The 105,409-nt window shown below is 47.9% G+C and overlaps 7 protein-coding genes and 1 long non-coding RNA gene across 18 annotated transcripts; 4 read left to right on the top strand and 4 right to left on the bottom strand.

Annotated features, from left to right (window-relative positions):
* The first annotated feature begins 11,529 nt into the window (after positions 1-11,529).
* Positions 11,530-17,348, top strand: TLCD3B (TLC domain containing 3B). Its single transcript, XM_049903342.1, has 5 exons — positions 11,530-11,702; positions 12,590-12,673; positions 15,740-15,974; positions 16,453-16,548; positions 17,021-17,348. The coding sequence occupies exons 1-5, from the start codon at positions 11,578-11,580 to the stop codon at positions 17,306-17,308; spliced, it is 828 nt and encodes a 275-aa protein (XP_049759299.1). The 5' UTR covers positions 11,530-11,577; the 3' UTR covers positions 17,309-17,348.
* Positions 17,349-18,166: 818 nt separating this feature from the next.
* On the bottom strand, positions 18,167-19,055 carry C12H16orf92 (chromosome 12 C16orf92 homolog). Its single transcript, XM_049905166.1, has 4 exons — positions 18,992-19,055; positions 18,550-18,708; positions 18,344-18,431; positions 18,167-18,251 (listed from the first exon to the last, which is right to left on the bottom strand). Exons 1-4 carry the CDS (start codon positions 19,053-19,055, stop codon positions 18,230-18,232), a joined length of 333 nt encoding a protein of 110 aa, XP_049761123.1. The 3' UTR covers positions 18,167-18,229.
* A 6,130-nt stretch (positions 19,056-25,185) lies between these two features.
* Positions 25,186-30,021, top strand: DOC2A (double C2 domain alpha). The gene is made up of 11 exons (XM_049903127.1): positions 25,186-25,368; positions 25,629-25,905; positions 26,300-26,379; positions 26,566-26,640; positions 26,768-26,877; positions 28,547-28,673; positions 28,762-28,821; positions 28,899-29,062; positions 29,169-29,250; positions 29,339-29,435; positions 29,528-30,021. The coding sequence occupies exons 1-11, from the start codon at positions 25,324-25,326 to the stop codon at positions 29,671-29,673; spliced, it is 1,263 nt and encodes a 420-aa protein (XP_049759084.1). The 5' UTR covers positions 25,186-25,323; the 3' UTR covers positions 29,674-30,021.
* Positions 30,022-30,112: 91 nt separating this feature from the next.
* INO80E (INO80 complex subunit E) lies at positions 30,113-38,480 on the bottom strand. 6 transcript variants are annotated; one of them, XM_049903121.1, is made up of 8 exons: positions 38,043-38,480; positions 37,811-37,881; positions 37,556-37,608; positions 35,431-35,509; positions 35,223-35,334; positions 34,689-34,826; positions 31,246-31,338; positions 30,614-30,696 (listed from the first exon to the last, which is right to left on the bottom strand). In XM_049903121.1, exons 1-7 carry the CDS (start codon positions 38,121-38,123, stop codon positions 31,267-31,269), a joined length of 606 nt encoding a protein of 201 aa, XP_049759078.1. In that variant the 5' UTR covers positions 38,124-38,480; the 3' UTR covers positions 30,614-30,696; positions 31,246-31,266. The 6 variants fall into 6 exon arrangements, with proteins under 6 accessions (XP_049759074.1, XP_049759073.1, XP_049759075.1 ...); XM_049903117.1 differs by lacking the exon at positions 31,246-31,338 and having other exon boundaries at positions 30,113-30,696; positions 34,689-34,823; XM_049903116.1 differs by lacking the exon at positions 31,246-31,338 and having other exon boundaries at positions 30,113-30,696.
* Positions 38,481-38,626: 146 nt separating this feature from the next.
* Positions 38,627-41,681, top strand: HIRIP3 (HIRA interacting protein 3). Its single transcript, XM_049903126.1, has 8 exons — positions 38,627-38,898; positions 38,977-39,097; positions 39,200-39,311; positions 39,563-40,088; positions 40,260-40,773; positions 40,874-41,042; positions 41,120-41,218; positions 41,298-41,681. The coding sequence occupies exons 1-8, from the start codon at positions 38,834-38,836 to the stop codon at positions 41,459-41,461; spliced, it is 1,770 nt and encodes a 589-aa protein (XP_049759083.1). The 5' UTR covers positions 38,627-38,833; the 3' UTR covers positions 41,462-41,681.
* Positions 41,682-41,770: 89 nt separating this feature from the next.
* Positions 41,771-61,529, bottom strand: TAOK2 (TAO kinase 2). 4 transcript variants are annotated; one of them, XM_049903114.1, is made up of 19 exons: positions 60,856-61,524; positions 57,330-57,496; positions 57,092-57,163; positions 56,896-56,997; positions 56,359-56,404; positions 56,129-56,225; positions 55,865-55,978; positions 55,673-55,764; positions 53,471-53,564; positions 53,294-53,375; positions 52,181-52,348; positions 51,747-52,028; positions 51,420-51,581; positions 49,504-49,869; positions 49,215-49,418; positions 48,645-48,884; positions 45,292-45,504; positions 43,951-44,133; positions 41,771-43,868 (listed from the first exon to the last, which is right to left on the bottom strand). In XM_049903114.1, exons 2-19 carry the CDS (start codon positions 57,459-57,461, stop codon positions 43,347-43,349), a joined length of 3,171 nt encoding a protein of 1,056 aa, XP_049759071.1. In that variant the 5' UTR covers positions 57,462-57,496; positions 60,856-61,524; the 3' UTR covers positions 41,771-43,346. The 4 variants fall into 4 exon arrangements, with proteins under 4 accessions (XP_049759071.1, XP_049759072.1, XP_049759069.1 ...); XM_049903115.1 differs by having other exon boundaries at positions 51,747-52,010; positions 60,856-61,521; XM_049903112.1 differs by lacking the exons at positions 41,771-43,868; positions 43,951-44,133; positions 45,292-45,504 and having other exon boundaries at positions 46,795-48,884; positions 60,856-61,529.
* Positions 61,530-62,403: 874 nt separating this feature from the next.
* TMEM219 (transmembrane protein 219) lies at positions 62,404-75,952 on the bottom strand. 3 transcript variants are annotated; one of them, XM_049903123.1, is made up of 6 exons: positions 75,856-75,952; positions 74,654-74,852; positions 74,376-74,565; positions 65,823-66,052; positions 63,966-64,135; positions 62,404-62,541 (listed from the first exon to the last, which is right to left on the bottom strand). In XM_049903123.1, the coding sequence occupies exons 2-5, from the start codon at positions 74,816-74,818 to the stop codon at positions 63,998-64,000; spliced, it is 723 nt and encodes a 240-aa protein (XP_049759080.1). In that variant the 5' UTR covers positions 74,819-74,852; positions 75,856-75,952; the 3' UTR covers positions 62,404-62,541; positions 63,966-63,997. The 3 variants fall into 3 exon arrangements, with proteins under 3 accessions (XP_049759080.1, XP_049759081.1, XP_049759082.1); XM_049903124.1 differs by having other exon boundaries at positions 74,654-74,855; XM_049903125.1 differs by lacking the exon at positions 63,966-64,135.
* Positions 75,953-75,994: 42 nt separating this feature from the next.
* Positions 75,995-80,380, top strand: LOC126087288 (uncharacterized). The gene is made up of 3 exons (XR_007519708.1): positions 75,995-76,093; positions 77,713-77,836; positions 78,396-80,380. It is a non-coding gene; the product is annotated as an uncharacterized LOC126087288 (long non-coding RNA).
* Positions 80,381-105,409: the final 25,029 nt, after the last annotated feature.

Genomic DNA, 105,409 nt, shown 5'->3' on the forward strand with positions numbered 1-105,409 from the left:
AGGATTGGACTTGCTTGGAACAGCACCTAACCCGAGACAGGTACAAATAAAAGTACTAAATAATAAATGCTCTGGGCACCCTGGCCCGGACGCTCCCCAGGGCACTATAGGGGGAATCGGACCCTTCCCTGGGTATCATGTGGGAAACAGGCCACTTCTGGCTGCTTATTGTTTACTTATTCACAGCCTTCGATGATATCACACCCGTACAGCTCTGAAGGGCTGACTGAGGAGATGCACACGCAGGTAGAGAGGATGAGCAAAACAGCATCGGGACGGAGGAGCCTGAAGGAGCAGGGAACGGTAAATTGTGTGCCTGGTCTTAAAACTCACTGGGGAGCCAGGCTGGGGGAGGGTAAGAAGGTGGCAGGAGTCACCTTGGAGCCTGGATGCGCCTTTCTGTTTCCATAAGTACCCCACCCTGTCCCTCTACCTGCCCTTGCACTCCCACACCAGAGTGGCTGGTATTCTCTCCCTTCCTCTGTGGAGATGTTCAGAAACTCCTGGAACATCCAGACAGGGTGTTCACAGCATGTACAATGCACCCCATCACAGGTGCAGCAAGAAAAAAACACAACAAAGTTTTTATCTTCTCAGTTCCCTCTCAACACTTTGGATTACTGCGGGCGACAGTCTCCTTTTGCTGCCAGAAGCCCTTTAACACCTGTCTACCCAAGCTTATCTTATCTCTTCTTTCTTTCTCTTTTTAGACAAAGAGAGAACAGGCCTCCTGCTTAGAGTACAAAGCAGGTGATAGTATCTAGCTAGAATATAATGACAGGTTTTTTCATGTTACTTCTTTTTTGTTACCTACTATTTACAAGGAGTGATACTGGTTTTCTATTTTCAGTAGTGATATAAAGTTTCCTCTTAAAGTACATCGTTAAAAGTAGAGGTTCTGGAAGCTAGACCACCGGGTTCAAATCTCAGCTGTGCTGCTTATTACCTGTGTAACCTGGACAAGTCACCTGAGCTCCTTGTGCCTTAGTTTCCTCCCGAGGCAATAATGGTATCTATCTTCTTAGGTTGTTGTGAGGATTGCATTAGTTACTCTAGGTAAAGGGTTTAGATTGGTGCCTGACACCTAGTAAATGTTATATTAATGCTTGCTATTATGAGGTCAGTTGGGGCAAAAAACCATAACTGAGGCTTGGAGAATACTTCTTTGAACCGATCCCAACATTTTCCACGTAGGAAAACAAAGGTTTGGAAAAAACAAGAGGCTGAGCTAGGATCTGGGTAGGTCTCTGGATTCCAATCCATTTACCAGTCATTTCGATGTCCAACAATTAAGACAACTTCTTCAGCCTTGGTTTACTCATCTGCAAAATGGGACTAATATTATCTCATTGGATGTTGGGATGGTGTGTGTAAAGATGGTTCAGCAAATGAGTGTGTGCCTCTCATGCATTTGCCTAAAGGGGCAAAAATTGCTTCTGGGGGGCAAAAAACATCTTACTCTTTTTAGTGTATAAAGCATACCTGTGTTATTAAAATTTCATGAGGAGTGGTGATTAGGAAAAAAAGCATCTGAAAAGGCTCCTTAAAAAAAAAAAAAAAACAAAAAAACCTACTGCTGTCGAGTCGATTCTGACTCAGAGTGACCCTATAGGACAGAGTAGAGCTGCCCCGTAGGGTTTCCAAGGAGCACCTGGTGAATTTGAACTGCCCACCTTTTGGTAAGCAGCTGTAGCTCTTAACCAGTACACCCTCAGGGTTTCTGAAGAGGCTCCTTAGTGGGGCGGTAATGAAATGAAAAACATCATTGAGAAACAGTGCTTTAAACCAAGGTTTTCCCACCTTGGTCCTCACCCACTAGAAGATTGTGAAATTAGCTTAATGGGTCGTGATCAGCATTTTGGAGGGGGGACGGAATGAAACAGAAAATGCCATAGGGCATTATACATAGCAAGGGCCAATAAGTATTGTGAGAATGTTTGGTTCAGCTCATTGTGTGTGTATGTGTGTACATGTACCGAATAGTCATGGAATAAAATGTATCTCTTGTGGGCCACTGTAAGAAAAAGTTGACAGCAAGCGTTCTAAACAACTACTTTTCTTTTTCTCCCTTTGTTCCTTATCTTTCAGACCAGCCCATGCAGCATCAGACTGCTTTGCTCTAAAGACAAAGAAACTGATGATGAAAGAACCGTAGGAGAGACTCCAGATTTCAATGAAACTTGGGCGTGACCTTTCCCAGCTCATGGCCTAGGAGCTTTATTCCCTTCTTCATTCTATATCCAAGGGTAAGCCCCAGGGACAGAGGAAAAGGAGTGCCCTCCTCGGCAGAGGGGAAAGTGCCTACCACGTTGCTGCCCAGGGAACCATGCTTCCCTATTCCTCTCTGTCTCCCCTCCCCTCTCCTCTCCTCCCAACTTGGAAGGCAGCAGTCCTGTTCCCCTCCCCCGCCCCGCCCCCCCCCCAGTTTGATTCCCAGCTATGCAACCTAAAGCAAGTCATTTAACTCCTCTGATCCTCAGTTTTCTCTGCTGTAAAATGGGGGAAATTATTCGTAAAGTGAGGATTAAATGAGAGATTGCATATAAAGTATTTTAGCACAGTGCTTTATATACAGGGGATGCTCACAGCAGTGGTAGCTACTAGGCCCTGAACTCTGTGTGAAGTTGTTTCTATGCATTTTCTCTATGTAATCCTCATACTGAGCCTACACAGGAGCTGGGAAGGGAGCCAAGGAGACTCTGGAGACAGGCCACCTGGCTTCGAATCCTAGCTCACTATCTTTTCATGTTTAAGGGCCATCTATATTTCTTTTTTTGTGAACTCTCTTTGAAAAAGGAGCTTTCCTCATAACCCCACAGAATGACTTCTGCTTACATCATATTGACCAGACTTCCAATCGCACAAGAGGTTGAGAAATACAGTTTTGTAAATAGCCACATGTCTGTCCCCAACAAAGTAAGGAAAAAGGTGAGAATAGATATGGGTAGGCAGCTAGAAGCCTCACCTTCAACCACCTTATCTTACTCTTGGCTTACTCTTTAATTTTCAGGGGCCCATCTAAAGGGGAAATATTGACATAGCTAAAGAAGCAAGAGAGGGCAGTGGTGGCTGAGTGGTGGAATTCTCACCGTACATGCGAGAGACTCTGGATTCGATGCCTAGCCGATGCACCGCAAGGGCAGCCACCATTTGTCTGTCAGTGGAGGCTTGCACATTTCTGTAATGCTGAACAGGTTTCAGTGGAGCTGACAGGCTAGGAAGAAAGGTCTGGCAATCTAGTTCTGAAAATCAGCCAGTGAAAACCCTATGGATCACAACAGTGCCATCACGTTGTGCATGAGGTCCTCTCCAGTTGGGGGCTGACTGAAAATGGCAGCTAAAAACAAGAAAAAGCCCCAAGAACTGTTAACAGAGATAAGCTGTGAAAATGTGACTGAATTGTCTAACTTGTAGTCAATGGTGTTTTGCCTTTTTTTTTTTTTTTTTAACCTCTCAGTTCCTTGGGAAAATTAAGTTCATGAATTTCCTGTATCTACTTAACATTATAGAGACCCATACATTTTAAAAAATACCGTTGGAAAAATTCCTGCCTGAGTGGCTTCATGGCTGTGTGGCCTTGGGCAAGGTACCAAATCTCTCTGTACCTGTCTTCTCAATTGTAAAATGGGTACAATAATAATCCATATCCACAAAGTTGTTTTGAGGAAACGACTTGGTATTTTCAAGCGTTCAGATTAGCGTCTGGCCCACAGTAAATGCTACATAAGTAGCATTTTAATGAGCTGGCATTATTGTCACAACTTCACAGATGAAGAAATCGAAACCACAGAGGTTGTCATTTACCCACCATCGCAGAAGGATTAAAAGAGCCTGCAGAGTACAACAGCCCCATAGGGTTTCCAAGGCGCGGCAGGTGGATTGGAACTGTCAACCTTCGGGTTAGCAACTGAGCTCTTAACCACTGCGCCACCAGGACTCCACATTTGTTTACCACTTTTAAAACTGCAGTCTAACTTAAAGTGTACCCATGATCAACACAAGACCATACCCAACATCTCGGAAGTTTCCCTGGGGCCTCCTCCCAGTCAACCCCCACCTTCCCCTAGTGAAATGCTGTTTTCTCTTTCACCGTGGATGTTTTGCCTTTTTGAATTTCATCAAAGGGGAGCCATACATTATGTTTCTTCTATTATCTGTGGAGTCCGAATTTGAAGACCAAATGCTCCCATTCTAGAAATCGTCGTTTTAATTGTTTACACTGCCTTTAAAACCCACAACTTCCTCAGCTATTATTCGCTCCCGCTCTTCCTTTCCCCTCTTTCAGCTCCGCCCCTGAAATGGAGCTGTCTATCAAGCCAAGAACGAATTCTAATTGGCCAATTCTGCGCAAGGCAGTAGAAGCCCCCTATCCGCACGCTGGCCAGAGCAAGCCCTCCTCCAGGAAGCCAATGATAGGGCACGTCTGTCAAGAGGTTGCCCAATGGGAGGTTGGCATATGCCAAACAGTCCGCCAATGGGAGGGTAATATTCGCTCCCGCTCCAACTGCCTCTGTGGAGTCAGCCCCGTGCCCTTGCAGTTTGACACCTTCCGGGCAGCCTGAGGGGTCCAAGGATGGCAGGCCTGGCCTCCCCACATCCCTCCTTAGGCCTTGCCCACTCCTCCCCTCCGTGGGGTGGAAGGGAGGGGCGGCTTTCCCAGATAAAAATAATATATATGTAAATATATGTGTTCAGGGTTTCTCCTTTTCTTTTTTTAAGTGGGATAATTGGCTTTTCTTTAAAAAAAATAATAATTTCCAATGTTAAATATTTAAAAATTTTGAACATCCCTCTTTTTTTCTGAGTTTTGGGTGCTGAGGAGAAAGATCAGCCTCCCTCTCCGTCCTCCCACCTTGCCCCTGAGAGGTGAGGGTCAGTGAGAAATTTGAGGACCTAGGAGAAGGGAGAGGTGACGCGAAGTTGGGGGGGGGGACAGAGAATGGAATGGGTGGAGTTACGGTAGAGCAGGCACATCATCAGAGTTGAGGTGAGAGAGAAAAATGTTAAGGTTTCAGATAGACTAGGAGGTGGGGACCGTTTTGGCGAGTCATGGGGAAAATGAATGAAATAGTTGGCATGGGGTTTATAACAAAAAATTAGGATGTCTGATTGCCCCGGATGAGCGATAGAGTGCAATGGATCTAAAGGAGATTGGAGAAGAGCGATGCCTCGTGGCTTTTGGTGGTTACAGATGGATGGATCCCACGGGCCACTGGGTTATTGCGGGTGAAGGAGGCTGCGGAGGGTGTCTCTGGGTCTGAAGGATGCTGTGTTGAGATGTTCTCTTTGCTGTCTTTTTTTTACCTTCTCCACCCCAGACAAGGCATGACCCTGCTTTTTGTACTAGGCTGTATCTTCTTCCCATTGTGCTTTGCTGTCCTCTGCTGGGGCCTGCAGAACCACGCCAGACTGCAAATGGAGAGACAAGAGGCTGTTTTAGTGGCATCCAAGTAAGAAGACCAGGGTGAGGGTATCCTTCCTGGGGCCAAGGCTGGTGGAACGGGTGTCTTACTTTCAGGGGGCAAACGGCATCAGCACTGGGAAAGTTGGTGGTGAAAACAGAAGAGTTTGTGTTAGGGGCAGAATTAAGAGTCAAATATGGTGGTGAAAATACAACAACACACCAACTCAACAATTCTACATGTATAATTCAGTGACATTGATTACATTCAACAACTTCCACTGCTTCAAGATGTGCAACCATTCTTGCCATCCTTTTCCAAATTATTTCACCACTGTTAACATAAACTCAATGCCACCTAAGCAAAAGCTCCCCTTTCCCCTCTCCCTCCCACCCCTTGTCACCAGTAATAATTTTTGGTTTCTGTATATTTGCTTATTTTATATAAGTGAGATCATACAGTATTTGTCCTTTTGCAACTGACATATTTCACGCCACGTGTTTTCAAGGTTCATCCATTTGTGGCATGCATCAAAACTTCATTTCTCTCTATGAGTGAGTAGTATTCTGTGTATACACCACGTTTGTTTATCCATTCACCCACTGATGGACACCTCAGTTGTTTCCGCCTTTTGGCTATTGTGAGAAGTGCAACAATGAACATTGGTGTGCAGGTTTCTGTTTGTGATCCTGCTTTCACTTCTTCTGGGTAGATAGCTAGGACTGGAATTGCTGGGTCTGTATGGTAGTTTTATGTTCAACTTTTGAGAAACCACCAAACTGTTTTCCACAGTGGCTGTACCATTCATTTTACATTCACACCAGCAGTGGATGAGGGTTCCTATTTCTCCACAACCTTGCCAACACCTACTGTTCTTTGTTTTTATGATCATTGCCATTTTAATGGTGGTGAGATGGTATCTCACTGTGGTTTTCATTTGCATCTCCCTACTTTTTTTTTTTAGAGGTTAATGGGAGCCCTGGTGGTGAAGTGGTTAAGAGCTCAGGCTGCGAACCAAAAAGTCTGCAGTTTGAATCCACCAGCCGCTCCTTGGAAACCCTATGAGGCAGTTCTACTCTGTCTTGTAGGGTCGCTATGAGTCAGAATCGACTCAATGGCGCACAACAACAACAAAGTTTAGTGGCATTGGACATCTTTTCATGTGTTTGTTGGCTATTTGAATATCCTCTTTGATGAACTGTCTGTTCAAGACCTTTGTCCATTTTTTGATTGGGTTGTTTGTTGTTTTGTTGTTAAATTATAGGAGTATTTTATATATTTTGGATATTAGAATCTTATTGAATATATGGTTCTCCCAAATTTTCTCTCAATCTGTAAGTTGTCTTTTTCACTTTTTCATAAAGTCTTTTGATGAACAAAAGTATTTAATTTTTATGAGGTCATATTTATCTATTTTGTCTTTTGCTGCCATGCCTGATAGCCCATTGCTAAAAACTAGATTCCATAGCTTCACCCCTCTACATTTTCTTTTAAGAATTTTATGGTTTTAGCTTTCACGTGTAGATCCTTGATCCATTTGGAGTTGCTTTTTGTGTATGGTGTGAGGTGTGGATCTCATTCATTCTTCACCATGTGGAAGTCCAATTTTCCCAGCACTGTATTTTGACTCTTCCTTTCCTTTTGAATGGACTTAGTGCCTTTGTTGAAAATCAGTTGACCATAGATGTATGGATTTATTTCTGGACTTTTAAATATATTCCATTGGTCTATATATCTGTTGAAGGAGCCCCACTGGTGCAATGGTTAAGCACTCAGCTGCTAACCGAAAGGTCAGCAGTTTGAACTCACCAGCCGCTCCACAGGAGAAAGATGTGGCAATCTGCTTCTGTGAAGATTACAGCCTTCAAAACCCTTTAGACAGTTCTACTCTGTCTTGTAGGGCTGCTATGAGTTTAAATGGACTCGATGGCGTACAACGACAACATATGTTATACCAGTACCAGACTGTTTTAATTACTATGGCTTTATAGTATGTTTTGAAATAGGAAGTGTGAATCCTACTACTTCTTCTTCTTCAAGATTGCTTTAGCTATTCAGGGTCCCTTGCCCTTTCATATAAATTTGAGTATTGGCTTTTCCCTGACTGAAAAGAAGGCTGTTGAAATTTTGATGGGTACTGCATTGAATTTATAGATTGTTTTGGGTAGTGTTGACATCTTAACTATATTAAGCCTTCAAATCCACAGACATGGAATGTCCTTCCATTTATTTAGATCATTTTTCATTTCTTTTAGTAATTCTTATAGTTTTCTGTGTACAAGCCTTTCACCTTCCTGGTTAAATTTATTCCTAGGTGTTTTATTCTTTTAGATGCTATTGTAAGCTGTGGGATCTTTGCAAGTCATTTAACCTCTCTGAACTTTGACTCTCTCATTTGTAAATGGGTTTAATAATAATGCCTTCTTTCCATTCTTCATGAGGTGAAGGCCATGTGAATTAATAATGTCTACAAAGTCGGGATTGCAAACTCTTGCAAGTACTTAGAGGGAGGCAGGGTCTGTGGGACTGCAGTGAGCAGGAAGACTTGTGCGCCACCTAAAGGGCAGCAGCTGCTCAGCTCCAGCCACATGGTACCATGTGGGAATGTGGACCCAGTGTTGTCTGACCTTCTGATTCTTTTTAGAAAGAAGTTGAGCTTTTTTGTGAAAATTTGTCCATTTTAAAACACAGATAGCTTAGAATTTAAGAACCTACCATACTGGCAACATGATACTGGCCAAACAAAATGTGTCTGTGGGCTGGATTGGGCGCTGCAAAACGTATGACCTATATGGCAAAGTTTAATATAAAGGTGAGCCATTACCAAACTGGGAAACCCTGGTGGCATAGTGGTTACGTGCTGTGGCTGCTAACCAAAAGTCGGCAGTTCAAACCCACCAGGAGTTCCTTGGAAACTCTATGGCGCAGGCCTACTCTGTCCTATAAGGTCCCTATGAGTCGGAATCAACTCAACTGCAGTGGGTTGGTTGATATTACCAAACCCTGGACAAAGGTAGGAGAGGGAGTGGGCAGAATTTACTTGAATTCCTGACAGAAAAAAAGCTCCTTCTCTATCTGCATTAATCCACATCATCAAAATTGACATCCCAATTCCTTAACTAATTTTGGGTCTTCAAATAAAGGTGGTGGCCCACTGTCTCCCATCCTCCCCCCAATTCAGTATTTTTTTTTTTTTTTTGTAGTTTCATTCATCTTTGGCTTTGGAGTCACACAAACATAGGTTTGAAATCCAGCTTTACCAATTTTCATAATTGTATTGCCTTGGGCAACTTGTGTCTTTTTTAACCTCTAAGCTCTTCATCTATTAAACAGGGATACCACCATCTGGGAGGATTAAGTAAGAATCAACATAAATCATCTTGCACAGTGCCTGGCATATAGTAAATACTCAGAAAGTTGGGCCCCTTTTCCCCTTAAGTGAACTCCTGGGGACTCTCCCTAAGGTCTCTGGGTCAGTTCTAACAACATGCCACTAGATGGCAGCACAAAATTGCAAATCCTGGCCCCTTGCTTCTCTTTGGGAAACTAGATGGAGAGTAGGCTTTGAGCAGGCAAAGGGAGACTGTATCTTGGTTATAGATGTATTCTGCAGGCCTCACATCATGCAGAAGTCCACAGGGTGGTTGGGTTCAGAATGGTATAGCAGAACCCCAGGGGCTTCTGAGTTGCAGTGTGACCCTGGGCCAGTTACTGGGCCTCTTTCCTCTTGGTTGAGTGAGGAGCTTGAGCGAGCCAAGGTCCTTTCTGACTCTGAAACTGGAATGTCCTGGGAAGTGCCAAGGGAAGGAAGCCAAGAGCATGATAAACCTGGAGGACAGAGAGTGACTGGTGCTGAGGGGAAGTTCGGGAATGGACAGGCCGCCTGAAGAGCAGGAGCCAGGGCATCCATGGGTGGAGGCGGGTTTCCTGAGAGGCAGCGTTTCTCATTTCTCCCTCCTCTGCGTTGCTACTCTGATCCCTAGCATGAGAGGATTCCTGCCATTTCTCCTTTTTTTTTTTTTTTACTTTAGATGAAGGTTTATAGAACAAACTAATTTCTTGTTGAACACTTAGTACACATATTGTTTTATGACATTGGTTACTAACCCCACGACATGTCAGCACTCACCCTTCTCAACCTTGGGTTCCCCATTACCAGCTTTCCTCTTCCCTCCTGCCTTCTAGTCCCTGCCCCTGGGCTGGTATGCCCCTTTAGTCTCATTTTGTTTTATGGGCCTGTCCAATCTTTGGCTGAAGGGCAAACCTCAGGAGTGACTTCATTACTGAGCTGAAAGGGTGTCCGGGGGCCATACTCTCAGGGTTTCTCCAGTCTCTTTCAGGCCAGAAGTCTGGTCTTTCTTTTTTAGTGAGAATTTTGTTCTACATTTTTCTCCAGCTCTGTCCAGGACCCTCTAATGTGATCCTTGTCAGAGCGGTCACTGGTTTTAGCCAGGCACCATCTAGTTGTAGTGGACTTAGTCTGGTGGAGGCTGTGGTAGATGTGGTCCATTAGTCCTCTGGACTAATCTTTCCCTTCTGTCTTTAGTTTTCTTCATTCTTCTTTGCTCCCCAAAGGGGTGAGACCAGTGGAGTATCCTAAATGGTCACTCACAGGCTTTTAAGACCCCAGAAGCTATTCACCAAAGTAGAAACTGGAACATTTTCTTTATAAACTATGTCATGCCAACTGAGCTAGATGTTCCCCAAGACCATGGTCCCCATAGCCCTTAGCCCAGCAATTCGGCCGATCCTGCCATTTCTTAACTGTGTGACCTTGGGGAGGGTCACTTAATGCCTCAGGACCCCTTGTTGACCTGTAAGAAGGGGACAGGCGCAGCGCTTCAGTGCTGCTACAATAGTTAGATGAAGCCACGGGACATGCTACTAGCAGTCAGGGGGATACAAGAGGCACCTCAGATTTGCTAGTTGCCCTGGCTTCCAAGGGGTGAAGGAGGCTGGTGAGGGGACTCTCTGAGTTTGAAGGATACAGCAGTGTTGAGGCATTTTTATTCCCATTCATTTTTAAACTCATCTTCAGTGACAGCAAGATGCACCACTTTCTTCTGCCCCCTCACCGCCCCCGCCCCCCGCACCTCCACTCCTAGGCTGGAGCCAATGTCCCTACGCTAGGACCCCAGGCAGGCCATTATGGGAAACCTGTTGGAGGTGCTGGCAGAGGCAGAAATGTCAGGTATTTCCAAAGTGCTGATGGGAAGCGGGGTCAGGCTCCTATGAAGGCTCAGACCCCTCTCCCAGCTGGCCAGGAGCCACGGGCCACCTGCCTCCCCAAGAAGAGAGCCTGCCCTCCCCTGGCCCTTGTGCCCAGCAGCCCCCTGTGCTGCAGCTGCTGTCTCTTTAAGGGCCTCCCCTCCTTCCCCTTTCTCTGCTCCCCCCATCTCTGTCGCAGCCGCTGCTGTGGCTCAGAGCTGCATGGGGAGACGCTGCTGCAGGTCCAGTTTCTTGGTGTCTGGTCGGTGCCATCATTTCCCCACCCCTCCCCCGCCTTCCCCAAGCTGGCGACCCCCTCCCCCTCCCCCTCCCCACAGAGGGGGCAGGGGGCTGGGCACCAGCTCTCTATAATGCCATGTGCAGCGCCCGTGCTGGGCAGCGGGGGCTGTGGCGGCAGCCGGGAGAGGAGGCAGTGGAGGCTGGAGAGCAGTGGTGACCGCTGACCACTGCCTGGCTGCTCCTCCTCTCTCTCCCTCCTTCCCCCTCCTGCCCTCCCTTTCAGGGCTGGAACCACAGTCCCACCCCCACCCCCGCCCCCGCCCCACCCCGCCTTCTCGGGCCCTCCCAGCCTCTCCCGTAAGCCCCCCCTCCCCACCTGCCTCATCTCGGCCTCCCCTCCCCCACGGCGTCCTCCTCCTCCAGTACCCTCTCCCTGGCTGTCCTCTCACCAAGTCCTCCCCTCATCTCTCCCCATCCCTCTCTCTCAGTGGCCCTCTCCAGGTCCCTCTCTTCAGTCTGCCCTCTCTCCAGTCCCTAGCCAGCTTGCCCTCTCCCTTTCCTCATTCTTGTCAAACTCCTTTGCTCCCTTGCCCCATCCCATCCCCGCCCTGGCCCCTTTGTGCCCCTTCCTCTCTTTCCCTGTCTCCTTCCCTGGCTTGGCATCCCTTCCCCACCTCCACCTCCCTCTGGCTCAGCCTCCCTGTCCCTGCCTGAGTCCTGAGCCACCATGCTGACCCCAATGGTGGCTGGGGGGGTGGTGTTCCCGGGACTCTTCCTCCTCTCCAAGAACACGCTCCAGCGGCTGCCCCAGCTGCGCTGGGAGGAGGCCGACGCGGTCATTGTCTCAGCCAGGTAAACTGCATCCCTTCCCCTCAGCCCCTTTTCCCCATTGCAGGCCTTGTGGGAATGGAAAGGAACCCAGGCCTTCCCTGGACTCTTGGCCCTGTCGGCACTTGGGACTTCTGCAGTGGCTGGTGGGCTTTACCACTAAGCTTCCTTCCCTCCTCACTGCCTTACTTACTGTCCCAGAGGACCTCATTCAAACCCAGCCATCTGGTCTACTAGTATTCAGACTGCTTTCTTTCCTTCCTGTATTCATCCTCCCAGCCTCCAAAACAGGGCCAGCATGTGACTGAAACATTTCTATAAGAGGTTAGGGAATAAGGGGCAGAGTGCCATGTATGTCTTCAGGGGGTGTGTTGGGGGGACAAGGGGCAGAGAAGTGAGTGGTAGAACTCTGTGTGACCCTGGAATAAGGACCAGTGTTGGGGAGAGGAGTGTAGTGCCAGTCAAGTAGAACAGGAAAGTGGCCAGGAGAATTTGGGATCACTAGGGACCAGAAAGATGACCAGCATAGTGACGGGTGGCTGAGTGGTGCCAGGACAGGCCCCGGGCTCCCCTTCCCTCCCTGTGTGTGGTCCTCTCCTCTCCCAGGAAGAAGCCTGGTTATCAGCAACACATTCTCAGCATTGTCTCACCTCAGGGTGACCTCCCTGGTATCCTCCTGAGGGAAGGTGATTCAGTATCCACAAACTGAAGGAAGAAGGCAGAGAGGAATGGGGTAAACTGAGGAATAAACAACTGAGAAAGTCCAGGGGCTATGGAGGGGGGAACAATGATGGTCAAGGAGTGGTCCAGAGAAGCAACCAAAATCGAAACATAGTAACTAAACTTGTAAAGAGAAGAAATCGAGGCACACAACTCTTCCATTCTACCCACTCCTCCGTCTTTCTCCCTAGGCTAGTGTCCTCTGTCCAAGCCATCATGGCCTCTACAGCTGGGTACATCGTCTCCACCTCCTGCAAACACATCATCGATGACCAGTAAGTGCCATGAGATCACCTCTGCCCACGTTCCAGCAGGCTGTGTATATGTGTGACCTTAAATACCCCAGATCTTCTAGGAAACCCCATCAGTGGTCCCCACGCCCTTCACTTGGGCCTGAGCAAGTTAACTGCAGTAGGTGCAACTCAACACCCAGGGATAAATTTATCCCTGTCCTGTCCTTAGAGGTCAGAACCAGGAGGGAATCAAAAAGAATACTCAGAGCAGTTCCTGGTTGGCTTCCCAGCCTCTTGTATTGTTGAAGGTTTTGAATGTTGTTTCCTCCCCTACTTCCTCCCACCCTCACACCCCTCAGACCATACTTCCAAGCAACACGCAACTGGAGCACTCCCCTCCCCTCCTCATGCTGGGCTCACCCATGGCCTCCTCCTAGAATCAAGGTGTCCAGCCCCAGCTCCTTGCACAACGGAGAAGAGAAGAGAGAGGAGGTGACACAAACAAGGCCACTAATGGTCAGGCTAGTGGGTGGGGGGGAGGGGAGAGAGGGTGAAGAGGCCACAATTTGGCACTGGCAGCTGCTGCAGTGCCTGGTGCTTGCCAGAAAACCCCAGGCTTGAGAGGTGGGGGCAGGAGGAGGGAGGAGAGGGCTCTGTCCGTGGTGCTGAAGGGGCAGCTGTAGGTGACCCGCAGGCTTCTGCTGAGTGGCACCTCCACTCTTAGCTTCTGGCCCTGCTCCCCTTGTCTGGCAGCCACTGAGCCCCAGGCTGACCTGGATATGGAGTTGCCCCCTATCTTCTGTTTGCCTCTTCTTTTCCTGCAAATAAGTTTGAGTGCCCTCATCCATTGTGAGGTCGTATTCCCTGCTTGGAATGGGCTGCGGTGAGGAGGAATTGAGTTGATGTGTGTCAAATGCCTAGAACAGTTCTTGGCTCCTACATAGTAGTTGCTTAACTGTTTCTTCAGACCCTGCCCTGGTGACTTGGCCCCCTCTTGCCCTCTCCCCTGCCACGGGAGTCCAAGATGACCCTGGATTGCCCACATTTCCTCCTCACACCTTCTTCCCCGAGGTCACCTTTTGGCTCTTGCGTTCATTCCCTTCCCCTTGGTCTGTTCTTGTCCTCCCTCCTTAATCCTCAGGTGGGTGGGTTGGATCAGGGTTAATCCAGGGGCAACAGCTGTTCCTACTTCTGAGCGCCTAATTACTGAGAGAGTGGGGCTGAGATTAACACTTCACATTGCACCCAGGGCCTGGAAACCACCCCCAACTCAGTGGTCCCTTGTGTCTGCTGGGGCTGACTTCCTGGGCTGCTCCCTGATGTCGGATCCCCTTCAACTCTGGCTCTCCCTTTGTTTCTTCCCTCTCATCTCTGTCCCCCTCCAGTCACACATTCCAGCACCACTACACCATGGGGCCCAGCTTCTCTCCCCTATCCCATCATCCCTTCTAGAGAGGGCTGCCTTCCCTGCCAGGCCAGCCTCCCCCCCAGGGCTTGCATCTGCTTCTGCCTCATCCTCCGTCCTTAGCTGGCCTCAGCCCCAGGTCTTCGCCACTCCTCTCCTCTAGTGGCTTCTCATATTTGGTCTCAGCTCTTTTTCTCTGCAGCTTCTGGCTGACTTTGCTTCTGCCCCTTCACTAAGCTGGCCAAGTTCCCCTGGGCCGGCCTTTCTGAGCACCCCCACTCCTGACTTGTCACAGGATCACAGGATGCAAGAGAAAGCACTCAACGTGCTGACTTGGGCAGAATAAATGCAATGTTGCATATTCATGTAGTTCTTACTTTTTCTTTACTCTCAACGTGCATGATACTTTCTCCATTCTTGGCTCCTTTTGCGCAGCGTTTCCCCTTGGTGCTTGTCTGTACCTGAAAAAAACAAGAGATTGGGCCACATTCAAACAGAGCAAGCAGCCCTGACAGCACCATTAACTCCCCGACTGGGCCTGTCTCTGGCACCTCAGTCGAATCTTCCAGCAACGGTGGGGCTCTGGAGCCAGACTGCTGAGGTTTACTCCTAGGCCACCTAGCCTCTCTCTGACTCAGTTTCCTCACCTGTGAAATGGGGATGATAATCATACCTACCTTTTATAGGGTTTTGGGCGGGGGAGTAAATGAAGTTATGCACGTATAAGGTTTAGAATATTTGAACAGAGCTACACCTTGTAAACAGTCAGCTGTTAGCAGATATTCTCTCTCCCACTGCTCTTACCTCTTCTGCTACTATGGTCCCCACCGTAGCTCTCTCCGTGGCCTCAACTGAGCTCATTTTCTCAGCCCATGTGGTCTGTGGCTCTTCCCTTTCTCTCCCACCATGGTGCGAGGAGAGAGGGAAAGAATGGATCTAAACGAATATGAAAAATGGACAGGTTTTAACAGAGGACCCCTGAGGGAGCAGGAGAGCAGTGGGATGCAGACCCCAAATTCTCATAAGACCAGACTTAATGGTCTGAGTGAGACTGGAAGGACCCCGGTGGTCATAGCCCCCAGACCTTCTGTTGGCAACAGGACAGGAACCATTCCTGAAGCCAACTCTTCAGACATGGATTGGACTGGACAATGGGTTGGAGAGGGATGCTGGTGAGGAATGAGCTTCTTGGATCAGGTGGACACTTGAGACTATGTTGGCATCTCCTGCCTGGAGGGGAGATGAGAGGATGGAGGGGGTTAGAAGCTGGCGAAATGGATATGAAAAGAGAGAGTGAAGGGAGAGAGCAGGCTGTCTCTTTAGGGGGAGAGTAATGGGAGTACGTAGCAAGGTGTATATAAGTTTTTGTGTGAGAGACTGACTTGATTTGTAAACTTTCACTTAAAGCACAATAAAAATTATTTTTAAAAAAGTGGACAGGTTTTGAGGTCAGACAATTCTGGGCTTGAATCCCAGCTCTCCTACTTGCTAGCTGTGTGATCATGTGGTCTGGGGCAAGTGTCTCACCCTCGACCCTGTGGTTCCACCATCTATGGCATGAGACTCCACGTCTGTTCCAAGGTGTTGTGATGATCACATGAGATCTGACTGGTGTTGGGCCCCAGCACTGACCCTGGCTGCTGGCCCCTGGCAGCTGCTAACTTTCCATTTCCTTCCTCCTTGATCCCTCTCTCTGCCCACAGACACTGGCTTTCCTCTGCCTACACACAGTTTGCAGTGCCCTACTTCATCTATGACATCTACGCCATGTTCCTCTGCCACTGGCACAAGCACCAGGTCAAGGGCCACGGTGGGGACGACGGGCGGGCCAGCCCCCCGGGCAGCACCTGGGCGGTGGCACGTGCCTACCTGCATAAAGAGTTCCTCATGGTGCTCCACCATGCCGTCATGGTGCTGGTGTGCTTCCCGCTATCAGTGGTGAGTCCTTGCAGGGCCAGGCACCCTGGGCAGAGCCCACTCCTCTGTGCTTTGCCCGAGCCAGCCCTGTAAGAGCCCCAGAAGCCCTGGGCCCAGGTCCTGGCAGCAGGGTGGAGCCCAGGACAGGACCAGAGAGTGTCATTCACGGCGGTGTTTACCGAGCACTAGCCTAGCCCCAGTCAGCAGGAGGGTCTGGAGTCAGCCTGGCCTGGGCTTCTATGCCCAGCGAGGTGTTTGGGAGCTGTTGTGTGTGTCTGAGTCTCAGTTTCCTGACCTGTAATAAGGTCTAATATCTTACCTACAGGCTTGTTGAGGGATGCAGTGAGGGGATGCACCCAGCTCATGCAGCTGTACACGTGTGCTCAGACCTGTCCAAGTTAAGCATCCCCAAAAGTGGCAGAGGGGACTGAGGAAGGGCAGGGGCTTCCCAGGAACCTAGGATGAGGCCTGGCCCCTTCACCTCCCTTCCTCTCTTCAGGTGTGGCGTCAAGGCAAGGGGGATTTCTTTCTAGGCTGCTTGTTGATGGCAGAGGTCAGCACCCCCTTCGTCTGCCTTGGCAAGATCCTCATCCAGGTGAGAGGGTACCTGAGGGCATATGGGCCTGAAAAGAGGGCACAGGAATGGCAAGGGATGAGTCTTGCCAAGTGAATTGGCAGTTTTCAGGGACCTTCAGGGATTCTCTAAAGGACGGGTGACATTTCAGGCCTTAGAGGAGCTTTCGGCTGGGTAGAAGGGAGGCAGGAGCAGGATGGTCTGGGGCCTTTAACCTGGCCGATGCCCCAGAAGAGGGGAAGGCACGGAGGTGGGCAGAGGGTGGTAGCTGGGCAGAGGAGTAGGTGGGGAAGTGGGGTGTGGGCAGGGGGTGGATGAGGCAGTAGGATGTGGGCAAGGGGCAGGAAGCAGAGGGGTAGGTGGGCAGCAGGACGTGGGCAGAGGACAAGAGGCAGAGGGATGGATGGGGCAGGAGGCAGAGGGGCGGATGGGGCAGTGGAGTGTGGACAGGGGCACGCTGTCTGCCAGTTCCGACCAGGCTTTCCGTCCACAGTACAAGCAGCAGCACACTCTGCTGCACAAAGTCAACGGGGCCCTGATGCTGCTCAGCTTCCTGTGCTGCCGGGTGCTGCTCTTCCCCTACCTGTACTGGGCCTATGGGCGGCACGCCGGCCTGCCCCTGCTCGCCGTGCCCCTCGCCCTCCCGGCCCACATCAACCTGGGCGCTGCGCTGCTGCTTGCCCCCCAGCTCTACTGGTTCTTTCTCATCTGCCGAGGGGCCTGCCGCCTCTTCCGCCCCCGGGGCTCCCCCCCACCCTCCCCCTGTCAGACCCAGGACTGAGGGTGGGGGCAGGGGACCCTCCTGTGGGGACAGGCCTCTGGGACTGATGGGTGGGGGTTGGGAGCCAGGGGCCTCTTGCCCTGACAGCCCCAGGACTGACAGGTGGACTCAGAAGGGCAAGGGAGCACCTTCCCTCAGGGGCTGAGGGTCCGGGATCAGGTGAGAGAAGGTGGGAGGGGACCTTTTCTCCCCACAGCACCTTCCTGTGCAGCCCCTACTCCAATCACCCACTCTGGGTGCCCTGGAGAAGTGAAGGAAAAGCAGAAGGAAGCCCCACTTCCCATCCACTTAGGGTCTGAGAGCTTGTGGAGAGCCCAACAGGGATATGAGTGGGGCAGGGGTCAAAGAATATGGGTGGCCCCCACCCACCAAGGACATCTCAGCCCTCTGTTGCCCCACCTCTCAGCTCCCTGTCATTTGGGTGGCAGAGGACTGGGTCTCACAGAGCTGGCTGCCCCCACAGCTCCTCTCCAGGGGAGGCCAGCCTAGAGGAGTCTTATTTATTTATTCGCCCAAATCCAAACTAGTTTGCTGGGGGGAGGAAGATGGCTGCCCCCTGCCGCCCCACCTGTAGGCTGCACATCTTGTCCTCGGGCCCTGGCATGTCCCTGGTGCTACAGACCCCTCAAGGCTTTCTCTGGTCTGGGGTCGGGGGTCCTGGGAGGTGCTTTCCAGACCGCTAATAAAGACGACCTGCGTGATGCCACCAGGCCCTTTCTGCACTCAGTTCTTTGGGGCTGGAAGCGAGGCAGGGGTCTGGGCAATGGGGGCTGGCTGCCTGGGGAGAAGAAACAGATTCCCATAAGAGAGGGAAAAGCCTGCTGGCTGCTCACTGACAGAAGCAAACCAGAACTTTATTTATCAGCAGGAGAAGAGGTGGATTCGGCCTTTCAGGATCCATCCAGGGCATTCATCCGCTCTTCAGGCCCCTTTCTGGCAGCTCCTAAGGGATGGAGATCAGAGGTGGGAGGTCCCACACTGCCTCCCTGGGCCACTGGAGGAAGACAGAGGTGGGTGGGGCCTGGGAGGGCTTACATGTGGCTGCAGAACTGGAAAAGGAGAAAGAAGAAGGCCAGCATCAGGGCAGCCACCCTAATGTGGTGGAAGAAGTCGGAGCTGGAGCCTGCAAGGCAGAAAGAGGGATAAGGGAACCCTTGACTCAGCTCTCATTGAAGGGCCCAAGGGTATCTCTCCTCCAGGCCCCATCCAGGAGGGAAGCCCCTGCTCAAGTCCATTCATACCTGAGTTAGCAAAGATGACAGGTTTCTCTCCAATAAACTGGGACAGGGCCAGGACCCTGGCTTGGTCAGAGTCGGGATAATCGAAGAAGTCAGGTCTGTCTATGAAGGGCAGAGACTCTGCTCCTGGGGCTGAGGTCTCGGCCCTCTCTGGCCTGGGGGCTGAAGGCCCACAGCAATGTCTGTGACAACAGGCCAGCGGGCCTCTCTCCCCACTGTGATTCAGGCCCTGGTAGGCCACACAGCCTTAGTGTGGCTATGGGGGTGGGTGGGGGGCTTGATTTTGTCCCCAGGGACTCTAGGGTCAGCTGAGCTCTCTGAGAGAAGGCCTTCGCTGGGGCAAGAGAAAAGACAATGACCCAGGGCTGGCCTCCCAGTCTCTAAGGGTCATTGATTCTTTCCCCCCAAGCCTTCTTCCTTCCCCACTGCTCCCCCAGATTCCCACCTGTTTCTATGGCCCCCAGCCCAGCCAGGCACAGCCACACCAATGACCACAGCCTTGGCTTCATGACCCCTCAGCTCTCACCCTAGGGGTGGGGCTCTATGATGTCACAGCCCAGACCAATTCTGATCACAACCTGTAAGGTGAGGGGAGAGAGAAAGTGCTAGGAACTGGGACCTTCCCCCCAAGCCCCTGGGTCAGAGAGGAGAGAATGGGACCTTTGGGCTGCTGCTGCTGCTGCGGCAGAAACAGTAACATGGCGACCCCAGAAGTGACAACTAGGAGGTGGGCAATCTGAAAACAGGGCTAAGGGACCTTGCATTTGTACAGTGGCGCATGGGGGTGGGGGCAGGGCTAAACAACTCCGGTTACCACAGGCAGTATTTAACTTTATTGCTATGCTGAGTACTTTACACAGATTGACTTATTTAACTATCCCAACAACCCTATGAGGTAGGTACTGTTGTCGCCCCCATTTTACAGAAGAGGAAACCAAGGTACAGAGGGGCAAAGTAATGTGGGTAATACACACTTCTCGGGGCTATGTATTTTCCTCCCTGAGTCTTCCCTTGCACTGTGTTGGCAAATTCAGGGATACGGGGGTCTCCCCCACCCTCTAAACCCTGTCTCTTTCGTGCTCAGCTAAGGACTACCCTGGAGTTCGGCACCAAAGGAAATAGCAGGCTTTTCCCACTAGGTGGCAGGAGTATCCAATCCTGCCTGCTTGTTTCACCTCTTAACCAAGGAAGCCTCAGCTCCCTGTCTCCAGACCTTCCTTCGGCTTCTCCCCACGGGTGGCGTCTGGTGCTACAGGAAAAGAGATCACTGTGGGGGACAACAGGCAGGGGGATTGTTAGCAGGACGCTCCTTCACCCATCCTGGGGCAAGACTCTTGGCCATCTAGACAGCCTTTGCAGGCTTCCCTCTCTGGGTCTCAGTTTCCTTTTCTGCGGCCCGTGGGCTCCCCCAAAGGCCACTCCATTTTTCCTTTCTAGTGCCTGTTTTTCTCTATTTGTCACTTTCCAACAGCTCCTTCCACTCCTGGGCGCCCTCCTCTGCTTTTAAGAGTTAGCTCCACTCTGATTGGCAGGTAGGCCTGCCTATCACAGAAGTGCTCCGCCCCACCCAAGCCCAAGGACACTTCAGGGTCTCCTTGGTCTGACTGTTTGTACAGATCCCTCAGCTGGCTGGGACCTGTCCAATAGCCCCTGACAGGCCCATTTCCATGACTCCCTCAAAGCCGGGTGTGTGTCTGTGGGATGTGAGGTCCTCTGTCCTACAGATGGAGGCACCTTCCACACTGGATATCTCATTTGTCCTGCCCTCAGGGACCCCAAAATACTAGCCCACCCATTCTCACACCAACCCTCACTAAGGTCAGCTCCTAGTTCCTAACAAGAAAACAAGCCAGAAAGGAAAGAAAATAGGAGAGAGGAGGGGCGCTAACATATATGTGGCCTCCACTGGGATCAGCTCATGAGAGCAGCTTCCCTGCACTTCTGAGAGAGAGGAAGCGACTTGCCCCAAGTCACAGAGCCAGTGAGGGGAAGTAGGGACTCTAACACCAGAACTTGGCTCCTGACTCAGGGCCAGGGCTCCTTGCCCAGGCCTGCAGCTGCTCCTCAGGCTTAGCTGGGAGGAAGGGGTCCAGAGCCCTACTTGGTATCTGTTCGTATTTTCAAAAATATCTCAGATGCCGTATATCCCAAATGGAGCTCTTGGTTCACCTACCCCAAACCTGCTGCTTTCCTGGTCTTTTCATCTCAGCCTTTGGGGTGGATTTTTTAGTTTCTTCCATTGCCTCAAAAGAATCCAGCTGCTCTCTCTACCAGAAAAGGAAGGCCCTTTAGACTCAAGCAGCGAATTATCCAATCATCCATTCATCCAACCGTTAGACAACTATAGGAGCTCCTGCTCTATGGTGGGCTAGGCTCCATTTATGGCTTAGGTAGAAATCATCAGGGCATGGTCTCTGTCCTCAGAGGACCATGCGGGGAGGACCACACAAGGATGCACATCTTGACAGTCTAGAAGGATACCTCCTAAGGAGTTGTCCACACTTGCAGTCTCCACTCCCTCACCTTTAATTTAGTCTTCAGCCCTTCCTGATCTGGCTTGATCCTCACCACTTCACAAAAGCCATCTTTGTCAAGTCCACCAGTGACCTCTTAACTTGTCAACTCTAATGGTTACTTCTCTTTTCCTTCTGTGTCTCAGCAGAGTGTACCATCCCTGACTCCAAGCACGGGGGCCACACTCACCAATCTTCAGGGTTCCTCCTACTCTACCCAGCTCAGCCTTGGACTTTCTCTTTCTATCTATAATCTCTCTCCCTAGGTGATCTCATCCAGTCTCATGGCTTTAAATACCATCTATATGCTGGTGACTCACAAATGTATATTTCCAGCCCAGACCTCTCCCCTGAGCTCCAGACTCCTGTATCCAACTTCCTGCTTGATATCTATTTGTATTTCCAAAAACATCTCAAATGCAATATACACCAAATGGAGCTCTTGATTCACCTACCCCAAACCTGCTGCTTCCCTAGTCTTTTCATTGCAGCAAATGGTCCCACCACTGCTATAGAAGCATCCCATTACTAGGAATCACCCCAGATCTCTCCCTCTCTCTCACCGGCCATAGCCATAATCAAGACTTGATGGCTCCATTCCCAACATAAATCTTGGCTCAGTCCACTCCCTCCTACTCCCACACTGCTGTCCCCCTCATTTAAGCCAACCTCATGTCTCTTTTTTCATGTCTCACCTGGTTGACCTCTCTCTGCTCACTCTTACCTCCTGTTATGGATTGAATTATGTCCCTGAAAAATATGTGTTGTAAATCCTAACCTCTATTCGTCTATGCCTGAGGTTATAATCCCATTTGGGAATGGGTTGTCTTTGTTATGCTAATGAGGAAGGATTAGCGTAGAGTGTATCTTGAGTCAATCTTTTTTGAGAAATAACAGAGATTAAATAAATTAGCAGAGGTGACATGGGGTAAGATAGAAGCCAAGACACATGGAGATCTCCAAGGAACCAGGAAACAAAAGCTGAAGAGACAAGGACCTTCCTCCGGAGCCAACAGAAAGACTTCTCCTAGCGCTGGTGTTCTGAATTCAGACTTCTAGCCTCCTAAACCGTGAGAAAATATGGTTCCGTTTCTTAAAACCATCTACTTGTGGTATTTCTGTTATAGCAGCACGAGCTAACTAAGACGCCCCTTAAGATCCACCCATCTCCAGCCACCAGCCAGAACAGATCTGAATGTATAGATCTACTTCCTAAACTCTTTCAATGGCTTCCCACTCATGGTATGAATTCTGAACTTCTTACCCTGGCCTGCAGGACCCTTGATGACCAGTGCCTATCCACCTACTCACCTCAGCTCTCCTATGCTTTCTCTGGCTCAGTATGCTCCATCAATGGTGACCTTGTGCCCATCCTTTGAATATGCTAAGTTCTTGCCTGCCTTCCAGCCTCTGCCTAGGACACTCTTGCTCCCACGCTTGACCTGGCTACCTCCTCCTCTTCTTTCAGGTCTCAGCTGAGACAACATCTTCTCTGAAAAGTTTCCCCTGAGCTCTCACAGCCTTCTGACCATCACCTGTCACAGCATCCTTCACACTGAATTGGAATTGTTCGTGTGTGTTTTTCTGTCTCCCCTACGAGGCTGTGAATCAGGGATCCTGTTGACCTTGGTCATATTTGTACCATCACACGTATAGTAGGTATTCAACAAATAGCTAGTGAATATGTGGGTGGATGACTGGATGAATGAATGAAAAGCCCTCCCACCTCTGGACAAGTCAGGATTCAGCCCAGTCTGCCATTTGCCTCTGCAACAGGTTTGATCTCTAGTCTCATTCTCGCCATCCTTCAACGAGGCTTTCTGGAGGCTGTTGGCCTGGGACCTGAGCTGAACATTGCGAGAAAACAGCAGTGGAGGAGATGGGATTTTTCCACACTGTCTTGACTTGACCAGATTGCTCCCATCCCCTTACCTGTGGCATCTGGGGGAGGACGCCTTCCTGCCAAACCCACCAGCTGCAGTCCTGGACAGTGCTTTCTTTAGTTTTGCCTTTCTTACCCTGGAGTGCCCCGAAGGAAACCTAATGGTTGCCTTTACTTAAAAAATATTTTAATGGATTCTTTTGAATAGGTAACATATACACCTGGCACAAAATTAATAAGTACCAAAGGCTACACTGAAAAATAAGTCTCTTTCCTATTCCTGCTCCACAGCGTCCTCATCACAGGCCACCAGAGTTACCCCTTTCTTGCTCAGCCTTCCAGAAATAATACATGCACAAATAAACATACCTAAGTCTTTTCCACTCAAATGGCAACCTTCGATATATGCTGTGCTGCACCTTGCTTTTTTTTAACTGAATATAAGATCATGAAGATGATTCTATACAAGTATATTAAGAGCCTCCTTCTTTTACATGGCTGCATACTATTCCATGGTATGAATCTATCATAATGATGTAACCAGTCCCCTACCAATGGGCATTTATGTTGTTTCTAATCTGTTACCATTGCAAGCATGCTACAGCTAACCTTGAACTTCTATTATTTTGCTCATGGACCAACATATCTAGGATAAAATCCTAGAAGTGGAATTTCTGGGTCAAAGAGTATGTATATTTGTCATCTTGGTATTCACTGCCAGCTTGACCTCCTCAGAGGGTGACTTAGGACTTTTTGCACTGTCAGTGGACTAGAGAGTGCCCATTTATGCTCACCCTTGTCAACACCGTGTTAACTGATACCTTGACTTTTGCCCATTTGATAGGTGACAAATGGCATCTCAGTGTAGTTTGGTTTTTCTCTAACTTTTAAAGCACAAAGACTTAGTGATGTTGACTGTGCCAGGCCGTTTGGGGCACTGGGGACTCAGATGAATGAATCAGCCTCTGCACGCTGTGGAGCTCTCTGGCTGGTGGCGGAGACAGAGATGTAAACAGGATCCACAAAACTGTCAGCAGAGTCTGAGATAGCACCGGAAGATGAGGAGCAGGGGACAGATACTCCAGGAAAGCGCCTGGGAAGAGGTGACCCGGACTGACCTCTGAAAGAAGGGAAGGTATCCTCAAGGAAAGAAGCCTGTGTGAGCAAAGGTTCTAGGCCAGGGACAGCAGGTAGATCGGACCCCCTTCCTCTGCGCACCCCAAGTCACTGCGGATCTTCAAGCTCCGCCCACAGCCCCGCCCCTACGGATAGGGCGGGGGAGGCCCAGAGGCCCTCTTTCCTCCTCCTTGCTCTCTCTGCGGGGGAGGGGCGTGAGAATGCACGGGATGGGGGGGAGGAGCCGGCGTCGCCAAGGCAACTAGGCGGGTGGTCTGGTCCGGGAGACCCGCGAGCGACGGAAGGAAGAAGCGAGGGAGGGAGGCAGGATGGGCTTAGCGCGAGGGCCGGGGTCTCCTGGGAGGAGTTGGGAAACACCAGGCAATTCTCACTGTTGGTTCTTGGTGGCGCAGGGAGCCCGTGTGTTTGCGACTGTGTGTCTGCGAAGTTCTCCGGGTGAGTGTGCCAGTGCGTGTCTGGGTTTGTGCATGTGTGTTGAGCGTGCGCACGTGGGCATAGGCGTGTGTGCGCGGGAGTGTCCATGCAAGATGTGTGTGCCGGCCCATGTGCACATGTGTGTGCCAGCCTGCGTGCTCATGAATGTGGTGCGCTCGTGTGCGCTCCTCAGTGTACCCGGGCGGGCGGGCTGCCCAGGCGGGGTGGAGAGGCCCGCCCCCTCCCCGGCCGCCGGCCGTCCCTCCCCACCCCCCGCCGCCTGCGCCTGCTGCATCCTCCCTCCACCTCGCTCACCCCCTCCTCCCCGCACTTTCTTCTGGTCTCCCTCCCTCTCGGCTCACGCAGCCGGACTCGCGCTCTTCTTCTCGTTGGCCGCCCTGGAAAGCGCCGGCCGCCACCGCCCAGCCTGCACCCGCGGGCCTCCCCAGTGCTCGGGCACCTGTTGGACGCACAGAGACAGGTGCAGGGGGCTGGGCTGGCGGGGGCTTGAGGGTGAGGGTGAGTGTGTGTGTTAGCCTGTGTGTGTCTGCGGGGGTGTTCCGCTCTCTATCGGCTGTGATTTCTGGCTTCCTGGGGAGCCAAGCTCAAGGGGAAGCATCTGAGGCAGGGGTCCCCACCTTGGCTGAAGGGAGCGACCAGGCAGGCAGGCAGGCAGGCACATCCTGGGGTTGAACGGAGAGACAGTGAGCCGTGAGAGTCGAGAGGGGTGGGCCTGGTGCAGAGGGCTGGACGGAGCCTCCAAGGAGAGAGAAGGGGGCCTATGGGGCCGCTTATTGGGAGGGCAGGACCCAGGCCAGACAGAAGCCCAGAATGAGGGGCAGGAACTGGGAAGATGGACAAAGGGACAATTTAGAAGTAAGTGAGCAAAACTGAGGTGGAACCAGGATTTATTCTGGGGGTTAGTGGGGTGGCAGCCCAGCCCCTGTGGGGCAAGGCTTGAGATCTGGAGGGCCCAGGCCTCTTGCCTGCCCACCAGCTGGCAGAGGCCACCCTATCCCTGGACACCCAGGAAAGGAGGCCAGTGAGGGCCCTCCAGGTGGACAGGGCTGCCTCAGCAGCAGACGGCAGGTATGAGGAATCAGCCCTGGGCTCATGTTGTCTTCCCACTCCCCCAGCAGGGGTGCTGCATGAGGGGCCGCAGGGGTGACCGCATGACCATCAACATCCAGGAGCACATGGCCATCAATGTGTGCCCTGGGCCCATCCGGCCTATCCGCCAGATCTCAGACTACTTCCCCCGGCGGGGACCAGGACCCGAAGGGGGTGGTGGAGGCTTCCGGGAGGCCCCTGCTGGTCTGGCCCCCCTGGCCCTGGCCCCCCCTGTGGCCCTCCTTGGGGCTACCACTCCCGAGGATGGAGCTGAGGTGGACAGCTATGACTCTGATGATACGAGTGAGTTTGGGGGCTTAAAGAGCCCAGGGTGCTAATGGGGGCCTCCAGGCTTGTGGGGAGAGGATTGGGCCCTGTGGGGTGCATGTGCAGGGCGGTGGGGAGGCGGCGGCCACTGCTTCCACGGCGGCAGTGTGGAGATTAATGTCTCAGCATGGCTCAATATTAAATATTTCTGCTGAGACACTCAGCCACCCACACAGCCCTAGTTGTGGCCGAGGCAGGGACCCAGACGGACAGACACACACACACAAACATGCCCACTCATTTTCTTGCACACATGCTCCTGGGCTGATAGACACATGAATATACCTTCACAGCCATCACACCTGCCCACCTGGTACGTCTCACACACCTGTCTTGACACACTGACTCACATCTTTCCCCTCTTCTCCAGCTGCCTTAGGCATGTTGGAGTTTGACCTTCTTTACGACCAGGCCTCCTGCACGCTGCACTGTAGCATCCTCAGGGCCAAGGTGGGCACTCCCTGCTCCCCAAGCCCTAGCAAGGGTGGGTTTCCATCCTTCCTTCCCTTCCCCAGTCGTGACCCCTACCCTTTCCTTCCCCGCCCCCTTCCTGGCTGTCCACACCTCAAGAACCCAGCTCTGCAGAGGGAGGGAGGGGCTGACACCCACAGTCCTCTTTCCACCCCTCCTCCCCAGGGCCTCAAGCCCATGGATTTTAATGGCCTGGCCGATCCCTATGTCAAGCTGCACCTACTGCCTGGAGCCTGCAAGGTAAGGGCCTCCTCCGTCCTCCAGCATGGCCCAGCCTTTGGGTCTGTCCTAGACCCCTGCAGCTCCTGCCTTCAGCCTCTGGCCATCTGGGAACAGGGATTTAGAGCCCTTCGTCTCCACAACCCAGGCCAATAAGCTCAAAACCAAGACTCAGAGGAACACACTGAATCCCGTGTGGAACGAGGACCTGACATACCGTGGGATCACAGACGACGACATCACCCACAAGGTGCTCAGGTGAGGGCTCCATCCTCCCTGTTCCCAAGCCAGTTGACACTGTAACCCTCTTTGGTGGGTCGTCTCCCTACCTCTCGTTCAGCCCCTACCTCTTTGTTGCGTGAGAACATTCAATGTCTCCTATTCCCTTTGGCAGCAGGCCAAAAGGTTTCCCTGGAATTACTGCTCCTCTGACACAGGGCTGCCCCCTTCCCACCGGCCAGTTGCCTTACTCCTGACCTTTGTGTCTTCTGCCTAGAAAGCGCCACCCTCCCCTCCATGCCAGCTGAACTTGCATGCATCATGTGAGGGTCAGCTCAAGCTCGGTCTCCTCTCTGGTCATGAAGACCCCTTCTCAGAGCGCTGACTTAAGGCAGACCTCTGCAGCTGCCCATCCTGCTCCCTGCAGCCCCCTGAAATCTCTAAGGAGTGAAGTCTCCGGGGGCAGAGAGCTTCCTCCATCACCCAAGGAGGTAGAGCCGTGGGGAGCATCTCCTCAGGCCAGTGAAGGCGGCAGAACCCCAGCAGGCGTAGGCTGGGACCTCACCCCTTGGTTCACCCTATCTGGGCAATAAGGAGCCATGCGAGGTTTGCAGCAGGGAAGGGGCATGGTCAGTGCTGTGTCTTAGCGATCGTGTTGGTGGTGATGGAGGTGGCGATGTGGCGTGGAGGTAGATTGGAAGGGAGGACAGAGGCAGACACCAGAAAGGTTGGCACAGATTCCAGACGAGAGAGGATGAGGCCTGAAAAGAACTGACATATTACTGAGCGCTTACTGGTGCCCCACCTGGCCACACATTTTTACCTTTGTTTCACCTGCTCCTCAGATAGTTTTAGGTGGGGATAGAGGATTACGAAGATTAAGTGACTTCCGGAGATGGGAGTTGAAGATTAGGGAGGTTAAGTGACTTGCTCAAGGTCACACAGGTAGCTAGTAAGTGGCAGAGCTGGGATTTGGACCCCGCCTCCCATTACATGATGGAGCCCTAGTGGCACAGTGGGTTAGAAGCTCAGCTGGTAACCAAAAGGTTGGCAGTTCAAATCCACCAGCTGCTCCTTGGAAGCCCTATGGGGCAGTTCTACTCTGTCCTATAGAATCGCAGTGAGTCGGAATTGACTCAATTGCAAGTTTTTTGTTTTTTTTTTTTGCTACATTACACAGCTGCTCAACAGAGTGGTCACAATAAAAGGAAGCACAAGGGCTGTAGAAGGGGATGGACAAAAATAAAAGCAATACTTTTTCCCTCTTGGGGCTCCTGGTCTCTCCTGGGAGGGCTCACTGTTCTATGGAGAGGACAGGAGTGCCAGAGGACAAGGCCCTTCTAGCTCTTCCATCCCGAATGAATCTGTGACCCCTTTCATCAATGCAGGCTGCAGGCTCCGTGGGATCCTGCCCCCAGGCCCTGAATGAAGGGGGTTTCCTGGAGGAGCTGACCAGGGCCTGATGGACCAAGGGCAGCCCAAAGGGGAGGGACAGAGATACAGGGGCAAATTGTCCTTCTCAAGCCCCTAGGCCTGGTGCTTGCTGTGCAGCCCTTGTGAGGAAGCCCATTTTACAGCTGCCATGTGGTGCATTTAGGGCAGAGCTGGGACCAGCCTGGGCTTCTCAGGGCAGCCCGAGGGCCTTTCTCCCACACTGCTGCAGGGCTCAGGTAGCCCCGGGGGCCCTGACCCTGCAGTTCCCCGCCAGGATCTCCGTCTGTGATGAGGACAAGCTGAGCCACAACGAGTACATCGGGGAGACCCGCGTGCCCCTCCGCCGCCTCAAGCCTTCCCAGAAGAAGCACTTTAATATCTGTCTTGAGCGCCAGGTCCCGGTCTGTGGGGAAGAGGGGGGTTGCAGAGATGCCAAGGGGTGGGGGCGCTGGGAAGGCCCAGTGTCCAGCATCTTCTCTTTGCCCTCAGTTGGCCTCACCCTCTTCCATGTCGGCGGCACTGAGAGGCATCTCCTGTTACCTGAAGGAGGTAAGGCACCTCAGAGACCACGTGTGGGGGGGTGGGTAGCGGAGGGCCCCCGTGAGCCCTGTCCTGCCCCCCTGCAGCTGGAGCAGGCGCAGCAGGGATCGGGGCTGCTGGAGGAGCGTGGCCGTATCCTGCTGAGTCTCAGCTACAGCTCCTGGCGCCGGGGGCTGCTGGTGGGCATTGTGCGCTGTGCCCACCTGGCTGCCATGGATGTCAACGGCTACTCAGACCCCTACGTCAAGACGTGAGCCCTTGCCCTGCCCTGAGGCCACCCTCCCCTCCCTGGGAAGCCTGACCCCTGCCCCATCCGCTGGAAGCTGGGCCCTCCCTCACAGCTCCCCCTCACCCAGGTACCTGAGGCCAGATGTGGATAAGAAATCCAAGCATAAAACGTGTGTGAAGAAGAAGACCCTAAACCCAGAGTTCAATGAGGTAAGTGGGGCAGGGGCCAGAAAATGAGGTGCGTGGGGGGCAGAGAGGGCCAGGGCCTGATGGAAGGTGTGGCTTGCCTTTTCCCCAGGAGTTTTTCTATGAGATAGAGCTCTCTGCTCTGGCCACCAAGACTCTGGAGGTCACAGTGTGGGACTACGACATTGGCAAATCCAACGACTTCATTGGTGAGGGGAGGAACCCAGCTGGGTGGTGCTGATGAAGGGCCTTCTGGCAGTAAGCTGGGCCCTGATGTTGCCTGCCTCTACCTGCTCCCCAGGTGGCGTGTCACTGGGGCCAGGCGCCCGGGGGGAGGCCAGGAAACACTGGGGCGACTGCCTGCAGCAGCCGGACAGAGTCCTGGAGCGCTGGCACACCTTGACAAGTGAGCTGCCCCCGGCAGCTGGGGCTCTCCCCTCAGCCTGAGCATAGCTGCTCCCAATACTTGGCTGGGCGGCCCAGCAGAGCCCTTGGGGCTGCGTCCAGCACCCGACCTTTGCACGAGTGTGTTGCACGTTTACACGGGGTGGGGTGTGCCTGCCCCGCACTTTGTCTTACTTTGTGAGAATCTCCGTGACCTGTGGGCCTGTCTTCCTTTGAGGGACTGTGGAGATCTATATTCACATATGCAAACTTCCTCCTGCCTGACTCGCTATGATACGCAAATATGCAAGCCACCCCTCCTGGCACCTGTGCAGGAGGAGTCCTGCCAGTGCCCCCTGCCCTGAGGCCCGCTGCCCACTCCTCCCTCCTGCCTCTCCAGGCTGCCTGTCCCCTTCCCAATAGGGAGGAGGTCAGATTAGGGGAGGCTTAGAGGAAGAGGAGCTTTCCAAAAAAGAAAGGACAAAAAAAAAAAAAAAACAAAGAAGAGCCACCCCTTTAATACAGTCTTCATTATAACACTTAGCCCTGGAAGCTGCCCTCTTCTGGGTGGCCGCCACAAGGTCTCTGCCTGCCCAAGAGGTGGCAGGTGCTCCCAGGCCACTCGTTTAAATAAATAACTGTCCCCCCGGATGGGGCCGGGGTGTGAGGACAGGGGGCCCTGCCAGCCCTGCTCAGGGCCTACCTTCCCAGGGGACATTTCTGCATGTTTACGCCTTTTCTGACTGTGTCAGTGGCCGAAGCATGGCAACTGGGTGTCAATAAATGTCTCTGAGGAAGCTGGGGGCTCATGTGTGCTAGCACAGTGGGGGGCCGGGGGACCATGGGCAGGGCACAGGTGCCAGGTCACTCCGGGATGTCGATCACCAGGTCATCATCCCCATCCAGGGCGTCATCGCCGCTGCCAGCGTCACTGAACATCTGCCGAGGGACGGTGCTCAGGATGGTGTGGGGGGGCATCTTGGGAGGGGGCAGTGGGGCCAGGGCTGCCCCCACCCCAGCCCCAGCACCTCGACCTGGAAAGGTCAGCGGCCCTCCCACAGGGCAGTCGGGGGTTCCCACCGCCATCTGCAGCAGGGGGAAGAAACACAGGGAGGACTTGTCAGGGGGGGTCTGGGACTCCCAGGAGGTTGGGTACTGCCCCCTAAGGCAGTTCTGGGGGACAGGAAAGGGGACAAAGGCTCATTTTAGGGGTAGTGGATACCACTGGCTGGCCACCACTGGACTCGGGGACTGCCCCCACCTCAACTCCTTCAGCGTCCCCAACCAGCAAGTGCCTGGGGGTGAGGGGTGGTGATGGAGGTGTTGATGAGGGTGAGGGAGGTCTTACAGGAAACCGGGAGGGAAAGGCTGGCCCTGCACTCCCCAGGGAGGCCCCTTGGCTGCCCCGGTAACAGCAGTGGAGGGCCAGCCTGCTAGGACCCTCAGATACCGCCTGCCACCACTGGTTCCTGGCCCTCCTCCTCCTGCAGGACTGACTGGCTTGGTGGAGGGTATCACAGGCTGCCTAAGCCCCCCTCCCCCTCCTTCTGAGGAGTCTACCTCTTCTATCTCGGAGGGCCCCTCCTCGGGATCCCCGTAGCCACTGGCCTAGGCCAGGCCCTCCTCTCAGCTCACCTGTGCTATGGTACCAGCCTCCTAACTGGACTCCCTGCCTTCAGCCTCTCCCAGCTCCAGCTCCTCCTCCACACTGCAGCCAGAGTGATCTCTCTAAAACACAAACCTGCGCATGTCATTCCCCCTCCAGGGCCCTCTGCTCCTCGCTGCTCTCTGCTCTTGGGACCTGCTCTCTGCTCTTGGGACGGGCAGGCGGCAGACCTGAGCACAGGCCGGTCCCTCTACCTGGAGGGCCCTTCTCTATTTGTCAAAGTCCTGCTTTGTCCTGAGGCTGGAAAGTGTTCTCTGTCCTGCCCAACCATCTGTCCCCCTCCCCTGCCAGGTCAGTCTGAAGCCTCCCCATCCAGCCCTCATGCTTTGCCTGCAGGTACAAACCCTCCTGTCCTTAGCGCCTATGACATGCCATGTGACTTCTGTTCATGATCTCTGACCCTCATGCCCACCCGGGTTGGGGGGGAGATGATCTGTCAGAGGAGGAAACTGAAGCTTAGAAGGGGGGGTGCCAGGGAACAGGCATGCTGGGTCCCCACTGGGCCACATCCAGTCAGGCGAAACACTTATGGGTGGTCTTCACAGTGGTCCTTCTGGTTGTCTTAGCACACTCAGCCTTCATGGTCTACTCTTTGCTTCCCAAGGAGCTTCCCACCTCACTGATGTTCCTGAGGTACGATGGGGATCACAGTGGGGTTTTCCCTCAGAGGTGGTGCCTCAGGGTTCAGGAGCCTGCCCGGAGGCCCACTTCTGACCAGCCCCCTTGTACCCATTACCAAGCACTCATGGACACATGGGAGCAGACACACAACTGAGAAGGACAGCTGCGTGAGGACTATCCCCCTCCTCTGGCCACCACCTCCCTATCCCCACCTCACTCCCTGGCCCTACCCTTGCTTGGACTTACTCAACGGCCTTCTCATGGATCTTCAGCATGACTGACAGTAGCTAATACTTATCTCTGGCTTACTAGGAACTAAGCACTGGACTAAGTGTTTTTCTCCCCTTAGTACATTTTATCCTCACAATGACCCCACCTGAAACACAGAGGAAAGCTGAGGTTCAGAGAGTTAGATGACATGCCCAAGGTCATAAAGTGAGTGAGTAGAGGAGCTGGGATTCAAACTCAGGTCTGTCTAAGGCCCTGGCTCTGAGCCAACCTGCTCAGTTTTCCACAGCTTTCCTTCCTTTGCTTAGTGTTGCTACCTCCAATCTCTTCACACCAAGTCACTCAGAAATTTCCAGGGGCTCCCACTGCCTTTTACCATAGCATGCAAACTCTGATTCTGGGTTTTGAGCCCTTCTATGACCTGACCCATCCTATCTTTCTAAGCTTGTTCGCTCTTTTCACTCCTGCTTCAGCCCAAACACACACTTCTGCTGTGTCTCTGTCTTCATGTCTGCTATTCCCTCAGCCTGGAATATCCAATTCTACTTACCCTGCACTCAAATGTCACTTCTCTGAGGTTTTCCCTGATTTATCCCCTCCTCCTACGCACAGCAATTGATGTGGGCCCCTCTCCCAACCAACGTTTTCTCTCACGTGTCAGAGCTTAGCTCCCTGACATTTCTCTACTTCAGAACTCAGCACCAACCAGAAGGCCTCAAACTCCCTGTGCCCATGCCACTTCACACCTACGCCCACCTACTCCAGGCCTCACTGACGCCCCACTTTCTCTGCCACCCTGCCCTTCAGGCCAGAAGCAAATACCCTGCTAAGTAGAGCAAAGGGCCAGTATTCTCACTCCTATCTTTCATGCTCAAAAGATTAAGTCACAGAAAACCAAGGTCACACAGGGAGTAAGTAGCAGGGCTGGGATTCGAACTCCAGAATCCACACTCCTAACAACACAAATGTGGCTTCCCATTTCACTTCTGGCTCCAGAGCCTGAGTCTACAACCCACCCAACTTGAGAGCTGCCTAGCCTGGTCCCTTTTCAACTTTGATTCATGGCTGGGCACAGAGCCTTCTGTGTCTTTGGTGGCTCCTCTCATCTCTCCTGAGGCTCAGTGCTCAGACCTCTTCTCTTCTCCAGCCACACTCTGCCCTCAATGATCGCATCTGTCTCCATGCTGATGACTTCGAAATATATATCCCCCTGAATCCCAGGTGCCCATATCCAGCTTCTAGTTGACCTTTCCAGAAAGCATCTCAACATGTCCAGAGCCAAATTCCTCATCTTCCCTCTAAAACCTGCTCCTCCCATCTTCCCCCACCACATCTCAGGAGAACGTAACTACTCTTCTTCAGTCGCTCGGGCTAAAAATCCAAGTCAGCCTTGACTCCTTTTTCTTACAACCCACAACTGGTCTTTTAGGAAATTCTGCAGTGTATCCTTTAAAACATCCACAAGCCACTTGGAGCTTTCCCACAGTTCCTTGGTTTACAGCTGTAGCCTCCTCCTCATTGGTACCCCTGCTTCTACCCTGCAGTCCTAGCCCTACCCCTACCCCTCACCCAGCATGGTCTCCACACAACAGTCTCAGAAATTCTGTTACAGTGCAAGTAAGTGAGATCAAATCCCTCCTCTGCTCCACCTTTCCAATGGTTTCCCATTTCACTTACAGGACAAGCCAAGGTCTTTACAAGCGCTGTGAGGGCCACCACAACCTTGCCCCTCGGTTACTAATCTGGCCTGAACAAACCACACATGTGCTTTCCTCGGGGCCTTTGCACTGGTTGCTCCCTCTGACTGAAATACTTCCCAGAGAGCCACGTGGCTTGTTCTCATTTCCTTTAAACCTCCAAACCAAGTAACATTCCAGATCACCCAATCTTAAATGTCAGCCCACACCCACCCTGGGTGCTCCCCACCCCTTTGACTTAAGCCTATTTTTCCCCACTGCTACCTAGCTGTTTACTTTTTGCCTATCTTGCCAGAAAGTGAGCTCCATGAGGCCAGGGACTTCTGCCTGCTGTTCACTATTGCATCTGCAGCACCTAGAACAGTGCATAGCACACAGTAGCGCTCAAAAAACACTCGTTGATTCAATGTAGTTTAATCATTCACTTTACGGATGCAGAACTGGAGACCTGGAGAGTCAAAGAGACCTACTCAAGGTCACGTGCTTTTTAACTGGTAGAAACTTGACTGGGTTCTACCCTATAACTCTTTCCTTCCTCTAGGCTGCCTGGCATTACAGGACATCCCCGATATGTGAAAACCAAGCCTCGCTGCTGGCCACACTGCAGCACTATGAGAGCTGGACCCCAGGCACCCTCACTCTGAGTTCCTAAGGCTGGTTCTGCCCCTGATTTGTCTCTACAGTGAGCTGTTGGCCAGGACCTCTCTAAGCCACCCCTCAGAGCCTAGCCCTGGCCTGGGCCCCAGCAGCCCCAAATCAGTCATCCGAAGTTCCTGGACAGGCCTCCGGCCCCTGTCCTGAGCCTCCCTTGGATGGCTGTCCTCTGGCCGTCCTGGCCCCTCCCTGGCCTCCCCAAATCAGGGTACCTTCAGTTTCCGGGGCAGGCGAGGCCGTTTCTGCCGCGTGGGCCTCAGGGGGCTGGGCTCCCTCAGGGGGCTGGGTTCGGGCAGCTGCAGGGCCAGGTAGTCAGAAGGGAATGGGGGGTAGGAGGGGGAGGCCAGCTGCTGTGGCGGGAGTGGAGGGATGGACATGGGAGATGGAGTGGATTGGGGTGGGGGGTGAAGGGGAGAAATGCAAACAGAGGGAGAATGGAAAAACAAAAGAGATGGCTGATGAGTGTGGCTCCCCCTGGCTCCTGAGAGAAGAGGAGGGGACACCAGTAGGACTTTGTCCTGGGGTCTGCTCTCCTCAGTCATGTCTGTCCCCCATTCCTACACCAGAGAGAGAGGAAGCGGGCAGCCCCGACTCACCCTCCAAAGGGTGCTTGCTGGCCACACCCAGAAAGATATCCCCATAGCTGGGCTGGCTTCACCCTGAAGCCTGGCCCCTCTGCCCAGATGATACCCGTCTTATTCCCAGGCACCCTAAGTCATCACTTCCCAACCTTGACCCCAACTCACCGAGCTCAGGTATGGGGAGGGGGCCCCAGAGGCCTGAAGGGGAAACCCTGTTGAAGGAGGCAGGGAGAGGCTGGACGGGGAGGGGGTACCCCCCAGCGGAGGGCTTCTCTTCCTGGAGAAAGGACAGGGAGGAGAATCAGAGGCAGCTAGGAAGCCAGGTGTCCCACCCCCTACCCTCCCCCAGAAAGGAACGCTGGCTTCTTCTCACCTCTTGGGCGCTGGAGTGTCTGACAACTTGGGTGTCCCCTCTGTCTCGCTGTTATCTGAAGACGCAGTGGCATCTGAGTCTGTGAGTGGGGAGGGCTGGTTTACTGAGGAGTGGGGGTTCTAGTCTACCCAGAGGGGTGTAACCTCAGCTCTACGGAAAACCAGGGGAATCTGACTCCTCAAAATGTGCCCCTGTGCCATTCTGGGGAGGTCCCCAGCTTCTTAAAACATCCTTCACTTCCTCCTTCCTGTCCATGATGGCACGTTTGTCAAACACTATGTGTCAGGCTCTATGCTGGATGCTTTACATTCACCATCTCTGCTTAACTTGGAAACTATCCGAGAAGGAAGTGAAGGGTATCACCTCCACTTTCTGGAGAGGTCACTGACGCTCAGAAAGTACTGTGTGGGGCCGGGGCTGGTTCAACCAGGTCTGTGACTCCCTGACCACTTTATACCACTCTTTATTTGCCTCTAAACTCCCTTCAGCTCCCGCCCTCGCCTCACTCCTAATATCTAAGCTCTCTTGTTTTTCCTCTCCAATCTCTCCTTCCTTTATCACTCTCCCCCATTCCAACCACCACAAGGTCAGGCTGCTACTACGTTAAAATTGCCTGCTAAGCAGTCTCACGCTATCCACTCTGACCCCAGGATGACCTGAAATGTAAACGTGATCACATCTCTCCTGGTTATGTTCCCCGCTGTCTGCAAGTACTTGAAACAAACCAAACCAAACCAAACCCACTGCCTCGGGTCGATTCTGACTTGACTCGTAGCGACCCTATAGAACAGAGTAGAACCGTCTCACAAGATTTCCGAGGTTGTCCATCTTTATGGAAGCAGACTGCCACAACTTTCTCCCACGCAGTGCCTGCTGGGTTAGCAACTAAGTGCTTGGACTGCTGCACCACCAAGATTCCTGATTTTACCTACTATCCTTTTAAAACACATAAATGAACGGGCAGCGCGTGTTCTGATAAAACATTATTTACAAAAGCGAGCAGCACAGGTGGCAAGAGTTTGCTGATTCCTACTCTCAGCCCATGTTTATAAGCACTGTGAAGACAGGTGATTGTGACACGGCTTAGGAAGGCCCCACAGTGGAACAAGGCCACAAATGCCCACCTTATGGGCTTTTTCAAACTGTGGTTCTCAACCCATTCACGGGTCATGAAATCAACTTAATGGTTTGCAAAATGCATTAAAAGGAAAAGAAAAAAAAAATCTAAAAAGTACCAGAATGAACTACACGTAGCACTCTACACACTGTTTCATTGTTTTGCGTGCATGTATGTGGACACTTGACCTTAAAGTGTGTCAGCCCTTGTTTTCCTCTATGCCTGGCTTGTTCTTGCCTCAGGCCATCTGTATCTGTTATTCCTTCTTCTTGGAAAGCTCTCACTCATATCCTCACTGGACTAATTTCTTCTTATAATCTAGATCCCAGCTCAAATGTTACCTCCTAAAAAAGGCCTTTCTTGATCACTCTATGGAGCCCTTGCCTGTTGTGTACTTTTGAACAGTCCACAAGCTAAAACAGCTTTTACCTTTTTATATGCTTGGAAAAAAAGTTAAAAAAAAAAACTCACATGTAAAAATTACATGGCATTCAAATTTCAGTATCCATAAACAAAGTCCTATCGAAATACAGCCACGGTTATTTTTCACACATTGTCCATGGCTGTTTTTACACTACGGTAGCAAGCTGAGTAGTTGTGACAGAGCTTGTAAACCTCACAAAGTTTGTCAGTCCCTGCTCTAGGCTGATTACTACCACATAACTCTATTTTACTTCTTTCAATACCCTTACTACTATCTAAAATTGTAGCTTATTTCTCTGTTTACTCATTACTCATTTTTCTATTTACTAGAATATGAATGGCAAGAGGCCAACGGCTTTGTTCATCTTGGTTATTGCTGTATTCCTTTTTCCAACCACAGTGTCTGAAAACATGGCAAATATTCAAAAAATACTTGAGTAAAAGAATGGTAGGTAGGGGTGGAAGGCAAGCAAAAGGAACCGTTGGAGGCTGCACAAGTCTCCAGAGCCTAAAAGGAGTGGCTCAGGAAGCTTGCTGGAGTGCCGAAAACTATGTTCTCCATCAATTTCTCATGACCTTGCTCACCAGAAGAGTCTTCATCCACGTTCTCGTACTGCAGAAGTCGGTCAAGAAGGAAACTGAGGGAAGGGACGGAGAGAACAAGAGTGTTTATTCTCATCTCAGCGATGCTCTCCTGGGCCCTCTAGCCTCCTAGCCGGTCCTCCGGATCCTTCGAACAGCTTCGAGGCAGGCATTAGGCATTTGCGGCACTATTCCAGGTTGGGGCCCGAAAGGAGATCCACAGGAGCCACCTGACCACCCTCCTCCAACGTGCCTCACCTCTTGTCCCGGGACACCTTCAGCAATTTTCTCTGCGCCTTCCTGAGCTCCTCCTGGAAGCACTCGTGTTCCTGCACCGCGGGGCAAGGTGGGCGCTGAGCCAACGGCCGTCCGAAAAGGGCCCCAGAGACTAGCGACAAGCTCTCCCCAGCCCCTTTACACATGGGTAAACTGAGGTCTTCTCAGTGCCAGGCCTCCTCACCACCCGCAACCTCTCCGCCCCAGCACTCACGTAGATGAGAAACTTCAGCTTCCGCTTCAGGTTCCGATATTTCTTTTTGTAGTCCACCTCGCCTTCCGCTGGCCCGTTCATGACCTGACGCGGGAGCAGAGCCCCGGCGTCTGTAGTCCCGCTACTCCGAGCCGGCTCTACACGACCTCGACTTCCGGAGACTCTGCAAGCCTCTGCCCGCTGGGACTACAACTCCCGCGGCACCCCGCGCCCAGGGAGCGTTTGCCCACCGATTGCCCTCATGGGAAATGTCGGGAGAGGAACGTTGCTTCGGGTAGCTACGCTAAAGATGGCGTCGCAGCGACGCGATGACGTCACAAAGATGGCGGACGCCAGAGGGCACCTTTCCTGATTGTAAACGTGCTTCCAGATTTAAAGGCACAAACAGACTACACCCCCCCCCAAGGATTCCTAGTCTCCTTGCAAGAATGCCCTTTTTCTTTTGCCTTTCGAAAAATAGCAGCATAGCTAGCGCCCGTGACCAGGCGCCAAGGAGGCAGCGTCGCGGGTTGATTACGTCACAGCTAAGGATGCCTGCGCTGAAGCGGTTTCCAACGAGAACTTTTACAAAGTTTCGTTCTAAGCAAGGGAGCGAACCGCGAGACCTTCCAACTGCCGCGGGGAAAGCAAGATTTTATCTGGTAGAGTTCTCGGCTCAAGCAACTCGCGACCAAACCTAACGGTCTCGCCTGACGGTGCCACGGCACTGCGCGTGCGTGACCGCCTGTCAAACGCGTTGACGGAGGCCGAGAAGAAAAAAGGCGGGAGCCGTCAATCCCGGATGGAGCAAAATGGCGCGGGATAGCGAGATGCAGGAATTCACCCGTATCCTCTTCCGAGGACGCCCGGACCTCAGGTGCACTGGGGGCTGGAGGTGGGACTGGAAAGGGCAAGGGCGGGATGGGGACACCGTCTTGACACCATGTCCCCGCAGTACGCTCACGCACTCCATCGTGCGGCAGAGGTTCTTGGCTCACGTGGGCCGCGACCATCTGGAACCTGAAGAGAAGCAGGCGCTGAAGCGGCTGGTGGAAGAGGAGCTGCTGAAGATGCAGGTGTGGCCACGAGGCTGGGCCACGGGAGGCCGGGCTTGTTGCTGAGGGGGTGGGGCAGAACACAACCTGGGTACATGCTTTACCCTCTTGATGCACACGCAGGTGGATGAAGCGGGTACCAGGAAGAAGCTAGACCTTAGGAAGCAGGTGAAGAGACCTCCCATCCCCTCCAGTGATCCAAAAAGAAAAAGACTCCGTTTCAGCTCAGAGCCAGGTTAGTGCCGCCTCCCAGCTACCAGTGCCTTCTGCATCTTTGGTTTATTTAGAAAATATTTATTGAACATGAAATATGTCCCAAGGTGTTAGATAAGGGGGATTATTGAGTTAGGAGCCAGGATCAGGATGGACTTGTAGTTGTTTTCTACTGCCCTTCACTCTGTCAGAGCAGGACTGGAGACAACCTATCTCAAGTGAAGGGAGAAGGAACAGGAAGAACCAGTCCCATCCCTTCTTTCCATATTCTAGAGCTCAGCTCTGCAGCCTCCAGTCCAGACTGCTTTGGCTTCCCAGCAAAGAACGGAATGGCAGCAGCAGAAGTCAGCCCAGCTGAGAAGAGTCCGAGGCGAGCCTCACAGAAAGAAATGGGGGAGAGCAGAGATGAGGAAGAACAGCAGAGGGACTTGACTGCAAAGATGGGATTAGAGAAGGTGGTGAAGGAGAGCAGTGAGGAAGAGGAGGAAGGCTTTGTCAAAACAAGTGAGATCTGGAAGAAAGACAGTAGTGAGGAAGAGGAGGAGTTGAAAGGCAGGACTAGGAAGAAAACTGTGACAAAGAAGAACAAGCAGACACCAGGCAAGGCCTCAGCCAGCAGGGAACAGGCTAGGGAGGAGAGTGAAGACAGTGAGGAGGAACCTGCCCAGAGGATGAGAAGGAAGGGGGAGGGAAAGAAAGGAGCTAAAAGCCACCAGGAAAGTGAAAAGGAGAGTGAGGATGAGAAAGAGGAGACCCCAGCCAAGAATGAGAATAGAGAGGAGGAAGGGGGAGAAGAGGAGGATGAGGAGAAGGAAGGGGGAGAAGAGGAGAATGAGGAGGAGGAAGGGGGAGAAGAGGAGGATGAGAAGGAGGAAGGGGGAGAAGAGGAGGATGAGGAGGAGGAAGGGGGAGAAGAGGAGGATGAGGAGGAGGAAGGGGGAGAAGAGGAGGATGAGGAGGAGGAAGGGGGAGAAGAAGAGGATGAGGAGGAGGAGGAACGGAAATGCAGAGCCACAAGCAGTGGAGGGAAAAGGTTAGGTTGGGGCGAAAGGAGCTTGAAGCAGAAAAGCAGAGCAGGGAAACTAATGGGAGACCGACAGGACAGAGGGGAAGGGAAGGGAAAAGAGGCAACAGGCAGTGGGGATAAGAAAGGGGGAGATGAAATACTTCCAGTGCAGAGGAAGAGCAAGGATAGGGGCCAGTGTAAGGGGGGGAAAAGGCAGAGTGGAAGCAGCGAGGAGGATGGGAAAGACAGCCTGAGGAAGATGAAAGTAAGGAATAAAGGTGCTAGAAAGACAGTCAAAGCTAACAGTATCAATGGTGAGGAGAGTGACTTGGAGAGGGAGGTGAGTGACAGCGAGGCAGGAGGGAGTCCCAAGGAGGAGAGGAAGAACCGATCTTCCAAGAAGAGCTCCAAGAAAGGCAAGACGCGAAGCTCCTCTTCCTCCTCCTCAGATGGAAGTCCAGAGCCCAGAGGCGGGAAGGTGAGGGTGAAAATGGGGAGGAAGGCCACCATCGGGGAGTAGGGAGACCCTGACTCAAGCCCAGCAGTCTTGGCTTTCAGTTGTTGTCTTTCCTTGCCAGGCTGTCTCTGGTCGCCATGGTGAAGACCACCCAGCTGTGATGAGGCTAAAGCGCTACATCCGGGCCTGTGGGGCCTATCGCAACTACAAGAAGCTGCTGGGCTCCTGTCACTCACACAAGGAGCGCCTGAGTGTCCTCCGGGCAGAACTGGAAGCCCTGGGCATGAAGGGTAAGACTGGGCATGCTCCAGGGGCTGTGTGAGAGGGCTCCTGCTGCTGAAAGGCTCACTTGCCCTTTCTGCCCCAGGTAACCCTTCCTTAGAGAAGTGTCGGGCCCTGAAGGAGCAGCGGGAGGAGGCAGCTGAGGTGGCCTCCTTGGACGTTGCCAACATCATCAGCAGTTCAGGTTAAGGGGCTTCTTCTCATTCCCCCAGGAGAAGATGGGGTTGGGCTTCCGCAGACAACTAATCTCCCCTTCCCCCTAGGCCGGCCACGCAGACGCACAGCCTGGAACCCTTCAGGAGAAGCAGCCTCCTCTGGGGAGCCATACCGCAGGACCCTGGACTCAGATGAAGAACGGCCCCGTCACCCACCCCCAGACTGGTCACACATGCGTGGCATCATCAGCAGTGATGGCGAGAGTAACTGAGCTCTGCCTGCCCCTGAGGAGGGACCCTTGCAGCTTGTACAAAGCATATATAGTACCTTCTGTTTTGTGCCTGCACAGAGTTGAAGCAGCTTTCTCCAGAGAAGACAAGCAGCTCCCAGAGACACAAGTTGTTGGGACCCAGCTTCTTGGCTCAGTTTTCTGTTTAAGGTGTTCACAGGGGTTTATTTTTTAAAATTCAATAAAGGACTGTTTGTAGTCATCTCATCAGAACTGGTTCTCTACTCTTACCCTCTGTACTTTGGGCCAGGAGCTGAGGAAGGACCACTGCTCACCATCTGGTTCCTTTTAATTTTCCCAGGTTCTCCAGTGAACTTCCAGCCTCCAGATACTGCCATCCAAAGTCTGCCATCAGACTGTATCAGAGAAGAGTACAGCTGCCTATTCTTCCTTCAGGCTGCCCAGTGGGCACCTCTGATCACCCTGCTTTTAGTCCAGTAACCTAATGCCTCGTTAAGAGGATGTGAATGATTGGCCTTGGGGAGAATGCGATGCACAAAGTGTCTTGGAGATGGCTGGTTTGTGTTTTCCTCTTCCCCCTACTTTTGGAAACAGTCGCTTCGTGCATGGACTATCTCTACTTCAACCTAAAAGGAATGGGTACAGGACTCAGAGAAGCACTGGTGGCACAGTGGTTAAAGCACTTGGCTGCTAACTGAAAGGCAAGCAGTTTGACCCACCAGCAGTTCTGCAGGAGATCTCTCTCTCACGGTCTGCTCCCGTAAACATTACAGCCTGGGAAACCCCAGGGGGCAGTTCTACTCTGTCCTATGGGGTCATTAGGAGTTGGAATTCACTCGATGGCACACAACAGGACCTAGACCTGACCCCATGCCTCTGGCTACAGACTGACCCAATGAAGTCACCTCAGGTCTTTGCTGGATTCTTTGCTGAGATTGCTAATAAAATGTAAGCCTGGAGCCTACTGGTGAAATGAACCTTCTGAAAATCAACGAAGCCAAAGCAAAGGGAAGCAGGTAAATTAAGAGACCAAGAGGCTGATGACGTTTTGAGGCCCTGGATCTAGTCATGGCCAAAGCCATCAAAAATCACTGGAGTTTTAAATTACACAGTCCAATAAATATAAGTAAACTACCACTTGCTGCTGAAAACAGCCCTTACTATACATCTTAGACAGAAAGGGTGAGTCCTGGGGTCTGTTAGAGTAACCAACAGTTTATTACAAGCTTGCACTGGGGTTCTGTGCCAGACCCATAAGCTGAGAGGGGCCCCATGACTGCCCCATGCCTGGGAGCAGCCCCTTCCAAGGTCCTTCCCTTGGTCCCCCACCCCAGCCCTGATCCCAATTAAAAAAAAGAAAAAGAAAAAAAGACAAGACGGCACAGGACTTCAGACTGCAACGGAGGAGTAGAGAGACTCAGGTATCTTGATTCCAAGACCCCGTCCTGATCCTTCTTTCCCAGGAAGGCCACCTCCTCCTGTTCTCTCTGCCCCAGACCTGCTCTGCCAGGCCCCAGGTCTGGGGGCTCTGGATCCCCAGTCCACAGCCCCATTGCAGGGAATAGTGGAGTTTTCTGAATATCTCTAGACCCACCCTTCCCCTCCCCCAGGGGACTAGATGAATATTTGACACGCACGCACGCACACCTCCCTCCTTTCCCTAGGCTGACGGAGGGAGGTCCTGGCACCATGGTGGGGAGGCAGGGGCTCCTGGTCAGCCTTGAGGCACCTATGCCCAAGCTGGCCCAGGGCCACTGGCCAGCCCCAAGAAGCTCATGAGATGAGGTTTGAAGGGAACTGGACCTGACATCCTGTCCCCCACGCTTGGGTAGGCCTCAAGCTTACTGCCCTCCAGGATCAGGCTCCACCCACCCCGTCCAGCTCATCTACTCATCTGCTCTGCACTTCAGGAGTAGAAGTGAGAGGAACCGTTAAGGATGTGGGAAGCGACACTGGTGCTGCGGCTTAGAGGCCCAGGGACTGCAGCAGCAGGCGGGCCCACGTTCTCACTGCCACTGCCCCCTGAGGCTGCCCGCCGTAGGGGCTGGGGGCTATTTCTTAGCAGCAGCAGGGCTCCACCGCGGGGTGTCCCACTCTGTGCTGGAGGCCCGATCCAGTTTGGGGGACCTGGGGGAGCCAGCAGAGAGGGCTGACGCCAGGCTGGGGGGGGCATGCCTGGTGGAGGAGGGCCATGGCTCCAGTGTGCCCCTGAGCGGGGAACAGGACGGGAGGGCCAAGCAGGGGCAGGGGGTGGAGCAGGATAGCCCTGGGCAGCAGCCTCGGCTGGGATGCCCCCAAGAGCCATGCTGGAGAAGCCCAGCCTCATACTCTCAGCATCGAAGGCCTCGATTTCACGGGCCTGCCGCTCGAGCAAACTCCGGATTCGCTCGGAGCGCCCTGTCTGTAGGGCCAGCAGCTCCTCTTCCACCTGGGGCACCCAGAACAGAGGTTAGAGTCCAGGGGTGGGGAGCCTGCCTTCCCCTCCCATCCTGGAGGCCAAGCTCCCTTACCCGCTGCTCCAACAGGGCCCGCCTCAGAGCTACCCTCTGCTCCAGCTCCCGCAGCTCCCGTTCGTGTTGACTCTCTGTGCGGATCTTGATCTTGCTCTGGTAAGCATTGAGCAGCTCCAGTTCTTGTTGAAGCTGCTGCCGAAGGGCCTGAAACTCTGCCTCCTGGGTCTCATCGAGCCGCAGCTGGAGAAAAAGAACCAGTTTTTGGGACCTCCTCCTTACCCCCATGATCCTACCCCCTGCGTCAGGTAGGCCTGGGCCCTGATGTTTCGAACAGCAGCCAGTCTCAAGAGCTACCAAAATTAAGGACCATCATGCCCTGTCACACAACAATTACACTTCCAGGAATTTATCCCCCAGGTATTCTGCACATGTGCTTGAAGGTGTTTATAGAAGCATGGCAATAGCGAAATGCTGGATACAACCCCAATGTCCGCCGATAAGGCTGTGGTTAAATAAATTATGGTATAACCACACCACAGAGAACTCTATACTGTTGAAGAAAATGAGATACATGTACAGACATGGGAAGGTGTGCAAGAAATATTAAGTGGAAAAAGGAAGTTAGAGAACAGTATGTGAAGTAGGATACCATTTCTGTTTAAAAGTTTCATATAATTTTCCAAATATGCACACGAACAAATCTAGAATACGCAGTCATTAGTAACAATAGTTACCTCCAAGAAGAAGGATTTGGCTGAGAGAGAATAGCAAAGGATGGGGGACCTTTTGAGGAGCTCTGGTGGTATGGTGTTAAAGTGCTTGGCAGTTTGAACCCACCAGCTGGTCTTTGGGAGAAAGATGTGGCAGCCTGGTTCCGTAAAGATTTACAGCCTTGGAAACGCTACGGGGCAGTTCTACTCTGTCCTGTAAGGTCGCTATGAGTCGGAATCAACTTGACAGCAGTGGGTTTGGTGGTTTTGGGGGAGCTCTTTTGTACTGCATGTAAATTTTAAGCAGCCAGTCCCAGTGCTATGTGTGATCACTTTTACAACAAGAACCTTCAAAATCCTCCAGATTTTGTGGTAAATGGGCCCAAAGGCCACAATCGTTTTGACTTGCTCCCTGTAAACACATTCAACTAACTTGGGCCCAGTAAAAAAGAATTATAGCCACTTGTTTCCTTGGTGGTTCTGGGTACAACAGGCAGGCTGGCTTTGTCAATACCTTAAGAAAATACTAAGAAAAACGATAAAACCACTGGGGAGAATACCAATAATGGGAGACTATGAGATTCCCAAATACAAAAAACTCCACCTGTCTACACCCTCCACCCATAACTACGCTGTAAATACAGGGGCCAAATGCTATCATGCTCCCTCCCTGGACCCCAGGCCTCACCGCCTGCGAGCTGAGCATCTCCGAGATGGACTGGTCATACTGCTCGGCCAGGATTGCTAGCTTGCGGGTCTGTTCTTCCTTGAGCCGCTTAAGGAGGCTCTTGTGCTGAGCTTTGGGAGTGGTCTCCAGCAAGTGTGCCCGCAGAGCCTTGTACTGCCGAGTCTGGATCTTGCACGTCTCCTGGAACTGCTTCTTGATCTGCAGCTCCTTAGACTACGCAGTGGATGGATCGAAGGGAGATGGGGGCGGGGGGAGGGAGAAGAGGAAAAGGAGGAGGAGAAGGAACAACCAGGGGAGAGGGGGAGAAGAGAAAGAGGAGAGGAGACAGAAGCAGAGACAGGGAGAGGGAGAGAAACAGAAAACATGTTAGACAGAGGGGGCGGGGGGAGCTGTATACAGACAGACGTGGAGAGATGGGGTTGTGTGGAGAGATAAGGAAGGCTCTTGGGCAAGAGATGCAGAGAAGACGAGACAGGTTCCAAGAGCACATTCACAGAGCTGGGTGGAAAACCCACAAGGAAGAGCATCAGACAGCATGTTCATGGATAGGAAATCGAGAATCTGTACAGAATACTGAGTACACACAAGAAAGAAGCTCTGATCATGCAGAGACGGAGAAAGTACAACCTAAAGACAGAAACATGTGAGCAAATATAAGAATGTGTGTAAGAGTGAAAAACCAAGTCACACAATACACCCATGGAAAAAGCAACACAACTAAGGAAAGACAGAGGAAGTCCCAGGTTCGGCACCTCAGGGAGGAAGGGAGGGAAGGAGGGTAAGCACTGAGCTAAGAGATGGATAAGAAGGGGTTGCCCCATCTTGGGCCACATAAGGGAAAGGGTCAAAGGATGTGGCCAGAAAGGGCCTAACAAACTCAATGGGCCAGCAGCTGCCACCCTCCTGACCAGATCCGCATTCCAGCCCCGCTCCTTACACACTCAGCTCCCACCCCAAGCCCACAACCAATCCCATTTCCACTGTTCCATCACTCTCTGCCTGGCCCCTCAAGCTCAGCCCCCCAACCCCCGCCCCGTGGAGGGTTTGCAGTCTCATCCCCCAACCCTTTCGGGTAATGCTTGATGCCAGGAGAGAAACTTCATTCCCGGACAGAAGGGAACCATGGAGGGACTGGGTTGGTAGAAAAGGCAGGGCTCGGAGGACAAAGGACCCAGAACCAAAGGGCTCTCTAGAAGGAACCTACCAACTGGGAACTGTGGGACCAAGAAGTTTTGTGGAAGCTCAACAGGGGCCCAGACCCCAGAGCTGGGGGTGGTTGTGGTGCAATGAAACTACAAAGCCATAGAGGATGAGGCTGAGGAGTGAAAGGGGTTAAGATAACGTAGATGGCGGTGAAGAGGTCGTGGAACTGGGAGTCAAGGGTCTAGATTGGGGGCATACCGGGGAGGCTAGGCGGCAGGACAAAGCAGACAGAGGCAGCCTGGGCCAAAGGTACAGTTCCGCTCAGATATTTTATTTGTGTTTGTCTTTTTCTTTTTTTTTTGGTAGGGGGAAGGGGACAGGTTGGAAGGGAGACAGAAAAACAAAATCAAAGAGGAGAAAAAAAAAACCATGACTCTTCCCACCCACCACCACCCCTGGCCCCAGGCCTGAGTCGATGAGGGTGAGGATGAACACACACACAGCGGGAGGACAGCAATAACTTAGGGGGAGGGGGGGCATCAGGAGAACACAAAGTGTAACTTCCAGACTCCACCACGGAGGAGGCAGCCTGTCTAGAGGTCCGAGGGCCAGGGAAGTATACTGAAGATGGAGGAATGGAAGGGAGGATTTGGTTCTGGAGAGACTTCACTGAGTAGTGGAGATAAAGTGCTCAATGCTCTAGGTCTGGGCTGGGGAAGGGCTGGAGCTGGTCACCTCCAGGGAGGAAGGGCCCGGGATTGGCGGGTTCGGGACCTCCGCCCAGCTAGACTCCCTGGTGGTAGCTGGCGGGAGGCAGGGGGCCCCAGCTGGCGCTGGCTGCGTGGTAGCAGTCGGGGGATGCGGCTGGGCCGTTCACCCCGAAGCACACCCCAGCTGGCCAGTGTGTGGATGGCCCAGGGGGGCAGGTGGGAGGCTAAACCCCGGCTGGCCCGTGCCAGACGCCAGTTCCAGCCCTTGCACAGAGCCCAAACCCTTGCCAACAGGGCAAATGGGTGTTGGGCGGTGCGGGGACTACCCCGCCGGGGCCCGGGTACAGGGAGACGGCTGCGGAAGCCATCCTTGTTGGTCTTGGGGTAGAGTGCAAACAGGCCCCGGTCCCCCACAGCCCCACAACCCTGTAGGGCCCGGAAGGCCATGGGTGACAGGCGCAGCAGAGCCCGCAACCAGAGTCGAGAGATGCCCCGGCGCATCCGGGGACCCTGCTGCCGCACCCACTTGCCCCCAGCTGCCACAGCTGCCAGGGGTAGAGCCAGGCTTGGCCAGGCTAGAAGCCAGGCAGCCCCAAGGCCCAGAGGCACACCCAGAAGGCCCCGGCGCCAGCTCAGGCCCAGGACAGCCCCCAGTGCAGTACCCTGGGCCAGGAGTAGGAACAGACTGGAGGGCAGGTGCAGAGCTGTACAAAGCAGTAGGTAGGAGGCCCCGAGGCCCACCAGCCCCACCTCAAGGGCCAGCAGTGCTGCCTGCAGGCCACCCCCACCCTGGGCTGCCAGCAATGGGAGCAGCAGCAGTAGTAGTAGAGGCAAAAGGCCCGAGGAGGACCCCACTGCAAAGGAAAGGCCAGCCAGGAGGCCATGAGACAGGAGGCCAGGAAGCTGGCTGGCAGGGCTGGGCCTCAGATACGTTGGAGGAGGTTCGGGTGGGATGTCTGGGGAGGGACAGCCATCCCCAGGATCCCTAGGGGTTCCAACTGGAGCCCCCTCCTCCTCTTCTTCCTCCTCCTCAGGGACTGGGGTCAGGGCTGGGCCTTGAACCCAACCAAGCTCAAACTCCTCATCCAAGAGGTCCCCATCCTCCTTCCCCCACAACCTCCATGCCCCAGCCTCCTCCTGGCCCACGATGCTCCTCTCCTGGGGTGCCAGGGATGGGACTCTAAGCTCCTCTATCTCCTCCCTGGGTAGACCCCAAACTTCCTCATCAATTAGACTCCTATGTTCTTGTGGATCGGGACTAGGGGTTCCTGATTCTTCTCCCACAATTCTGCGCTCCTCTGGCTCCAAGGCAGCCCCTTCCTTTCCCAGAATCCTTCTCTCTGGAACTGCTTCCTCCTCCTTTCCCAGCATTCTTTGGTCCAGGACTGCCGCCTGGCCAGATGAGCAGGGCTGCTCTTCTCTAGGGGTGTCTGTGCTGGGTGGTCCCAGAGCCCCAGGAATGGGGAGCGGGAGGCCCGGGGGGCCCTGGCCTGCACGTACTTTGAGGCTCTTGGGCTGCTGGCGAACCTGGGCTGCATGCTTCTGCCGCAACTCCTGCTCACGCCGCTTGTTGTACTCCAGCTGGTTGCCCAGCTCCGTCTGGTGCTGCAGGCGGGTGAGCTCAGCCCGTGTGCGCTGCACGGCCTGAAGCTGCCGTAGCTCTAGCTCCCGTGTGGCCTCATGCTGCCGCAGCAGCAATGCACACTCCAAGTCCTTCTGTGTCTGTTTCTTGTTCAAGTCCTGGGGCAAAAGAGAGGGAGGGCCCAGGGGCTCAGTCAGGGAGCCGTGTCAGAGTCAAGGAAGTGAAAGCCCGAGGACTCCTTGGCAGAGGGAGCTGGGGGTGAGGGGAGGCAGGACATGAAAAGTGTAAGTTGGCTGGAATGGGAAGGTCTGAGGAAACTCTTGCAGGGTCTGGTGGGGATGGGTAGCAAAGGTGGTGTTGAAGAGAAGCTGAGTCAAAACACGAATGAGACAGAGGAGAAAGAAGACCACAAGTGAAACAAATGCAAAAGGGATGCTGCCTGGAATCTGTGAACGGAGCAGGAGGGGAGTGAGGATGGGGCAGCCTACCTCCCGCAGCAAGTCCTGGTCCAGACTGTGACGAGCCAGCAGCATTTTGCGCTTGTACTGGCGACACTGCAGCTCAAAGTACTGGCGCTGCCGCCGTAGCAACCCTGCTTCCTCCTCTGCTTGGCATTGCTGTAGCTGTTCCTTCTGTCGCAGAAGCCACTCGGCCTTTTCCCGCTTGGGCGTGCTAGGGTTCTCCTGGAGCTCCTGGGCCAGGGCAGCAGGGGAGCAGGGAGGTCAGGGCCTACCTCACCTACCACTGGTCCCACCCACAGCTGCAGCCCTGTCCCACCTCCTTTAGCTGCTCCTTCCGAAGTTTATAGGTACGCTTCTGCGCCTCCAGCAGGGCTGCCAGCTCCTTCTTCTGCTGCCCAAGAATGTGCTGCTGGAACTTCCGCTCCTCAGTCTGGGCAGCCCGCGCCTCCTTCTCACCGATGGCCTGGTGCCGTCGTGCCAACTTTTCTGCCTCAGCCCCAAAGCCTGCCCGCTGTGCCTCGAGCTCTCGCTGCAGCCGTGCGCTATGCTCCTCGCGCTCACCCCTCAGCCGCGACTCCAGGGCCAGCAGCTGCTTCTGATGCTGCCGTCGCATTCGCTTATAGCCACTCAGCTGCTCCCGCAGGGCTGAGTCCTGCTCATGCTCCTGGATCTGACGGCTCACCTGAGGTGCAGGGGCGGGGAGGAAGAGAGATGGTGCTCAGGCCTGGATCCTATATCTTATTAACCCAGATCATCTTCGTGCTCCAACGGGAAGAACAAATATTTTCGACTCAGGCAGAGAAGAATTTAAATGCCACTTGGTACTTTTCTCACTGTGATCATAAAACAAACCGTTAATCTCTCTGAGCCTATTTCCTCAATGGGATAATGTAGATGTTATCTACTTCACAAGCTGGTGTGATAAAACGATAAAGGCACTGAGGACTGGGCCTGGCACAAAGTAGGAACAATTCAGATTAGGTCACAAGAGCAGAGCAATCAGACAGGCCTAGGCTGAAACCCCAGCTCTGTTACTTATTAACCACGTGAGCTCAAGCAAGTCAACTTCTCTAAGCCTCGGTTCCCTCATTTGTTAAAAGAGGCACTCCTATCTCCTCACAGGAGGCTATGTAGATTAAGCTTGATGTGTACATATAAGCGTCTGAAATACTCTACAAACCAATAAGTACTGGCTTCCTTTTCCCCTCAGCAACACCGAAGGCCTACTCTACCCCAGGGGCTGAGCTGGGATCTGGGCCACAAGATGTCGGAGCGGCAAGAACACTGGGTCTGGATATCCTCATCCAAGGTTCATCCAGCTGGCTACGTCAGTGGATCTCAAACTAGTCCAGGTGGTTGAGTCTCTGGAAGTCACAGACCTCTCTGCAAAGCCCCACAAAGCACTGAGCATCACAGGATCTGAACAGCTGTCCTAGCAGAACCACCAGCCACAAGCAGAGGCCACAAAAAAAAAAAACAAAAAAAACAAAAAACTAGACCCAACCAGTGGCCTCTGAGGGGATAGCTGGTGCTCGAATGCTCAGGTCCAAAGGTTTTATAAAAACATGGATGAAAAACTACATTTCATGAAAATTCTAACTCCTTCCTTTTTCTGTGAACTGAGAAGATTGGCATGACTTGATTTCAGGAGGACTAAGGTCCTGCTTAGAGTTTGAGAACCACTGAAGGTACTTGGGCAAGCAGCTCTCTGAGCCACCGCTGCCTCATCGTCTCTCAAATGTGAGCATCCCTTCCCCTCCCAAGATACCTGGAAGGATTAGACACATGCAAGCGTGGGGGCCTGAGCCGATCATGAACATGAGGCAGACGCCTGAACACCATCCCTGCTCTCTGGGGCACAGAATCCAGCAGACCTGTCATAATGTTATTCAGGGATGCCGCAGCAGAGGCCCAAATGTGTCTGTGTGCAGGGATGTGGAGCATCTGACTGGCCAGAGGAGCCTGGGAAGGCACGCAAAATGTGTTATTTAAGCTGGGCCACAAAAACGGAGGGCAATGTGACCAAAACAGTTTGGGGAAGGGGGAGAAAGGAGGAAAGGTCGAGGTGAAAAGAAAGCAAGAGCCAACAGAAAGTTTGAGAGTAGAACCTGGACTTAATCCTGTGCCAACAGGGAGAATATCATTTCTGGATGTAGGTAAGACAATCTGGGGCATTCAGATGTGGTAAAAAGATGGACGGCAAACATGCAGAGTGGAGATGGCTGCACTTACCAGGGAGGCTGTGCGGATGGTGGCAAAGTGGTCCCGGTTGCGGCAGTAGGCCCGGCGGCGGGCAGAGGTGGTGGTGGAAGTGGGAGCTGGGGCTGTGGGTGGCTGGAGAGGGCCTGGGGTCATCTCTGGCTGGTAGGGGTCATCATACAGGTTGTCAGAGCCCTAAAGGGAGAGAAGGTGGAAGGGATACCCAAGGCGCAGAGACCTGGCCCATGCGGAGCTACTTGAGGAGACCTGTCAAACTTGGGGAAGGAGAAGTCAGGCTTAGGGAGAGAGAACAGGGAACCCAAGGGATTCTGTCAGGCCCACTCAGGGTAAGCTGCATACCGGCAGCCGGTGGATGATGGAGCTGTGGGAGGTGACCGTGTGCTCCCCCTCTTGCATCATGGCCATCTCCCGGGCTTCAGGGCCTTCCTCCTCCTCCTCCTCCTCCTCTTCCTCCTCCTCCTCCTCCTCCTCATTGTCTGAGGCATCTGCTAGGCTGTTGACAGAGCTGCTCTGGCTGGAGGCGCTGATGGACATGCTGGGCACTGAGTGGCTACTCTCCAGACTTGTCAGCGTCCCAGCTCGATGCATGTAGGGGTCCGCCTCCTGTGGACAGGGCGCAGGCTGTTGGGCAGGGAAGGGGAAGGACAAGGGGTGCGTACTTGGAGATGGCACAAGGAGACAGAGGATGTGTGACGGGGGAAGGCAGCCAGCAGCTGCTGAGAGGCAGGCACAGTATGGGGGTTAAAACAGGGAGGTAGGGGAAGATGGGTCACCTCCTCCTCCTCCGGGGCCTCAGCACCAGGGCCGTTGGGCGCCTCTTGGAACAGTATCTTCTTCATCTTGCGGTACTGCAAGTTGTCCAGCTCCCGCACAGCATCCTTGGTCCTTTGGATTAGGTCCATGATGACTGTGGGTGGACGCTCCCGGAGCACAAAGCGGTGCTGGGGTGGGGAGAGAACATTGAGGTATGCTGCCATTTGTCCGCCCCCACCAATAACCCAGGGCTCTCAGCATTTCCTCTGGCCTGGGACACTTATGGGTTGATACTGGCCTTGTCCCAATACCTTCTCTCACAGTAACTTTCTCCGCTGCCCAGTCTCTAGTCCCCAGACAGTTCCTTAATTCTCCAGGCATGGGTGACAGACCAAACAGTCAGGAGATGTGGGTTCCAGCCCAGGTCCTCTACCAAAGTGCTCTGTGACCTTAGACACGTCAACATGGCCTCTCTGGGCCTCACAAAGTATCCCACAACTATAAAATGAATAAGTCAAACTAGACCATTTAAGGATCTTAGGCCCCATGGATCAGTGAAGGTAACAGGGAGTCCCTCTGGTTTTGATAGCTCAAAAAACAGCTTAGGTAAACCTAACATTTACCCAACATAAAGCAACGCAGGCTTTGGGTGTGAATCATATCAGGTAACCCTGGTTATCTCACAATGACCAGAAGCCCTGGCTGGCATTTATACATACCTTTGATTAATAAAACATAGGAAACATAACTTAATAAATAAAACCAACCTGGTAGACCAAATCTTATAAAACATAGAGTCCACTGGGCACTGGGGATGGGGGTGGGAATTCATAAATGAAGCTCTTGGTGGAGGAAGAATTGAGAGCCACTAACTGAAAAGAGGCTCCGGGTGGCACAAACCATTAAGTGCTCAACCACAAGCCAAAAAGTTTTTGGTGTGAACCCACCCAGAGGCACCTCAGAAGACAGGCCTTGAAAACACTATGGAGCAGTTCTACTCTGCACACATGGAGTTGCCATGAGTCGGAATTGACTACACAGCAACGAACAACCACCACCACCACCACCGAGGGGTTTCTTGAGGCTCTAACAAGCTATAGCTCTAGGAAAATGCTAGGCCTATGAGCCCTTACCTTTAAAAGAACCTCTGAGGTTGGCCTGTCTTGAGGGATTTTCTGAAGACAGGAGTCAACAAAATTCCGGAAGTATTCAGACCTGGAAGTCACAGGTTGAGGGAAGGAAAGAAGGGCATGAGCTGGGTAACTTTAACCCATGGCCTAACCCCTATGCCCAGAATTCCCAGTCCTTACCAGTGTCCTGACTGGAGCACGGGGGACTCGTTCTGTGCAATGTGGTATAAGGCACTCATCGCATTCATGTTAAACAGTGGTGGTTTCCGTTCCGCTACAGAGAAAGATCAAGGGGGGGAGAAGGTGAGAGATGGCAGGTGGGCAGGAGAGACTAGAATGGAAATCAGAAGACCTGGGTTCAAAACTCCAGCTCCCTTACTTCCTTGCTGCATGACCTTGAACAATTTCATAATTCTGTTGAGTCTCAATTCACTTATTTCTGTAACTCATCTTCCCCATTACACATGGGGGTGGAATAAGGATCAAAAAAAAGTAATATATGCAAAAGTTCTTGATAAAGTGCTACATAAAAACAGTGTTAATATTCAGGAAACCAACAAAGAAGGCAGAAAGCAGCACATCCAGTTAGTGGTCCAATGAGTATTTACTAGGTACCGGATGAGAGCAAAAAAAAAAAAAACAAAAAAACTGCTAAACATTATCGGGAAGATTAACAAAAACAAGAGATAGCTTCTGCCTAAATAGGTCTAAATAAATAACATCAAGTTTACAGCATTAGTTGGCTCAAGAAGGAGACAGGTAAATGGCTTTGAAGCTGAGGGTGAGGGGTAAGCCTACAGGCTAGTACGTCTGCAGGGAATTCAGCGAGGGTCTTTTGGAAAAGGGGTTTTAGAGAGTTTGGCCTTAGATTTGAAGTTGCAAACCAGAAGCCCGTTGCAGCTAAGACACACGGTTTGTTTTATTTATATTTTTGCCCTTAACAGTGATCCTTTTTTTAGTTAGTTTCCAAAAATAATAATTAGAGAATAATAATCTAAATTTCCAGTTTCTCTTTAAAAAATTAGGTCTGGTGAACTGAAGTTTTCATTCTTGCATAATGATGGGCTGGAACTAAACAATAGCCACCCTCTTTACACAAGAATGGCAACCTCCAGTTTGCCCCAGCCTCCTCCAACCCCCATAACATCCCAGCTGCCATTTACAATCAGGTTTGATTCTTTCTCAACAGTTGAAAAATATTTCTCTGTACCTTGGTTTCTCCCCAAAACTGGGAATAAAATGGGCAGATCTAGGTTTTTTTTTTACATTCAGCCTCCCTCACATACTTCCATCACCCATCTGGCTCCTGCCTTACATAATAAATGTGGACAACGCAAAGGTGGAGGTGTTCAAATGTTTCACCTCAGGTAGAGGACAGGATACAAACCAAGGCAAGAAGTGGGGAAGTTCATGGCACAGACTGAGGTGGAGCTTGTGAAGGGGAGAGCCAGCCCCTAGGAAACAGACCCTTTAGTCTATTGTAAGGGAGAAGGAGCCACTGCTGTCTGAGTAGGTGGGTAAAACTGACCTTAAGTACATCTCTCTGGCATCAGCACATAGAGTGAAGGGAGAAGAGACTGGTGGTAAGAAAGATCACTGCAGGAAACTGGTAGTAAGAACAACAATTTCTTCAGCAACTGTTTAGTTGGGGGCCTCACAAATGTCAATGCACTAAATAGTTGTTTCCATTGTGCAAAACGGCAGACACAAGAAGCAAGGTGTCATGAAGTCACTCTAAGCCTAACTCTCTGCCCTTAGTCAGTCACTATTCTTTGCAATATGTACTGTGTTCTAAACAACCAAAGCCAGTCTCAGTTTCCCATGCCTGCTCTTACCTCTCAGTTTTTGCATATGCTGTCCTCTCTATCTGGAATGCTCTTCCCTACATTCTCCAAATAGTTAACTTACTATTTGTCGTCTGGGTCTATTTAACATCTCTGCTACGACGTGGTCTTCCTCAGCCTCCAAACTAGGCCAAGTCCCTTGTTACACTTTTTTACGACTGCTGTAACTTCTTCAGCCAGCTTTCATCACATTGAGAGAAAACATGACTGCTTCCCCAACTCAAATTTAAGTTCCATGAGGTCAGGGACTGTGTCTACCTCATTCACTACTACACCCCCAGAACCTAGCAGAGTGCATGGCACACAGTGGGCACTCGAAAAGATTTGGAACCAGGATAGTGGACAGGAAGAGATGAATGCTACCAAATCTTTTATCTAAGAACTAGCAGGACCTCATGGCTGCTTGCTCTGGGGATCAAGGGCAGACAAGCTAGAAAGGAGCTTGGAAGCCTAAGAGGATGGGATGGCACAGTGACAGTAACAGAGAAAGGTATAGGGAAGAAAGAGGATGACGCAACAGAGAGGAGAAAGTCCTTACCCAGCTCGATGCAGGTTATCCCCAAGGACCAGACGTCCACTTTGCCATCATACTGCCCTTCATCCATGGCCAGGATCACCTCCGGAGCCATCCTGAGAGAATGGCCAGGATAAAGAAGCTCATCACCCACACAGACCCTGCCAGCCCCTGCTCCCAACATCCCAGGAGCTCTCTCCACTCACTCCCACTCACCAGTATGGGGTGCCCACGAAGGAGTTGGCGGGTGCCATGATGGATGCAGAGCCGAAGTCCCCCAGCTTCACCAAGCCTGGCTCCGATAGCAGGATGTTTCCAGCCTTCACATCCCTGGTAGAGGCAAAGCGCAGGGATGAGACATGTGTTTCAGGAAGACTGGGCAAGGCTTCAACACCCAGTTTCCCAGAAAAAGGCTGTAGCCCAGCTTAGTGAGGAGAGTAAAGAGCACCCCTCTGCCAGCCATCATCAGTACTCTTGTACCTATGGATCATGTTGTGGGAGTGCAGGTAAGCCAGGCCTTGAAGGGCCCCGTGGGTCACGGCCGCAATCTCTACCTCCTGAAGGGGCTTCTTGTGCACTGGAGAGTCAGAGAAAAACATCATCTGAGGGAGCCTAAGGGTAGACCACAGCAAGCTCCCCTTAACCACTCCCCTATAGCTTCTCTGCTCCTCTCCCTCCTCCCACTTCCTGGTCACCAAAGAGTCACTCACCTTCTAGAAGATCAGAAGCTGAGCCCAAGCAATACTCCATCACCAACTGAGGAATGGTCAAAGGTCAGAGGTCAGCAGATCCTAGCCACCCCTGGCCCAGCTCCCTTGGGCAGACACCCAAAGCTTCCTTGCCTATTCTCCATTCAGGCACAGCCCCCAGGTAATAACAGGGAGGAAGGGCAACTAGAGAGTATGAGGGGACGATGGGAAAGGGGTGCTTGGAGCCAGTGCCTCCCCTACAAAAAGCCCAAGACGCTCACCACCACTCCCATCAAAATCCCTTCAAAGCCCCATTCAATCTCCACCTGCCCCAGCCCACATGTCCTTCTCCAGCTGCTAACAATCTATGTTACTCTTCAAGCCAGACTCTCCTTCTGGACTGAAACTGCTGCTCATGGGTTTGTCTGAGGACGAGAGCGGTCAGGGCAAGACTTCCCCCAGCAGCATCCTGAACAGGACCCACCTAGGAGACTGGACCAGGATAAGGATGGGCCAGAGTAGGGGTAAAGATCAGGCCAGGTCAGGAGGCCAGCTTACCCAAGCCGTGTGTTCTCTCAGGTAACAGCCCCGGTACTGAATGGTATTGGGATGCCGGAGTTTCTGCAAGAACCGCACCTCCTTGATGATGTCCTGCCACTTCTAGAGGGAGGTCAGGGGAGGACAGGGTCACCCAGCCTGCACCTTGAGACTGGGGTCCCCCATCCCCCACCCAGTCTTGTAGAGCCTGACCCACCTCATTTGACTGCTTCCCACTGTAAGACATCTTCTTGATGGCCACCACCTCACTGTTCCGGACATCTCGGGCCTAGAAGACCAGTTCAGAAGGTGGTGAAGGCCCCCATTGAAAATCAGGCAGCAGGAGGACTGCTTGCCCAGGAGAATGCAGGAGAGGCTGGTGTGGTAGAGCAGAGGGGCTGCTGGGGAAGAACAGACTTTCCGCCCTCATCCCACCCTCCCAAGCCTCAACTCACAAAGTACACAGCTCCAAAGCTACCATGGCCAATTTCTCGGAGGTCAGAAAAGAGCTTTTCAGGGTCATCCTTGAAGAAGAGCTCAGCTACATCAGGGTCCTTCAGGCTCCCGGCCCGGCCCCCGGCCGGCATGGTGGCCCCCGGGGGCCCTGAGAGTGGGGCCTGGCCTGGTGAACAGAGAAGGGACTCTTAGAGAGGAAAAGGGGCCCTCAGGTTTCTGCCTTCTCTTCTCCTAGTTCCCTGATGAGGGGGAGGCACTGCTGAGGAAGGGCAGGGGGGGATTAGAAACATGAAAGCTCCAAAAAATGAAGTTGCCCTGGCAACCAGAGCACGGGGGCCGGGTCCCTGGAGTCCCTAAAACTGCTAGGAAGGCTCTGGGAAGCTAAGCATCCTCCCTACCTTCCTCAGCCCTCAACAAGTTCCCATTTCCCTACCAACCCTGGCCTCTCCCCTCAAGAATGAAGGATTATGCTTCCCAGCCAGAGCCTCAGAGGCCCAAGTGTCCTGTCCTGCAAGTCCCATACCCCAACTATTACCAGGCACTTTCCTGTTCCTCTCAGCATGAGGCCCCCTCCTCCCTCAACCTCTCACACTCTGGAAGAGGGCAGGAAATGGCCAGGCCGGAGGCAGTGGAAATCCGGCCATTGTTACAAGTGGGTACTGGTCCAGAGGGGCCAGGAGACTCACTCTCAGAAGCGGGTAGCAACACTGTGGCAGAAATCTAGAATGGGGAGGACAGGAATATAAATGGAACCTGGCTTTGGGGACCTCTCTGTGATCTGGGCTGCCTCACTTGTCCAGTTCAATTGCATAAACACCACAACACAGGTATGGGGCATTTTCAATGTCCAAATAACATTTATTGATCACATATAATAAGCACTTTCCATTCATCATTCAATCCTCAACCCAACCCTATGTGGTAAATATTACAACCCCCATTTTACAGATGAAGAAACTGGCTCAGAAAGGTCAAGTGACTTGCCCAAAGCTGGTTCTCCATCACCATGTTTTTGGACTAGCCCTATGAGACAAGTAGGTCAGGGATCATCATCGCCATCTCACAGACGAAGTCACTGAGGCACAAGAGGAAAGATGACTTCTCCAAGGTCAGAGAACAGGACCTTTTCCTCTCCAGTCAGTCCTGCATTCTCATTACTCTCAGTCCCCTGCCTGCAGGAAGCCTCCCCTGACCACTCCAGACCTTGGAAGAGACCCCAGGGCACCCAGGCAAGCACCCAGAGAAAGCTCCTGCAGGACTGGCTTTCCAAGGGGCTTGCAGGCCATGCTAAACACTTGTAGGAACTTAGGCTCACGTCAAGGATACAAAGGAGACTTCAGCAGAGCTGGACTCCTAGGGTAGGGTTTAAGCTACTTAAAAACACCTAACAATTTAGCATGTCATTATAGTCTATCCTGCATTGTTTCCTGTTGTGCTGTTAATTCTGACTCCTTAGCCCAATTGGAAGCTGGAGGGACTCTCTGGTGGGTTCCCAGGGTGCAAAGAACTCAGAATAGCCTGGAAGATTGATTGCCTGCCCTCAGCCCAGCTCTCAGCAGCTCCCAGGCTGCTAAAACCAAACCCCTTTCTCCTACCAGCAGCCAAGCACCCCTCACCCCCACCACACACCCACACATAAAGGCAAGTGCTCACAATTTGCCAGTGGAACCTTCCTGACCTCTCCCTCAGCACCTAGTCGGAGAATGCCAACGTAGGACCCCAGGCCACATATAAATAGTACCACATCACACGATGGCTCTTCCTCACAATATCAATGATCATTCATTGAGCAACTACCAAGCTCTGTGCTAAATCATAACCACCTTCTAAGATGAACAATGTTATCTTCATTCTGCAGATGAGGAAACCCAAGTCCATCTGTCTCTAAGCTACACTGCCAGTACACTCAATCAGCAAGCTACAGCAACAGAGCTTTGAGGAAGTTTCTTATACTCGGTCTTCTCTTCTGTGAAATGGGATTACAATATGGGGCTGTTTTGAGATTTTAATGAGATCCATACTTTTTTTTTTTTTTTAAACTTAGGAGCACTTCCAAAAACCAAACCAAACCCACTGCTGTCCAGTAGATTGTGATTCACAGCGGCCCTATAGGACAGAGTAGAGCTGCCCCACAGTTTCCAGGGAGCACCTGGCTGATCTGAACTGCTGACCTCTTGGTTAGCAGCCATAGCACTTAACCACTACGCCACCAGGGTTTCCAAGGAGCACTTACCAAAAAAAAAAACCCAAACCTGCTGCCACTGAGTCCATTCTGACCCATAGCGACCCTATAGGACAGAGTAAAACCGCCCCATAGAGTTTCCAAGGAGCACCTGGTGGATTCCAACTGCCAATAAAAAGAAAAAAAAATTTTTTTTTTATTGGCAGTTGGAATCCAATAGCAGACACTAAATACATGGATTTTTCCTTCTCCACCTCCAGGGTTGCCACAACACCACTTTAATCTTTTGGGGTCATTCTACCCCAGTAACTTGGCTTTAACTGTTAAGAGACACCACTATACCTATCGTTTGTCAAAACAGTCTTTTCAGGAACCTGGGCCAAAATCTGGGATTAGGGTAAGGATGAAGGTCACAGTAGAGAGAAAAATTCATGAGGTGGAAAAAAAGAGCCAGAGCCTTCCATTAGGATAAGCCTGAATACAGCTCTCCTGGAAAGGAAGCTCATTTCAACCCCCATTCTTAAACCTCACTCCAACTTGTTTTCCTCTGGATCCCTTGCCAAGCCCAGGCACAGGGGAAAAGAGATGGAGCAGGGGCAAGACTTGATCCAAGACTTGGGTTCAAATCCCGATTCTGCCACTTGTGTGACCTTGGGCAACCTCTCTGGGCCTCAATGTTCTCAACTGTAAAATGGGAAAACAGTAATAAAGGGCCCCACAGGGTGAATGTGGTGGAGGAGCATATGAAAGAATGGATGTAAAACCACTTTGTAAATGGGGGACCACTAAACAAACGTGTAAGATTATTCATACCATCACAGAAAGAAGTTACAAGGTTAACTGTAGCTAAGGGAAAATACTGCCAGGCACCCCTAACACACACACATTTTTTTGCAAAGATAAGAAACCCAACCAAACCAGGCCCAAAAGCAGATTAGCAGATCCTGACCCACCATGGGGATCAGAGGCACGAAAATCAATATCCCAGAACAGTCAGGAAAGAGAAGTATAATCGTGTTAGAGGTGATTGTGAGGGGCAAAGTGAACAGAAAAACAGACCAGAAGGATGCAAACCCATATGATTAGCTCAAGCATCCTAGGTATGACCTCTGGTGACATCGGAGACCCTGTCACCTGAGGTCCCCATCAACCAGACACAATGAAGGGAAGAGGAAGGGGAAGAGGGTGGCAACAGAAGGCAAGGCTGGCCAGAGACTGACCACTGGCCCAGTTGGGCTTCCCCATCTTGAGGAGAGGACCTTCTTGGGCCCAGCTTCTCAGAAAGAAGCACCCTTTCTTAGTGCCAGACACAGGGACCCGAGCCCCTGCACCCCGCTTCTCACCTGGAAGGGGTCACTATGGTGCCCCAGCGCTTCCGCCTCCTCCTGGGGTCCTCCAGCGGCTCTGCCAAGCAGGGAGAGGGGCAAGGAGACCCTTCCCCTTGCCACCTCTTCCTCGGCTTTCGCCCTTCCTGAGAGGCGGGCCAGGGAAGCCCCCCCTGGAGGGGAGGGGGTGACAACCTGATCTGACCTCGCGGTCCAGTCCTCCTCCTCCTCGAGGGCGACAGTTGCTGAATCCCGGGTTTCTGATTGTGGGGGTCTGAACCCCAGATATTTGAGCGCGGGGGACTGAATCCGGTATTTGAAAGCCCGGGGATATGAACCCCGATACTGGTGACCGAGGGCCCTGAACCCCAGATATTTTAAATCCTATGAAACACAGCCCTAGGTTTACAGAGATTGGGACCTGAGTCCCGGATATCTGGAATCTGAGGGGCTGATGCCGGATATTTGAGAAGCGAGGGACCAAGCCGGAAATTCGGGACCCAGGAGCCTGAGCCTGGGTCTTCGGCTACCGACAGGGGGCCCACCCCGAGGACGTCCGGCCACACGGCCCCTCTCACGCCAGGGTTCGAGGGTGACAGCCCCCACTCTCGCTCCGGCCTCCTCCCTTTCCCCTTCTCTCTCCCGAAGACAGCGTAAAAAATTGTAGTTAAGACGCTGCCGGCGGCCCCCGCACCCTCTCTCCCTCTCCTCCTCTCCGTCTCAGCCTCCCCCGGCAACACAACCCTGCTCTCGTCCCGATCTCTCTCCCTCTTCCTCCCAATTCCAAGATGGAGACCGGGCGGGAGCGCGCAGGCGCGATAGCGACGCCGGGCCAAGTGGGCGGAGTCCAAAGTGAAACGGCCCCGCCCCCCTCCCCTTACGGTCTCGGTCAGGGAGATGGGCAGCCACCGAGTCTGCGTGCGCGCGCGCCCCGCCACGCGGACCCTGGAGGAGGGGAGAAAGCCTAGTCTTGGAAGGGGAGGAGCCCAGAACGCGGTCGGACACTGGTCGTGGAGAGAGCTGTAACGCATGCGCTCACTCCGCCTTAGCGCGGAGCTCGAGCTTGTTGCTAGGGGAAGCTTTGAGGGGGCGCTAGTGGAAGGAAAGGAGAAGCTGCGATCTGCGCTTGCGTTCAGGGTACAGGTTGGGAGGGGTAAGGGAAGCCTGCTGCTCCGCGCAGAAAAGGCGGGAAAATGGCCTGCTCTTAAGTTGGTAACCATCCAGCCTGGAAGTGGGCTCCCAAGTAGAGGAACCTTGGCACGTCAGTGCTGGGAAAACTCAGTAAGTCAATTCCCTTCATGAAACTGAGGGGCTGAGGATTTGCATGACCTGCCCAAGGTCACACTGCATTTATGTCAAAGCACTTCCATCTAACCCTCCCGGAATTGGCTGGAATTATCAATCTTATCCCACAGTAAAAAACAAGACATAAAGTGGCAGAAGTAACCTATGCCCTAATCCAACCTGTATTCCACATGAGCTCACAGGAAACAAATCTCCCAAAGCACCCCAAGACTGTCAACCCTAAAATTTTCATCTCAGTCCCCAATCAACACCCAGGAACACTGGGCAAAAAAGCCTTTTATTTTTCCCCATATTCCAGCTCTTCACTTTTTGTAACATCTCTTTCAACTCAGAACCAAGTTTCACTTTTTGTAACATCTCTTTCAACTCACAACCAAGGCCCAAGAGGTTGATTCAGACCTGGGGAAGAAAGAAAGAAAATTAAAACACAGGGCAGGTCACAGGGCCCTTAGGGAACGGTCTGGGATGATTGCAGAAATTGAGGAAGGAGAAGAGGAAATGACAACTAGAGACAGGAGTAGGCACGTGTCCTAGTCAGGATGGCCTCAGGGCCCCAGGATCTGCCAGGGGCCAAAAAGCCTTCCTTCCCAGTTGACTCATATCTGAGAAAGGCAGAGAGGGCTCCACCACTTCCTGTCCTAAGTAGGTGGTTGGAGCAGTCAGGCCTAGCTCTGAGCAAAATGGTAAAATAAGCAAAGTTGATCTTGAGCTTCCAGTTTCTCTGGTGGAGCCCTTCACTGGGCCTGAGCTGTTTCCATTTCCCCCAATTATTTCCTGGGGCATGACAGCCAGGTGATGCTGAGAACAGTTTAAAAGCTGGCACGTCATATATGGCTCTCAGACCATGAGACCCACCTGTCAAAATGAAGATTTTTTGCAGAAATATTTTTTCCCCTAAAAAGCTGACACGTGTTCCCCGCCCACTGCTACTTTTGTGCGGGATCCTGTCATCAGCGCCAACTTTTTCTAAATGCAGTGATGGCTAAATGGAAAAGACAAGGCGCATGGAAGGTGGTCAGGCACATGGTAAGGTGCCCAGTAACTGGTAGCTTTTATTATCAAAATCATCAGTGAGATTTATTTGAGCTGTTCAAGTTGAACTGTAAAAAATTGCATCATAAAACTGGGTTATCGTGACTTTTAGGACAAAAGCAAGACAGGCATGATTCCTGTTCAGGATACATCATCAAACTTGAACCCTTTTAATTCACCATTGTTGCAAATTAAAAAACGCGTGTGTGCGCACGTGTATAGTTCATGTATTTGTGGAATTCTGAGGACCCACGATTTTTTTTAAAAAGCTTGGATGTACACCACAGTCACAAAAGAGTACATATTGTATGCTTGTATTTATATAAGGTTGAAAAAGAGGTAAAACTAAACCATATTGTTTAAGAATGCACACTTGGTGATAAACCATAAAGCAAGATAGTAGTTACCTCTAGGGGGAGGGAGGGTGTTGTCAGGAAGAAAGGGACAATGAGGAGCTTCTGAGCTGCTGGTAATATCCTACTTTTCTGCCTGAGTGGTATTTATAAGAATGTGCACTTTAATTTGCCCAGCTGTACTTGAGGTTCTGTGGGCTTTTCCACATGTGTTAAACATTTTAGAGCATAAATGTAAAAAAAGTAATAAGAAAAATGTTGAATGCTGATGGTGTAAACTGTTCCCAGGCCCAGGGACAGCTGCAGTTGAATAGGGTTCCCAGGAACCCAGAGGAAGAAACATTTGAGAATGGATGCCAAAGACCTGCTCTTCCCCAGTTATAATCGCCACCCCTAGCCCATTCCCTACTCCCAAAGGACTGTGGCAAAGAACCTCACCTGAGAACTAGGCGGGAACTGGGCCAGTGCCCTCAGAGCCGGGTTCTAGACCAGTGGGATTCCCGGCGTGGGTGGAAGCACATAGCAGTGACACAACAGAGAAGGCCACAGAAGAGAAGCAGGAAGGAGCCCAAGACCAACAGCCTGGAGCCACACAGAGCCAGCTCCTCCTGGAAGTAGGTACAAGGAGGAAGGGAGGAGTGATGGAGAGAGGATGGAGCATCTTCCCTTGGGAAGACATTCTACCCCCAGCCCAAGGGATATAGAAGAAGCCACCATGAGGGAGAGAGGGCGCTCCACATCTAGAGAAAAACTAAAGAGAAAAAGTTATTTTTACACAAGGTAACATTTGTCTCAATGGTTTACAAACTGCTTTCTTGCCCACCCCATGACTTGACTTGAGCCCCTATCATGACTCCATGAGATAGGAAAGTTCACTATCATCCACATTTAACAGATGTACAAGCAGGGTCAGATCTGGAGCCCAGGTTTTCTCTGATTCCAACCACTCATGTTCCTCACCTTTTCAACTCTCAGGAGAGCATGTGGCAGCCTCCCAACTGGTCTTCCTCCTCTGCTCCAGCCAATCTCCACCCAGCACCAGTAGGATGCCCGTCTCTGCTCCTTGAAACCCTGCAGTGGCCCCAAGGCCTGCAATGTCCACTTGTAGCATCTTAGCCTGGCATTCACGGTGCCTCACAATCGCCTCTGCAGTCTCTCCTGCCTGGTCTCCTAAGTCATTCCTAAGCTGCTCGTCATGGAGTCCCCCACAAAGGCTGAACACTTCAATCTCTAGGCCTGTGTTCATGCTGTCCCCTTTGCCTGGGATGTTTCTCTCCTCTCCAGAACCCCCTCTACTGCATTCCCTACCAAAATCTTCCTCATTTCTTCAAGAATCAGCCCGACTGGGCAGAACAAGCCTGGGACCAGGAGTCAGAAAATGTGGGTTACAATCCTGGCTCGGCCACTTACCAGCTGTGTGGCCTTAGGCAATTCACTCCCTCTCTCTAAGCCTGTTTCCTCATCTGTAAAATGGGATAATAAAACCTCCCTCAAAGGGTTATTTTAAGATCAAATGAGATAATGAACCTGAAAGCACTTTGTGCATTATAAACTACTGTACACAATTCTCTTTCTTAAATGCCACCTTCTCTGTGAAGCACTCTCCATAAATGTCCACCCAAGCCAAACACACTGCCATTGAGTCGATTCTGACTCACAGCGACCCTACAGGACAGAGTAAAACTATTCCATAGGGTTTCCAAGGCTGTAATCTTTACGGAAGCAGACTGCCACATCTTTCCCCCTCGGAGCAGCTGGTGGGTTCAAACCGCCAACTTTTCATTTAGCAGCCAAGTGCTTTAACCACTATATCACCAGAGGTCCTTATAAATGTTCAAGTTGGGGTTAAGTCCTCTTTACTCAGTGTTTATATAACACTCTGCTCACATCTCTATCATAGAAATTAGCCTATTCTGCCTCTTATTATAGTTTCTGAATTCCTTTGAGGCTGAGATGTTTTATCATATTTAAAGACAATATTTAATAAAATAAAAAAAATCAGCTGTCCTTTATCAAACCTTTATTATTTATCAGGTCTCGTGCTGGGCACTTTATATTCCTCCTCATCTAATCATTATTTGTTGGTATTAGGAGATAGTATCGTGTTTTCCATTTTACAGATGAAGAAGCTGAGGCTCAGAGAAGCTAAGATGCTCGCTCAAAGGCCATACCACCTACAAGGGCCAGACTGCAAAACTGGCACTTTTTCTACTAGGCAACACTGCCTCCTGGAGCCTCAAGGACACAGCATTCTGCATGGCAGTCTGTGAAACCCAGGCAACTGGAGGTTCTTACCAAGGTGAGTAGTTTGGTGAGCACAAGGCCTTCATGACTCCAAACCCGGATACACTCGCCAGCCATCCTAGGGCTCAGAGTGGCATTCCCTGCTCCCACCTCTGGGCAGGATATGGGTGGCTGGCTGGAGGGCAGGATGCCTGGGGCAGCACTAAAATACAGGCAGGTTCCTGGAGTCCTTCCTGAGGTCACCCTGGCTGTAATGAGGACCAGCTCTCTTGCAAAAGAACCTGTGAGAGGCCCAGGAGAGAAAATGAAAGAAATGAGAGGTGGGGTGCAAGCAATACAGCTTCAGATTTCTGTTTGTTTCCAGGAATTCCAACAATACCAGGTATTTTGGCATTGATTCTATTCAAGAAAGTACTCCAGATACCGTTAATTGACATTGTCAAGAAATGAAAATAACTGTGCTAATTTAAACAAAAATTAAATTAGCTCGCAATCAATGAATAAGAATACCAATACTCCCAAGGTTGCAGTGAAACTGGGGCAGATACACTTTGCCAATGGCAGTCTGTATAAACTTTTTTCCTTTTTAGGAAAGCAGTTTTCCACTAGGTACCAAAAATCACAAAAAAAATTCACACTCCATTTCAAATGAGTGGGTAAATGATGGCCTGTTCAGTAAATGGCCTTGGGACAATTTCCATTAAGAAAAAAATTAAGTTAGTCTCTTATCTCAAACTAGAAATGATATAAAGTCCAGGTGGATTAAAGAGCTACAAACAAACAATCCAAAAAAAAAAAACCCTAAGCAAGTATTAAAATACAAAGGCATTTATGAAAAACCCATAGCTAACATCATCCTCAATGGAGAAAGGCTGAATGCTTTCTCATTAAGATCAGGAACAAGACAAGTGCTCACTCATACCACTGCTATTCAGTATCAGTCTTAAAGTCCTAGCCGGCACAACTAGGCTAGAAAAAATTTAAAAAGGTATCCAAATCAAGGAGGAAGTAAAACTATCCCTTTTTGTAGATGACATGATCTTATACATTGAAAACCCCAAAGAATCCACAATAAAGTTATTAGAATAAATGAGTACAGCAAGGTGGCACGGTACAAGATCAACACATAAAAATCAGTAGGATTTCCATATATCAGGAATGCGCAAGCATAAAAGCAAATTAAGGAAACATTATCATTTACAATAGCATCTAAAAGAATAGGAAACCTAGGAATAAATTTAACCAGGAAGGTGAAAGATTTATACACAGAAAACTATAAAATGTTAATAAAGAAAGAAGTCCTCTAAATAAATGGAAGGACATGCCTGTTCATAGATTGGATTGTGAAATACCACCCAAAGCAATCAATGTAGTCCCCATCAAAATTCTATAACACTTTTTTTTTTTTTTACAGAAATAGAGAAGCCAATCCTTAAATTTTTATGGAAGGGTAATGAACACTGAATGGCTAAAGCAATTTTGAAGAAGATGAATAAAGTAGAAGAACTCACACTTCCCTGATTTCAAAACATACTTTAAGCCATAGTAATTAAAACAGTCTAGTACTGGTATAACAGACATATAGACCGATGGAACAGAATCGAGAGTCCAGAAATAAATCCATACATCTATGGTCAATTAATTTTTGACAAGAGCACTAAGTCCATTCAATGGGGAAGGAAGAATCTTTTCAATAAATGGTGCTGGGAAAATTGGATTTCCACATGCATCAGAATGAATCATGATCCAAGCCTCACACCATGCACAAAAAGAATTCAAAATGGATCAATGGCCTAAATGTGAAAACTGTTGTTGGGTGCCATTGAGTCAATTCTGACTCATAGTGACCCTGTGTGACAGAACAGAACCACCCCACAGGGTTTTCTTGGCTGTAATCTTTACAGAAGCAGATTGCCACGTCTTTCTCCCTTGGAGCAGCTGGGTGGGTTTGAACCACCAACCTTTTGGTTAGCAGCTGAGCACTTAACCATTTGTGCCACCAAGACCCCTTAAATAGGAACATTGAAACCATACAAGCCTTAGAAGAAAATATAGGTGCGTGGATGCAGGGCCTAGAATTTTTTTTTTTTTTTAATTGTGCTTTACATGAAAGTTTATAAATCAAGTCAGTCTCTCATACAAAAACTTATACACACCTTGCCATGTACTTCTAGCTGCTCTACCCCTAATGAGACAGCACATTCCTCCTCTCCACCCTGTATTCCTCATGTCCATTCAACCAGCTCTGTCCCCCTCTGCCTTCTCATCTTGCCTCCGGACAGGAGTTGACGGGCTTAGTTTTTAATGATGGGTTATCAGATATGACCACAAAAGCACAAGCAGCAAAAGACAAAATAGGTAAATGGGACTTCATAAAAATCAAATACTTTTGTTCATCAGAGGACTTCATCAAAAAAGTGAAAAGACAACCTACAGATTAGGAGAAAACTTCCAGGAACCATGTATCTGATAAGGGTCTAATATCCAACATATATATTTAAAAAAACAAAACTACAAATTAACAACAAACAACCCAATTGAAAAATGGACAAAGGACTTGGACAGTTCACCAAAGAGGACATTCGAATGGCCAACAAGCACATGAAAAGATGCTTAACATCATTAGCCATTAGGGAGATGCAAATCAAAACCAAATGAGATACTGTCTCACCCCCATTAGAATGGCAATGATCAAAACAACAGAGAACAAGTATTGGTGAGGTTGTGGAGAAAGTGAAATCCTCATCCATTGCTGCTGGGAATGTAAAAAGGTGCTGCAGGTATGGAAAATGGTTTGGCAGTTCCTCAAAAAGTTGAATATGACCATATGACCAGCAATCTGAAGCCCAGGTACATACCCAGAAGAAGTGAAAGCAGGACTGCAAACAGAAACCTGTACACCAATGTTCACTGCAGTACTTCTCACAACAGCCAAAAGGTGGAAACGGGTGGATTAAACAGCAAGCACCGCATATATGTGGGCTTGCGTTGTGAAACCCAGGTGAAACTGTGCACTACAGATTAGTAAGTAAACACAGTGAAGCCCTGTATACCTAGATGTGGAGCCCCTGGTGGCGCAGTAGTTAAGAGTTCAGGCTACTAACCAAAAGGTCATCAGTTCAAATCCACTGGTCACTCCTTGGAAACCCTATGGGGCAGTTCTACTCTGTCCTATAGGGTCATTAAGAGTTGGAATTGACTCAATGGGTTTGGTTTGGTTTATACCTAGATGTGGTGAAACCCAGGTGAAATTGTGCACTACAGATTAGAAAGCAAACAAAATTAATCCCATGTGCACCTTGCTTATTGGGTAATCAGTACCTGGGTGGAAACAAAAGAAACGTCCATTGACAGATGAACGACTAAACAAAATGTGCTATGTACACACGATGGAATACTACTCAGCCATAAAGAGAAATCATGTCCTGATATAGCCACTACATGAATGAACGTTGTAAACACGCTGGGTGAAATTCATCAGCTGCAAAAGGACAAATATATTGTAATGTCTCACTTACATGAAATAAACAAATATATGGAAACCAAAGCTTATCAGTGGTTATCAGAGTGGGAGTGAGGAGGAAAAGGGGAGCTTTTACTTAGGCGGCATAAAGTTTATGTTAATGGTGGTGAACAATTGGGAAAAGGATATCGAGAATGGCTACACAACTTAAAGAACGTAATCAACGTCACTGAATTGTACGTGTAGAAACTGTTGAGATGGCGTATGTTCTGTTATATATATTTTCCCCATAATAAAATTGAAAAATACATAAGAATACTTTTGTCATTTTAGGATAAGGCTGGCCTTCCTAAGAAAGACACAAAAGCTAAAAGCCTTAATAAAGGACAAAATTGATAAATCTGACTTCATAAAAGTGGCAAGTTTCTACACGATAAAAGAGAAGTTAAAAGAACAAGTAATAGATTGGCTGAAAATATATTCAACTGACAAAAGGTTTACTACCCAGAATGTACGAAGACCTTCTAAAAATGAAGAAGAAAGACAAAAGAAAAATGAGCAGAGGCTGAAGACTAAAAACCAAATCCATTGCTACCAAGTCGATTTCAGAGTAGAACTGCCCCACTGAGTTTCCAAGGCTATAAATCTTTATGGAAGCAGACGCCCACATCTTTCTACCTCAAACCGCCAACCTTTCGGTTACCAACCAAGCAATTAACCACTGCAGCACCAGTGCACCTCAAGGACAGTCTATGTGAAAATGGCCAAAACCTCTAAGATGCTTACTAGCAATTAGCATTAGCAACCAGAAGTCAATTAAAATAATGTAATTCCTTTATCCAATAAACTGGTAAAAATTAAAAAGACAGATAATAACAACAGTTGTTGAAGATGGGGGGAGATAGGCACTCTCAGCTGATGACACCTTTTAGAAGACAATTTGGCTGTATCTGTTGCAATTTAAATGGGCGCACAAAGGGATTAAGAGGATGCCCACCAAACCGTGGGCAGGTACTTCTGGAAGGAGGGAAGGAGGCCTCTTTACGTTTACTCTGGATACTTCCGTATGGTCTGAATCCACAATAAAATGAATTTGTGTATTAAAAACGGCCCATACCCCTTTACCCAATAATACCACTTGTAGAAATTTAATCCTAAGGAAAGAATTCAAAGAAAAATGTAAACTGTACCAAGATGTTCACTGTGATTATTCTACCAATTAAAAAAACAAAAAAAACCAAACCCGTTGCTGTTGAGTCGATTCTGACTCACGGCAACCCTAAAGGACAGAGCAGAACTGCCCCATAGGGTTTCCAAGGAGCACCTGGTGGATTCGAACTGCCAACCTTTTGGTTGGCAGCCGTAGCTCTTACCCACTATGCCACCAGGGTTTCCAATTCTAGCAATAATACCAAAAAATAAGAGACAATTGAGATGTTTAGTAACAGAGAAAGCATTAACAAATGACGACCTAGCCACTTAAGGAACTAATTTACAGCCATTAAAATGATAATATGGAAGCAGTCATATGGAAAAACACGATATTATAACTAAAAAACATAAATACGAATGGGCATATGCACCATTATTCCTTGTTGCCTGTTGAGAGAATTCCGACTCATAGTGACCCTATAGGACAGAGGAGAACTGCGCTATAGGGTTTCCAAGACTGTGATCTTTACAGAAACAGAATGCCACATCTTTGAGCGGGTGGTGGGTTCAAATCACTCACCTTTTGGTTAGCAGTCCAGCGCTTTAACCACTGTGCCACTTGCAGCATTATTACAACTCTGAAAAACGCGCATGTAAAATTCTATAAGAGAACTTCTCTCCTTTCTCCTACATTCTCAGATGGAATCAGTCACCAAATCCTGTCAATCCCACTTTTCTAATGTCTGTCTCAAATCGGTTCCCTTCTTTCACACCACTGCCTTAGCTCAGGTTCTCAGCTACTACAGCTAACTGGTCTTTACTGCAACTGCTCTGGCTAACTGGTCTTCCTGCACCTGGACACATTCCCTCCAGGAAGTTGGCCAACAGAGTGATCTTTTAAAACGACCAAATAAACAAAACAAAATACCATTATTACTTTCCTGATTAAAATCTTTGAGTCTCCCCAGTATACAAGATAAAGCACAGCTACCTTGGCACAGCACACAAGGCTTATTCTGCCCGTTGCTTCACACCCATCTCCTGACAAACAGAACCCGTGGAGGTTCCTAAACATGCTGTCATAGCTCCCATCTCCATGCCTTTGCACATGCTTTTCCCTCTGGCTGGAATGGCAAACTCCTAAGCCTCCTTCAGGCCTCAAATCAGGCACTGTATCCTCAGTAAAGCCTGTCCTCACCATTCCTGCTTTATGGACTTCTAGGAACCGCCCCCCCACCCCGCCCACTGTATCTTGTGTTTTACTTCACACACTGAGAAGTATTTACTTCTATTCACACCTGTATCCTTGGTAGACTGTGAGCAACTTGAGGGGAGGGTCCATGTCTTACAGATCTCTGTATTCTGCATGCCTGATACATACAGTCAACCCTTGGTATCCACGGGGGGTTGGTTCCAGGACCCCCGTGGATACCAAAATCTGCGGATGCTCAAGTCCCTTATATAAAATGGCATAGTATTTGCATGTAACCTACACACATCCTCCCATATATTTTAAATCATCTACAGATTACTTATAATACCTAATACAATGTAAATGCTATGTAAACAGTTGTTATACTATATCATTTAGGGATTCACGACAAGAAACGAAAGTAGACGCAACCATCATGGCCCTAACTACATAGTACATGTCAGCAACAAAGTAACTTCTTTTTCCCCAATATTTTCCACCCACAGTTGGTTGAATCTGAGCATGTGGAACCTGAGAGTAAAAGGGCCGACTGTAGTAAGTGCTCAATAATCATTGCTTGGATGATACAATCATAGGTAATTTATTTTCTCCAAAATACTCTCTGGTGTTATGACACTGTTTCAGACTGTTATAAAAAGAACGGGGCTTCTTTGCAGAAATTGAGAAACTATTCCGAAAATTCATATGGAAATTCAAGGGACCAGGAATAACCAAAAGCAACTTGAAAAAGAACAAAGTTAGAGGATTCACATTTCCTGATTCCAAAACTTACTACAAAATTACAGTAATCAAGGTAGTGTGGTACTGGCATAAGGACGGACAAACAGATCAATGGAAAAGAACTGAGAGTCCAGAAACAAATGCTTGTATTTATGGTCAACTGATTTTCAACAAGGGTGCCAAAGCAATTCAATGGGGAAAGAATAGCCTTTCCAACAAATATTGCTGGGACAACTGGATACCCACATGCAAATGAATGAAGCTGGACCCCCTCACACCATAAACAAAAGTTAACTGAAAATGGATCAAAGCCCTAAATGTAAGAGTTAAAACTATAAAACTCTTAGGAAAAAAACACAGGGGTAAATCTCCGTGACCTTGGGTTAGGCAAAACCTCCTTAGCTATGACACCAAAAGCAAAAGCAGCAGAGAAAAAAACAGACAAATTGGACTTCATTAAAATGAAAAACCAGAAGATGAAAAGACAACCCACAGAATGGGAGAAAATATTTGGAAATCATATCTCTATGAGAGACTTATATCCAGAATATATAAAGAAATCTTACAGCTCAACAATAAAAAGACAAAGAACCCAGTTAAAAAATAGGCCAAGGAGCTGAATATATAATTCTCCAAAGAAGATACACCAGCAAGTACATGGAAAGATGTTCACCCTCATTAGCCATCAGGGAAATTCAAATCAAAACCATAATGAGATACTTCACACCCACTTGCGTGACTAGAATCAAAGAGACGTAAGTGTTGAGGATTTGGAGAAACTGGAATCCTCATTCACTGCTGGGGGGAATGTAAAATGGTGCAGCCACTTTGCAAAATAACCTGGCAATTCTTCAAAAGGTTAAACATAGAAATGCCATGTGATCCAGTAAGTTCCTCTCCTATGTATATACCCAAGAACGATGAAAACACATGTCCACACAAAAAACTTGTACACAAAGGCTCACATCAGCTTTATTCGTAATAGCCCAAAAAAGGAAACTCAACTGTCCATCAACTGATGAATGGATAAGCAAAATATGGCATATCCATATAACGAAATATTATTCAGCCATAAAAAGAAACAAGGGGCTGATACATGCTACAACATGGATGAATCTTGAAAACATTATCCTACATGAAATAAGTTATACAAAAAACAACATAAGATTTCATTTATATAAAATGTCCACAATGGGTAAATCAATAAGGACACAAAGTAGATCAGGGGTTGCTTAGGGCTAGGGGCTTGGGAGGAAATGGGGAATCACTGCTGGGGTATGGGACTTCTTTTTGGCGTAATGAAAATGCTCTGAAGTGACTGATACATTTTTTTAAAAAGTAACAGGAACAGTAAAATTGTTCCAAGTCTGTATGTTCACATATGTGTATACCTGGACATGCAGAGACCTACTCCCACACACAAATACACATACCTGACTCATAAGAGAATCACAGAATGACAGAGTCATACAAGGACCTCTAAAGTCTGAGAATTCCACCTTTCCCTCCTCCCTCTTCATCTCCTCGGTTTTTAGATAAGGAACCTGAGGCCAAATGTTACACAGGAATTAACGGCACCCAATGACTCTTTCACCCATCATTTTCCCAGAAGACTATTTGGAAACGGATGGTGTCTAATTTTTTCTGTATCCTCCATAGCAGGCAGCACTGTACTAAGGACATAGTGAATACTCAATAGTTGAACAAAACATACATCTCTGATATTCCTGGTAGGAAAAAGGCAGCACCTTGAAGAGGAGATGGCTGTAAGAACGAAGAGGGGTAAGAACACTGAGTCAAACCTAGTCTACCTCGTCACACGTCCAAGTACAGAATCAAAGAATCTCGGAGCTGGAAGGCGAAAGACAAAGTTTATAGAAAACCTACACTGTGGGCAGTGTGTTCACTGAAAGGGTCTAGTTCTTCTTATAGCAGAAGTGACTAAGACCCAGAGATGTGTTCAAGGTCACCAGACTGGTGAGGGTAGAGGGAGGGCTCAGCCTCTACCCTCACTCAGTATTCTGATGCCCGGCCCCACAATCCTCCCCCATCTCACCTTTCAGTCCCATCTGACTACCCAGGACCTGGGCTTGGAATGTCTGGGTCTTGTTCCTGTCTGGACCATCTCCGAAGTTCAAGGTGGTTAGTAAGCCCACGACATGAGGCCCATGCCACTTCACTGTGAGTGTGTCATTCGTAGGGCACAGGGTCATCTGGCCAAAAGACCTCAAGAAGGATACCCAGTCCTATGTGCAAAGAGAGTGAGAGGGAGGTGAGATCAAATTAGTAGCAAGAGCAGGCCTGCCTTGGGAGGATGGGTAGAAGGATACTTACCTGAGGGATGTCAGGGCTGCGAAGACCAGTCTGGTGGGTGAGGAGGAATCTGCCAAGACCAAGGCCCGAGAGACCAAGCAGCAGCAGAATCAAAGTGGCACAGACCAGGGGTGGGTGGTGGGCCAGACAGAGATGCAGGTTGTGCCCTGCCTGGCAGCTGCCCATGGGGAGCAGAGGGTCTTGGGCCTCCACGGAGAGCCTGCTAGGGACAGAGAGGGAAAACTGGACAAGAGCCTGCTGCACTCATCTATTTTATTAAAAAGGGAATTAAAGTGCAGAGCTGACAAATGGCTTGCCCAGGGCCACACAGCCAGTTAGTGGCAGAGCCAAGACAATGATCCAAGACTCCTGACTCCACAAGCTCACTCTCTGCATCACTCAATAAATGTGTGCCGTGTTTCATTTTTCAGAAGCAGGGCAGAACACCCTGTGTAGGCAAAAGGATCTCTAAAAGGAGAATTGTCAGTGGGAAAAATAGGAAGCAGCTGTTTCGGGGCCAGGGTTTCGCTGAAGAAGCTCCAGGCAGAGTCCAGACAACGGAAGTCAAGGCTGTCTGATTGAAAAAAAAAAAAAGCTCTGCTTGAATCCCTCTGTGCCACTCATTGGCTATGTGAAACCAAGTCAGCGAAGCTCATGTGAAATGGGAATTCTACGAGTACCACGTCATGAGGATTAAATGTGGCAGACAGAGCAGTTTGTATGGTACTTGGTCACGCAGGAACTCAACAAATGTCCCTTTCCTTTCTTGTGTCATAGTGATCCCTGGTTAGGCAGGGCAAAATACTGTGGGGAAACTGAGGCATAGGGACTTTAACATAGGAGTGGTAAGGCCAAGGTCCGAGACCTGTCTCCTGTATCTAAGTGGAGTACTCTTTCCGCGCTACCATCCTATCCCACGCAAGAAGCAACAAACTGAAGAAAAAGAACATCTGGGAGGCGAGGAGATAAACAAACGGGGTGGAGGGAGAAGGGCGCCAGGGAAACACCGGAGTCTCAAATGCTGTGCCTCTGCCCTGCCTCGCGTCCCAGCACGTCCGGAAAGGGGAAAAGGAGGAGCGAGAGCCGGAGCCTGAGGGTCAGGAGCTAGTAGTGCACCTGAGCCCCCCCATCCCCACCCCAAGACCCCTTCTTGCAGGAACTCCAGCCCCGCAGCCCTTGCCCGCTGGCGGCGCGGTGCCCGCCCGCCGGCCGCTCGCTCTCACCGCTCGGAGCCCGGCGGAGGCCGGCGCCCCCCGCAACGTCACGCGTGGAGCCGCGCAGGGGCGGGATCGGTGCTCCGCGCTTCCCTCTCCCGCCCGCCCTGCCCCGCCCCGCGCTGGGGGTTCGCATGCGCAGTGCCCACGCGGCGGCCTCCCGGCCTCCCCAAGTCCGGGGTTGGGGGGCGCGTACCAAGAGGGACGCCAACAAAGCGGCCGAGGGGAAGGAATGACTGCGCGGGAGGTGAGTGGAAGGGAGACAGCCAAGGGAGCGGATTCTAAAAACCGTTGTCGAACCATAAACTCTCCCTCCGGAGAGACCGAGGGGGCGTTTCAGCGACACCCTCGTCGCAAGCATTTTTCTGCTGCTCGTCCCTCACCCGCACCAATAGCACAGCCCAGCCGTGCTCGGGTTCCGGGTAAGGACTTGGGGTCCGCCCGCAGGCGGAGCGCCAGCCCTCGGTTTCTTGTTTTTCCCCGGGTGTAGCTCAATAATGCTTAAAATCCACCCTGCCGCTTGGCCCCGACTGTCTAATACGTAGAATCCTACAACTGCAAGGCTGCTCAGTACGGACCATTTCATTTCACTTCCGTCTGCGCGTTGGAGATGACACCCAGGTCCGTGTGATAGAGTCAGGAGCCCTGGGTTCAAATCTTGCCTTGGTCCCTGTCCCTAGATAAGCCAAAACCATGCTTTCCAAGAGACTCAGTTTACCCCTCTGTTAAACGAGATCATCATATCCACTTCATAGTTGAATGGCAAGGGGTGGGAAAACACGGGCGCAGTGTGCATTGAGCTGGTTGAACAAATGCTGGTTGAAATGGAATCTGAATAGTCAACTCTTCTTGAAGGCAGTGACATTGTCATTCTGTACCTACCCCCTCCCCCCCCGAAAGTTTATGGCACAGTCTTCTACAGGACAGTGGGTACTTTATAAATACCATTGATTGATTTAATTGGAATTCCAAGCATAGGAACGGTTTTATTCTTAAAAGTGGGGGCGGGGGGAAGAGGCATGGCTGGTAGAGAATCTCAGAATCTAATAATTGGAACACACTTAATAATTGGACGAGTTCAACAGTCCCCTCCCTTCATTTTCAGGTGCTAAACTGAGGTCTAGAATGGTTAAGGGATTTGCCCAGAGTCATCCAGGCAGCTAAGATGTAGCCAAAACTTGAGCCCAAGTTTCCAGAGTCCAGTCCCTTTTCCGCTAAACCCTCCATCCTCAGTGCTGCCAAGATCCCTCACCTGACCATCTACAAAGTCTCTGCCCATCAGATGCTGCCTCTTGGGAAGTCGCTCCTTCACTACAGGGCCTCACACAGCTCACCTGGGCCAGGTCTTTCCCTAGTTTTAGTCTGATCTCCCCAGCAAGCACTTCAGCTCCGGAGTAGTATGTTCTCACCATCCCCAGGGCTTCTGACAGTTTGAACACGCAGGAACCACTCAATCAAGATTTGTTGGTCAATTAATTAAAAACAGCTTTGTACAGGCCCGCTCTCCTGAGGACCCACCAACTATTAGTCCCATGTTAAGATTAGGAGTATACCTGTCCATGCTTGAACATTGGTGACGTTGAGGTTGCAACCCAAAACAAAGTCTATTCAGTTAACATTCTTTTTTCTTTTTTTAGTGCCTACGTGGTCCTGGTGGGAATCCTGGGGTAGTACAAATGTTTAAGCACTTGGCTAATAATCAAAAGGTTGGCAGTCCTGCCCTTTCACAGGTGCCTCGAAAGAGAAGGCTGGCAATCTGCTACCAAAAGCCTGGAAAACCTTATGGAGCATAGTTCTATTCTGCACACATGGGATCACCGTGAGCCAAAATTGACTTGACATCTTTTTTTTTTTTTTATGATTCAGGTACAAAGTTAATATCCACATAGCAAAAATTTGTCAGTGCCTCTACTTAATAACAAGTCTGATGTGTAAGACCTGGCATGAAAGTGTCCTGTGCAGTGCAGGTCCACAATGGAGTTCGATAAATGTGAGTTTTGTCCCATTATTCTTGTGCTGCAGAGTAATTAGGCATATTTGCAAAGCAGTTCTCGTGAATGACTGTATTTGATATTTATTTATACAGCCAAACCAAGCAATTCTGTGGACTAGTAAAGGCAAACAGTTTAGAGCAAGGAGCGACTCGAGGCCTGACAATCAGGCTAAATGGATATGAATAAATGTCTTACATAGAAAAAAAGGGGAATGGGGAGAGTGGGAGAGGAAACAAAATTGGTTGTGCACTATAATCAATGCTCCAGCCTTATACCAACATTCTGACTTAGTCCGCTCAGCAACCCTCAAAGTGGATGTTGTTGTGGAAACCTGGGCCTAGACTGCTGAAGTAATTAGGCAAGGCCACACCAATAGTAGGTGGCAGAAGTTGGCTTAGGATTCAGGCCTGGATACAGCCTATCGTGTGAAAATCAAGCAGGTTCACTGAGAAGAGAATCACGCAGTTGGGAGGGGTCCATGGTGACAAATTCCTCTCAGACTTTTGGCCCAGGATCAGGCTTCTCCCAGTGATCTGTTCCATTTTCTCCTTCTAGGTTATTGAGCCTTAAAACTTCTTGGGGTTATAGACCCCTTGGGAATCTGATGGAAGCTTTTCATTCCACTACTCAGGCATTGATTCAATAAGCATTCATTTTACATCTCCTTGGTGCCAGGCTCTGTTCTGCAGATGGGGGCTACAATGGTAGACAAATTATATAGGATCCCTGTCCTTCTGGAGCTACAATCTGGCTATGGACCCTCTTCCTAAAAAACTGCACGTTCAGCTAAATGTTACATGCAATTTCAATCACTGGGACCTGAATCCTCTGCGAGCCCACCCTTGGACAAGAAGCACTGGCTGTTTAATGGGATTCCCTCTGTCCTAGTTGGAGCCAGTTTTGTGTTCTGTTTCACATAAAAACTTATTGATAAAATTGTTTCTTCCTTCCCCTTTTGCTACTTGGTTTTTATCCTATGTTATGCATCCATTCAGTCAACCAATTCATTCATTCAACAAACATTTCAACACTTGCTAAATGCCAGGCCCCTGGTTAGGTGCTGAGGGAAGCCCCATTTCTTAGCACTGAAAAGCTTTAATGAAAGAGACAGATACAAAAGAAATTTTGATACACCCTCATACATAGGTAATGGGAATGTAAAATGGTGCAGCCACTGTGGAAGACAGTTTGGTGGTTTCTAAGATAAACATAGAAATTACCTTGGGATTCAGTAATTCCACTCCCAGGTATATTCCTGAAAGAATTGAAAACAGGTGTTCAAACAAAAACTTGTACACAAGTGTTCATAGCAGAACTATTCACAATAGCCAAAAGTTGGAAACAATCCACATGTCCATCAACCAGTAAATGGATAAACAAAAGCTACTGTAGCCACACGATGGAATATTATTCAGCCATAAAAAGGAAAAAAGTACCGATACATGCTACAACACGGATGAACTTACAGATGAACTTTGAAACTACTATGCTAAGTGATAGAAGCCAGACACAAAGGACCACATATTGTAATTTTCCATTATATAAAATATCCAGAATAGAATCTTTTCCCAAAAATCACCTCCTCAGACTTGAAGAGACATTTCTCCAAAGAGGATATTCAGATGGCCAGCACATGAAAAGATGCTCAATGTCATTAGACATTAAAAACCCATTAGAAAAAAAATTGCTGTTGAGTCAATTCTGACTCATAGCGACCCTATAGGAGAGAGTAGAACCGCCCCATTGGGTTTCCAAGGAGCGGCTGGTGGATTCAAACTGCTAACCTTTTGGATAGCAGCCGAACAGAAGATGCAAATCAAAATCACAATGAGATACCACATCACCCCTATCAAAATGGCAATGATCACAAAGATGGAGAACAAGTGTTAATGAGGTTGTAGAGAAACTGGAACCTTTATCCATTGCTGGCTGGACTGTAAAATGGTACAGCTGCTGTGGAAAACAGTGTATCAGTTCCTCAAAAAGTTGAACATAGAATTACCATGTGATCCAACAATCCCAATCCTAGGTATATACCCAGAAGTGAAAGCAGGAACACAAACAGAAGTCTGTACACCAATGTTCACTGCAATACTTTTCACAATAGCCAAAAGATAGAAACAGCTGAAATGTTCATCAACATAAATGAATAAACAAAAGGTGGTATATACACACAATGAAATACTACTCAGCCATAAAGAGAAATGAAGTCCTGATGCATGTCATAATATAAATGAATCCTGAAAACATCATGCTGAGCAAAAATATGTCAGTCGCAAAAGCACAAATATTGTAATGTTTCACTTATATGAAATAAGCAAATACATGGAAACGAAAGATTATTAGTGGTTCCCAGGAGTGGGAGGAAGAATAAAGTTTTTGCTTAGGGAGCATTGAGTTTATGTTAATGGTGGTGAAATAATTTGGAAAAGAATTGCAAGAATGGTTGTATCACAATGTCACTGAATTATACATGTAGAAATTGTTAAATTGGCAAATGTTTGTTGTGTATATTTCACTACAATTAAAAATAAAAGTTATGTGAAAAAAAAGTTTTGATGAGGCCTATCTAACTACCCCACTTAAAACTGCTACTCACACCTCCCTCCAACACTGGCACTCCTGATTCCCCTTAACCTGCTCTGCCTTTTATTTTTCCATAGTGCCCATCACCTTCTAACATGCTATATGTTGTTGCTGTTGTTAGGTGCCGTAAAGTCAGTTCCTATTCATAGTGACCATATGTACAACAGAACGAAACACTGCCCCGTCCTGCACCATCCTTACAGTCGTTTTTTGCCTGAGCCCATCGTTGCAGCCACTGTGTCAATCCATCTCGTTCAGAGCCTTCCTCTGTTTTGCTAACCCTGTACTTTACCAAGCATGAGGTCCTTTTCCAGGGACTGGTCCCTCCTGATAACATGTCTAAAATATGTGACACAAAGTCTTGCCATCTTGCTTCTAATGAGCATTCTGGCTGTAGTTCTTCCAAAATACATTTGTTCATTCTTCTGGCAGCCCATGTTATATTCAGTATTCTTCGCCAACACCATAATTCGGAGGCATCAATTCTTCGGTCATCCTTATTCATTGTCCAGCTTTCACACCCATATGAGGCAATTTGATTTCTTGACTGCAGCTTCCATGGGCATTGATTGTGGATCCAAATAAAATGAAATCTTTGATAACTTCAATCTTTTCTCCATTTATCATGACCTTGCCTGTTGGTCCATTTCTGAGGATTTTTGTTTGCTTTATGTTGAGGTGTAATCCATACTGAAGACTGTGGTCTTTGATCATCAGTAAGTGCTTCAAGTCCGCTTCACTTACAGCAGGCAATGTTGTGTCATCTGCACATCACGGGTTGTTGATGAGTCTTACTCCAATCCTGACATCACCTTCTTCTTCATATAATCCAGCATCTTGGATTATTTGCTCAGCATACAGATTGAATAAGTATGGTGAAAGGATACAGCCTGACACACACTTTTCTTGACCTTAAACCATACAGTATCCCCTTTCTCTGTTCAAAGGACTACCTCTTGGTCTAAGTACAGGTTTCTTAGAAGCACAATTAAGTGTTCTGGAATTCCCATTCTTCACAAAGTAATCCATAATTCGCTGTGATTCACACAGTTGAATGCCTTTGCAGGGTCCATAAAACACAAGTAACATCTTTCTAGTCTTCTCTGCTTTTAGCCATAATCCATCTGACATAATAGCCACCACGTGACTGTCAGTTTGTCGTACTGTGGTGGCTTGTGTGTTGCCATGATACTGGAAGCTTTGCCACCGGTATTTCAAATACCAGCAGGGTCACCCACGACAGTCAGCAGAGCTTCCAGACTAAGACAGATAGGAAGAAAGGACTTGGCAGTCTATTTCCGAAAAAATTGGCCCATGAACACCTTATGAATAGCAGCAGAACATTGTCTGATATTGTTCCGGAAGATGAGCCCCTCAGATGGGAAGACACCCAAAACATGACTGCGGAAGAGCTGCCTTCTCAAAGAAGAGTTGACCTTAATGACGTGGATGGAGGCAAGCTTTTAGGACCCTCATTTGCTGATGTGGCATGACTCAAAGTGAGAAGAAACAGCTGCAAACATCCATTAATAGAATGTGGAATGAATAAAGAGTGAATCTAGGAAAATTGGAAGTTGTCAGAAATGAAATGGAATGCATAAACATTGATGTCCTAGGCATTGGTGAGGTGAAATGGACTGGTATTTGCCATTTTGAATCAGACAATCATATGGTCCACTGTGTTGGGAATGATAAATTGAAAAGGAATGGCATCATGTTCATTGTCAAAAAGAATATTTCAAGATCCGTTCTGAAATACAGTGCTGTCAGTGATAGGATAATATCCATACGTCTACAGAGAAGACCAGTTAATACAAATATTATTCAAATTTACGCACCAGCCACTAAGGCCAAAGATGAAGAAATTGAAGTTTTTACCAATTTCTACAGTCCGAAATTGATGAAACATGCAATCAAGATGCATCGATAATTACTGGCAATTGGAATGCGAAAGTTGGAAATGAAGAAGGATTGCTAGTCGAAAAATATAGCCCTGGTGATAGAAGATCACATGATAAAATTTTGAGAAATCAACGACTTCTTCATTGCAAATATCTTTTTCCAAAAACATAAATGGTGACTATACACGAGGACCAGATAGAATAGATATACACAGATAGACTAGTAGAATTCCAGATAGGATACACAGGAATTCCTGTGGGAAAAGACTGTGGAAAAGTTCAATATCATCAGTCAGAACAAGGCCAAGGGCCAACTGTGGAACAGACCATCAATTGCTCATGTGCATGTTCAAATTGAAGTTGAGGAAAATTAGAACAAGTCCACAGAGCCAAAGTACAACCTTGAGTATATCTCACCTGAATTTAGAGACCACCTCAAAAATAGATTTAATGCATTCAGCACTAATGACCAAAGACCAGACAAATTGTGGAATGACATCAAAGACATCATACATGAGGAAAGCAAGAGGTCGTTAAAAAAGACAGGAAAGAAAAGGCCAAAATGGATGTCAGAAGAAACTCTGAAACTTGCTTTTGAATGTCAAGTAGCTAAAGTGAATGGAAGAAATGATGAATAAAAGAGCTGAACAGAAGATTTCAAAGGGCGGCTGGAGAAGACAAAATATTATAATGAAATGTGCAAAGACCTTGTGATAGAAAACCCAAAGGGAAGAATAAAAAAAAAAAAAAACAGTGCTCAGCTTTTCTCAAGCTGAAAGAACTGAAGAAAAAATTCAAACCTTGAGTTGCAATATTGAAGGATTCTATGGAGAAAATATTAAATGACACAGGAAGTATCAAAAGCAGATGGAAGGAATGTACTGACTCACTATACCAAAAAGAGTTGGTCAGTGTTCAACTATTTCAGGAGGTAGCATATGATCAAGAACTGATGGTACTGAAGGAAGAGATCCAAGCTGCAATGAAGGCATAGGCCGAAAACAAGGCTCCAGGAATTGACGGAATACCAATCGAGATGTTTTAACAAATGGATGCAGCACTGGAAGTGCTCACTCGTCTATGCCAAGAGATTTGGAAGACAGCTACCTGACCATCAGCTGGAAGAGATCTGTATTTGTACCCATTCCAAAGAAAGGTGATCCAGCAGAATGTGGAAATTATCCAACAATATCATTAATATCACACACAAGTAAAATATTGATGAAGATCATTCAAAAGTGGTTGTAGCAGTACATTGACAGGCTACTGCCAGAAATTCAAGCAAGATTCACAAGACAATGTGGAGCGAGGATATCATTGCTGATGTCAACATACATCATACATATAATGAGTACATTATAATATCTGTTGTTTCTTGACTAATCCCCTTACTAGAATGTATGCTTCATGAGGGTAGGAGTCTTTGTTTTGTTCACTGGTGTTTCCTAACACCCGGAACAGTGCCTTGTTTTTTGCCAGTGCTAAAATATAAAAATAAATAATATTTTTATATTTTTTATCAGTGCACCTTGGATCTCTTCCTTCATTACCATCAGTTCTTGACCATATGCCACCTCCTGAAATGGTAGAACATCGACCAATTCTTTTTGGTACAGTGACTCAGTGTATTCCTTCCATCTGCTTTTGATACTTCCTGTGTCATTTAATACTTGTTAAAGAAATGAGTCCTTCAAAACCTATCTCTGGTATCACATTCTTCACAAAGTTTCTCAGCTGTGGTCAATACCTACCATCAATCTCCCAAACAGATGAAATTTACCCCTGCCTTTTCTATGTTACCCCTGTACATTGTACCATATGGCATTTTCCCAATCATATCATAATTCACATGTCTAGATTTTGAGGGCAAGGGACAAGATCTATCTGATTCATCTCTGCAACCTTTGTGCTCAACACAGAGCCTGGCATATAATACATGTATGATAATCTTGATGAATGAACTAAAAAAGCCACACCAAGAAAGATCCAAAAGTCTGCAAGTACTCTGTATCAGTGAGGATATGAAAAAACAGGCCCACTCACATTATTGATGGGAGTGTAAACTGATTCAAGCTTTTTGAAGGACAAAGTGAAAACACCTACCAAGTTGAACATAACGATAGACCCAGCCGTTCCATTTTTAGAAATTTATCTGACACACTTGTGTATGTGTTCCAAGAAGTATTGCAAAGATATTCATGGCAACATTGTTTATAACAGCAAAATACTGGAAATAACCTAATTGTCCCATCAATAGGGCCTTAAATTATTGGTATATACATAGTAGAATACAATGTAGCTGCTGAATAGAACTGGACAACTTTATGTGCACAAACATGGAATAACTTTCAAGACATATAAAGTGGAAGCAACGTAAGAAAACATACATAGTGTGCTAATGTTTTTGTTTTACGGAAGGGGGAATTAGATACATGCATTTTGTTAGATGCACTGAATGTCTTGGAAAGATAAGAAGTTCAGCATAATGATTGCTTCTGGAGAGGAGAACTGGAGTATTAAGGGTCAAGATAGGGGAAAAACTTAGTTCACACTGTATACTCTGTTACTGTTTGAATTTTTTTTTTATCATGTGTCTTACCTTTTCAATAATAATTTAAAAATTTAAGCAATAAAAGAAGCCTCAAAGGTGCATATTGTACCTTCATAGGTGAAGAAAAGAGATTCAGCCCTCCATTATGTCTTAGAGAATTGAGAGATCTCAAATTTCCTTCTTTCCTTCCTTCCTCCCTCCCTCCCTCCTTTCCCTTTCTCTCTCTGTCTATTCATCTATCTTTCTTTTTTGGTCATCTCTTTCAAAATGGACAGCAAGGCCAGAGAGGCATGCTGGGATCTCAGGTGTATGGTCTGGTGAGGAAAGGATGAGCCTGGAACTGGAGGCCTAGATCAGGGACCTGAACTTGCCATAGAGCCACTCTTCCATGTATGTGGCCATGGCCCACTGGACTGTGTCTAAAACAGCTTGATTGGGGATGTTATTAAGACCCATATAGTATGTGAGAGGCAACTAGAGGTTCCTGGTAATGGCTATATTCAGAAAAGGGGTTCTGAGTGATCAGTTTTTTACGCAAGGCCCAGCTTGGTACTGTAAGTAAGAAGAAGGTCCTAACTCTAGGGGCTAGCACTGGCCAGGGGAGCCTTGGGAGCCAGGAGGTCCTGTGGAAATTGTATCATCAGGCAGGAAAACTGAAGCAGAAACCCTGGCCCTCAGAGCAGCGGAAAAAGGAAAGGCAGGGATTTGGTGGTCAGAAGGGTTCCCAGGGCTCACCTCAGGCAGTCAGTGGAAGGCAAAGGTCCCTGGGCTTTTTGGAGAACAGAGTAGAGAACATATTGTGTGGGAGGTGGCAGGGATGAGAAAAGGAAGTGGCCTACTGGCATACAAACTCTGTCACTTAGCCTAAAGCATTTCCTGGTCCCCCCTGTCTTCACAGACCAAAGCAGCTGTCATAGAATTAGGTCTCTTTTTCCTTCCTATGATTCCAGGGCTGGAACAGTCCTTAAAGATCTAGTCAACACCCTGTGTGATGCTGGAATTCCTGCTACACTCTCGGTTTGATTCATGCACAGAACCAGGAAGGGCCCAGAGACCATGGGACCTGGTTGGTACACAGGGCCCTTCTCCTGGTTTCTCCTGAGGAGAAGCAGGCCTGGGAGAATTTTTCCCCACAACCTTTTCTCTGCCTGGTCCAAGTCCCAGCTCCCAGTATGAAGCCCATACCTGAGACAGCTCCAGTTTCTCCTCCTCCACAGCCAGCTTAAAGCTAGAGGCTGGCACAAAGCTGAGAAGCCCAGAAAGCCCTCTAGATTCCTCTGTGGTTAGGCCAGCTTCATTAAAAGGAACTTTGTTCCCTGAGGATTTGTTCATGGAGGTGTTATTGTGTACTTGGTCTCAGTTCCCATGGATACAGGCTCACAGTGAGAAGGGAATGGGAATCCATCAGCATCTTTCTGTAAAACAGGAATTTGACCTCATTTATAGTCAAACATGCAGCAGGCGACCTTGCAAATGGCACAGCATGAATAGAGTTCAGAGAGTTCTGAATGACTACAGTAGAAAAGAACATTAAATAAAATAATACATGTGGAAGCATGTGTTCTATCCCTGGCTCAGCTTAGGAATTTAATAGCTGTTAACCACTCATAACATTATTAACCTTTACATGGAAAAGACAGATCATCCAAGGGCAAGGTTGCAAACAGGCGGCCCTTAGGCCAAATCTAACCCATAGATCTGTTTTGTTTGATTGTAGAGCATTTAGACTTTTTTTTTTTTTTTAGTAAATCTGAAAAAAACAAGGATCTTTCACAGAAAAAATTTTGTTTCCAGTATCAGTGCCATCCCATGAAAGACCATCAGGGGCACACCCATAATTGAATGAAGTTGGGTTTATTGACGCAGTGCATTGAGGGAGATCGCACAATATGACAAACCGTGGGGCACCTCAGTCAGGGGGCATTAGAAATGACTTACAGGCTGTGGGCTTGTGTTAGGTGATTCTGGGGAGGGTTCAAGGAAAGGGGCTTTGCTCTGGTTTAGATGCTGTCAGGAAGCAAGGATAATGCTATGATTATCTTAATTTTATCTAAAAGGTGGGAAGAAAGGAGCAAGTCTAAGGCTGTTATTGGTAAAGAAACAGAAATCATTTATATTAGTTAGGATGGGGGATATTTAGTCACTTCTGTGGTTTGGGCTACTGAGTTCAGAAATGATTCTGGAGTGATTTTGTTTTTGTCTTGATCCATTATAGTCACAGAGTGGCCTTCTCTGATGTTGGTGTTGGTGAAATTGTTTATGGTCATCAAAAGATGAACCTTAATAGCTGTGAGTGTCACACCAGCTCCTGTCAACACTGTTATGGATTGAATGGTGTCCCTAAAAAGATAATGTTGAAGTCCTAAACTCCATTACCTGGGAATGTGACTTTGTTTGGAAATAGAGTCTTTGAAGATGTTATCAGTTAACATGAGGTCATCCAGGAGTAGGGTGGGTCCTAATACAATCTAAGTGCTATCCTTATAAAAGAGAACAGACACAGAGACACACACAGGAGGAAGACGACCATGTGAAGATGAACCAACAAGCTAAGGAATGCCAAGAAACACCTGGGACTACCAGAAGCTGGAAGAGACAAGGAAGGATCTTCGCCTAGCGTAGAAAGAGGATGGCCCTGCTGATGCCCCAAATTGGGACTCCTAGCCTCCAGAACGTGGAAATTATTGAACAATATCATTAATATCACACACAAGCAAAATTTTGCTGAAGATCATTCAAAAGCGGCTGCAACAGTTTATTAACAGGGAACTGCCAGAAATTGAAGCCAGATTTAGAAGAGGACATAGAACCAGGGATAATAGCTGTGAGTGTCACACCAGCTCCTGTCAATACTGTTGTGGATTGAATGGTGTCCCTAAAAAGATAATGTTGAAGTCCTAACCTCCATTACCTGGGAATGTGACTTTGTTTGGAAATAGAGTCTTTGAAGATGTTATCAGTTAACATGAGGTCATCCAGGAGTAGGGTGGGTCCTAATACAATATAAGGGATATTATTGCTGATGTCAGATGGATCCTGGCTGAAAGCAGAGAATACCAGAAAGATGTTTACCTGTGTTTTATTGACTACACTAAGGCATTGGACTATGTGGATCATAACAAATTATAGATAACATTGCGGAGAATGGGAATTCTAGAACACTTAATTGTGCTCATGAGGAATCTGTACATGGATCAAGAGGCAGTCGTTCAAACAGAACAAGGGGATACTGATTGGTTTAAAGTCAGGAGAGGTGTGTGTCAGGGCCATATCCTTTCACCATACCTATTCAGCCTGTATGCTGAACAAATATTCTAAGAAGCTGGACTATATGAAGAAGAACAGGGCATCAGGATTGCAGGAAGACTCATTAACAACCTGCATTATGCAGATGACACAACCTTGTTTGCTGAAAGGGAAGAGAACTTGAAGTACCTACTGATGAAGATCAAAGACCATAGCCTTCAGGATGGATTACACCTCAACATAAAGAAAACAAAAATCCTCACAACTGGACCAATAATCAAAATCATGGTAAATGGAGAAAATATTGAAGCTGTCAAGGACTTCATTTTACTTGGATCCACAATCATCACCCATGGAAGCAGCAGTCAAGAAATCAAAGACACATTGCACTGGGTTGTGCCTGACCCAAGCCATGGTGTTTTCAGTTGCCTCATATGCATGCAAAAGCTGGACAGTGAATAAGGGAGACTGAAGAAGACTTGATGCCTTTGAATTGTGGTGTTGGCGAAGACTATTGAATATATCATGGACTGCCAAAGGAATGAACAATTCCGTCTTGGAAGAAGTCCAACCAGTATGCTGTTTAGAAGCAGCCCTGGTAAGATGACATCTCACATACTTTGGACATATTATCAGGAGGGATCAGTCCCTGGAGAAGGACATCATGCTTGGTAAAGTAGAGGGTCAGTGAAAAAGAGGAAGACCCTCAACGAGGTGGATTGACACAGTGGCTGCAACAATGGATTCAACCATAGCAACAGTTGTGAGGATGGTGCAGGACCAGTGTTTCGTTCTGTTGTGCATAGGGTTGCTATGAGTCAGAACCTAACAACAACAACAACAACAACAGCCTCCAGAAATTTTTGGCCTCATAAACCACCCATTTTGTGGTATGTTGTTTTGACAGCCCTAGAAAATTAATATAAACACCAGGGCCTAGGTAATAGTGCCAGGCCAGCTCTGGGCTGTCAGGAGCTGCTCTCTCTTCCTCAGTTTTCCCTTTTTGACAAGAGCAGATGGAGTCAGGCCTCAGGATTTTAATCTATTATCCAGCTCTTCACCATTACCAAGATTTTGCTTATCAGGAGATTGTCCAGAGAACATTGTCTGTAGTTGGGCTAAGGGTTAGTGTCTCCTCTCCTTTTTTTGCAGAATGAATTATCATATCCCCTGACACAACTGCGGTTGCACAGTAACATTTAAGACTCTGGACAGGATACATCAGCCAACTGCATCACAGGAAATTACCAGAAACAAAAATCGTTATTAATCCTTGTAATGGTGAACACAGGGACCTAGATTACCAAACCCAGGCGATGAAAACATGTCCCAAAGTCCAGTTTTTCTTTTCTAGAGATCCAAGTGACTTTTTCTTTTTAGCATAGTTATAGATGGTACATAGGTACAGATGGTTATATAGGCACAGCAAAAAAAAAAGTTAAGGCATAAATTTTTCCTTGGTTAATAAATTAAAAAATTTAAATTGATTGTTGGGTTTCAGTAGAACTTGTATCATTTATGATGTCTTCTGGAGTCAGAGACAAGTTTTGGATCACCTTTTTCCAGTAGTATGGCCTACTGTGGAAAGTATAGCTCATATAGTCTGAATGATAATGGAGTCAGTAATCCTGCCTGGTAGTTTTCCTGAGTAACCTGTTCTTACCTCATTTTGGAGTTTTCTGGGTATCATTCTCAGGAAAACCTGATCCACTGGACGGGTCATAATTTTAAATATCTGAAAGGCTCTAACAGTTAGCCTGAATATACAGAATAAGTTAGTGTGCGGCAGACAGGTTTAAGTCTGATATCTGCACAGGAAGTAGGATCCTAGCAGGGCAAACACTGTACTGAGAGTGTAAGTATCATTTATCACAATATGAGTAGCCAATTTTTGGACTCTTGATTTTGGCATATTCCTTTAGTGGAGTTACACAGTTTCTGCAAATTAGGTTGGACAGTCTCTGACAACAAACTGACTATTATAGTAAGGATAACCCCAATATTAATTTCTATTCCTGATGTGCTAGGTTTTACTTACCGGGTTATAATGTCCTCAGCAGAAGCATTTTGTTCAGGTCCAATTTTTACAAGACCAAAGTCTGAGGTTAATTGTGTGAGGAAAATGTAAATACCAAAAAGGACCTGTAGAAGGAAATCTACCTTATAAGTGTTTAAAGCTATTAAATTTTTGTCAGCAGGATTGGGGAGGAGTGCAACAGATCCAGCAATCAGTTAAATTCAGAGCAGTAACGAAGGTCTGAAAAAAAAATACCAGAAAGGTTTTGCTTCCCCTTGAGTAGTAAAAGAAGACCGTAAGAGGTCAATAGTAGCAGGATGAAAGTAAGGAAGATCACGTTAAGAAAACTTTCAGTCTGTTATTGCTAAGACAATAATAGGGAAGAATAGCAGAGCAAAGAGTATGAAAAAGGATAATGAAGAACCAAAAAATTAATCTTGTTGTGTTATCTTGGGTAGAAGCCATCCACTTTTTCAGTGAGCACCTCGTTCTGTCATCTTGGATGGAGGCTCCTGAAGAGATTTTAAGAATCTTCGTTTTGAGGTGTCCCAGAATAGATGACCAGTGGTCAGAAGAAAGTGATGTTTGTGTTTTCAGTTGAGAAATATAAATCCAAGGGTCAACATCTTGGAGTTTTATTATTGTCTCAGTTATCTGCTAAGGTCTTAGTGTGGTAGGGAATTGGTCTTACCCAAAGAAAGGTCTAGCCTTTGTCTTTGGCTCCTGGGAGTTAACCTCTATGGAAATTGAGTTCAGCCACATGGGCAATGATTCAATCAATCATGCCTGTGTAATGAAACCCCTAATAAAAAACTCTGGACACTGAAGCTTAGGTGAGCTACCCTGGTTGGCACTATTCTGTGTGTATTGTCACATATTGATGCTGAGAGGGTAATGCATCCCTGAGGACAACAGAAGCTTTGTGTTTGAAATCCTTCCAGTTCCTCCCTGTCTTAGTTATCTAGTGCTGCTGTAACAGAAATACCACAAGTGGATGACTTTAACAAACAAATTTATTTTCTCACACTCTAGGAGACTAGAAGTCCAAATTCACGGAACCAGCTCCAGGGGAAGACTTAGCTTGTAGATTAAGTCCTGCCTCATTAACATAACTGCCTCTAATCCTGCCTCATTAACATCAGAGAGGTTAGGATTTACAACACATAGTATTTTCTGTAGTATAATCACAACAGATCACAAAATGGTGGATAGCCACACAATACTGGGAATCATGGCCTACCCAAGTTGACATACATTTTCGGAGGACACAGTTCAACCCATAACACTCCCCTATGCACCCCTTCCTTTGGCTGGTTCTAATTTGTATCCTTTCCCTATAATAAATGTGATCATGAGTATAATGACTTTCGGTGAGTTCTGTGAGTCTTTCTAGCGAATCATTGAACTTGGGGATAGCTTTGGGAAACTCCTGAACTTTAGCTGGTGTCAGAAGTCTTAGGCGTACTTGGCAGCCTGGAGAATTGTGCCCTTAACTCCAAGTTTGTCTAATGCTAGGTAATTGGTGTCAAAAGTGGGATTTGCTAGACCAAGTCTGGCTCGCTGAAACATGTGGTTTTGGAAGAGGAAGGATGAAAGGTGAAAGCATGGGGAATGAGAAATCTTTGACTTATGGGTGGCCACAGGTTACCCATGGAATGGCAGTTGTGTTGTGATCAGTTACTGGAGGTAAAAGTCACCAATAGAATATAGAAATGATGGATCTAATTCCCAGGAATTGGCCCCCTGAATACATAAAAAGATTAAAGGTAACAATAAAAAAGCAAAATATACAACCCTTTGGTGATTGTTATCTACAAGAACTAAAATAAAAATAAGGGAGAGCTGTGGGACACCGTAACTCTGAGACAAGCATAGCTTCTGAATTCTAGCCAGTCCAAACTACAGCCTCCAACCTCAGGGCTTCTACTGTAAAAATGGTGTGGCATCAGATCTCCTCATCTAAGTCAGAAGAGGGGAGGAGAATCAATAACAGCATCAGCCCAAAGCTGATTCCCATGAGGTGGAGGTCAGACATACCTTCACGCTTCAAACTTTTTACCAATTCTGACACTACCTGTCCCTTCCATGGCACTTTCTACTTCTGGGTTTGTTAATTCATTGCAGTGGCCATACAGAACTCACAGACTATACTCACGATTATGGGGTTTATTAAGGAAGTAACACAATTCAAGATCAGGATCAACTTGGAGGTGAGAGGAACAATTCAGGTTATGGCTCTTCTATCAACTTGCTTCCTCTGGGCCCTGTGCTCTCAACCTGGACCCTGCTCTGTTGGCCTGGCCTCTACCCTCGCTCAGGTGTGGCCTCTGCCCTGGTTGGACAAATGTTACAAAGGTCTTTAGCTCTGCTGATAAGTATCCCAGAGGCTCCCCACTCTGCCAGCAAACCTCCTGGCACTTGGCTTTCTCACTCAGTGGTCAACAAGCCTAGCTCCACCAACTCATGCTGAGAGTCACCCCACTTCACCACCAAGCCTTCTGCCTGAAGGCTCTCAGCCCTCTCACTTTGTGGACCAGGAAGCCCACCATAGCCACCCTGATCCATGAGCCAGGAAGCCCATCATGCTGTCTTGTGCCAGTCTCCTGGTTCCCACCGTCTCACACTGCTGCCACCTACAATGTTTACAGCTTTGTCTCCCAGGTCTAAGAAATTCTCAGTGCAGGGACCCTGGGTCCGAAGAACACACTTTGCCCCCAGCTTTTCTTCTTGATGGTAGTGAAGTCTCCCTTTTAGCCTCTGAGATTGGCTCCCTTTAAGCCTAGTGGGATGGCAAAACTGACCAATCCCCTACAAGGGTTCCATACACCTTATTTACATAGTACCCCTTCACAAATGTTCTATGCACCTTATTTGCATTATTAGCAGGCTGTCCAATCCTGTTGGGGGGCCACAAGCACCTTATTTGCATAGCTCCACTCAATCGTTTTTGTGGGAGATGCAAGACCATGCATGGTTAGAAGGGCCATATAAAGTAATTCATTGTACCACATCTACCAAAGTAACATGTTAGGGTAGATCCTGATACTGGGCAAAGCTTAGATTCTGGCTGGCCCAAGAGCTGGTTTCAAAGGGAAAAGTTATGCTGAAAAAACAAATAACAAAAGTTAGAATGATTCATAACAGAATGGAAAAAACAAGGGGAAAACAAGACAGTCAAGGGACTCGTCTCAGCAGAGTGGAAATCTTTAAGTGGCGAAATGGAATGAATAAAATGGACAATGTTGTTGTTGTTAGGTGCCGTCAAATCAGTTCCAACTCTTAGCAACCACACAAGCAACAGAACGAAACACTGTCCGGTCCTGTGCCATCCTCACAATCATTGTTGTTTGAACTCATTGTTGCAGCCACTGTATCAATTCATCTCATCAAAGGCCTTTCTCTTTTTCACTGACCCTCTGCTTTACCAAGCACGATGTCCTTCTCCAGGGACTGGTCCCTCCTCATAATATGTGCAAATTATGTGAGACGAAGTCTTGCCATCCTTGCTTCTAATGACCACACTGGCTGTATTTCTTCCAAGGCAGACTTGTTCTTTTGGCAATCCATGGAATATTCAATGTTCTTTGCCAACATCATAATTCAAAGGTATCAATTCTCCTTTGGTCTTCTTTTATTCATTGGAGGTTTCCCATGCATATGAGATGACTGAAAAATGTCATAAATTGGGACCAGGTACACCTGAGTCCTCAAAGTGACATCTTTGCTTTTTAACACTTTAAAGAGGCCTTTTGCAGTAGATTTGCCCAGTGCAATACAGCATTTGAGTTCCTGACTGCTGCTTCCATGGGCATTGATTGTGGATCCAAGTAAAATGAAATCCTTGACAGTGTCAATCTTTTCTCCATTTATCATGATGTTGCTTATTAGTCCAGTTGTGAGAATTTTTTGTTTTCTTGATATTGTGGTGTAATCGACAATAAAAAATCATCTACTGATGAAAATCAAAGACTACAGTCTTCCTCCAATCCTGATGCCGTGTTCTTCATATAGTCCAGCTTTTTGAATTATTTGCTCAGCATGTAAATTGAATAAGTATGGTGAAAACATGCAACCCTAATGCACACCTTTCTTGATTTTAAACCATACAGTATCTCCTTGCTCTGTTCAAATAACTACTTCTTGGTCTATGTACAGGTTCCGCATGAACACAATTAAGTGTTCTGGAATTCCCATTCTCTGCAATGTTATCCATAATTTATTATCAGCCACACAGTCAAATGCCTTTCATAGTCAATAAAACACAGGTAAACATCTTTCTGGTATTCTCTGCTTTCAGGCAAGATCCACCTGATATCAGCAATGATATCCCTCGTTCACAGTCCTCTTCTGATTCCGGCTTGAAATTCTGGCAATTACTTGTCAGTGTCCTTCTGCAACCACTTTTGTGTGATCTTCAGCAAAAAATTTACTTGCGTGTGATACTAATGATATTGTTCCGTAATTTCTGCATTCTGTTGGATCACCTTTCTTTGGAATGGGCACAAATATGGATCTCTTCCAGTTGCATGGCCAGGTAGCTGTCTTCCAAATTTCTTGGTATGGACAAGCGAACACTTTCAGTGCGGCATCTGTTTGTTGAAACGTCTCAATTGGTATTCCATCAGTTCCTGGAGATTTGTTTTCCACCAATGCTTTCAGTTTACCTTGGACTTCTTCCTTCAAGACCATTGGTTCTTGATTGTGTGCTACTTCCTGAAATGGTTGAACATCAACCACTTCTTTTTGATACAATGACTCTGTGTGTTCCTTCCATCTGCTTTTGATGCTTCCTGCATCATTTGGTATTTTCCCAGTAGAATCCTTCAATATTGCAACTCGAGGCTTGAATTTTTTCCTCAGGTCTTTCAGCTTGAAAAATGCTGAGCATGTTCTTCTTCGGGTTTTCTAACTCCAGGTCTTCGTACATTTCATTATAATATTTTACTTCGTCTCCTTGAGCTGCCCTTTGAAATCTGCTGTTCAGCTTTTTACTTCAACATTTCTTCCCTTCACTTTAGCTACTCTATGTTTAAGAGCAAGTTTCAGAGTTTCTTCTGACATCCATTTTGGTCTCTTCTTTCTTTCCTGTCGTAATGACCTTTTGCTTTCTTCATGTATGAAGTCCTTGATGTCTTCCCACAACTCGTCTGATCTTCAGTCGTTAGTGTTCAGTGCATCAAATCTATTCTTGAGATGGCCTACAAATTCAGGTGAGACATACTCAAGGTCATATTTTGGCTCTCGGGGACTCGTTTTAATTTTCTTCAGCTTCAACTTGAACTTGCGTATTAGCAATTGATGGTCTGTTCCACATTCGGCTCCTGACCTTGTTCTGACTGATGATATGGGGCTTTTCCATTGTCTCTTTCCACAAATGCAGTCAATTTGATTCCTGTGAGAGTCAACCTTAATGACATGGATAGAGTCAAGCTTTCGGGACCTTCATTTGGGCATGATTCAAAATGAGTAGAAACAGCTGCAAATATCCATTAATTATCAGAATGTGGAACGTACAAAGTATAAATCTAGGAGAATTGGAAGTTGTCAAAAATGAAATGGTACTGAAGGAAGAGGTCCAGGCTGCACTGAAGCTAAACAAGTCTCCAGGAATTGATTGAATGCCAATTGAGTTTTTTTTTTTAATATAATTTTTGTTGTGCTTTAAGTGAAAGTTTACAAATCAAGTCAGTCTCACACAAAAACCCATATACATGTTGCTACACACTCCCAATTACTCTCCCCCTAATGAGACAGCATGCTCACTCCCCCCACTCTCTTTTCGTGTCCATTTCACCAGCTTCTAACCCCCTCCACCGTCTCATCTCCCCTCCAGGCAGGAGATGCCAACATAGTCTCAAGTGTCCACCTGATCCAAGAAGCTCACTCCTCACCAGCATCCCTCTCCAACCCATCGTCCAGTCCAATCCATGTCTGAAGAGTTGGCTTCGGGAATGGTTCCTGTTCTGGGCTAACAAAAGGTCTGGGGGCTGTGACCACCGGGGTCCTTCTAGTCTCAGTCAGACCACTAAGTCTGGTCTTATGAGAATTTGGGGCCTGCATCCCACTGCTCTCCTGCTCCCTCAGGGGTTCTCTGTTGTGTTCCCTGTCAGGGCAGTCATTGGTTGCAGCCAGGCACCATCTAGTTCTTCTGGTCTCAAGCTGATGTAGTCCCTGGTTCACGTGGCCGTTTCTGTCTCTTGGGCTCATAATCGCCTTGTGTCCTTGATGTTCTTCATTCTCCTTTGATCCAGGTGGGTTGAGAATGATGGCTGCTTGCTAGCGTTTAAGACCCCAGACGCCACTCTTCAAAGTGGGACGCAGAATGTTTTCTTAATAGATTTTATTATGCCAATTGACTTAGATGTCCCCTGAAACCATGGTCCCCAGACCCCTGCCCCTGCTACACGGCCTTCGAAGCTTTTGGTTGTATTCAGGAAACTTCTTTGCTTTTGGTTTAGTCCAGTTGTGCTGACCTCCCCTGTATTGTGTGCTGTCTTTCCCTTCACCTAAAGTAGTTGTTATCAACTATCTAATTAGTGAATGCCCCTCTCCCACCCTCTCTCCCCCCCCACTCTCGTAACCACAAAAGATGTTTTCTTCTCAGTTTAAACTATTTCTCAAGTTCTTATAAGAGTGGTCTTATACAATATTTGTCCTTTTGCAACTGCCTAATTTCACTCAGCGTAATGCCTTCCAGGTTCCTCCATGTTATGAAATGTTTCACAGATTCCTCACTGTTCTTTATCGATGCGTAATATTCCATTGTGTGAATATACCATAATTTATCCATTCATCCATTGATGGGCACCTTGGTTGCTTCCATCTTTTTGCTATTGTAAACAGTGCTGCAATAAACATGGGTGTGCATATATCTGTTCGTGTAAAGGCTCTTATTTCTCTAGGATATATTCCGAGGAGTGGGATTTCTGGGTTGTATGGTAGTTCTATTTCTAACTTTTTAAGGAAACGCCAGATAGATTTCCAAAGTGGTTGTACCATTTTACATTCCCACCAGCGGTGTATAAGAGTTCCAATCTCTCCACAGCCTCTCCGACATTTATTTATTTATTTATTAATAATTTTTATTGAGCTTTAAGTGAACGTTTACAAATCAAGTCAGTCTTCTGTCACATATAAGCTTATATACACCTCACTCCACACTCCCACTTACTCTCCCCCTAATGAGTCAGTCCTTCCAGTCTCTCCTTTCGTGACCATTTTGCCAGTTTCTAACCCTCTCTACCCTCCCATCTCCCCTCCAGACAGGAGATGCCAACACAGTCTCAAGTGTCCACCTGATACAAGTAGCTCACTCTTTATCAGCATCTCTCTCCTACCCATTGTCCAGTCCCTTCCATGTCTGATGAGTTGTCTTCGGGAATGGTTCCCGTCCTGGGCCAACAAAAGGTTTGGGAACCATGACTGCCGGGATTCTTCTAGTCTCAGTCAGACCATTAAGTCTGGTCTTTTTATGAGAATTTGGGATCTGCATCCCACTGATCTCCTGCTCCCTCAGGGGTTCTCCGTTGTGCTCCCTGTTAGGGCAGTCATCGGTTGTGGCCGGGCACCATCTAGTTCTTCTGGTCTCAGGATGATGTAAGTCTCTGGTTCCTGTGGCCCTTTCTGTCTCTTGGGCTCATAGTTATCATGTGACCTTGGTGTTCTTCATTCTCCTTTGATCCAGGTGGGTTGAGACCAATTGCTGCATCTTAGATGGCCGCTTGTTAGCATTTAAGACCCCAGACACCACATTTCAAAGTGGGATGCAGAATGTTTTCATAATAGAATTATTTTGCCAATTGACTTAGAAGTCCCCTTAAGCCATAGTCCCCAAACCCCCGCCCTTGTTCCGCTGACCTTTGAAGCATTCATTTTATCCCGGAAACTTCTTTGCTTTTGGTCCAGTCCAGTTGAGCTGACCTTCCGTGTATTATTGTCCTTCCCTTCACCTAAAGTAGTTCTTATCTACTAACTAATCAGTAAATAACCCTGTCCCACCCTCCCTCCCTCCCCCCCTCATAACCACAAAAGTATGTGTTCTTCTCAGTTTATACTATTTCTCAAGATCTTATAATAGTGGTCTTATACAATATTTGTCCTTTTGCCTCTGACTAATTTCGCTCAGCATAATGCCTTCCAGGTTCCTCCATGTTATGAAATGTTTCACAGATTCATCACTTTTCTTTATCGATGCTTAGTATTCCATTCTGTGAATATACCACAATTTATTTAACCATTCATCCGTTGATGGACACCTTGGTTGCTTCCAGCTTTTTGCTGTTGTAAACAGGGCTGCAATAAACATGGGTGTGCATATATCTGTTCGTGTGAAGGCTCTTATTTCTCTAGGGTATATTCTGAGGAGTGGGATTTCTGGGTTGTATGGTAGTTCTATTTCTAACTTTTTAAGGAAACGCCAGATAGATTTCCAAAGTGGTTGTACCATTTTACATTCCCACCGGCAGTGTATAAGAGTTCCAATCTCTCCGCAGCCTCTCCAACATTTATTATTTTGTGTTTTTTTTTTTATTAATGCCAGCCTTGTTGGAGTGAGATGGAATCTCATCGTAGTTTTAATTTGCATTTCTCTAATGGCTAATGATCGAGAGCATTTTCTCATGTATCTGTCAGCTGCCTGAATATCTTCTTTAGTGAAGGGCGTGTTCATATCCTTCGCCCAATTTTTAATTGGGTTGTTTGTCTTTTTGTGGTTGAGTTTTAACAGAATCATATTGATTTTAGAGATCAGGCACTGGTCAGAGATGTCATAGCTGAAAATTTTTTCCCAGTCTGTAGGTGGTCTTTTTATTCTTTTGGTGAAGTCTTTAGATGAACATAGGTGTTTGATTTTTAGGAGCTCCCAGTTATCTGGTTTCTTTTCATCATTTTTGGTAACGCTTTGTATTCTGTTTATGCCTTGTATTAGGGCTCCTAACGTTGTCCCTATTTTTTCTTCCATGATCTTTATCGTTTTAGTCTTTATGTTTAGGTCTTTGATCCACTTGGAGTTAGTTTTTGTGCATGGTGTGAGGTATGGGTCCTGTTTCGTTTTTTTGCCAATGGATATCCAGTTATGCCAGCACCATTTGTTAAAAAGACTGTCTTTTCCCCAATTAACTGACACCGGGCCTTTGTCAAATATCAGCTGCGCATAGGTGGATGGATTTATATCTGGGTTCTCAATTCTGTTCCATTGGTCTACGTGCCTGTTGTTGTACCAGTACCAGGCTGTTTTGACTACTGTGGCTGTGTAAGATGTTCTAAAATCAGGTAGAGTGAGGCCTCCCACTTTGTTCTTCTTTTTCAGTAATGCTTTACTTATCTGAGGCTTCTTTCGCTTCCATATGAAGTTTGTGATTTGTTTCTCCATCACATTAAAAAATGTCGTTGGAATTTGGATTGGAAGTGCATTGTATATAGAGATGGCTTTTGGTAGAACAGACATTTTTACTATGTTAAGTCTTCCTATCCATGAGCAAGGTATGTTTTTCCACTTACGTAGGTCCGTTTTAGTTTCTTGCAGTAGTACTTTGTAGTTTTCTTTGTATAGGTCTTTTACATCTTTGGTAAGATTTATTCCTAAGTATTTTATCTTCTTGGGGTCTACTGTGAATGGTATTGGTTTGGTGATTTCCTCTTTGATGTCCTTTTTGTTGATGTAGAGGAATCCAAGTGATTTTTGTATGTTTATCTTGTAACCTGAAACTCTGCCGAACTGTTCTATTAGTTTCAGTAGTTTTCTGGAGGATTCCTTAGGGTTTTCCGTGTATAAAATCATGTTATCTGCAAATAGAGATAATTTTACTTCTTCCTTGCCAATCCAGATGCCCTTTATTTCTTTGTCTAGCCTAATTGCTCTGGCTAGGACCTCTAGCACAATGTTGAATAAGAGCTGTGATAAAGGGCATCCTTGTCTGGTTCCCGTTCTCAAGGGAATTACTTTCAGGCTTTCTCCATTTAGGGTGATGTTGGCTGTTGGCTTGGTATAGATGCCCTTTATTATGTTGAGGAATTTTCCTTCAATTCCTATTTTGCTGAGAGTTTTTATTATGAATGGGTGTTGGACTTTGTCAAATGCCTTTTCTGCATCAATTGATAAGATCATGTGTTTTTTGTCTTTTGTTTTATTTATATGGTGGATTACATTAATGGTTTTTCTAATATTGAACCAACCTTGCATTCCTGGTATAAATCCCACTTGGTTTTTGGTTGTGGTGGATTATTTTTTTGATATGTTGTTGAATTCTATTGGCTAGAATTTTGTTGAGGATTGGAACAAAGCATTTTAAATTTCTTTTATTTGCTGTCCATTTTATAAGAATTTCTGTAGATGCCAGTGTTGAGTGTTTTCTGTCAGTAGGAGAGTCTACAGCATGAGGAACTATTACATTCCGTAAAGACCCTAGACCTAAAACAGGAGTCCTGGTGTTGCGGTAGTTAAGAGCTCAGCTGATAATCAAAAGGTTGGCAGTCTGAATCCACCAGCCACTCCTTGGAAACCCTATAGGGCAGTTCTGCTCTGTCCTATGAGTTGGAATTGACCTGATGGCAACGGGCTTAGACCTAAAGCAAGGGAAGTTTTCACATGTATTGCTATTATTGCTACAGCTGTTAGACAAGGTGGATATGCATTGACTACTGGATCTAATGAAAGGGAGAAACGAGCAGCAGGCATCTGATGATCCCCATGAAATTGAATCAATACCCCTGGTGCTTATTCAGACTTTTAAGGAAAAAAAGGGAAAAGGGCTTGTGAATATCAGAGCCTAAATCCTGCAAACAGATCTTTTTGTAGATAGTTATAATACCAGTCTTCATGCTTAAACACAAATATTTTGTTGTTTTTCTTGAAAAGTATACTCTCTTTGATAAATATTCATATTAATATATTTTACTAATGTGTAAATAATCTAGGAAGATAAACACGTTTCAATTTATTAGTTTTTAAAAAATTATTAGTCAACAGCTGCCTCACCAGTTTTGAATTAATTAAAATTTGGAGAATTCCAGACAAAGCTAATCACTGCTATTGTCCCTCTTTTTACAGAGCGAAGGAGAAGATCTTTGTGTTACCTAATGACCATTTTAGGAAACTCAAAATGTCTTAATAATTTTATTAGTCTAAATCTTGACCTGAATATAGGAAAGGCAAAATCAAGAATAGTTGTAGAGTAGACAAGATATAAGTAATAAATATCTAAAGAAAATAAATATTTACAGGGAATATTGTAAAAACACACTGCCATAACAATGGTGGTTATTAGGATCTTAACTTTTTCCTAAAGTGAGATTTTTCAAAAATGATCAAAGAGTGTGCCAAAAAACATCAACAGTTATAAAATATTTTGGTGACAAAAAGGAACCTTTATTAATCTGGGCACAAATTAACTTAGTCATTTTAAAAAAAGAGAAAACAAAGGACCTAAATTCTAATTTTACTTGTTTTATACATTACTCATGTAACAATTTTCAGTAAAGAATTTAATAACATACCTTTGTACATATGCATACACAGATGTATAGCTATACACATAAGCAATAAATTTAAACCTTTAAAATATAACTACTTTATCCATACATTAAGGAGCCCTGGTGGTGCAGTGGTTAAACACTCAGCTGCTAACTGAAAGGTTGGTGGTTCAAACCCACTAGCTACTCCACAGTAAAAAGACGTGGTAGTCTGCTTCTGTAAAGATTACAGCCTTGGAAACCTTATAAGGCAGTTCGACTCTGTCCTACAGGGTTGCTGTGAGTCCGAATCAACTAGATGACAAGGGGTTTATTTTGGGTTATCCATATATTAAATAAAACAATGTATATATATCATATTAACTTTACCATCATGATAAATTATGTAGCATATAGATTAAAATATGTAATAGAAAATCATAACCATTATTTTGTATATTTTGCATATTTCTGCACTTATACCTAGTATGGTCATTTATATGATCATCTTTAACCAAAGTAACCAACTTTTCTTTTTTCCAGACACAAGATAAAACCAGAAAACAGAACACCAAGAATTATTTAGATTTTTTTCTATGAGAATTCAATTCATGCCATTTTAACAAATTTATGGGGGCAAAAAAAGAAAAACATAGTTATAGTATCATCCAAAGGCATTTCCCTATTTTGCTAATCTATTGCCATTCTAAGAAATAAGGGTAAAAATTATGTTTAGTGACCAATGTTTTATATTTGTTTCTCATGTAGAAATTGCCCAGACTTCAAGAGATTATTTATTAATTAACTTAATTATTGGTCTGTGGCCTTCAAATGAGTTAAGGATCTGAAAATTACAATTTTAGCCAACACATTACAGGTTTCCTCTGCTTTTTGTAAGCTCGCTTTAAGCCACTTCGCTTTTAGGAAACATCTACATTAGTACCTGTTTTTGCTAACTGAAAGAAATCTGAAAAGGATTTCTACTTTTATGAAAATGGCGAAAAGTGGAAATAGCATTCAGCGTTTGTTTCACAGCCCACCATTAAGGAGGCAGCTGGCACCCCGAGAATGGCATTGCCAAGCTCCTCCCCTGGGGACTACTCTCAGGGTTCCTGCTTTTACTATATGCTAGTGTTATTATTATTTTTTTTTTAGTGTTATTTTAGGTTTTATGTGCTATTTGGTATGATTTAAGAGGTTGTTTTTTGAGTCTGGGAATGCTCAAAAATTTTTCCCATATAAATCAATGGTAATTACTTCTTCACGTTACACCATTTTGGCTTATTGTAAAAATTTTACAAAATTAAAACTTTTAAGGAGATATCCCAATAAAAGGCATCCATTATTACCATTCCTTTTAGTTGAATATGCACACATATATATATAATTTTAAATAAGATTTGAAAACTATAATTAACTGATAAGAAAAAAGTGTAATATTATCAAAATATTGAGAGAGTTTAAATCATGAGAAAATTAACTTTGATCTTGTACAAAACAATTGTGTTGGCATTACTTTTATATGGCAAATTAAATTTTAAAGACACTGGATCGTGCCACAAGCTCTTTTTTATCTTGGAACTAAAGCCTTTTCTTATCTTTTAACTATAATAAAGGCAATTACATAAGTATCCTTTTTCAGTGTCCACAAAGGAAACATAAATAGTTCAATAATTTTATATATATTTTTAGACATCGTTTTGTTTTTTTATTGTGATGAAAAAAATATATGCAACAAAACATACACCAATTCAACAATTTCTCCATGTGTAATTCAGTGACACTAATTATATTCTTCATGGAGCCCTGGTGGCGCAGTGGTGAGGAACTCGGCTGCTAACCAAAAGATCAGCAGTTCACATCCACCAGCCACTCCTTAGAAACTCTATGGGGCAATTCTACTCTGTCCTGTAGAGTCACCGTGAGTCGGAATGCACTCAACAGCAATGAGTTTGGTTTTTTTAAAGTATATTCTTCAAGTTGTGCAACCATTCTCTCTATCCCTTTCCAAAATTTTCCACCACCATTAACATAAACTCACTGCCCACTCAGCAAAAACTTCCCTTTTCTTCCCTTTCTCCCGCCCTAGTAACCACTAATAATTTTTCATCTTTATACATTTGCTTATTTCATATGAGTGAGATCATATAGTCTTTGTCCTTTTGTGACTGACTTACTGAGCTCAGGGTGATGTTTTCCACTTTTCGTTTATCCATTCATCTGCTGATGGACATTTCAGTTGTTTCCACCTTTTGGCTATTGTGAAAAGTGCTGCAGTGAACACTGGCGTACATGTGTCTATTTTCGTCGCTACTTTAAAGTCTCAGGTACATATCTAAGAGTGGATTAACTGGATCATATAGTAGTTCTATGTTCAACTTTTTGAGGAACTGCCAAACTATTTTCCACAGTGGCTCTACCAATTTAAACCAGCAATGGATGAGAGCTTTTCCACAACCTCGCCAACACTTGTTTTGATCGTTGCCATTCTAATGGGGGTGAGATGACACGTTTCATTGTGGTTTTTATTTGCATCTCCCTAAAGGTCAGCGGTCTGAATCCACCAGCTGCTGTCTGGGAGAAAGATTGGCAGTCTGCTTCTGTTAAGATTTACAACCTTGGAAACTCTATGGGGCAGTTCTACTCTCACCTATAGGGTTGCTATGGGTTGGAATCAACTTGATGGCAATGGGTTATGTGTGTATTATTATACCAGTACCAGGCTGTACTAATTACTGTGGTTTTATAGTATGTTTTGGAGTGTGAGTCCTCCTAGTTTATTCCTCTTCTTCAAGATTCCTTTAGCTATTTGGGGTCCCTTGTCCTTCCATATAAAATTGAAGATTGGCTTTTACATTTATCTCAAGAAAGTTGTTAGGATTTTAAAGGGGATTACATTGAATTTATAGATTGCTTTGGGTATTATTGACAAGTTAAGTATATTATGCCTCCCAATCCATGAACATGAAATGTACTTCCATGTATTTAGGTCTTCTTTAATTTCTTTTAGTAATGTTTCTAGTTTTCTGTGTACAAATCTGTCACCTTCCTGGTTGAACTTATTCCTAGGTATTTCATTCTTTTAAGTGATATTGTAATCGGTAATGTTTCCTTAATTTCTTTTTCTGCTTACTCATTGCTCATATATAAAAACCGGACTGATTTTTGAGCTTGACCTTATACCCTGCCACCAGGCTGAATCCATTTCTAATAGCCTTATTGTGGATTCTTTGGGGGGGGGTGGGGGGAGGTTACCATGTATAGGATCATGTCATCATGTGAAAAGGAATAGTTTTACTTTCTCTTTTCCAATTTGGATACTTTTTTTTCCCCTAACCTAGTTGGTCTGGCTAGGACTTGCAGACCAATGTGGAGTAACAGTGGTGAGTGTGGGCATCCTTGTCTTGATCTTAATGGGAAAGTTCTCAGTCTTTCTCCATTAAGTATGATGTTAGCTGTAGGTTTTTCATGAATGCCATTTACTACATAGAGGAATTTCTCCTCTTTTCCTCTTTTGTTGAGTGTTTTTTTATCATGAGAGGGTGCTGAATTTTGTTAAATGCCTTTTCTGCATCTGTTGAGATGATCATATGGTTCTTTTCCTTTGTTCTGTTAATTTGGTGTATTACATTGGTTGATTTTCTAATATTGAACTATCCTTGCATTCCTGAGTTAAATCCCACTTGATCACGGTGTATAATCCTTTTACTATGTTTTTTTATTTGGTTTGCTAGTATTTTGTTAAATATTTTTGTGTATATATTCATTAGGTATATGGGTCTGCTTTTAGACAATTTTGACTGTTTAACTGAACTAGGTA

The sequence above is a fragment of the Elephas maximus genome, chromosome 12 (genome assembly GCF_024166365.1).
Source record: "Elephas maximus indicus isolate mEleMax1 chromosome 12, mEleMax1 primary haplotype, whole genome shotgun sequence".
Classification (NCBI taxonomy): Eukaryota; Metazoa; Chordata; class Mammalia; order Proboscidea; family Elephantidae; genus Elephas; species Elephas maximus.

Bases quoted from the DNA above. Each gene is read 5' to 3' on its own strand.
- TMEM219 (XM_049903123.1), bottom strand. From the start codon at position 74,818: ATGGGCAGCTGCCAGGCAGGGCACAACCTGCATCTCTGTCTGGCCCAC. The intron at 74,566-74,653 runs GTAAGTATCCTT...CTTTGCACATAG, and splicing joins GCAGCCCTGACATCCCTCAG to GACTGGGTATCCTTCTTGAG. The intron at 66,053-74,375 runs GTGAGATGGGGG...GGCCTCTCACAG, and splicing joins TAGTCAGATGGGACTGAAAG to GTTCTTTTGCAAGAGAGCTG.
- C12H16orf92 (XM_049905166.1), bottom strand. From the start codon at position 19,055: ATGAAGCCAAGGCTGTGGTCATTGGTGTGGCTGTGCCTGGCTGGGCTG. The intron at 18,709-18,991 runs GTGGGAATCTGG...GTGGGCCTTCAG, and splicing joins GCTGGGGGCCATAGAAACAG to CCCCCAGGCCAGAGAGGGCC. The intron at 18,252-18,343 runs GTAAGCCCTCCC...TCCATCCCTTAG, and splicing joins TTCCAGTTCTGCAGCCACAT to GAGCTGCCAGAAAGGGGCCT.
- DOC2A (XM_049903127.1), top strand. From the start codon at position 25,324: ATGAGGGGCAGGAACTGGGAAGATGGACAAAGGGACAATTTAGAA. The intron at 26,380-26,565 runs GTGGGCACTCCC...CCTCCTCCCCAG, and splicing joins GTAGCATCCTCAGGGCCAAG to GGCCTCAAGCCCATGGATTT. The intron at 26,641-26,767 runs GTAAGGGCCTCC...TCCACAACCCAG, and splicing joins TACTGCCTGGAGCCTGCAAG to GCCAATAAGCTCAAAACCAA.
- TLCD3B (XM_049903342.1), top strand. From the start codon at position 11,578: ATGCTGACCCCAATGGTGGCTGGGGGGGTGGTGTTCCCGGGACTCTTC. The intron at 15,975-16,452 runs GTGAGTCCTTGC...TCCTCTCTTCAG, and splicing joins TGTGCTTCCCGCTATCAGTG to GTGTGGCGTCAAGGCAAGGG. The intron at 16,549-17,020 runs GTGAGAGGGTAC...TTCCGTCCACAG, and splicing joins TTGGCAAGATCCTCATCCAG to TACAAGCAGCAGCACACTCT.
- HIRIP3 (XM_049903126.1), top strand. From the start codon at position 38,834: ATGGCGCGGGATAGCGAGATGCAGGAATTCACCCGTATCCTCTTCCGA. The intron at 40,089-40,259 runs GGATGAGGAGAA...GGAGGAAGGGGG, and splicing joins GAGGAAGGGGGAGAAGAGGA to AGAAGAAGAGGATGAGGAGG. The intron at 40,774-40,873 runs GTGAGGGTGAAA...TTTCCTTGCCAG, and splicing joins CAGAGCCCAGAGGCGGGAAG to GCTGTCTCTGGTCGCCATGG.
- TAOK2 (XM_049903112.1), bottom strand. From the start codon at position 57,461: ATGCCGGCCGGGGGCCGGGCCGGGAGCCTGAAGGACCCTGATGTAGCT. The intron at 56,405-56,895 runs GTAAGCTGGCCT...ACCATTCCTCAG, and splicing joins TGAGAGAACACACGGCTTGG to TTGGTGATGGAGTATTGCTT. The intron at 55,979-56,128 runs GTACAAGAGTAC...TGCCTCTACCAG, and splicing joins TCCCACAACATGATCCATAG to GGATGTGAAGGCTGGAAACA.
- INO80E (XM_049903116.1), bottom strand. From the start codon at position 38,123: ATGAACGGGCCAGCGGAAGGCGAGGTGGACTACAAAAAGAAATATCGG. The intron at 37,882-38,042 runs GTGAGTGCTGGG...CCCGCGGTGCAG, and splicing joins AGCTGAAGTTTCTCATCTAC to GAACACGAGTGCTTCCAGGA. The intron at 35,510-37,555 runs GTGAGCAAGGTC...CCCCACTCACAG, and splicing joins CGTGGATGAAGACTCTTCTG to ACTCAGATGCCACTGCGTCT.